The sequence below is a fragment of the Coffea arabica genome, chromosome 2e, assembly GCF_036785885.1.
Source record: "Coffea arabica cultivar ET-39 chromosome 2e, Coffea Arabica ET-39 HiFi, whole genome shotgun sequence".
Lineage (NCBI taxonomy): Eukaryota > Viridiplantae > Streptophyta > Magnoliopsida > Gentianales > Rubiaceae > Coffea > Coffea arabica.
The window spans coordinates 54862584-55006762 of NC_092313.1; the positions used below are offsets into that span (position 1 = coordinate 54862584).

Consider the following 144179-nt stretch of genomic DNA (forward strand, 5'->3'; position numbering starts at 1 on the left):
CGAATTTCCAAACTTTGCCGAAAATCAACCCAAATCTGTCTTGGTATTCTAAGACAACATCTTGGACCCAAAATTTGAATGTCTTCCAATTGGAATCATGGAAAAATGTCTTCTAGGAACTTTTAGTACTTTGGAAGTTGTTTCCAACGGTACCAATTTTTTCAATTTTAGACCTACAGAGTGCAAGATATGATTTTTCTAAATTTGACACACAAAACTGAAATTTGCCAATTTCTTAGAAAATGAAATTTTGGAAACTTGACTTCCTTTCTCGATATCGACTGAATGTTTTGAACTCGATTCCATGGAAATACTAGTCTCTCTCTTTGGACTTTAAAACTTCACTCGTGAACCTCAAGTTAAGGGAATTGAAGCTCTCTTTTAGGACTTTGATTTAGTCTAGATGAGTGTACATCCCTTCTTGGTAAATGCATGATTGTGAGTGAAGTTGATTATTGTTTGCTCAGGCGCTCAAGGGGACCTTCAAGAGGAACTCGGAACGGACGCCTAAACACTTGTTTGAGCACTTACTCACTTGTTTTGACTAGGTGAGTGTTCCATATAGGAGTACGTAATCTGAATAAGTCTATGACATGCTTATTCCATGATCATTAAGTGTTAAGTGCTACATGTTAAGTATTTACCACACTCATGCATATTTAAGTAAGGTATACTTGAATGACTCGACATGAAATACTTGCATTGCATATTTACGTGAAGTGTTTAAATGATTAATTATACTATGGCTACATAAGTCGGTTGGAGTGAATCTCCTCGACTCTTAAGTGGTAAAAGTGGGAAATGGCCAACGACGGCCTATTAAAATGGCAAATATCTGCCAATTAACCGTAATTACTTACCGTTAACCGTTAACCGTAATTACTTACCGTTTACCAACCTACTTGATTACCTGACTACTTGATTACCTGTTTACTTGATTACCGTAAATTACATGTCCATATGAAATTACCGCATATTGCTTACGTGTTTACGTGTTAAATGTTACTGATAATTGCTGATATGAAATTGTCCACCATTTTAAGGCGAGTGTGTACTTGATCTCACTCGACCTACTAAAATGACAGATTTTTACCGTTAACCGAGAACTATTACCGTTTACCGTTTACCGTTTTACTTGATTACTTGTGCATGTTGTAAGCTCTAAGCTGAATTGGGCCCTGCCCTTGGTTACTGACCTACTCGAGCCAGGACTTGGCTTGGTTGGGTAGGTTGGAACCCTGGGACACCGTTTCGGTATACTCGAGTACTACCACTAGAGGGATAAGGTGATGGCCAGACAAACCAAGGGGTCTGAAGTTATAAGGTGCAGTTGACCGAAATGGTTCCATTGGAACACCGTATCCTTCAATGTGTGTTTATTTTACATAATGATAACTGTTTCATGCTAACGTGCCAATGTGCAACCCATGAGCCAAACCTGTGATATGCTCAAATTACTCGTAACATGATAACTGTCTCATGTTAATGTGTCAATGTGCAATCGTGAACCATATATGTATCATGCCTAACTTGTTTGATTTATTAGAATTGCTAGAGTGTCTTGGAACCTCACTGGGCTGTGTAACTCATTCCACATTTTTGTTTTCCTTAACAGGGTTCGAGACCAAGAGTGCTCGTGAATAGTACTAGATTATTTTTCTTTTGAAGACTTTAAGTTGTATTATAGCTGATGGCTATAATACATATTCCGTTGGATTGTATTTAAGTTTGAAAACTAACTAATTGTAAGTGTGAGATATTTTGGAGTACTTTAATTATGTATTGAAGTTATTTGAAGCATTCCAAACTTTTGAATTGTGGATTGTAGTGAGTCCTGGCGAGAGCTGGGCAGGCGTTTCGCGGATACCCTTTTGTTCGCCTTAGGGAGAAGTGGGGGCGTCATAGTTCTTCTAATCTTTTGACTTTTGTTAAGGAGTTAGAAAAGGTGATCCTCGCCTTGAGGTCTTTTGTATTTTGTTGCATGTACCCCTATATTTTGAGGCACTTGGATGCCTATGTTCTGTACTTGACATTATTGACTTGTTTTATGCACTCTTGACTTGTAACATGACTTTTAGTTTATTTAAAAAATTATGTTTTAATTTTATATCTTAAAGCACGGGTATACGCCATAGACAAGCAATAGGCTCCAGAGTCATCTGAGACAATAGAAGGTAAAAATTTCGAGGTCGAAATTTTCTTAAGGGGGAGAAAGTGTGAGGACCCGAAAATTATTTTAACATAGAATGAGTATGTTAATCCTGACGAGAGTTGGGCAGGCGTCCCGTTGATACCCTAGGGTTCGCCCTAGGGAGAGGTGGGCATCATAGTTGGTATCAGAGCGCTAGGTTTGAAATACCTGGAGTAGTGTTAGGAATTCTTAGTCGTGAACTTTTGGTTATAGAAATCCGTGGTAAAACTTAAGTTAAATTTTTGAATGGCACCAGTGATTTTAAGTACCTAACCTTTAGTTTTCTAGGTTATTTGTAGGATATGGGCAGTGGCAGCGACAGTGATAGGATCGAGGGACCTCCCCTAGTGATTCGATTTCGGATGGTTGGATGCGGATCCCCCTTCGGTGATCACCCGCCAGGCGGATTAGGACGTGCCCGTGCCACGAGAGGTTCTCCTACCCTAACCAAGTGGTGTTAGGAGTAGTTAAGGAGAGGAAACCCATGACCTCAGGATAGCAAGAGCAGAGAGAGAGGAGATGAGGGCCACTATGAAGGCCCAAACCGCTAGGATTCAGGAGTTGGAGACTAGGGTTGTCGAGGAGCGTCAGAGGGTTGACGCCTCCTATGCTCAGTTTCAGGCGACCGATGGGCGCCTTACTCGGATTGTGGAGGAGGTGGGAAACCGTGTAGATGGTATTATGGCGGAGTATGTGACCATGGCCGATCACACAAAGGAGACCATGGGTGGAGGAGGACCTGGGGATGTTTTCCCTAATGATGAGGTAGAGATAAAGGCCATGGAGGGCGATCCTGAGCTGGAGCCCGAGGAGGATCCTTCTGAGGATGTGGGGTCTACTAGTTCTGTCCACTTATACAAGTGATCTTCTGATCTTTTGACTTTTGTTAAGGAATTAGAAAGAATGATCGTCGCCTTGAGGCCTTTTGTATTTTGTTTCATGTACCCTTATATTTTGAGGCACTTGGATGCCTATGTCTTGTACTTGACATTATTGACTTGTTTTATGCACTCTTGGCTTGTAACATGACTTTTAGTTTATGTAAAGAATTATGCTTTAATTTTAAAGTGTTCTTGCAACTTGCACATGTTTTTAAATTTTTACGCTTATTTTGCCTCTTTTAATTTTGCGTTTAGACTCTTGCTAAATGGATCGGCGAGGACGTGAACAGTGTCGTGGGCGTGGGTTCCGGCAACCCCGTACTCCCGAGAGAGATGAGGGATCAGCGATTGGTTCGAACCAAAACCCTGGGAATGAAGGGGGTGACCAAGTGGCTACGACCTTTAACCGTATAACTGATGTCCTTGAACGTCTAACTAGGGTTTTAATTGATCCCGGGGCAACCCATTCATTCGTAGATCCTAACTTTATGAAGGGCATAGATGTAAAGTATGATTTCTTACCTTTTGATTTGGAAGTTAAGACTTCTACAGGGAACCAATGCCTAATTGCTAATAAGGATTATAAAAATTGTGAGATTTGAGTTGGTGAGAGGAAATTGTTGGCAGATTTAATGAGCCTAGAAATTACGGGATATGATGTGATACTTGGGATAGATTGGTTAGTTCGATACCATGCTTAGTTGGATTGCAAGATGAAATTAGTAGAATTGCGCATCCTGGGAAAATCAACCTTGAAATTAGATGTGAGGGGTAGACTAGCATCGTCTGCTCTAATTTCGAAGATTCGAGTTAGGAAATTGTTGAGTAGTGGGGCTAAAGGATATCTAGCCTTTCTTATAAATACACCTAAGGTGAAGTTGGAAAATGTGCCAGTAGTGAAAGAATTTTCTGATGTCTTTCCCGAGAAATTAGAGACGTTGCCTCCAGAGAAAGAAATAATGTTTAAGATCGATGTAGCTCCGAGGACGGTACCTATCTCTAAGACGCCTTACAGGATGGTTCCAACTAAATTAAAAGAATTGAAGTTGCAGTTACAAGATTTTTTTAGAAAGAAGCTTTATTAGAGAAAATGATTCACTGGGGGGAGCTCCAGTGCTCTTTGTTAAGAAGAAAGATGGAAGTTTAAGACTATGCATAGACTATCGAGACTTGAATGATGTGACCATTAAGAACAAATACCCTTTGCCTCACATAGATGAGTTATTTGATCAACTGCAAGGGGCCGTGGTATTTCCAAGTTGGATTTGAGGCAGGGTTATTACCAGTTGAGGATCTTAGAAGCGGATGTGCCTAAGACCGCTTTCAATTCGAGATATGGGCACTTTGAATTTGCAATTATGCCTTTTGGGTTAACTAATGCGCCAGCAGTATTTATGGACTTGATGCGTCGGGTCTTTAATCCATATTTAGATCCATTTGTGGTGGTATTCATTGATAACATATCGGTGTACTCTAAGTCTCGAGAAGATCATGAACGACACCTGAGAATAGTTTTGCAAACCTTGAAAGAGTACCAACTTTTTGCTAAGTTCAATAAATGTGAGTTTTGGTTGGAAGAAGTAGCCTTTCTAGGTCATATAATCTCTAAGGAAGGGATTACTGTGGATCCAGCTAAGGTAGTAGCTGTTTCTAAGTGGAAACGACCAAAAAATCCTACAAAAATTCGGAGTTTCTTAGGGTTAGCGAGGTATTACCGCTGATTTATTAAGGACTTTTCTAAGATCGCGAAATCCCTAACCGAGTTGACTAAGAAGTATGGCAAGTTTATATGGGATTCTAAATGCGAGAAAGGGTTCCACGAGTTGAAGAAGAGTTTGACCGAGGCACCTATATTAGTATTGTCGAATGGAGGAAAGATTTGGCGTTTGAAATTGGAGATAAAGTGTTCCTTAAGATTACACCTTTGAAAGCAAGTCTAATGGCAAGAAAAGGAAAGAAATATCCAGAGTTATTTGTAGATCAAGGTATAAATTTCGAGAACGAAATTCTTTTAAGGGGGAAAGCATGTGAGGACCCGAAATTTTTCTTTAACTGGTTTATTTATTTATTTATTTATTTATTCATTCATTTACTCCAATTAATTTATTTCATTCATTTTAATTGCATTTGCATGATACATTGCCTCAATTTATATTTTAACACCTTTGCCCTTAAAGTTAATTTTTCTGTCGCCGGATTAGTGAAAATTAGTAAATACGCATTTTTCGAAGTGATATTCGATCGGAGAGTGCAGTGGTTTTGGAGAATTAAGGATGCACAATTGTAGACTAAGAAAAGTTAATTGAGAGATTAGATGTGAGTGAGTTGAATTAACCTCAATCAGGAGCACTAATGGGCCACTATTCATTTGTTGACTTTTGCACCAAAAGTAACTTTATGTTCCATCTTTCTTTTATCCATATCACTTCAGCAAAAATCACACACAAACCATCTCTTTTCTCCCTCCCTTGGCCGGCCACTTCTCTCTCCATTTTGCCAAGAAAGTTTCAATTTTTCTTCTTTATTTTGCTCACTAAAACTTACTCCAACCTAGCTTAACTCTTGGATCATCCTCAAGCTTAGTAGGAAACTTGGAGGAGAAGAAATTCTTGGTGGTTTAGAGCTTGATTTCTTGATGTTTTGCCCACTACCATTGGAGGAAGGTAACCTCTCAAAGCTCCCATTTTTCTTTCATCTTTTAGTTGGTTTTAGTTAGTTTTAGTTAGTTTTTAGCTAGATATGCTTGGGTTTGTTGATGGGTTCCATGAACCTTGACTTTAGGTAGATGCCTTGAGGAAAATTCTTAGGTAGTAGCCTTGAGGATTTCTTGTTTGTTTGGTTGTTGTTTTAGTGATTTCTAACTTGGTTTTGGTGTGAAAGTTGGAGAGAAAAAATTGAAGAGATAGAAGAGCAAGGCTGTCTGATTTTTGCTGGTTTATTTCCCTTGTTTTAATTTCAAAATTTATGGTTATATTGATGTAAAAATGCTTGCTACATGTTGGGTTATGTGTGTGTAAATTATCTTCCAAAAAGCGCTTTATTTGGATGAGTTAAAGTTAAGATAAAGAGAGGAAAACAAACCTGGAAATTCTGATCAGTGTAGCCAACCAGTGCGCACTCAACAGCACATAATTTTTCGTATAAGAGTCAAAATCAAGTGCCATTTGCAGCATGTTAAACTACACTTTGAGAGCTTTCTAACGATATAAAATGCACCTGTTAGTTCATTTTCTATGAGTTGCAGTGAACTGGCAAATTTAGCTGTTTTTCCTCACTGTTTTAACCGAGAAACAAGCATAGCTGCAGTTTGTAGCTCATTTTCACTCATCTTACAAAATGAATTTGAAGATAGTTTCTTCTAGTAATTTTTAGCACTTTGAATCTAGTTTTCAACGCCAAAAACTACGCTAATTTTGAACTTGTGTAGACTTATGTATGACCTGATTTAGAAACAATGTCGAATGTTCCAAAGCGGAAATTTCATGAATCAGGTTTCAAAAACCAGCTTTAGAAAAACTGTTGTATCTTGGTGTAGAAAAAATTCAAATTGAGTTCTATTTATTGCGTTTGAAACTGCACTTGGAGTTCTTTCAGTGGTATAAATTTCAAGGGTTAGTTTAATTCCTATGAATTTTGACAAATTTTCAAAATTCACTGAAATTCAAGACTGTTTTACCCTGTTCTCACTGAAGTAGTGATTTGGAGCTCTGATCTGATTGATTTCTGATTCAAATCTGGAAAAGGTATATTCTAGAGAGTTTTAGTTCATTGAATTTATTTTCCAACGGTATAAGATTTGCAAATTTTGGACTTATGGAACTCAAGTTATGATTTTTCAAAGAATATTGCCAAAACTGAAATTTCCTTATAAAAAGGTAAAAGCTTAAAAAATGGCTTGGGAACATTTTCTAGGTTTCAAGCCTAACTTTCTTGATTATTTGCATCTCATTTCATACTTGGAAAATAGATTTAACCTCCTAGTCTTATGCCCTCGGTTTTCATGAAAATGAACCATAACTGGAGCATTTTAACTAGAGTAATTCTTGAGGAACTTCACAAGTTTTATATTTGAAATTTGGAACTTTTAACTTCAATATTTACTATGAAAATAAGTAGCGTTTTGATGGATTTTGACTCCATAAGTTTAGAAAACGTAAACGCTCATTTATATTCTAAAACTTGGACATAGGATTAGAAGTTTTAAGATATGAAAACCATTTTTCCTTTCCTCGATTTTCGTGCCAAAAATTAAGTATGGTACTCCTCTTTTGAAATCAAAATTTCTTGCCACGACTTGACTTGAAAATGACTTTTGAGTCCTCCTTAAGTATTATTTCAGTGATTAAGAGCGAAGGTCTCTTTTAATTTGATGTGAAATTGTGGCTTTGAGTGTGGGTAGCAAGAGGATATTTTTCTTATTAGCCTTGATTGAGTACCTAGGTAACCATGATTGTGCATGTCTTAGGTGGTCACGTGGACGCCGAGGAGCTTGTTTGACTTCTTGCTTTTGTTCTTGCTTTGCCCTTGAATTTTGGTGAGTGTCAAGTGCATGCTTCATGTTGCTATGATTGAAATGATAATTGTACAAGTGCTATGTGATTCTTGTGAACTTGCCGAGGTGAGGGTGTACTTTATCACCCTCGTTCTCTCCCTCTTGAATGCTTGCTACTTGAAATATGAATTTGTATGACTTGCACTTGTACTCAAACATGTTTTGACTCGTGAGCACTGAGCAGCTGCAAGTACCCCACCCTATTCGGGTGGGAGGTGTCTCTAATCCCGACTCAGTGCTATGATCGATTCTAAATCGATTGGAGTGTTGTCTCATCAACCAATTGTACTTGTGGGGACGCTTAAAATCCAATGGCTAGCCATTCAACTGAAGCAAGCAAGGGCTTGGTTGAGGAGTTTAGTGAACCTTGGGCTTGTGTTCTTGACTTGCTTGGATATACTAGAGTAATATCACATCTTGTTTGACGTGCGGGTCCGGCAGGGGGTGTAACGGTGGACGGAAATTGGTGAAAAGTGGGGTTCTACGGACTTGTTACTTGCTTGGTTGACGGAGTGTCAACATTTGGACATTGTGGTTCAAGAGTATCATGAAGCAGTGTGGATTTAGCTCCTGAGAGTTTCTGTATCCTTTCTACTTATGTTTTACTTCTTATTTGTGCATTTAAATGAAATTTCATGTTAGGTCAATTTTAAGTGTGATTTTTAATTTAATTTGTGCTACTTGCTTGCTTGCTTGATTTTTCTTGGCCTCATTGAGCGTTAGCTCACCCTAAGTTGTTTTTCGTAACAGGTTTTCGAAGTGGAAGTGGGGGACTCTAGACTAGCAATTTTTTGTTGGAGCTAGTAAATCTTTTGTATGATATTGGAGACATTTGAAGTGTAAACTTTGTTATATTTGGATTTTTGGATTGTAATTGCAAATGGTAGCCTTAGAAGAATTTGGCTTGTATATTTGAAGTTTTCCTTTAATCCTAAGTCTATGGTTGACTTGTGGTTCTCTATTAAGCTAGAATGAGTGTGTGAGTCCTGACGAGAATTGGGCAGGCGTCCCGCTGATACCCTAGAGTTTGTCCTAGGGAGAGATAGGGGTGTCACATTTGGTATCAGAGCGCTAGATTTGAAATGCCTGGAGTAGTGGTAGGAGTTCTTAGTCGTGAACTTTTGGTTATAGAAATCCGTGATAAACCTTAAGTTAAATCTTCGAATGGCACCAGTGATTTTAAGGACCTAACCTTTAGTTTTGTGGGTTATTTATAGGATATGGACAGTGGCAGCGACAGTGATAGGATCGAGGGACGTCCCTCAATGATTCGATTTCGGATGGTTGGAGGCGGACCCCACCTTCAGTGGACACCAGCCAGGTGGGTTAGGAGGTGCCCGTGCCGCAAGAGGTTCTCCTACCCTAACCAGGTGGTGTTAGGGGTAGTTGAGGAGAGGAGACGGTTGACCCATGACCTGAGGGTAGCTCGAGCAGAGAGAGAGGAGATGAGGGCCACTATCGAGGCCCAAGCTGCCAGGATTCAGGAGCTGGAGGCTTGGGTTCTTGAGGAGCGTCAGAGGGTTGGCGCCTCCTATGCTCAGTTTCAGGCGACTGATAGGCACCTTATTCAGATTGTGGAGGAGGTGGAAAATCGTGCGGATGGTATTATGGTAGAGTGTGTGACCATGGCCGATCACATAAAGGAGGCCATGGGTGGAGCAGGACCTAGGGATGTTGCCCCTGGCGATGATGGGAAGAAAGAGCCCATGGAGGAAGAGCCCGAGAAGAATCTGATAGCATCATGGTACGTGGGCAGGCCAACAATGGCTCGGGTAATCGAGGAGCTGAGGATCACGTGCTCGCCCCAAGTGGACCCATTACTCGGGCTCGCGCAAAGAAACTTCGTGAGCAACTCAATGTACTTATTCAGGCCATACACAAGTCCTTTGAAGGATTCATGCATTCAAGTGAAGGTGGTCGCGGTCCGATAATGAGCATTGAAGCTACACCCGAGGATTAGGGTTTTGCCAAACCCTAATTTCCGTTTTAGCATCATAGTTAGTTATTTCCACATTAGTTGATTAGATTGAATAGTTGGCTAAGTGCATATCGCACGTAGAATCGCCAAGGGTAGGATTGCTAATTTACTCATTATTATTTGCTAGAGTGGGCTGCCTAGGAAGGAAAGCCCACGTGAGGCCCAACCCGTCGGGGGTTAAGCCTCCTTTATTAGGGCCCATATCCACTGCGCCCTTAGTCCATTTTCTACTAGATTAGGGTTTTCACTTGTAGCCTATATAAGGCACCATATTACATCAATAAAGGGGAGACGCTTTTATGATAAAAATATTGAGAGAGTTTTCTCCATAGCTTTCGAGCAAACCTTGAACAACTTAGAGTTATACTCTAGTGTTCTTGTTCGGCTTATCAATTCAAGAATCGCACTTGAATTGTGGCGCCTTCTACACTTGCCTGAGGTTCACTAATTCGTTTGATTACGGGTTGAGATAGCATCAACAAGTTCGTAGTCACGGGGATTAGAGGGGTCGTAGGGTTTCCGCTGCCACCGTTTCTTGCACCCGACGTCAAATCCAACAAGCGATCTTGGGTTGCGAATCTTCTCACCAACGGGATTCGTATCAGCTGGCATCAGAGCTAGCTTGTTGGTAACATTGTTTATCCCTCTTTTGTGTCTTAATTCGTACCTTCCGTATCTGTCTCGTTAGTTAAAAACTGTTGCACGTTGCGTCTGTCCGCGAGTTTCTGCCCGCGAGTTCCCTTTGTGTTCAATTCTGGTCATCGTGTTCTGGAGTCTGTCTTGGTGTCGTCTTCGATTCCTGGAAATTTTGGAAGTCAAGTGTGTTGTGTTTGGTTTGGTGGTGTGTGATTCCAGCAATCGTTAAAAAAAAAAAAAAAATATTCTGCTCGCGACTCTCTCCCAAGTCGCGAAGTGCAGCTCTTGAAGTTGTCAAATTCTGTTCGTATCTAATTGTTGTGTATGGGTTGTTTCTAAATCTGTCTTGAATCTTTACCGAGTTGTTTGTTTTCTAGGAAAGTATTGGTGCCTTGTTCTGGAATTTCGTAAGCAAACTTCACGAATTCTTGGAGTTCTTGGAGAGATCCTTGACACTTGAAATCTGGAAATTTGCAGCGAATGCCCTGAACTTATTTGCTGGAAATCTTGCATTGAGTTTAGAACCCTTGAACTCTCTTGACTATTATACCATACCTGGGGCTGGGCTTGTTACGTTTGGGCACCAAGAACCCCACCTACCCGTTGCCAAAAGCCACCCAACAAAACGCAAACAGAACCCAAAAAAAAAAAGAAAAAAAAAACTGACCTGGGAAACCTTTGGTAACCGACAGCTCTTTTCACTCGAAGTTGCTGTTGTACAAAAAAAAAAAAAAAAACACAGCAAGCAGATTTTGAAAGCAAAGGGGTCCTGAGTACTTTTAGTGATCTGAACATCTCGAAAAGAAAAAAAAAAGGAGGGAATAGCCGCTACAAACCTCCAAACCTGATTGGCTCCTAAAACCGAAGGGACTTCCAACTTCCTCTTGTCTCCTAATTCAAAGCCACCGCTTGCCCAAACTTATCACCAAACTTGGTATCCTTCCCAAGCACTTAGGAAAGGATCCAGTCGGCTGAACATCAAAAAAAACAATAAAAAAATAAAGGAGAGGAGACAGCCGCTGGCAGGACTCCTAACCTAACTGGTTTCCAAACCCAATAAGTTCCAAATTCTTATTGCCTTCTGAATTGTAGCCCCACTTGTCCATATTGAGACCCAGGCTTTTCTGCACCTCTGCAAAACAAACACACCCCAAACAGCCGCACCACACCTTGCTACCTAGACAGCCACACTACAAACCAGTCTCCTAAGCAAAACCACCGCCCACTAGCATTTGCTTCCACTTTCGGTTACAACACCTTGTGAGCAGATATCAACTACTATCAAGGGCTAACCGACCCATTCTTGCACATTCCCCACAAAACCAATTCCCCATAAAATCATCAGCCAAGCCCAAGGCAGCCGTAACACAAAAAAAAATAAAACAAAATTCCAGCAAGCCAAAGTCCATTGAGTCATTTCAGCCTTGAGTCGTTTCTGGATTTGCCCATTGAGTTGTTCATTGAGTCCTGGTCAGTCTTGAGTCATTTATTGTGTCTTTCATTCTCTCCCATTCGAATGCCAAGCATTTGTTGACCTTGGTTGGTAAACGATCCAAAAAATCCAGCAATGCAAAAGGAACCAACTTCCTTGTCGGCTAGGTGTTTGAGCATCATTCTTAATTTTTTGTAGCTTTTGTGTCAAGTCTTTTCTCGATTTTTGTTCTTGAATATATTCTATCACTCCATTCTTAGTGTCCTAATTTTGTTTTTCCAGAAAATTTCCACTCTTACGAACCTCAAATTCTAGCGTGAACTTGATTTTTAAGCTAAATTTGAGCACTTGAGGAGCTCTACTTTCTTCAAGGTTTCGCAAGGGGCTGTGAGAGAATATTTTGGTGAGCTTATTAGAGTGATTTGAGTTACCATATACGAGTGTGAGAGTAAACACTTAGGGAGTGAAGTGACAAAAAAAAAACAAAAACAAAAGAAAACATTACTTTTTTCCCCTATTTCCTTTGCTACTAACCCTTGCAGGTACACTTGAGACTCCATGTCTAGTGGAAACGAAGGAGTATCCCGTCCCATTAACTTTGAACAGATGATGGAGCAAATGGAGAGACATTTCCAACGCATGCTAGAACCCATTCAAGATGAGTTGCTGCAACTCCGAGCGTCTGGAACACCAAAAACCTCTAAGTCCATGCGAAGGCGAAGGGGCGTGGAGGAGTCGTCCGATGGTTCCAATAATGATGATGATGATGAGGAACCTCGAATTCGACCAAGGCAAAGGAACCAGACTGGACCTACCGATGTATTCAAGGGAATCAAGATGCAAATCCCTGAGTTCAAAGGACGGTCCGATCCCGAGACCTTTCTCGAATGGTTATCCAAGATCGAAATGGTCTTTTCTTGCCAAAACTACACCGCGGTGCAAAAGGTGCAATTGGCCACCATGGAATTCACTGAGTACGCTGTGGTTTGGTGGGACCAAATCAAGAAGTCTAGAAGGAGAAATGGGCTACCTGAGCTTATTCCATGGCCCGAGCTTCGAGCCATGATGCGCACCCGCTTTGTACCTGGACATTACACTAGGGATTTATACCACCGGTTACAAACCTTAGTCCAGGGCAACCGGAGTGTGGATGAGTACCACAAGGAGATGGAGATCCTGATGCTTAGAGCGGATGTACAGGAGGATCCTGAAGCCACCATGGCGAGATTCTTGAGCGGGTTACGACCCGATATTGCTGAACGAGTGGAACTTCAACATTATATGGAGTTACATGAGCTTGTAGACAAGGCTATTAAGGTCGAGCAAAGGTTCAAGCGGAGGGGTACCACTCGATCGAATTTCGGCAATACCACCTACTCTACCAACCGCCCATTCCAACCAAGGAATGATTCTCGGCCTTCACCAAATGCTCCTACACCAAAGCCGAGATTCGAGGGAGGTAAGGTGGGCAACCCTAGTATTAGTAAGCCGCCCTTTTCTACTCCAAAATTTGAGGAGTCTAGGGTACAAACTAGAGCTCGTGATACTCGATGCTTCAAATGCCAAGGTAGAGGCCATATTGCTAGTCAATGTCCCAATCAAAGGACTATGATTATGATGCAAAATGGTGAGATCGTGAGTGAGGACGAAGCCGAGTACGAAGGCATACTACCTCTTGACGGAGGTAGTGATGGGGAATCACCAAATGAAGAGGAGTTTAGTGCACCCGAGGGTCATTTTGGGACTGCATTGGTTGCAAGGAGAGCATTAACTGCACGTGTTAAGGAGGACGAGCTTCAACGGGAGAACATCTTCTACACCAGGTGCTTCGTCAACCAAGCACTTTGTAGTGTGATTATTGATAGTGGGAGCTGCACAAATGTAGCTAGTTCACTCATGGTGGACAACTTGAAGTTGCCTACAAGGGATCACCCGCGACCCTACAAACTCCAATGGCTCAACAACTCTGGGGAGGTTCGAGTAACCAAGCAGGTTCTTATATCCTTCCAAATCCATAAATATTCTGATGAAGTATTATGTGATGTAGTTCCTATGCAGGCTAGTCACATTATACTAGGTAGGCCTTGGCAGTTTGACAGACAGGTGACTTTTGATGGTGTGACTAATAAGTATAGTTTCTTGTACAACAGTAAGAAAGTCACACTAGCTCCCCTTTCCCCCAAACAAGTGCATGAGGACCAATTGAAATTGCAACAAGAGTTTGAGAAGTATAGTGCAAAAAGAAAAGAAAATGAGAGAGCCGAGGCAAAACAAGAGAGAAAAAAGGCTATAGATAGCTCGGCAAGTGAGGTAAAAATTGAGGGAAAACAAATGCTCCTGATAAAAGCCAAGAAAGTGAGGAAGTTAATGAGAGATGAGCAGCCACTTCTTATGCTTGTTAGCAAAGAAGTAGCTCTGAATGTGCATGAACTTGATACTAACATACCTCTTGAGGTCAAGTCTCTGTTGCAGGAATATGCTGATATCTTCCCCGAGGACGTGCCAAGTGGATTACCACCGCTTAGAGGCATTGAGCACCAAATAGACTTTGTCCCTGGAGCTTCGTTGCCAAATCGGCCAGCTTACAAGAGCAACCCGGAGGAAACTAAGGAGTTACAAAGGCAAGTGGACGACTTGCTTGGCAAAGGATGGGCACGTGAGAGCTTAAGCCCGTGCGCTGTCCCAGTCATTTTGGTGCCCAAGAAAGATGGTACGTGGAGAATGTGCACTGATTGTAGGGCCGTAAATGCCATCACGGTAAAGTATCGCCACCCTATACCTCGCTTAGATGACATGCTTGATGAGTTACATGGGGCTGTGTTCTTTACCAAAATTGATCTCAAAAGTGGGTACCATCAAATTAGGATTAAGGAGGGGGATGAATGGAAAACTGCCTTTAAAACTAAGTATGGATTGTATGAGTGGTTAGTGATGCCTTTTGGGCTCACTAATGCACCTAGCACCTTCATGAGGTTAATGAACCATGTTCTGCGTCCATTCTTAGGAAAATTCGTGGTAGTTTACTTTTATGATATCCTAATTTATAGCAAATCTTATGATGAACACCTCGAGCATATTAGGGCTGTTATGGATGTACTTCGACGAGAGCAGCTCTATGCCAATCTCAAGAAGTGTAATTTTTGCACTAATGAGCTTGTCTTTCTAGGGTTTGTTATAAGTGCGCAGGGAATGAAGGTGGATGATCAAAAGGTGAAAGCTATTCAAGAGTGGCCAACACCAAGGTCTGTGGGTGATGTTCGAAGCTTCCATGGCCTTGCGGGTTTCTATAGGAGATTCGTGAGGGACTTTAGCACTATTGCTGCACCCTTGACCGAGTTGATTAAAAAGAATGAGAACTTCCATTGGGGAGATTCTCAAGAACAAGCCTTTCGCGCTTTAAAGCACAAACTCACACATGCACCTGTACTTGCTTTACCTGACTTTTCTAAGACATTTGAGATTGATTGTGATGCTTCAGGTATTGGAGTTGGAGCTGTGTTGAATCAAGGAGGAAGACCTATTGCCTACTTTAGTGAGAAACTCAATGGGGCTGCACTGAACTACTCAACTTATGATAAAGAGTTGTACGCCCTCATTCGAGCACTACAAGTTTGGCAGCACTACTTAAGGCCTAAGGAATTCGTGATACACACTGATCATGAGTCCCTTAAATATCTTAAGGCCCAGCACACCTTGAGCAAAAAGCATGCAAGGTGGATCGCATTCGTGGAGTCCTTTCCGTATGTAATTAAATATAAGGCTGGTAAGTCTAATGTGGTTGCGGATGCACTCTCACGAAGGTACTCTTTACTCACTTCCTTAGATGCTAAGTTGTTAGGGTTTGAGCTGATTAAAGACATCTATGCCCAAGATAGTGATTTCGGTGAACTTTACCTTTCTTGCAAACACACTGGGCAAGGTAAATTCTTCATTTCCGATGGTTACTTGTTTTATGCCAATCGGCTTTGCATCCCACATGGATCCATCCGCGAACTTTTGGTACGAGAATCCCATTCGGGTGGCCTTATGGGACATTTTGGGGTTGATAAGACTCTTGCCATGCTGCAGGAGCACTTCTATTGGCCGCACATGAGGAGAGATGTTGCACGGGTGGTGGAGCGATGCTTAGCTTGTAAGAAAGCTAAATCCAAGGTACACCCGTATGGCCTTTACACCCCGTTACCTATTTCTAGTGCACCATGGGTCGATATTTCTATGGATTTTATACTTGGTTTGCCTAGATCCAAGTATGGCCATGACTCCATTTATGTGGTAGTTGATAGATTCTCTAAAATGGCACACTTCATTGCATGTCATAAAACTGATGATGCATCTCATATTGCTAACTTATTCTTTAAAGAGATTGTGAGATTGCATGGCATTCCTAGGACCATTGTCTCAGACAGAGATGTCAAATTTCTGAGCTATTTTTGGAAGACACTCTGGTCTAAGTTAGGCACCAAATTGCTATTCTCTACTGCCAGCCACCCCCAAACTGATGGTCAAACTGAGGTGGTAAATCGTACATTAGGTACCTTGTTGCGTGCCATCATCAAAAAGAACTTGAAATCATGGGAAGAATGTTTACCTCATGTTGAGTTTGCTTATAATAGGGCTATCCATTCTACTACAGGTTTCTCTCCATTTAAATGTGCTTATGGTTTTAATCCACTAACACCACTTGATCTAGTGCCATTACCTAGTAATGAGCGTGCACATTTGGATGGTAAGAAACGTGCAGAGTTTGTTAAGCAACTGCATGAGAAAGTCAGGGCTAACATTGAGAGGAGAACTGCTCAATATGTCAAGCAAGCTAACAAAGGTCGCCAAAAGTTGATTTTTGAGCCTGGCGATTGGGTGTGGTTGCACATGCGCAAAGAACGCTTTCCTGTTCAAAGGAGGAACAAATTACAACCACGTGGTGATTGACCTTTTCAAGTGTTGGAGCGCATCAATGACAACGCCTACAAACTTGACCTTCCTGGTGAGTATGGAGTTAGTGCTACATTTAATGTCTCTGACTTAGCTCCTTTTGATACAGATGATGCGTTTGATTTGAGGGCAAATCCTTCTCAAGAGGAGGGGAATGATAGCATCATGGTACGTGGGCAGGCCAACAATGGCTCGGGTAATCGAGGAGCTGAGGATCACGTGCTCGCCCCAAGTGGACCCATTACTCGGGCTCGCGCAAAGAAACTTCGTGAGCAACTCAATGTACTTATTCAGGCCATACACAAGTCCTTTGAAGGATTCATGCATTCAAGTGAAGGTGGTCGCGGTCCGATAATGAGCATTGAAGCTACACCCGAGGATTAGGGTTTTGCCAAACCCTAATTTCCGTTTTAGCATCATAGTTAGTTATTTCCACATTAGTTGATTAGATTGAATAATTGGATAAGTGCATATCGCACGTAGAATCGCCAAGGGTAGGATTGCTAATTTACTCATTATTATTTGCTAGAGTGGGCTGCCTAGAAAGGAAAGCCCACGTGAGGCCCAACCCGTCGGGGGTTAAGCCTCCTTTATTAGGGCCCATATCCACTGCGCCCTTAGTCCATTTTCTACTAGATTAGGGTTTTCACTTGTAGCCTATATAAGGCACCATATTACATCAATAAAGGGGAGACGCTTTTATGGTAAAAATATTGAGAGAGTTTTCTCCATAGCTTTCGAGCAAACCTTGAACAACTTAGAGTTATACTCTAGTGTTCTTGTTCGGCTTATCAATTCAAGAATCGCACTTGAATTGTGGCGCCTTCTACACTTGCCTGAGGTTCACTAATTCGTTTGATTACGGGTTGAGATAGTATCAACAAGTTCGTAGTCACGGGGATTAGAGGGGTCGTAGGGTTTCCGCTGCCACCGTTTCTTGCACCCGACGTCAAATCCAACAAGCGATCTTGGGTTGCGAATCTTCTCACCAACGGGATTCGTATCAGCTGGCATCAGAGCTAGCTTGTTGGTAACATCGTTTATCCCTCTTTTGTGTCTTAATTCGTACCTTCCGTATCTGTCTCGTTAGTTAAAAACTGTTGAAGTTTTCTGATCAGGAGACCAGACCAGTGTTTACGTTTCAGTCCATAACTTTTCATCCAGGAGTTGAAATCAAGTGCCATTTGTGGCATCTGAAACTAGACTCCGAGGGCTTTCCAACGGTATAAAATATACTTTCTAATTCATTTCCTATGAGCCGTAGTGAACCGGCAAAGATGACTGATTTTCCTCACTATTTTCATCCGAAAAACAAGCATAGCTACAGCTCATTTTCACCTATCTTGCAAAATGAATTTTAAGACAGTTCCTTTTAGTGATTTTTAGCATTTTGAATCCAATTTTCAACACCACAAACCATGCTCAATTTTGAGTTCTGTAGCTTTAGTTATGATCACATTTTGAAACTGTGTTAAGTGCCCCAAAACTGGAAATTTTGTGAACCAGGTTCCAAAAGCAGCTTTCGTAAAACTGTTGTATCTTAGTGTAGAAAGGTCCAAATTGAGTTCCATTTGTTGCATTTGAAACTAGATTTGGAGTTCTTTCAGTGGTATAAATTTTAAAGGCTGATTCTATTTCTATGAATTTTACCAAATTTCCAAAGTTCACTGAAATTGCAAGCCTGTTTTGCTCTGTTCTATCTGGAACAGTGACTTGGAGCTAAAATTTGAATGATTTCGGATTTGAATCTGGGAAAACTGTCTTCTATAGAGTTTTAGTACATTGAATCTAGTTTCCAATGGTATAAATTTTCCAATTTTTGGACTTGCAGAACTCGAGATATGATTTTTCCAATCGGTGTCCCACAAAGCTGAAATTTTCTGGTTTCAAACAAAATGCTCTTTTAAGAACTTTCCACTTTCCTTTGAAATTATTAGCCCGTTTTAAGTTTGATTTAATGGATGGATACAAGGTTTCTTTGAACTTTAAACCTGCGCTTTGAATCTTGGTTCCCCAAAGGATTAAACTTCCCTTGATGCGTTTTCTTGGTTGCCTAATTTTCTTGGTTAATGGCTGTGACGCCCCGAAAAAAAATGAGTTTGAGAACCCGGAAATTTTCTAATTTTCTAGGGTTTATTTTTTTAAACGCCCGCCTTTTCTACATTTTCTTGATTAGAAAAATTCCCCAAATAAAGTTTATGAGCAAAAATAGTTTTAAAATGATTTTTCTAGTATCGGTTAGTTTTTGTGAAATTAAAAGCGTATTTTGGACGTGGGACCCGCAAGTGCGGTAAATGCATTATATTTTTGACAACTTGTTGGAATTTTGTATTAAGTGATATTATTTTACAATGTGTTAAGATATTTGTATTGGAGAGACAAAAAGATAAGATTAAAACCCTAAAGGACCATTTGTCACAAAACCATTGGACCTTGACTTTTGACCAAGACTTTTCTAACTTTACTAAAACCAATTTGGACCCAATTTCTCTCCATTTTAGCTTGTCTTGGACAAAATTTTGAGAGAAAAAGAGAGAGAAAATCCAGCATCTTGCACTTCAATTTCTTGTCCAAATCTTGAGTTCCAACCGATTAAATTGCAAATCACTCCATAAAACTTGCTAGCTAAGGAAGATTGAAGCTCTTGGTGGAGTTGTTTTGGAAGAAAATCCCTAAGTCATCACCTTTCTTGATATTTGAAGGTATCATGTCTAGCCATCCTTTCTTTGTTCTTGATTATGCTAAATTAGAGACTTGTGATGGCTAAAGAGCTGGTTTTATGGATTATATCTTGATTTTGGTTGAATTGGTGAAGTTTTATAATTATTGGGGATTTTTCTGTTTTCATATGGATATGATTATGGGGTCATGTATGCTGATTGGAAATGATGTTTAAGGACTCTATGAGGTGGAAAAAGTGATTAATTGCAACCAATTTCTGTTTTGGACCAAAAATTGAAAAGTGAGGGTTTTGTGATGAACATTCTGTCCGAATTTTTAGGTCCTAGATAGAGGCCGAATTTGTGAGAACCCTGAAAAATAAATATCATATTGTATTTCATTTGCATTTCTTTTAACTCTTTAATAAATTTTAACATTAATTTCCCTTGTCTGCAAATAAGTCCGTAAAAACAATTTTATGTGAGAAATAATATAATTTTCCCAAGTTACGAATTTTCTTGACTTTGCTAGACTAAATTAATACATCTGGAGTTAGAATAATTTATCGCCTTAAAATAAAATGCTAAAATACTTAGTTTTCTTTATGTTAAAAATTAATGCTACCTGAGTAGATTAATTATGTAAAATTTCGTGAATTCCAATAATTAATCCTAATTAGCGAATAACGTTAAATACTAATAAGAATTTTCACGTTAAGACCAAAACTAATAAAGTTTATGTGCAAACTGACACCCTTGGATTAAATTATTGTTTCACTTGACTTTATATTACTAAATCGATAAATTTCGAGTTAGACTAACTCTAATTCTTGAGATATAATAATTGGAAATTCTGATAACTAATTCAATCGCTAAACAATGTTAGGAATTACTAGGAACCTTGATATTATATTGTAATCGATAAAATTCGATAAAAATGGTTTAAGTATACTAGTGTATCATTAGGCGTTCAAATCACAATTGGGATTAAATTAGAATCAAGGACTCAAGTATTATTAGAAGGTCGAGTGAAAGGTCCAAAACATCCCTCACCATTTTCACAACATCACCCACGGCCACATCCATTTCAGGCAGCCAAACAACTCCCCGGACATCATGATCACAAGCCACTCCATTCGGCCAACCGCAGCTCCACCACCCTAGCTGACCAACCGCAACCTTCACCACTGCAGTACACAACCTCTGCTAACACTCAATCTCCTCACCTAAATACCGCAGCACCACCACCTTTCACAACCCCAATCTGTCTTGGATCAACGACACAAGAGTGAGGGAGAGACTTACCTCGTGAGTATCGACCGAGAGTGAGTGAGAGGCCGAGCTGCAACATCTTCCATTGCTGTTCGTGAGCCAGAAGAAAGAAAGGGGAGAGCTAGTGGAAGTCGTAGGAGCTGCTGACCATCATCATCTTCGACCAACATCCACCAGCTGCAACCGAATTCTGTTTTGTGCGTGAGAGCCGAGAGGAAGGAAACTTTTCAAACTTTCTGTCCGACAACTTAGCTTGCCGTGAGGTGATTTCTGAACTCCATTTAATCTGGTTAAGAGATTGATTAAGCTATGCAGTTGTCGAGTGAGCAGGGATTAGCTAGGAAAATTTTTAATGGACTTAAAAACCTGGCCACATTCAAGCCATCGGGAATGAGTGATTAAATTCTGGAAATTTTGATTTCGGACTACCGAGTAGCTGAATTAGAAATACAACTTTAATTTTACTTCTCTGAGGTAATCTGAGCTCATATATGCGGTTACTTAACTCTAAACATGACGTTCAAGGTCATGCATGTCAATCTAAGTGTTCGGATGTTGCATTGAGAAGCTTAGAAAAAAATTCTGTTTTGATGGAGAAAATTTCTGCCGTGACTGGTTAAGAAATGATTTGCTTAATTTGCTTAATTATGACAAGCTGTGGTTATAATCCTAACTATCCAAGTGAAGACAAAATGCTTAAGGGCCTGCATGTTGAGTTACACGATTGGACAATGAAACTAGGAACTTGGAAAAATTCTGGTTTTGTGAATTGGAATTCTTATGAGCTGAAAATTCCCGAGACCTTAAATTTGATATTTAATTCTCAATCTGTCTTATGGCGATGATATGAGTTGATTCATACGATTAACTAGTTAACAACATGTTAATTGATGTTTGCATGAGGTCTTGTAGCTTGGCTAATCAAGAAAATAAAATGAAAGCAGAAAAATTGGTACATGAACGATCATCCGAGTTTAGTTGATATAATTCTGGATTTGTGTTAGATGTGTGTAATTGTAGTTTGAATCTGGATTTGATTTGGAAACCTTTACTAGCTAACTACGTGTTTGCATGTCCTAATAGAGTACCAAAAATTCTGTTTTAACCAAAGAAAATTCTGTTATAGAACCATTGTTATTGCTGGAATTTCTTTGTGAAACGCTGTGAACTTGAACTTGGAAATGTTTTAAGTGGTTCCTGGAATTTTTCCCTGGGGTGTTAGGAACTCGAAATGCATGACAAAATGTACATGTAATCTGTGAAAGCTATTTGGCAATGAGTCATTTGATATCTTGAAAGATTTAACCAAAAACATGGATATACAACTGCTGGAAATTTTCCTTGTGATCGCCAAAGTTTGAGTTAAAAATTCCAGCTTGATTGTGAAACTTTCTTTGAATTCATAATGGTTGAAATTGTCTAGAAAATGTGGTGCTAAAATTCTACTAGAGTCGTATGGATGGTTAGACTAAAAGCCTTGTGGCTTTAAAAAGAGAAAAAGGAGCTTTTCCACATGTGATCAAGAGTTTCCAGATTTTCGGAACTTACTGACCAGTCTAGGCAAAATGCACATATCTTGGTGTAGGAAAATCCGATTGAGGTGCCGTTAGTGGCATCTGAAAATAGACTCATGGGCCTTTGTTCTGTAGAAATTTTATATTTTTCCGCCATGTATACTGCAGTTCGTGACTCCTCAAAGTAGGTTGACCTGCTGAAATGTCCTGTCCTTCATGAATTTGAAATCTTGCCTTGGATCAAACACTTAGCTTGATTGTGAATTGAATTCCTGATTTAAATTGTGGTTGGATGTGATTGAGGGTTGTCAAAGGCAATGATTGATGAAGCCCTTGGGCATTTGAATGATTTTATAAAGTATTACTGGATGATGGAAGTTAATTGCTGGAATGTCTTGGGGCTTTACTTTTATTTTTATTTGCTTATGATGGGTTTGCTGAAACCAAGTGCTAATGATTGATGAAGCCTTGGTTGATCGTTTTATTTTATTCAGTAATGCAATTGTTGAAATCTAGGGCTAATGATTGACGAAACCCTAGTAATTTGCTATGTGAACTTTTGCCATACTTTGATCCATATTATAATTTCGAAACGGAATCGGAGCTGTGGAAGTTGTATCGACCTTGCGAACTCGAGTAACTGTGATCAAATTAATCAAGAATATTTTTCCAGCTAGTACTATATTATAAAACTCCATATCTAGTGTTTTGCCTAAAACTTTCCAACTCGATAATTTCCTTTAGCTCAAACTAGCCTTGATAGCTATAGTAAATAAGTTCTATAGCTTTTGGAAACTCTAAGTCTTATTTTAATTCTTTTTCTTTCTTTAAGCTTTGCACCTGGATAGTTAACTATAGGAAAAGTTCCAAAATACGAGCTTTACTAAGTTTAGTGAAAAGCTTGGGAGACTTGCTCGGCAAGAAACCCTATTTTAGGAAAAATAGTTTTTAAGGATAATTTTTGCAAAAGCCGTAACTTTAAAGAAATGTTCAAAGTAACTTCCTAACGTGGATATTAAGAGGTTTGTCGACTTATTTCAAGAAAATAATATTAGTTACCCTTTTATAAGGATAAGTATCTTAAGGAAAACTATAATAAACATTTCTTCTATTTTTGTCAAGTTTTAACCTAAGGGACTCTTGATTCTTCTAAGGAAAAGTAGACTAGTAGTATATTAAATATACCTCGATGTCTATAAGCTTAAAAGCTGAGTAGAAACTTATAGTTTCAAAATTTGGTTTTTAGGATATTGCGAGGACGCGGAATTCGATTCCCAACTTGATATCTGAACTCCACTCTTGGTGAGTGTCCCTGCCTGTTCTTTTCCTACTTGAATTAAGTGCTTTCTTGACTCGATATGTGATGAATTGTAAAATGAGTTTTTGATCCATCGAAGTGAGCAGTGTGTACTTTATCGCACTAGCCGTTCGAGTGGTGACTTGCGTGAATCATTTTTCTCGTGAATCCTTAATCTAAGAGTAGTTACGTCGTTGGGTGAATCCCTCGGCACTTGAATCGAACTACAATAATCTTTGAATCTAAATGTAGTTACGTCGTTGGGTGAATCCCTCGGCACTTGAATCAACTACAATAATCCTTGAATCTAAATGTAGTTACGTCGTTGGGTGAATCCCTCGACACTTGAATCAACTACAAAAACGTCGATTCGTGAATCTCTCGACTAATTCTATTACGGGTATATCTCGAGTATACTGCGTCGGTAGACGAAGTTCGGGCCCGAAGCGGAGGTATGAACGGTGACGGGTTAGGATTAAAATAAGTGGATCTACATGGACTATAAGTAGTGAGAGTTGACGGAGGGTCAACTACGTTAAATGGTAATCAAGCGAGGAAAATGGCTCCTGAGAGCCCCTGTATCCTACCTTGTGTTGTTATACGCTTTCTTAATTGTTTAACTTGTTTAAGTTATTACCCGCTGTTTGAATTACGTGACTGCATGTTTTGGGGCACCACTGAGCTTTAGCTCACCCCATGTTTATTTGTTTTCCTTACAGGATGGGAAGTTTGAAAGTATTTGAGCAGCTTATATTTCCTATGGTTGTACTTGGACAACTTGAATTTAATTTTTGATTTGTAATGACCTCTAAGCTAAGCATTGTACCTTTCATTTGGATTGCCACTTGAAACTGGAAAAGTGTAATCCCTAATTCTAATATTCGGTATGTATGTTTGTATTGGTATAGTATGTCCTTAACCCTTGCGAGCGACGCGTGAAGTGTTTAGGAGCCGTCGATTGGCTAAGTTATATGCTGTTATCTTTGAAGTTAATGTGGTGATAGAAATCGATTTATTTCGGATGAATCATTATTGTAATAGTTTAGGTTATTCTTCGGAATGATTCGGGTTAGTGAGCGTGCGTGAGTCCTGGCGAGAGTTGGGCAGATGGCCCGCCAACCCTCTGGTTCGCCTTAGGGGGAAGTGGGGTCGTCACAGAATTGGCCCTTTCTTAAAACATCAAAGTTGTAGGGAATGACATTTTAGAGGTGCCTACAAAATTTCAGGTCAATCGGAGTAGTGTGGAATGAGAAAAGTCGAAATTACTATTGCTGTTCTGGTTTTACCCGAATGTAAGAATTGCGCCTGTAATTGGTTGTTTTGGCTGGAATTGCTTCCGAATTGGTTGTTGAGGCCTTCTGATGAAATTTAGCCCTGTTTCTTACCTTTCAGCTGGTTTTGGAATTTCGGGATTTGGACTTCGGTAACCTGATTTATGATGTTTCCGCTAGAATGCGTTCTGTGAATCTGTTTTTGTGATTCTGGTGTAGTATCTTGCATTTTTGACCTGGTTACACTCGAAACTGGGTTGAGTGACCTTCTGTAATATTGTAGCCCTATCTCTTAGCTTCGAAAAGGTGGGTCTTGCACCTTCATCCGACCATCGTAGTGCCTTTGGTACCATTACCGTAAAATGACGTCAAAACTGTTTTTCTGGTTTTGAGCTTAACTTTCATTTCCGGACTTTTCCCTAGTTTGACTTGTACTAGTAGTACTTGGAACTTGCTGAATGACTATTAGATGAACTTGTTGTTGTGTGTGTACCTTTGGGACTGGCTGAGGAAATAATGAAGCCTTGATGGCTGGAAAAGTAAAGAAATTTAGGGGAAGTGCTGTCCGAACTTTGAAGGGATTTGTTTGCATTGAGTTTGTGATCTAAGACTCGGATTTGAGCAAGGCAATGATATATGATGGATGGTTTCTGAGCCATGGAGGTGAGTGACCCTAAACTATTTCCAAAGTACTTGTGAAATGTTTCTTACATTATTTACTTTTGAACTGTTTCCAAAGCTACTTTTGAACTGTTTTCTTGCATATCATGCGTGCTTATATGAAAGTGTTCCTTGTTTGATATATTTCCTTGACTTCATGACTTGTATTATTGATTGATAACGTGTTACGTGTTTTGAATGATTTCCAAAACGAGCTTTCTAGGCGAGTGTGTATTTTATCGCACTCGACCTAAATCAATGTGAAATTTTCATGATAAATGATTAAATGCTACTTGCGCATGAATGTAAGTCTTTTGGGCTGAACTGGCCATTGCCCCTTGTTACCGGTCGTCTCGAGCCAGAAACGGACTCGGTCGGGCGATTAGGGACCTGGGTGAACGTTTGGTATACTCGAGTATTACCTTTGTAGGTTGGTGGAGGTTGGTGGAAAATGATGCAATTTCAAATGAAAAAAAAAAAGGAAATGACAGGAGAACGAACGTATCTTTTCATGAATGTTACTATCGCTTTCCATTGTACATGTTTCTTGAATTATTGATACTCCATATTTAATGTTTTGTAAATGTTGTAATTGTTTCTGGACTTATCATTTGATTTATGACATCATTGAAAAGAAATATTGTTAAACAGATTTGATTACTGATTTTCTGGTTACTCGCTGAGCTTCTAGCTCACCCCAAAAATATTTTATTCCCCTCCACAGGGCTCAAAGCGAAGGAAGGCTTGTAGTACTTGTGCGCGTGATTGGATGGCCTTTATGTTGTACAGTTTGGATTTGGAATCATTTTATGTATAGTTGGGAATTGTTTCCGCTTCGCTTTTGACATGTAATTATTGGAGACTTGGCTGTATGTTTGTGGACCATGTGATGTATATTTGAGGTTTATTCTTGTAATTTATTTGAGGATTGTAGTGAACGACTGAGTCCCGGCGAGAGTTGGGCAGGCGGCCCGCCGAATCCTCTGGTTCGTCTTAGGGGGAGGTGGGGTTGTCACAATGGCACCTCATTTCATACTTGAGAAATGAATTTCAATCCTAGTCTTATGCCCTTGATTTTCGTGAGATTGAACTCTAAAAATGGAGCGTTCTAACTAGAGTAATTCTTGGAGAATTTCACTAGTTTTATACACAAAACTTGGAACCTTTAACTTTAACATTTACTATGGAAATGAGTGGAGTTTTGATAAATTTTAACTCCATTAGTTTAGAAAATGTGAACGTTCCTTATATTCTAAAACTTGGGCATAGGACTAGAAGTTTTGAGAGATGAAAACTATCTACCCTTTTCTCGATTGTCGTGTCGAAAGTAAATATGGTACTTTCTTTTGGAACTAAGAGTTCTCACCCCGACTGAAATCAAAAACGACCTTTGAGTTCTCTTTGAGTATTATTTCAATGATTTAGCGAGAAAAACTCCTTTAACTTGACTTGGACTTGTGACCTTGAAAGTGGGTAGCAAGAAAATATTTTTCTTATTAGCCTTGGTCGAGTACCTAGGTAATCGTGATTGTGCATGTCTCAGGTGGTCAAGAGGATGCCGAGGAGCTTGTCTGATCTCTCGCTTTGCTCTTGTTTTGCTCTTGGCTCTTGGTGAGTGTCAAGTGCATGTTAAATGTTACTATGATTGAAATGATATTTGTACAAGTGCTATATGATACGTGAACTTGCCGAGGCGAGGGTGTACTTTATCGCCCTCGTCCTCTCTCTCTCTCTTGATTAAATGATACTTGCTACATGAATGTTTGTGATTTGCACTTGTACTCGAACATGTTTTAACTCATGAGTACTGAGCGGCAGCATGTATCACATCCCATTCGGGTGGGAGGTGCCTCTCATCCCGACTCAGAGCCATGAACAATTCTAAGTCGATTGGAGCGTTGTCTCATCGACCAATTACACTTGTGGGAACGCCCCAACCCATTGGCTAACCTCGTAACTCGAGCCGGCAAAGGCTTGGTCGAGAAGCTTGTTGAACCATGGGAAATTTTATAGATTGATCTTTTGAAATCTTGTTTGGCATACTCGATTAGTATTGCCACCTCATGCGTGTTTGGTTCCGGATCCGAGAGGGTGTTATGTTGGATGGAGGAAGTAAGCGGAGCACTACGGTCATGTTACTTGTGACACCCCGAATATTAGGAGGTTGTTTGTAAAGAAGATACTAAAGTGTATTTCTTTGGGTTTGATTTAAAACCTTATTTTGATTTAAAAGACTAGAAACCCTAAAATTTTAATCAAAAACCCTAGTTTACTTGTGACTAACCGGTTTTCTTAAATGTCTCATATTTTAATAGAAACCCTAATTTTAATCACTGAAATTGTAAAATCCTCACGTTTTTCTTAAAAATTTCCTTTTATTTGGAAATTCATTATTTATTAAAGCCCTACTACCCAATCGTTCCACAATAAGTGCAAATAAACCTAGAAAGTAGGGTTTTACTCTTCGTTTTCAAGATTGGGGCAAAATTAGGGTTTTCGCGATTTTTCGCCGGATGAATCTTCGGTACGGAGCAGGGATCAAATTTGGTGCTTAAGAGTGACTTTTAAGTGAGAAATAATATGTGATTAGGAGCAATGATATATGGTTATTGAATGGGAAGTAAAAACCTTAGTACGTGTGTTTTTAAGAAAAACGGCGCGAACCGACGGGCGCCGCGCACTACCGATTGAACACACCACTTGACCACCACTTTCTTACCATACAAGCTTATCACTAATTGAGCAAAATATCTTCTTATTTTCCAGCTAGCTTGACTGAATTTTAAGGCTAAAAATAGCAAGGAAAAGAAAGAGAAAAATGAAAGGTGGTGGTGGCGACAAGTGTCGCCACCTAAGGGTTTCTTGACCAAGAGATTAGTATTCCTTTTTAACCCCAATTTTTTGCATCTTTTCTTCATTATTTCTGCTCCATAGCCGAACAAGAAGAGAGAGAAAGGGAGAGCAAGAGAAAACCATTTCCTTCTTGATTTGCACTATCCAAGTGAGAAGAAAGAAAACTAAACCGATTAAAGAGTGAGTTGTGGAGTTGAGAAGCTAGGGGAACTAAAAATTTCCAAAGGAGGTGGAGTATCACTCTTCCAAGTTTTGTCTTTGAGGTATAAGATCTGATCATGGTTCTTGTTCTTTTAAATTTTGGTTTAAGATGTTATCTAGTTCATGTTTTGGCCTGATTACAAGATATGCAAGTTGTTGTGATGATTTTGGATGATATATGCAAGTTAGGGTTTCATAAATTTCTGCCTAGACTTGTTGTATATGTTGTATATAAGATTATATAAGGGGCTTTGGTAGTGTTGGAAGCAAGAAAATGAATAGATTGTCATGAAATCCCAAAAATTCTAGATTTCTGGAAATTTCCTAATTCAGTTCTGCCCGGTTTTGGTACTCATATTTAGAGGCCAAATTAGGCTTGGCATAAAACATGAAAGTTGTATAGAATGGTATTTTATAGGTTCCTACAAAATTTCAACTCAATCGGAGTAATGTATCTTGTGAAAAGATGAAAATACCCTTGCTGTTCCAGGTTACATTCCAGAGTTCCGCGTGGACAGTTTAGTCTATTTGGTTGTGTTTATTCACTATAATCCGTTGGGATTTAGCTATTTTTCAAAAAATGAAAGTTTTATTATTCTGTCTTAGCTTTTAAAAGCCTCCAAGAACACCTTAATCGGACCTTGGTAACCTGAGATATGACCATTCCAGTGCAGTGCGGTTAATTAGCCGACTAGTTGGATTTTGGTTCTGTAAATTGGGAATTTGACTAGGTTGTATTGGAAACTGGACTAAGTGATCTTCATGAAAATTGTAGCCCTGTGTCTTAGCTTCGAAACGGTATAAGTTACGCCTCAATCCGATAAGCGTAACCTCGGATGTGTTCTTTCCGCAACCCCACGTCAAATCTGTCTTTCGCTAGGTTACACTTCCGCACTTGTTATCACTTTAACTTTTATTCTTATGTTGTTATGAGCCTATGGAACGGCTATTTACTTGAATCTATGATATGTATGACTTTGGGATTAGCTGAGGAAAAATAATGAAGCCATAAATGACTGGAAATTAGGTAAACACAAAGGGCGTGCTGCCCAAATTTACGCTCAAGGACTATAGAAATACACTTGCGACTTGGGTAGAGTTGATATGAATATCACTTGAACCATCTAGGGTACTTGAGTTTTCTTGTTCCGAGGTATATAAGTAAGGACTTGGCCGAACTTGTACCCTTGAGAAATGAAATAATGATTGTTCGGAGTATGTTTTCCTTGTACTTTCGACTCGCATGGCATTTTCAAGTATAAATGTTACAAAGTTTTATCGTTTAAAAAGCGAGCAAGTGTTTCACGACTACTCTCCAAGTGAATTCCAATTTCTTGATTTTTATTGAACGAAACGTCTAAGTTTCGAATCTTAGTCATGTTTCAAAGTTCTCAAACTGAGTTTTATCGCAGATTTGGACTCCGAACCCGGAGTATAACCTGAAAGTGACCAGTAAAGGCACTATATCTTTTGGTGAGTGCTTTCAAATACCGAATTGGACTTGATACTTGAACTTGATAGTGGCCAATATGATTACATGTTATATACGTGAATTGTTAGGGCAAGAGTGTACTTTATCGCACTTGCCCTTATGTGATATATACTTGTTTATTGTTGCAATTGACTCGATATACTTGTTTATGATGCGCGCACTTCCTGGAATTCCAGAAACCCTGCGGCGAGTTACTTAAGTCGAGCCGGCAAGGGCTTGGTCGATTGGGTAATGAACCCTGGCTCTCTTGTTTTGTCGAGTGGAGTGATATCTCCTCGACTAATTGGTATACTCGAGTATTACCACCCGTGTTTCTTGAGGATTTTGGGCCCAGTAGGGGGTTTGAATGGTGGACGGAGAGTAGTTAAGTGGTGTTCTACTGGATTGGTTCCTTTACTTGAAAGTTGACGGAGTGTCAACTACTACGTGATCAAGCTCCTGATGATGAATGAAAGTTGGCTCCTGAGAACCATCCGTATCCTTATGCTTTGGAATGAGTATTGCTTATTGGATTATTGTTTATTTTGAAAAACTTTTACACTCGCTCATTTTGAGATTGCTACTTGACGTGTTATTGCTCACCTTTATGAACTCTTCATACTCGTTACTTTGCTATATCGAAAACTTGTACTTATAAATAATGGTCAATTTGCTATTTGGAACCTCACTGGGCTTTTAGCTCATCCCACTCCATTTGTTTTCCTTTCAGGGGTACGAGCGAGGCGTGAGATATGTAAAGACTAGCGTAGACTAGTTGTTTTGACTTTTCACTTGTACTCGCGCTATTACTCGAGTAGAATGTTTTGTATCTGGATTGTATACACTTTGAACCAGTTTGGGTATATTGAGCTTTTGTATCTTGATTGTGCGTCAATGTAAATTATAAGCTTGAATTGCGATGTTATTTATGGTCTATGGATGTATGCATGTGATACGAGTGAGTGAGTCCTGGCGAGAGTTGGGCAGGCGGTCCGCCGAACCCTTTGGTACGCCTTAGGGGGAGTTGGGGTCGTCACATTACTACTTGAGTTGGCGGAGAGTCAACCTCAGAAGGCTTGAAGCGGTCGAGACATGGAAATAGCTCCTGAGAGCTCCTGTATCCTTCCATGTGTGTTTATTTCTTACTTGTGCACTTAAATGAAAGTTCATGTTAAAGTTGCTTTCAAGAATGCTATTTGATTAATTGGTGCTACTTGCTTGCTTGTTTGATTTTCTTGGCCTCACTGAGCTTTAGCTCACCCCTTTAAGTTTGTTTTCCTTAATAAGCTTTGGAGGTGGAAGTTGGAAGTTCTAGACTAGCGACTTTTGGTTGAAGCTAGTATGCTTTTGTAAGTTATTGGAGACCATTAAAGTGTAAATTTTGTTATACTTGGGTATTTTGGATTGTAATTGTAATGGTATACTTGGGAGTTTTGGAGTTATATATTCGAAGTATTTCTTAATTAAGTCGATGGTTGACTTGCGATCCTTTTATTACGCTTGAACGAGTGCGTGAGTCCTGACGAGAGTTGGGCAGGCGTCCCGCTGATACCCTAGGGTTCGCCCTAGGGAGAGGTGGGGGCATCACATAATTGATTTATCTTTCCTATATGATCGATACTTGAATCCTCTCTGTACTCGTATGCAATCTATGTACTTGCAATAATGGATGTTTAAGTATAGTTAAAATTTCAAATCAAGTTTTTTATGCCATTGTTGGGGAAGATTTTAATCAATATTGTCATTAAGGATATATTTTATTAATTTAAACATTTTACTTATTTTTCTTGTGTGTCATTTCTAGTCTTATGTTATTGTGGCTTTTGTTGCGTGCTTTGTTTTTGTTTGTGTGTCTTATTATTTATTTTTTTACTAATTTTATTTTTGAGTGTCTTGAAACATTTTTAGGAAATGAAAAGGATAGCTAAAAGGGGCAGTTAAGGCATGAGAGATGGAAACTTAGAAATGGATTCTCAATATTTTCAAAACTTTGACAATAGAGGCGATCAAAGAAGGACCACAGGTATGTATTAATTGGATAGCTTAAATATACTTTGCGGTAAGTTGGACATGTTGACATAAGGTTAATGCCTCTAATTCTAATGATGGAACTTGTGTTTTGCCTAGAGAATATAATGCTAATTATGAATATATTCAACCACAAAATGTGGATTATTTTGATCTATTTGGGTGTTACAATCCTTATTTTGATCAATACAACCCTAATTCAGTTAATTGTTATGACTATGGTTAGGGGAATCAATATACTTATGGTAATTTTCAAAATTTTCTGATTTTCAGCTCGAAACTTTTCAATATGAATCCTTGACATATTGGGAGTTAGCTATTCAAAAGTTAGCTAATAAAACTTTACCTCAGAAGTTAACCATTTAAAGGCTAGCTAATTGGATTTCCAACTAGTTTGAGTAATGTGATGCTAAATTAGAGAGGACTGAGAAAATGATTCATCAATTGGTTTTGAATCTCAAAATAATGGTTGGTCAACTTGATAATCTAATTGATACTATCTATAAAGATAATTCACCTAGTGCATATGACACCAAAGAAAATGGTAAAGTTGTCATATTTGGAAGTAATATGTATTTCAAGGATAATGATAAATCCAATTGTAATGTTTGTGAAAACAATTCCACTTCATTTGATGATATCGTTGAAATGAACCTTGAATCTCAAAAGGTAAGTATCAATGGCTTATTTATAGCCCCTCTTAAGAAATATTTTCAAAATTTAGGATCTAAACACATTTTTATCCAAATGTCTATGTGGGAACTCCTTTGGTAAGCTCTTAGGTGATACACAGACAATGTAGTATCCAAGGAATATTTGAGAAATTTAAAATACTTCCATCTCTCCCATCATTTGATTGTATGGTTTTTGATCTTGACCCATCTCGTAAGGTAGTGAGATGGTTTGATTTTTTTCTATTCCAAGCTATCTTGGATGAAGGAAGTGATCATTTCAAGGAAAATAGTCAAGAATTAGAGTCACCTTTTGTTGATCCACCACATCCTAAAATGATAGATTACTCATTAACAGAGCATCCTTGAGAACAAGGCTACATAGTCAAGCTAAAAACTATAGAGAAATGCTTGTTAGGAGGCAACCCAGCATTTATTTTTCATATTAGTTGTTTTGTTAGTGTTTTTTTATGCACAATAATTGGCTTTGGTACTTTGATATCTTGTCACTTATTTTACTACTTCTTTAACAAATCTTCAAAGTTTGTCTATCTTTATGTGTTAGATAGTTTGGATGCTCAATGATGGACAAGGATCATATTTACCATTTCAAAACCAAACACATGTCAAAATACAAGGAGAGCATCTATTTTAGTTCCTTTTTATCTCCTTGCATTTTAAGAATAATATGAAATTTAAGTGTGGAAGAAAGGGTTTTGAATTCAAATAGATACTTTCATGTTTGCTGATGTAAGCTTGTGTGCAGGATACTTAGAGATTGTTATTGAAAGAGCCAAAAATTTTAATTTTGTGAAAGGTAATATCTTATAAAGTAGAGCTTATCATGCCAATATTTTTTTGAATTCATGAAATGCATCATTCATGGTTCAATGGTATAAGTTGTTTAATTAATGAATTGACTAATGACAGACTTTTCTTGTTATTTTTCCATTAATTCTAGTTTTTTGCAAGGTATAAATAATGAGAGTTTTCATTTTACAAAAGAAAGAAAAAAAAAAGAATATGATTGATATACTCATAAGCATCTACTTCAATTATTCTAAGTATTTAGTTACTAGGAATCTTCATCTAAAGTGTCTGACTTTCATGTAAAATAATACTAGAATTATGAGTATGCAAAGCAATGATAGTTTGTGACTTCATTGAGTAATCTAGGGCATTTCTCTAGTAATGCTTGCTTTCACATTAAAAGACTAGTTGACTACTCGAGTAGGCTTGAAAAGGAAAGGAAGAAAGAGGAAAAAAGTGATTAAATTGTGAAAACTCTCCAAAATATTATCCTTTTTTATTAGTTTTAAGGGTGATTTCAAGACAACTTCTCGCATTTATTGGGTATACTAGTTACATGACAAGCAAAATTAGTGAATGACACATGATACTGTACTTGATCAAATAGTGGTTGATAAGCTTTTTTTTACTTGATATTATTGAGTACTAAAATTGGAATTTAGAGCTTGCATTATGATCATATCTTTTAGGCTTTACACATGAGATTGTGTGTATTCATACGCCATTACTTTAATTTATTTACTTTACTATATTTTTAGTTGATTGCTTGCAAACAAGTAATGATTCAAGTGTGAGGATATTTGATTCGTGATTAGTTTTCATGTATTTTAGTGTACCTTTGAGGTTGTTTTTGTGTGTTTTTAATCATTATTGAGTCAAGTAACTAGGATTTATTCAAGTTTTGCATTGTGTTGTTAAAGTAAAGAAAGTTGCACTTCTATAAAACTAAATATTCCCACCGTCCCATTAATATTGTCAAATTTTCCTTTTTGGTCCAACCCAAAATGTTTATAACATTTCTTTCCCTATTTGGCAAGTTTTCAACTTACGCTACTTGACTACTTGGTAATATTGAATAGGCCACTAAAGGAATTTGAATTTGGCAAAGGCAAATGGAGAATGAAATGTTAACAAGCTAACATGTAGCCTAGCTTTGCCGGAGTTTTTAGCTCTCTCTAATGAATGTGAACTTCCATTTGTTGGCATATTCACATTGGCTTGCAATACTTACTACTATTGCATTGATTTTGTTAAGATAAAGAGCAAACCTCAAATAAAAGCTCGTCCAAAGTTAAATCACTATACAAAAACGGTTGGAGTCCCAAAAATTGTCAATCTTTTTCAGATGGGAATAGTATAACTTCTTGTTTTGTTAGATATTGATGTATCAAGGGCATTTGTGATGATAATTAGAAATTAAATTTAGTTTCCAAATGTGTAGCTTACAAAAATGATTCATTTTTGTATTTGGTATATTACTTGAGTTATAGATATTGGATTTAGATGAGTCTTGATTTAGTTTTAAACCAACATAAAGGGTTACCATTCTTATAAAGACATCGAAGTCCAATCTATTATTTTTTTATCCAAAAGTCCAAATTAGAGAAGCAATTTTACGATGTTACCATTCAAAATAGTCTTCTGACAAGTTAGGGGTATTTTGGACATAACTCTATACCTAAACTACTAAATATATTGATTCTCGATCTAGTGCAAAGTTAACTCAATTAGCTATTTATAGCTTGTGTATTTTGCATAAAGGCTAATTCTGTGACAGCCCCACCTCCCCCTAAGGCGTACCAAAGGGTTCGGCGGACCGCCTGCCCAGCTCTCGCCGGGACTCAGTCGTTCACGTCAATCCTCAATCGAAACCAGAATAAACCCACAAGACTAAACATAACAACGATCCAAAACTTAAAGCAAAACTTATATACATTGCTATCTAAAAAGGGAGTACAAACATCGAATATACAAAGGTTCTCAATTCACCAAACATCCAGCCCGTGCCAAGCACTAGGGCGAGAACCATCCCAAAAGAAACTAGACTAGGCTAGTCGATACACAACTCTCGTCCTTGCTCGCTTTCCCCTGTTAAGGAAAACAAAACTAAAGGAATGAGCTAAAAGCTCAGTGAGGTTCCGAACACATAGGCAACAAGAAGTTCAATGCATTCATTACATATAACCAATAATTCAAGATACAAATACAAAATAAAGGGATAAACACATTCATTAAAAGGATACGGGCTCACAGGGAGCCATATATTCGTTCGTTCGTTCGTTCTCCTGTCATTCCTCTTATTCCTCCGGTCATTTAAATAAAATGCATTTTTGGTAAATAAAACCCTCGTTCGTTCTTTCGTTTCGTTCACCCCCTCCTGAAAATTAGCCAGGCTCCACCAGACTACAAGGTAATACTCGAGTATACCAAATTCACCCAGGGTCACCATATCGCCCGACCGAGTCCGTTTCTGGCTCAAGTCGATCGGTAACGAAGGGCAGGGCCCAGTTCAGCCAAAAGGCTTACATCATGCGCAACTAATGTAGCAATCATTAAATCATTGAAAATTTCACGTTTCATTTAGGTCGAGCGCGGTAAAGTACACGCTCGCCTAGAAAACTCGTTTTGAAAATCCTTGAAAGCACTTAACACATTATCAAACAAGAACACAAGTCATGAAGTCAAGAAAAATATAGCAAACAAGGAACACTCACCTATTTACGCAAAACAACATGCAAATTTCCTTCCGGATATTACCTCAGTCACCGAGAAAACCTAAGAGTAAATGAGAAAGAATATTACAGTCTATCTAGCACAAACATATCTAGCACAAATAATTAGGTGAAATCGAAAAAACCCAACAATTGATGAATAAAATGTATAGAAATGACTTTAAAGTGAAACGAGGGCATTTGGACCGGTGGACGGAAATAGCTAGGGTTTCATAAACTAAACGCAAAACCAAACAAAAAGGGGTATAAAATTTCCAATGGAAAACACTTGAACCAAAGACATGTCGGAATCCAACTATATAGACTAAGAAATATTGTTTTCGGGATTGTTTATGTGGTTCAAAATCATCTCATATTCAAGTAGATATTATAGACTAAATGTCTTAATGAAATTCATGTAAAAGGGAGGACAAAATACCCAAGAAAACCCTAAACCACTCCTTTTTATTTGGGTAAGAGTAAGTAAACATTTGGAGTTTTCAATTGAAGAAGGATCATGTTTTAAGATGGAAAAATGGTCATAGTATTTGCCAAACGAAAATATACAAGTTCAAGTAGAAACTTAGCGCTCGAGCGAAAATTTGGGCAGCACGCCCTTTGTATTTACCTATTTCCCAGCCATTTATGGCTTCATTATTTTCCTCAATCAATCCCAACATTACACACAACATAAATAGCCACTCAATAGGCTCAATGTCATATGATTACCAAATCAAGCTAGGACATGTGCGGAAATGACGTTTAGGTTGGAAAACAAAAGGCAGATTTGCTGTTGCTTAGCGGAACTAACACAACTGAAGCTACACTAGTCGGATTGAGGTGAAATGTACACCGTTTCGAAGCTAAGAGAAAGGGCTACAATGTTGAAGAAGGCCACTCAGTCCAGTTTGCAATGTATCTAGGTCAAATTTACTAAAACAACCCCAGATTTTCCAGTTCGCAGTTCAACTAGCAGTCCTGATTCATTCAATCATATCTCAGCACATACAACTCCAATTCAAGTGATTCCAAATCCATTTGAAAGCTACGATACAAGGCTATATGTCTTATAAAGACATTGACAACCAAATCAGTAGTATTCCTGGTCAATACAACCAATTACAAAAGCTGATTAGCATGTTCGGATGGAAACAGGGCAGCAGGGGTATTTTGGTCTTTTCACAGGCTACGTTGCTCCGATTGAGCTGAAATTCTGCAGTCATCTATAAATTACCATTCTATACAACTTTTATGTTTTGTACAAAGCCAAATTCGGCCTCTAACATAGGGCACTGAAACCGGACAGAACTGAAGCATACAATTCCAGAAATCTGGAATTTTGGGGTTTCAAGGGCAATCTCTTCATTTTCTTGATTCAATCACTACCACAACCTCTTATACAAGCCTATATACATCATATACCACTCCTACAACAAGTATAAGATGGAAATCAGTCAAACCCTAGCTTACATACATCACCCCAAAATCATCACAACAACTTGTATAGCTACTAATCTAACCAAAACATGAGTTATATAACAACTTAAACAAAAATAAAAGAACCAAAGCCATGGGTCAGACCTTATACCTCAAAAAAAGGGCTTGCAAGAGTAATACTTCACCTCCTCTTGAAATTTTTGGTTCCCTTAGCTTCCCAAGTTCATAACTCACAAGTTAATCGGTTTAGAATCTTGTTTCTTTCACTCAAATGGTGCAAATCAAGATGAAAGAAGGTTGTTTCTCTCTTGCTCACTCTCTCTCCCTTGCTCGGCCAAAAGACAGAAAGAATGAAGGAAAATAAGCTGAAATGAAGGATAAAAGAACAAGGAAAAAAAATTAATCAAAGAGCCATAGGGTGGTGACACTTGTCACCACCAAAGCCATGCAAATTTCTCTCTCTCTCCCTTGCATTTTTGGCCACAAATTTTGGCCATATGGATGAGTATGAGGGGGGGATATTTTGCAAAAATATCAAGGGTATGTGGTGGTAAGAAAGTGGTGGTCAAGTGGTGGGTTCAATCGGTAGTGATCGATACCCGTCGGTTTGACGCGATTTCTCTTAAATCGCGTATACTAGGGTTTTTAGCTTATAATCACTAACTTATTATTATCACTTCTAGTCATATAGTATTCCCTCATCCAAAAGTCACTTTTACCTATCAAATTTGATCCTCACTCCGTGCCGAATAATCATACTACGGGAAAACGTGAAACCCTAATTCGCTCTTAACTTGGAAACGAAAAGTGAAACCCTACTTCCTAGGTTCATTTGCACTTATTGAGGAATGATTGGGTATTAGGGCCATAATAAATGAATAATTTCCAAATAAAAGGCATTTTTAAGAAAAATCGTGAGTAATTTTACAATTCCAGTGATTAAAATTAGGGTTTCAATTAAAATATGAGTGATTTAAGAAAACCGGTTAGTCACAAGTAAATTAGAGTTTTTGATTAAAATTTTAGGTTTTCTAGTCTTTTAAAACAAAATAAGGTTTTAAATCAAACCCAAAGAAATACACTTTAGTATTTTCTTTACAAACAACCTCCAAATTTTCGGGGTATCACAATCTCCCCTCCTTCAAAAAATTTCGTCCTCGAAATTTTCTTTTCCCCAAAAGGTAATGTAGTGAATAAATGCAGTGAGTTGACTGGATTAACTAAATTCTAGCACTCCGGATACACAAATAGACATATACACGCATAACACACCACATATCAAGAAAACAGATAGTCAAGTACACACATACATATCAAATTAGACAGATATTCGTACATATACACAAATACACCAACTAATGTCATGTCATAACGATATAAGGCAAATCAAAAGAAAGGGCGATATCGTCCCGGTCTTAGTTAAAAATTCCGTCCGGTCTCTCACGTCATTTTCTATCCACACTATCCATATCCATTGACCTCTTGTACTCATTCTGGCCAAACAAAGCCTGTTTATGTTCCCAAAATACAAATCTCTAGAGTACTCGGGTACAAGAATCCAAAATAAGACAATTCACATCTCGAACTGGCCAGTCCCAAGAGTAAACCATCTACAAATCGAAATTCCTACCCGATATACCTATCTACGGTCTTTAGATATCATGAGAAAGATTTAAGACCTATAACACTTCAGGGTTCATAGCTTATGCTCGAACGAGCACTTAGTCCTTCATACTTATTCACCACTTAGCCCATGCTCACTCCGCGCAGAAACCACGCGAAGCAGGCTCTGATACCAACTGTGACAGCCCCACCTCCCCCTAAGGCGTACCAAAGGGTTCGGCGGACCGCCTGCCCAGCTCTCGCCGGGACCCAGTCGTTCACGTCAATCCTCAATCGAAACCAGAATAAACCCACAAGACTAAACATAACAACGATCCAAAACTTAAAGCAAAACTTATATACATTGCTATCTAAAAAGGGAGTACAAACATCGAATATACAAAGGTTCTCAATTCACCAAACATCCAGCCCGTGCCAAGCACTAGGGCGAGAACCATCCCAAGAGAAACTAGACTAGGCTAGTCGATACACAGCTCTCGTCCTTGCTCGCTTTCCCCTGTTAAGGAAAACAAAACTAAAGGAATGAGCTAAAAGCTCAGTGAGGTTCCGAACACATAGGCAACAAGAAGTTCAATGCATTCATTACATATAACCAATAATTCAAGATACAAATACAAAATAAAGCGATAAACACATTCATTAAAAGGATACGGGCTCACAGGGAGCCATATATTCGTTCGTTCGTTCGTTCTCCTGTCATTCCTCTTATTCCTCCGGTCATTTAAATAAAATGCATTTTTGGTAAATAAAACCCTCGTTCGTTCTTTCGTTTCGTTCACCCCCTCCTGGAAATTAGCCAGGCTCCACCAGACTACAAGGTAATACTCGAGTATACCAAATTCACCCAGGGTCACCATATCGCCCGACCGAGTCCGTTTCTGGCTCAAGTCGATCGGTAACGAAGGGCAGGGCCCAGTTCAGCCAAAAGGCTTACATCATGCGCAACTAATGTAGCAATCATTAAATCATTGAAAATTCCACGTTTCATTTAGGTCGAGCGCGGTAAAGTACACGCTCGCCTAAAAAACTCGTTTTGAAAATCCTTGAAAGCACTTAACACATTATCAAACAAGAACACAAGTCATGAAGTCAAGAAAAATATAGCAAACAAGGAACACTCACCTATTTACGCAAAACAACGTGCAAATATCCTTCCGGATATTACCTAAGTCACCGAGAAAACCTAAGAGTAAATGAGAAAGAATATTACAGTCTATCTAGCACAAACATATCTAGCACAAACAATTAGGTGAAATCGAAGAAACCCAACAATTGATGAATAAAACGTATAGAAATGACTTTAAAGTGAAACGAGGGCATTTGGACCGGTGGACGGAAATAGCTAGGGTTTCATAAACTAAACGCAAAACCAAACAAAAAGGGGTATAAAATTTCCAATGGAAAACACTTGAACCAAAGACATGTCGGAATCCAACTATATAGACTAAGAAATATTGTTTTCGGGATTGTTTATGTGGTTCAAAATCATCTCATATTCAAGTAGATATATAGACTAAATGTCTTAATGAAATTCATGTAAAAGGGAGGACAAAATACCCAAGAAAACCCTAAACCACTCCTTTTTATTTGGGTAAGAGTAAGTAAACATTTGGAGTTTTCAATTGAAGAAGGATCATGTTTTAAGATGGAAAAATGGTCATAGTATTTGCCAAACGAAAATATACAAGTTCAAGTAGAAACTTAGCCCTCGAGCGAAAATTTGGGCAGCACGCCCTTTGTATTTACCTATTTCCCAGCCATTTATGGCTTCATTATTTTCCTCAATCAATCCCAACATTACACACAACATAAATAGCCACTCAATAGGCTCAATGTCATATGATTACCAAATCAAGCTAGGACATGTGCGGAAATGACGTTTAGGTTGGAAAACAAAAGGCAGATTTGCTGTTGCTTAGCGGAACTAACACAACTGAAGCTACACTAGTCGGATTGAGGTGAAATGTACACCGTTTCGAAGCTAAGAGAAAGGGCTACAATGTTGAAGAAGGCCACTCAGTCCAGTTTGCAATGTATCTAGGTCAAATTTACTAAAACAACTCCAGATTTTCCAGTTCGCAGTTCAACTAGCAGTCCTGATTCATTCAATCATATCTCAGCACATACAACTCCAATTCAAGTGATTCCAAATCCATTTGAAAGCTACGATACAAGGCTATATGTCTTATAAAGACATTGACAACCAAATCAGTAGTATTCCTGGTCAATACAACCAATTACAAAAGCTGATTAGCATGTTCGGTTGGAAACAGGGCAGCAGGGGTATTTTGGTCTTTTCACAGGCTACGTTGCTCCGATTGAGCTGAAATTCTGTAGTCATCTATAAATTATCATTCTATACAACTTTTATGTTTTGTGCAAAGCCAACTTCGGCCTCTAACATAGGGCACTGAAACCGGACAGAACTGAAGCATACAATTCCAGAAATCTGGAATTTTGGGGTTTCAAGGGCAATCTCTTCATTTTCTTGATTCAATCACTACAACAACCTCTTATACAAGCCTATATACATCATATAACACTCCTACAACAAGTATAAGATGGAAATCAGTCAAACCCTAGCTTACATACATCACCCCAAAATCATCACAACAACTTGTATAGCTACTAATCTAACCAGAACATGAGTTATATAACAACTTAAACAAAAATAAAAGAACCAAAGCCATGGGTCAGACCTTATACCTCAACAAAAGGGCTTGCAAGAGTAATACTTCACCTCCTCTTGAAATTTTTGGTTCCCTTAGCTTCCCAAGTTCATAACTCACAAGTTAATCGGTTTAGAATCTTGTTTCTTTCACTTAAATGGTGCAAATCAAGATGAAAGAAGGTTGTTTCTCTCTTGCTCACTCTCTCTCCCTTGCTCGGCCAAAAGACAGAAAGAATGAAGGAAAATAAGCTGAAATGAAGGATAAAAGAACAAGGAAAAAAAATTAATCAAAGAGCCATAGGGTGGTGACACTTGTCACCACCAAAGCCATGCAAATTTCTCTCTCTCTCCCTTGCATTTTTGGCCACAAATTTCGGCCATATGGATGAGTATGAGGGGGGGATATTTTGCAAAAATATCAAGGGTATGTGGTGGTAAGAAAGTGGTGGTCAAGTGGTGGGTTCAATCGGTAGTGATCGATACCCGTCGGTTTGACGCGATTTCTCTTAAATCGCGTATACTAGGGTTTTTAGCTTATAATCACTAACTTATTATTATCACTTCTAGTCATATAGTATTCCCTCATCCAAAAGTCACTTTTACCTATCAAATTTGATCCTCACTCCGTGCCGCATAATCATACTACGGGAAAACGTGAAACCCTAATTCGCTCTTAACTTGGAAACGAAAAGTGAAACCCTACTTCCTACGTTCATTTGCACTTATTGTGGAATGATTGGGTATTAGGGCCATAATAAATGAATAATTTCCAAATAAAAGGCATTTTTAAGAAAAATCGTGAGTAATTTTACAATTCCAGTGATTAAAATTAGGGTTTCAATTAAAATATGAGTGATTTAAGAAAACCGGTTAGTCACAAGTAAATTAGAGTTTTTGATTAAAATTTTAGGGTTTCTAGTCTTTTAAAACAAAATAAGGTTTTAAATCAAACCCAAAGAAATACACTTTAGTATTTTCTTTACAAACAACCTCCAAATTTTCGGGGTATCACAATCTCCCCTCCTTCAAAAAATTTCGTCCTCGAAATTTTCTTTTCCCCAAAAGGTAATGTAGTGAATAAATGCAGTGAGTTGACTGGATTAACTAAATTCTAGCACTCCGGATACACAAATAGACATATACACGCATAACACACCACATATCAAGAAAACAGATAGTCAAGTACACACATACATATCAAATTAGACAGATATTCGTACATATACACAAATACACCAACTAATGTCATGTCATAACGATATAAGGCAAATCAAAAGAAAGGGCGATATCGTCCCGGTCTCAGTTAAAAATTCCGTCCGGTCTCTCACGTCATTTTCTATCCACACTATCCATATCCATTGACCTCGTGTACTCATTCTGGCCAAACAAAGCCTGTTCATGTTCCCAAAATACAAATCTCTAGAGTACTCGGGTACAAGAATCCAAAATAAGACAATTCACATCTCGAACTGGCCAGTCCCAAGAGTAAACCATCTACAAATCGAAATTCCTACCCGATATACCTATCTACGGTCTTTAGATATCATGAGAAAGATTTAAGACCTATAACACTTCAGGGTTCATAGCTTATGCTCGAACGAGCACTTTGTCCTTCATACTTATTCACCACTTAGCCCATGCTCACTCCGCGCAGAAACCACGCGAAGCAGGCTCTGATACCAACTGTGACAGCCCCACCTCCCCCTAAGGCGTACCAAAGGGTTCGGCGGACCGCCTGCCCAGCTCTCGCCGGGACTCAGTCGTTCACGTCAATCCTCAATCGAAACCAGAATAAACCCACAAGACTAAACATAACAACGATCCAAAACTTAATGCAAAACTTATATACATTGCTATCTAAAAAGGGAGTACAAACATCGAATATACAAAGGTTCTCAATTCACCAAACATCCAGCCCGTGCCAAGCACTAGGGCGAGAACCATCCCAAAAGAAACTAGACTAGGCTAGTCGATACACAGCTCTCGTCCTTGCTCGCTTTCCCCTGTTAAGGAAAACAAAACTAAAGGAATGAGCTAAAAGCTCAGTGAGGTTCCGAACACATAGGCAACAAGAAGTTCAATGCATTCATTACATATAACCAATAATTCAAGATACAAATACAAAATAAAGCGATAAACACATTCATTAAAAGGATACGGGCTCACAGGGAGCCATATATTCGTTCGTTCGTTCGTTCTCCTGTCATTCCTCTTATTCCTCCGGTCATTTAAATAAAATGCATTTTTGGTAAATAAAACCCTCGTTCGTTCTTTCGTTTCGTTCACCCCCTCCTGGAAATTAGCCAGGCTCCACCAGACTACAAGGTAATACTCGAGTATACCAAATTCACCCAGGGTCACCATATCGCCCGACCGAGTCCGTTTCTGGCTCAAGTCGATCGGTAACGAAGGGCAGGGCCCAGTTCAGCCAAAAGGCTTACATCATGCGCAACTAATGTAGCAATCATTAAATCATTGAAAATTCCACGTTTCATTTAGGTCGAGCGCGGTAAAGTACACGCTCGCCTAAAAAACTCGTTTTGAAAATCCTTGAAAGCACTTAACACATTATCAAACAAGAACACAAGTCATGAAGTCAAGAAAAATATAGCAAACAAGGAACACTCACCTATTTACGCAAAACAACGTGCAAATATCCTTCCGGATATTACCTAAGTCACCGAGAAAACCTAAGAGTAAATGAGAAAGAATATTACAGTCTATCTAGCACAAACATATCTAGCACAAACAATTAGGTGAAATCGAAGAAACCCAACAATTGATGAATAAAACGTATAGAAATGACTTTAAAGTGAAACGAGGGCATTTGGACCGGTGGACGGAAATAGCTAGGGTTTCATAAACTAAACGCAAAACCAAACAAAAAGGGGTATAAAATTTCCAATGGAAAACACTTGAACCAAAGACATGTCGGAATCCAACTATATAGACTAAGAAATATTGTTTTCGGGATTGTTTATGTGGTTCAAAATCATCTCATATTCAAGTAGATATATAGACTAAATGTCTTAATGAAATTCATGTAAAAGGGAGGACAAAATACCCAAGAAAACCCTAAACCACTCCTTTTTATTTGGGTAAGAGTAAGTAAACATTTGGAGTTTTCAATTGAAGAAGGATCATGTTTTAAGATGGAAAAATAGTCATAGTATTTGCCAAACGAAAATATACAAGTTCAAGTAGAAACTTAGCCCTCGAGCGAAAATTTGGGCAGCACGCCCTTTGTATTTACCTATTTCCCAGCCATTTATGGCTTCATTATTTTCCTTAATCAATCCCAACATTACACACAACATAAATAGCCACTCAATAGGCTCAATGTCATATGATTACCAAATCAAGCTAGGACATGTGCGGAAATGACGTTTAGGTTGGAAAACAAAAGGCAGATTTGCTGTTGCTTAGCGGAACTAACACAACTGAAGCTACACTAGTCGGATTGAGGTGAAATGTACACCGTTTCGAAGCTAATAGAAAGGGCTACAATGTTGAAGAAGGCCACTCAGTCCAGTTTGCAATGTATCTAGGTCAAATTTACTAAAACAACCCCAGATTTTCCAGTTCGCAGTTCAACTAGCAGTCCTGATTCATTCAATCATATCTCAGCACATACAACTCCAATTCAAGTGATTCCAAATCCATTTGAAAGCTACGATACAAGGCTATATGTCTTATAAAGACATTGACAACCAAATCAGTAGTATTCCTGGTCAATACAACCAATTACAAAAGCTGATTAGCATGTTCGGATGGAAACAGGGCAGCAGGGGTATTTTGGTCTTTTCACAGGCTACGTTGCTCCGATTGAGCTGAAATTTTGTAGTCATCTATAAATTATCATTCTATACAACTTTTATGTTTTGTGGAAAGCCAAATTCGGCCTCTAACTTAGGGCACTGAAACCGGACAGAACTGAAGCATACAATTCCAGAAATCTGGAATTTTGGGGTTTCAAGGGCAATCTCTTCATTTTCTTGATTCAATCACTACCACAACCTCTTATACAAGCCTATATACATCATATACCACTCCTACAACAAGTATAAGAAGGAAATCAGTCAAACCCTAGCTTACATACATCACCCCAAAATCATCACAACAACTTGTATAGCTACTAATCTAACCAAAACATGAGTTATATAACAACTTAAACAAAAATAAAAGAACCAAAGCCATGGGTCAGACCTTATACCTCAACAAAAGGGCTTGCAAGAGTAATACTTCACCTCCTCTTGAAATTTTTGGTTCCCTTAGCTTCCCAAGTTCATAACTCACAAGTTAATCGGTTTAGAATCTTGTTTCTTTCACTCAAATGGTGCAAATCAAGATGAAAGAAGGTTGTTTCTCTCTTGCTCACTCTCTCTCCCTTGCTCGGCCAAAAGACAGAATGAATGAAGGAAAATAAGCTGAAATGAAGGATAAAAGAACAAGGAAAAAAATTAATCAAAGAGCCATAGGGTGGTGTCAAGTGTCACCACCAAAGCCATGCAAATTTCTCTCTCTCTCCCTTGCATTTTTGGCCACAAATTTCGGCCATATGGATGAGTATGAGGGGGGGATATTTTGCAAAAATATCAAGGGTATGTGGTGGTAAGAAAGTGGTGGTCAAGTGGTGGGTTCAATCGGTAGTGATCGATACCCGTCGGTTTGACGCGATTTCTCTTAAATCGCGTATATTAGGGTTTTTAGCTTATAATCACTAACTTATTATTATCACTTCTAGTCATATAGTATTCCCTCATCCAAAAGTCACTTTTACCTATCAAATTTGATCCTCACTCCGTACCGAATAATCATACTACGGGAAAACGTGAAACCCTAATTCGCTCTTAACTTGGAAACGAAAAGTGAAACCCTACTTCCTAGGTTCATTTGCACTTATTGAGGAATGATTGGGTATTAGGGCCATAATAAATGAATAATTTCCAAATAAAAGGCATTTTTAAGAAAAATCGTGAGTAATTTTACAATTCCAGTGATTAAAATTAGGGTTTCAATTAAATATGAGTGATTTAAGAAAACCGGTTAGTCACAAGTAAATTAGAGTTTTTGATTAAAATTTTAGGGTTTCTAGTCTTTTAAAACAAAATAAGGTTTTAAAACAAAATAAGGTTTTAAATCAAACTCAAAGAAATACACTTTAGTATTTTCTTTACAAACAACCTCCAAATTTTCGTGGTATCAAAAATTCGTCATCCTATATTGGGATATTTTCACTTCAAATCAAAGGTGGATGCAAAATTGGACCAAAGCACAAAGAAACTAAAGGAACAGGGCCAACTAGTTCTAATTAGATTATGGGACAAAATCAGTTGGCCAAATCGGTTCCTTTTTTCCCTAAGACAGTAAGGGTTTTTCTTAGCCATCTCCATTATTTTTCCACTACTTTTTCTCCATGATTTGTAAATAGGGTTGGTAGGAAACATTTTCAACAACTTGGAGGCAAGAAACAATTTGAAACAATGTAAATTTTCAACTAAAAATCTCTAATTTGTTAGATTAGTATAGTTTTAGGTAATCCTGTATGTTTTTAAGCTGGAAAGAAGATTGGAGAGAGAAGAAGGAAGAATTTATTACTGATAGGATTCTTTTTTCCTTTTATTTTATCTTCTTTTAATCTAAATATATTGTTTAAAAATGGTACAAGTTATTGACTTTCTTCTACTTTTGCTATTACATTTTACTAAGTTCTATTCTTAGGGATTGGATAAACTTTCTATACTTGTATGCGATATATTCTTGTGTTAATTGTGCTTATACTTTGTGCAAGTTGTTCAGAATTAATTGGTCACTAGTTGTGATTATTTAGAACTATTGATTGATATACCAAAAGTGAAAATTGAATATTAGTTCATAAAAGTGTTAAAAACCTCAGGAATTTCTTCTTAAAAGTAGACATGCATTTGTAACTTTAAACCAAGTAATTTCACTGAACCTAATGTGTATATCTAGTTCATAACTAGGAAAGTAGGTGTAGATTGGGTACAAGTATGGCGGGTACATTGGCAAAAACAAGTATCACATAAGTAAGGAAATCACACCATTCCTTAACCATGATAATAAAGCTAATTTAACTGGTTCATTATAATAGCAAGGATAGTTAGGAAATCCAAAACCCTAAACAACATGTTATTGTCATTTTCATTATATTTTGCTATATGTTTGGTTTGTAGTTTTATTTGCCATCATTTGTGATAGTTCAATTAGTATAGAAGTCAGATAAACTTTGGTAATTGATTTAACTTACTTGTGGGATTGACACTCGAACCCTCCCTATACTCGTGTACAATCTATGCACTTGTAGTAGTAGAAGTTTGAATGCGATTAAAATTTTAAATCACTTTTAAACTTGTATTTTGTTTAGAATACTTTCTTTTGATAGACCCTCTACCATTGTGGCTGTTATTGTTCTTCTCATCGACATAGTTTACCTCAAGACCAGATTATGCTTCTATATTTTAGAGAATCCTAGCATTCACTTCATTATGAAGATACTTAAAGATTTGATCCATAGTAAATGCCTCAGTACTATAGAACAATTTCTTTTTATAGTCATTCCAACTAAAGGATGATTTTGTACAATATGTCCCACTTATAATAACTCAAAAGTATCCAACCCTAAATCTTTACATTTCAAACTAAAATTTTCATATCCTACACTTGATCAAAGTGAGAGGAACCTTCATTAATAACAAAATGAAAATATTTTTTGATTAGAAATTTGTTCTTACCCATTTTTAGTAGTGTACTTATATATTCAAAATTTCCATGGTGATTTGATGGAGGCATACATATCATAAAGGCAACCTAAAAGAGTATCCAAGGTATGGCCACAACACAACACTTCACGTGGTTCTCCTCTTTGGCACTGCACCTTCAATGCCTTGCTATCATCATCTTTAGGAAAAGGGTGATAACACTGGGTCAACTATGTGTCGCGCCCCACTTTTTGAATGATATGGCGTGTGGTGTGTGTGAGAGTGAGTAATGTGTATGATATACATGTGAACGTGTGAAAATGAAAAGTAAAAGGCCATGGGACTTGAGAATGCGACGATTTTGGCCAAACGAAGTTCAAAAAGGGTTTTTTAAAGAAAATGGAGTCGCCACTTGGTATAGAGTTAGGGTGTACCAAGTCACCCAAAAGTGATTTTTTGGAAAAGCGAAATAGACAAACCCTTTTTTAAAACTTTTAGGTCTACGTAACCAAAGCGAGGGATCGGGGGTCACATTTGATAAGGGAGAAGGCGAAGGCAAAGCCTAAGGCACTCCCTTACCCTAGCAAAGGCTAGTTGCGTGACTTAACCCTTCTTTTCCTAGTTTTTCTACCCAAAGTATGTATCGCATGTTGGATATAACTATATGAATGCAAGAAGGAAAGAAAAATGCGATCCTAAATCTAAATGTTTCTTATGAGGCTTTTTGGTCCCAACCACATGAATTGTGGTGGCCAATAGGAAAAGCTCTCATAGAAGTCGTGGTAAATGCAAATGAGGACTTAAGTGTAAGTGTGTAAGTGTGAGAAAAAGAAATGTGTTCGTGTGCAAATGGATGAAAAATAGAATAGTAGATATATAAGCGCAATTTTGAGTGCCATTTGTGAGGTAAGAAATAAATAAGCCATAAAAAGGTGTTGAGGAAGTGTGGATTGAGAAAAGTGAGAAAATGTGGTTAAAAGGTGAAGAGGTGATATAAAAAGAATGCAAGTGTATGACCCTAAGGGAATGCATCAAGTCGGGCACGGGAAGGACTCCTAACTTTACGACTTTGATTTTCCCTTGGATTAGAAGGAAAAACTAGCGTGCTAAGGCTATTTCGTAGCCAAACTCGCTCGTTTCCCTTATCGAAAGGGGACTCTCAAGCAAATGTACCCTATAACTAGCATGAGGTGCAAAAATCCTAAAATGAGGGGAAAAAGGGTTCGAGGAGCATGCCAAATGATAAAAACTAAGAAAAATGCATGAAATGTAGTGAACATGCAAGTATGCACTAACGAAAAGGGACGGCCTATTGGGTCTAGCGTTGGACTAGCCCTTTCTATGAATTCCTACTAGCATTGGACTAGTGGAAACGGAACAAAGGACCACAACTAGCGTTGGACTAGTGTGGATTCGGGAAAGGGGGCCACAACTAGCATTGGACTAGCGTGGTGACGTCCATTCATCCATCACATTCATTCATAACTATAAAAAGCGAGTAGACATGCGAATCACTTATAAACGCATAGCACATAACACTTAGCATGCTTGACTAGATGCAAGAGCCTAAATAAAGCAAATTAACACGTAGCAACGAAAGCAAGCAATGAACCTATTACACTTGCTAACTAAAACAAATGGGGGAAGGGGAGAATGGACCAAAATGCTCTCCAAGCCCTATCTATTACAAGCCAAGAGGTGTACACATACCCCATAATGAATAACTTAAATAAAAGCGAAAGTAAATGAAATAAATGCAAGGAATTAAGGAAAGGCAGGGAAAGCGAAGTAGACATGCATATTCACATAACACGTAGGATCACATAGGAGAGACAAAAAGGGATAAAAGAAGTTGTACCTCCTCCCGTTTGTAATCAAATGAAGTAAAAATGGCTTCAAAACAATAAAAAGGTCAAGGTACCACTTTATTTAAGAAAAATTAAAAGAAATGTGCAAAACAAAGCTCACTTGATCATAAAGTCCCTAAAGTCATGTCTTAAGCGCAATTGAAGCAAAGCATGGTAGTTAATTGAAGCAAACAAGCAATGAAGTTGCACAAATTAAAATTACCAAGGACCAAATTGATGAATTTATTTAATTGATTGGGTCTTAGTGGAACAAGGAGAGACTTGGGGGGCCAAAGTGCAATTTTTGAAAAAAACTATTTTACATTCATGCAAGTCACGTAAGAAAGCTCCAATCTGCAACATTCATTCGAATTTTCTGCGAGTTCAAGCTTTCAAGTGCAGATTTTCATACAAAGCTTCAGACAGGAACTGGTGAACAACAACACTCAATATTCTTGGTAACTAAACACCTACTCAATACAATCAATCAAGAACACAAATCATTAAAATCAAAATGAAAGACCAAATGGGGAGCATGTGTTGCGGCAGAAAGAAGAACCCCCAAAGAAAAGATAGAGCTGCTACACCAAGCCAGGGACTCGGGCTTATTGTGGCAGAACCTTATGTCCCCAAATCAACCATTTGCAATCCAGAAACTAAGCAGGAGTACAATCTAACATTCGAATGCCATCAAATGAAAATTCAAACAGATGCATTCGGTAGGACTACTGTAATAAAAATCTGATGCAACTCAGTGTCGTGTGTAAGAAAAACTAGACGCAACTTCCTGCAATTCTGACTTCCAGGGATTTGCACAACATTACATGACAAATGGCTAGCAACAAAATCTAATTTTCAGGCCCTCATTCAGTGTTACAAACTCATGTCATGCAAGGGGAAGGAAATTCTGGAATGGGAAAGGCTTGCAAGTTCCAAGTTCATTTAAAAGAAAATTTCCCTACAGGCCACAGATCATGCAAACCAGTCTCCAAACTAACGAAAATCATGCAACTTATGCCTTTTATTTTCTCAACCAAGCACTAAACACACACAAGAACAGGCAACAGCAAAAGGCAGCAAACCCCCGAAGCTTTGGTGTGTTCCTGAGTTCATTCTCAGCAAGGACCGCACGAATTAAGCAAACAAGGCAGCCAATCATATCATGAACTCCAACCAACTTGCTAATGATGTACCAAGATAGACTTCCTATGTTTTCTTGCCTAAAACCCAAGTTCAAACAGAACCCAACTCTAGGTCTGCACATGCCAAAAAAATCAGAATAAAGAGCTCGCAAAACTGGAAATTTTCTGCAACTATCCGACATGTGGCCTCAATGCAGAATCGAATGAATCAGCCAAGGAAGTGTTATTTCCTTCTCAAAGTTAACATCTTTACTACTAAACTACAGCCTGTAGCCTATTCCAGTTAACACCCAATCCAGCAGTAATATTGTGCAAACACGAAAAAACAGCGACCCAGGAGTTGATGCATGTTCATCGCAGGATTTCAGGACATGTTCATTGTACCAGTAGCCAAATTTTCTTCATTTTTGTGTGTTTACTCTGATGATGTATGAGCAACTAAGGATACAAAAGATTACCTTTAACCTCTGGTGGAAACAGGAACACAGAGTGGATGAAAAGATTGCTTCCGCTGTAGAGGTTCGAAGCTGCAAATTTGATGCCCGGGCTCTCCCTTTTCTTTTGCTTCGAATCTGTCCCAGCTTCACCCTCAACTCTCTTGGTTATCCCTCAGGTTTTTCTTTTCGCCGTCCTCTTCAATCTTCCCTCTTGCTCTCGGTTTCAGCCGCTACTAAAATCTCTCCCCTTTTCTTAATCAGTCGCCCTCTCTTTTCTTAGCTTCCTTAGCCGCTGTTTTCTTTCTTTCTTGCTGTTTTTCTATTCCCCCCTCCCGGATCCTCTCTTGCGGCTGCGGTTTCTTTCTCTTTTATATATGGGACACTCTACCCTAAACCCTCAGCCATTTTCCAAAAATTGCAGCTAAGGGGGCTGCCCAGTCCTCTATTTGCAAGCTGCGTAAAAACGCAGCTTGCATCGCGACCTCTTTTTTTTTTTTTTTCATTTTCCATTGTTTTTCTCTTTTCTAAATGAACCAATCAATAAACAAAAATAAAAGATAAATTAAGTAAAATTGGCTAAAAAAACAAAATTGCTATTTTTCTTTTTTTTTCCTTTTTCTTTTTCCTTTCTTTTTTTATTATGATTTTTTCTTTTTTTCAATTAAATTAGTAAATGAAATAAATGTTCGTAAACCAATTAAAATAAGAGACACAAAACAGGAATCCACTAAAATAAATCTAAAATTGAAACAACAAATCTAAAATTAAACTAATTAAATAAGTAAAATTCGAAACCAAAAATTTGGTGTCTACACTATGTATGCTAGCATGAGTGCCAAAAGGAAGTGTTAGTATAGATACCCTAAAGTCTAGGGTTTATTAATGTACTTTAACTATTTATGTTCATTGGGATGGCATTTTATCTTATAAATTGTCACGTTATTTCAATAATAGCTAAGTCCCTAAAATAAGATTAAATTTAGATAAATGTAATCATTAGTGTTATTATAATGAAATAAAATATATTTAACTAGGGTTTTTTCTTAAACATCACTAGTTATGTTATTAATAGATTAGACGACATCTCTAGTTATATTATTAATAGATTGGACACTATTAGTATGGATAGACTAGAACATACTATATTTCTTTCTTTTGAAGGAATTGATAGACCTCATTTATTATGATCTGATGACATCAAAATTAGTTATATGGATGCTTGAAAAGATCATCAAATTCTCTATATTGATTTGCATGGAAAATATCATATGGAAAACTGTTTGAGTGCAATAATATATTCTATATATAGCATATATAAGTGATCCTACTACTTAACATTACTATAATAACTTGAGTGTGAATTCATATACTTCAACACTCTTGATCGTTATGTGTAAAAAAGTAATAATATCATTAGTGATTGAGCATAGTATAAAGTATGAAAGTATATTGAATAACCTATAAGGATTCTCCACCTCTAATAGTAGAGAAGTTATCTTATTAATGCCCACTTATTAAAATATAACTTAAGAAATCTTAGTACTAAATGAAAAGATCTATATTTAATTATCTATTTATTGAAAGTTATATTTTGATAACAAGAAAATCATTCATTAAATTAGAGTTGACACATTCCATACCTAGATTAATGTAAAAAAAAGTTTGTGAATGATAACAATTATATGATACATGTGCATAGGAAGGTGAAGCCATCTACTTGACTCTTCTCTATATCTGAGTAGTCATGATGCTTTGCTAGAAGTCAATTTATACATATATAAGTTTGTTGATTATGTTTATCTAATGATAAATTAAAGAAATTTAATTTATCTAGTTCTTACTATTAAGAATTCAAGCCTTTACTTATTGCCAACACAGTAAAGAACCTAATGGATCACATGCATTAAGAGTTTCTCATGCAAGATTAAAAGATATTCAAATAAGGACTTGAATGATAAGTTTGTAAAACTTAAAGTTTAATTGGTGAGACAAATTAAACTAGACGGACTTATTGTGCAAACAAGGATGATAAGTCTTCTAAAATAAAAGTTGTATTAGAGGTTTGCAACTAAATTTTGTTAGAAACTAAGTATGTGTTTCCTATTGAAATTAGATTCCTTGTTTGTCTATATATACCCTTTAATTTAACCTAACAAGATAGAACTTCTATGTGTGAAATTTTAGAGAAAATCTAGAGAGAGAAATTAAAGGAAAATTTAGCTAGCCCTTGTGTAAGAAAAATGTTTCTCTCTGTCCTTCGCTATAGCCAAATTTCCTAGTTTGTGAAACTAAAGTTTCTCCTTTACATCATCATTATCTTATAATATTTATTCTTAATAGAGAGTTTGCACTTATCTAATAATAACCAAATCTACCGATAAAATTTTTTGTATTGGAACTCATATGGATCACCATTAGACTCTGGCCATATGAACAGTTTGAGTAGATTGTATTAACATCTACTATAAATTAAGAAGATCTTTATAGTTTTGAAGGTATTCTTCTTAACTAATCTCCAGAAATATGGAATCTAATCAAAGTAGATCTACTTAACGGAATAAAAAATTCAAAGTTTTTACTGTGTATATGTAGAGGGGCCAATCCTCTATGGGCACGTGTCAGTTATATAGGCCTGTTCGGTCTTGCTGACAGGCTTGTCCGGTCCTCAACCCTAGGTCTTCTCAAGGCCGAATTGGCTAAGAGCTCCTGATTCTTCAGGATAAGGCCAGAGGTAGAGTTCAAGAGAGACTCTGCTTCTAGTAACCCAGTAGGACTCATATTCAAGAATGGGATGACTACGAAGGATAGAGGGATGACTTCGGACTCCTTCGTGGCTATCCCAAATGATGCGGATACGGGTGTGCAATAATGAACTTCAACCTTGGGTTAAAGATCCTTTGGTCCACATTGGCGGTCCGATGACAAGATCAAGAACCAAGAAGGTGAAGGAAGCTTTACGAGCCTTGATCATTCACCATACAAGCAAGGAGCAAGCTAGGTTTGAAGATTCGATTGATCATGAAGTTACTTTGTTCACTTGTACGTTTGAAGCGAAGGAATGATCTCATACTTGTTAGCTTAATTGGTAGTTGTTTTAAGACTGTCTAGTTTAGTAGTTGTTAGGCGTTGAGTATTTTATTACTTATTGGGCCTTATCGGAAAGCCTTAAAGAGCTGGCTCTTTAAGCTCTTTGTGCGGACCGAATTTCTTCCAGGTTTATGTGGGCCGGGTTTTGCCCTAATTTTAGCCTATAAAAAGGCACCTATTGTATGAGCGGAGGACAGATTATTACAACCAGAAATCGTGAGGAATTTTCCTTCAAGTTCTTAATCGAACTTACTCTTGAATTCTTGAGTTCATAGCTTAGGATTCAAATCAGACTTTATCGATTAGCTTGTTCCCTAATCGTGGTGTCGCTTCATCCATCCTTATTTGCTTAAGGTTGCTGATTACCTTTGTGTGTCAGAGGTCTTGAGTTCATGAGAACAATCGAGTTCAATTTCTGTTGGGAGAAAAGATCCAACTCTGATAATTACAAGGTTGGGAGGTTCTTGGAGGGTCTTCCCCTAGGGTTGCCTATATCAGTTGGTAATCAGAGCATCAGGTTAATTCTCTTTTAATTGAAGTTGTTCATATCTTGTTAGTTGTGTCTTTTGTCAAAAAACAAAAAAAACTTTAGCGATACTGTTCATCGTACTGTTCCGAATACGTTACTGTTCATCCGAGTCAAAAAAAAAAAGTTGTTTGGGTGTTGTCTTTTTGTGTTTTTCTGTCCAAGTTCTTGGGTTTGTTATACTTGTGTTTGGGTTGTCAGGGTTTAAAGACAAAAAAAAAAAAGGAGTCACGTATCTTATATTGTTTTATTGTTCAAGTTGCTAGAGTATTGCTGGAATTTTCTTTTGAGTATTGCTGAAATTCTGTTTTGCCTATTTCTTGAGAATTGGTTGTTGTTTTTTTACAAACCCTAGACACCGCAACATAATTTGGGAAAATTCTTGTGTTTCTTGAACAAATTCTTGAAGTTCCTGGACCACCAAGTCTTGTTTTGAAAATTCTTGAACAATAAACCAAGAACTCGGGTTTTCTTGGAATTGGCATAACCTTTCATCCATTTTCTTGAACTTGCTGGTGTGATCTGAATTTGTGTTCCTTGAAGAGCCGAAAAAAAAAAGGAAAAAAAAAAAGAAAAAACAAAACGAAAGAAAAAAAAAAGGAAGAAGAGAAGGAATTGGCTCTCATACAAAGGAAATCAAGTTTCCAAAAAAATCGTGAGTTTCCAATTCTTGGTGGGTTCCCAAATCTTGATTAGTCTCCAAATCTTGGTTGATTTCCCAAAACTTGAGTTTCCTAATTTTGATTGGTTTCCAACTCTTGAGTTCCAATCTTGATTGAATTCCAAAGACCTCAAACGACCTCACCCGCCCCAAACACACCCAATTCCATTTTCAAAACCAAACCAAACACCTTAGCCCAAATCGCCTTGGGAGTTCTTGAATTTCTAAAAATCGGTTGAGCTAGTTTTGCGATCCGATTTGACTGAAATTTGAGGAATGGTTCGTAGGTTATTTGAACATCCCAAAAGCACCACTTACCCTCCAGAATACTGACCAGAAACTCAGCAAAACAGCAGCTCAAAAAAAAAAAGTTCCAGCTTCGGGTAGAGTTTTTCTAGGATTTACAAAATTCTGCTTTGTGTCTTATTACTTGCTTATAGGGTAATTAATTCTGGAATTTTTGAGAGTTTGAGTTGTTTTAAGAACTTCGAGAAGGAAAATTGAGAGTGAGTGTGTTTTCTTGAGTGATACACGAGTGCTTTGCAAGGTAGACTAGGATACATTTGTTTTGCAGGTTGGACAATATGTCTCAAGAGGGGAACATGCCTGAGCCGTCTGAGACCGACGTGTCACTCAAACTAGTGCTCCAAACTCTTCAAAAACAAGCGGAGAGACATGAATTTGCGATGGCACAAATATCCGACAGGTTGGCTGCCATTGAGATGCGAGGTACTGGAGATATTCCCAATAGGGCTTCAAGTGCTCAGAGTGTTGAGCATGATGCCGTGGATGATGAGGGGTATCATTCTAACACCTCATTCCGACCAAGAAAAAGCCACAGGGAAGCGAGGGAAGGCCGAGACCGACCTAGGAGAACCGATGACAATCTTGGTTCCATCAAGACTAAGATGCCTACCTTTCATGGGAAAAATGATCCTGAAGCTTATTTGGATTGGGTTAGGCGAGTTGAGCAAGTGTTTGAAGTCCACAATTACTCCGAAGAGAAAAATGTGAAACTTGCAGCTATTGAATTTCAAGATTATGCATCTATTTGGTGGGAGCAAGTATGTGCCACAAGAAGGAGAAATAGGGAACAACCGATTGCCACTTGGACTGAAATGAAGCAAGTGATGAGGAAACGATTTGTACCCTTCCATTATACCACGGACTTGTACAATCGAGAGAACGAACATAAACTCAAGCAAGAGAATGAATCTCTCAAGATGAGGGGTTCCATGCAATCTACCTCTTTAAAGCCGGTTTATGCAAGAGGTGATAAGAAAGTTCATTCAGCATTTTCTAAGACTAAACTTAGAGTTGAACCACCTCATGCGGAGTCATTTTGGGAGACATATCAACGTCTTCTACACCAAAAATAAATGGAGTCAAATGGATGCTATCAAAGTGAGTTTTCTAAGAAGGAGATAGCTGACCCTATTCCCAACAAAGGAGTATCTCATCCTATTGAACCATTTGTTGAGGAGGTTGATGATGAGAAAACAATCGAGGGCGTTAAACTAGATAAAGAGATGGAAAAATCTGATGAGATGAGTGGTAAAAAGGAAGAAAAGAGAGAATGTGAGACGATTTTGAGCAAAAATGTGAGGGCTTATTGTTTTTCTAACGAACTTACCTTTGCTTTATTTAGTGTTTCTTCATTTGTGCAGATTAAGCAAAGTCAAGTGAAGTTAGTCATGCCATGCTCCATTCCAAAGTCACTTGTACAATTCACTAGTTTCCATGGAGTTTGTCTTTTAGGAATTGAATCTATTTGGAACCATCTCATGGAACAATTTCAATTCAAATCTGTCCATACCAAAGGGGAATCACGTCAAATCCACCATGAAGGGAGAATTCCGAAATTTGACTCTCATTTGCTACCTATGGGTCATTCATCATCTTTACCTTCTTCTGAGTATAATTTCCATCCTAACACTTGTATTTCTTATCCAGATTTTGAAGAAAAGTGTAAAAGGCTAGCAATGCCTTCTCAAGTTGAATCAATTGGTGGAAGGAATAATGAAGTGGCAAAGGGAGTATTCACATTTAAAACTTGTTCTATACCTTCTTACCATTTAGTTGATGATGTACCATTACTTCTTTACCCAATTCCTAATTTGTTTCAAGTTGAAGGTTATTTTGTTTTTGTAGGTTGTAAAGCTGTCCAAAATTTTTCAGTTTTGATTAAAGACTTACAACCTGATTTCGTGCTTATTCCAACTAAAGGTGGTGATCTTTCATGCTTATTCATACAGCCAAAAGCTGGTGGCCAAGTGCTCAATTTGTCAGCTTCAACTTGTGCTAGTTCGAGTAACCCTCATGAAGTGGAATTCAATTGTTTGCTACCTTATATGTTGGAAGATGAGAAATTGTGTGTCACGCAAGATCCCAAAGCTGTCCTCCACGAGTTGTTTAGTGTCTCATCCATGCAACAAGTTGCTCCCAATTTATCCATGCAAGATGATTCAAATCAATGTCAACTAGTGCTGGATTTTACACCTTTGCACAATCAAGGTGTCAATGTGAAGCTTCATGACCAAAGGCTAATTAGAGAGTTTTGGATTGCCACTTGAGATTTTCACACGCCTTACAGAAACTCTTTCCTACCTTGGCGCATGTCCTTGTTTGAGCGCTTCCCGAAGCTGACCAAACGACATGCAACATGGCTCGTAGTCATTCATCTATTTCCAACATTGCTGTCCATTAAGCGCACCATCGATTTGTGGACAAATCACTTTCAAGAGGAGACTTTGAAGATTCGAGGACGAATCTTTTCGAGGAAAGGGGGAATGATGCGGATACGGGTGTGCAATAATTAACTTCAACCTTGGGTCAAAGATCCTTTGGTCCACATTGGCGGTCCGATGACAAGATCAAGAACCAAGAAGGTGAAGGAAGCTTTACGAGCCTTGATCATTCACCATACAAGCAAGGAGCAAGCTAGGTTTGAAGATTCGATGGATCATGAAGTTACTTTGTTCACTTGTACGTTTGAAGCGAAGGAATGATCTCATACTTGTTAGCTTAGTTGGTAGTTGTTTTAAGACTGTCTAGTTTAGTAGTTGTTAGGCGTTGAGTATTTTATTACTTATTGGGCCTTATCGGAAAGCCTTAAAGAGCTGGCTCTTTAAGCTCTTTGTGCGGACCGAATTTCTTCCAGGTTTATGTGGGCCGATTTTGCCCTAATTTTAGCCTATAAAAAGGCACCTATTGTATGAGCGGAGGACAGATTATTACAACCAGAAATCGTGAGGAATTTTCCTTCAAGTTCTTAATCGAACTTACTCTTGAATTCTTGAGTTCATAGCTTAGGATTCAAATCAGACTTTATCGATTAGATTGTTCCCTAATCGTGCTGTCGCTTCATCCATCCTTATTTGCTTAACGTTGCTGATTACCTTTGTGTGTCAGAGGTCTTGAGTTCATGAGAACAATCGAGTTCAATTTTTGTTGGGAGAAAAGATCCAACTCTGATAATTACAAGGTTGGGAGGTTCTAGGAGGGTCTTCCCCTAAGGTTGCCTATATCACCAAAGGACTCTATTGTGACAGCCCCACCTTCCCCTAAGGCGAACCAAAGGGTTCGGCGGACCGCCTGCCCAACTCTCGCCAGGACTACGGAGTCAAATCTCACAAACCCTATAGTACGCGCAATGGAACCCCAAGAAAACAACCACTCAGAGACTACTAAGCCGAAAACATGATTACCAAATCATACGGTGAAATGAGACTTGGATAAACACATCAACGAAAAAAAATGAAAACGAAAAAAAAAAAGGAATGAAACGGGCCACGTCACAATCCGGCCAAGATCTGGCCGAATTCCCTGCCAGATTGGAGGCCGGATTCAGGGCAGTGGCCAACTCAATATTTTTTTCAAACTCCTCTGCAAATCTGGCCAGCTATCCGGCCAAGAACTGGACGGATATATGGCTGGATTCCGCTGCAGATTTTCCGGCCAAAAATTCTTTTTCTTTTCTCGTTCAAACTCTGCGCTCGTCCGATCTTCCAACGGTTACATAAAACGTTCACCAAAGCTATAGAAGCATAACATCTCAAATGAATACACTTAATAGACAAGGTTAAACACTTATACATATTTTTACATCGGAGTCTGGAACAAATAAACTAAAGTACAAGCCAAAGTATTCGTACTGTTCAAAATACAATTAGGGTTTCGATTGCAAAAGAGCTTAACAAAATAACATATACACTAGCTCGACCCTTTCTTCCAAAACCATGATTTCAAAGTTTATTCCCTGTAAGGAAAACAAAGATAATGGGAAGGGGGTGAGCTTACGCTCAATGAGGTACCAGAAATAACAGCAGTCAAGAATCATGGACCTTCATGTTCAATTACTTACATATGCTTATCAAATAGGGAAACAAACAAACACCTTAGATAGAAAGGATACAGGTGGCTCTCGGGAGCCCAAAATTCCCAATTTCAGTACTTGATCCAAACCCGTTGACTCTCTGTCAACGTATAAAGAACAACCATGTCCGTAGACCCCACTTTACACCAAATTCCGTCCACCAAACATACCCCTTACTGGGCCCGAACACCTCAACAGAAACAGAAGTGGTAATACTCGAGTATACTGGAAATCTAGAGTCTCCAATACCCAAAGACTTCCCAGAAATCATCCCCATGGCTTATTAATTTTCCTCGTCCAAGCCCTTTGCTGGCTCGATTCAATTGACTACCAAGGAGGTTGAGCTCAGAGTTAACAGAAAGGTTGTTGGATACAACGTACAAACAACATCAGATTAAGCACAGATAACAGAGTCAGATGTACACAGTAAATAGGCAGACAGATAAGAGAACGAGTGTGATAAAGTACACCCTCGTCTCAAACAGAGTAAACAGATAGTACAGTCATTCAAATCACAGATTGCATGTACAGAAACCAAGTTAAGCAATAATTGAGGGGAGTGGTACACTCTCCAGTTCAAACAAACAACTTCAAACATTTCCTCCCGAAGTACTTGGATCACCGACACGTCCTAAACCACCAAGATAAAACAATTGAGACTCGATTACGAGTCATATGCCTAACCAAGTAAATTACCAATACAACACAAAAGTATAGTTTTGGAGTGAAAAGGTAGTAGTTGGTCCTAAAAACATGAACGATCCCAAAAAACCCTTCGTTTCTATCCAAAACCATACCTACAATGATGTACTAACTCCAAACTTAAGGTGCAAAATGAAAGTAAGAATAATTCTAGGAAAACAGGATTTTCCAGTTTTGCACACCACCATTTGAAAAATCATATCTCAAGATTCTTAAGTTCAAAATTGATAAAATTTATACCGTCAGAAAATAAACTCAAAGGGGTACAATTTCTCACAAGACACATTTATAAGATTCATACCAAAAGTTAGTCAAATTTGAGCCTCAATTCATTGCTTCTTCCAGTAAAAGATAGAACAGATATGTAATTTTAGTTAAATTTGGAATATCACCATAAATCACACAGACAGAACCAGGGTCTGAAATTTTCACGGTTTGTAGTTCTATGAATCTAGTTTCAAACGCAACAAATGGAACTCAATTCTGACATTTCTATAACAAGATATAGCAGATTTCCCAAGACTGCTCAAGAGTTCCTGTAGAAAATTCTGCAGCACCTCCCTTGTTTTTTCTCTACTTTTCCATTCAAAACTCAACACCCAAACTCATATCAATTCAGCCACAATTTCCCATATAAATCACAAGCTATTGAACACACCTAATTAGGATCACAATACCCTTCAAATACAATCAAATGGTAGCTCAAATTAGAAACCTTAAAACTGGAATTTAGACACCCAAGCTGGAAATTCTTTTAGGCAAAGTAAACTAGCACATAAACACTCAATATTTCACTTATTAAAGTTAAGAAATCATGGCCAATCTTTAACTTCATATATGGACAGAAAATTCATGATAAAACTGAAAATTTCCATAATATCACTTCCAACCATGAAATTTTGCATAAAACTACCAAAGTTGCCTCCATAAGGCACTAATTTGCAATTATTTGAAATAAAGAAAGTTTCTTAGCATAAATACCTTAAACCTTAGGCAAAGAGGCTATCCACACCTTTCTCTTCCCAAATCATTCCACAAAAACCCTTAAGCTTCCCTAGAGACCAACTTCTATGGAGTATTTTGCAAGATTATTGGTGAAATCTCAAGATTCAAGCATGGAATAGAGGATGAAGTTGAGACTTTTTTTCTCTCTCTTTTCTAGCTAAGGACTTCGGCCAAGAGGGAGAAAGAAATGAAGAAATTTTGTCCAATTTTTCCAAGATAAAGATCAAGAAAAGTCTTGGTCAAAAGTCAAGGTCCAATGGTTTTGTGCCAAGTAGCACTTCAAGAGTTAATCCTCATTCTCTTATTTTCCAAGACTAATCTCCCTAGCTCCCCTCTAATTACTTCCTAACATCTTGTAAAATAATATCACTTAATACTAAACTCCAATGAGTTGTCAAAAATATATCGCATTTACCGCACTAGCGGGTCCCACGTCCATAATACGCTGCAAACTTAATATGAACTAACTTAACCTAGAAAAATGATTTAAAAACTCTACTCACTTATAAAATTTCTGGAAAAATCAAAATAATAGGGTATAGTGAAGAAAAATACGTGCGAGGAAATAAAATAAAATAATATACAATAAGGGAAATTTACGGATCCTCACATCTATAAATAATGAATGAGAGGACCAGAAAAGGTACGATATACAATACTATCATTTCCTCTATTCCTTCTTACCTCCTAATTGGCTTGAGTGTCAGAGTCACAATAGGGAGCTAGTCCCGTCGTTCGGCTCATTGCAGGTCAGTTCGGAACCTTAGCTGGCACCTTGTATGGATCGTGATCTCTGCATATTCATCAATTGGTGCCATCTGTGGGAAACCTCATTTTTCCTTGCAAACCATGCCGAGGACCCGACCTCAGAAGAACACCGGGGAACCTAGAAGGAATGAGCAAAGTGATCAATAAAATCATCACCATGGGCAAACTCAAGGTGAGGAAGGGACGGATGTCTCTCGGATTCCACCTGAACAGCTGGTACAAGCAGTGACGGGGAATCTGCCCACCTTTGAAGTTATCGTGAACTACTTGAGGGGTAGGGTCGAAGATCGTCATGACCAGGATCCTAAAGCCCAGAAGAAAGGTGGAGAAGAATCATCAGAGTCGGGAATAGGGAGTCCACATCCCTAGTGAAAACGGATGCAAAAAAAGCCTTCCCATGACCAGATGGAAGCTTTTGAGTCTTCTTATAAGAACTCCCGAACAGACCACCTTGGGTCTTTTCAGGGGATCCCTAAGAGAGAATATTCTCCAAAATGTGGAGCTACTATTGGATCCAAAGGAGGACAGGTACTCTTCTTCTCCTTTCATACTGGACATTGAAAACTACCCCCTACCAACTAAATTCAAGATAACCAGTATGAAATCCTATGATGCAACCATGGATCCGGAGAATCATCTGTTCGCGTTCTTGACTCACATGCGCCTACAAACAATTGCTGATGCAGTTCGATGCAAAACCTTCCCATGTTTCTGGAGGAAAGGGCACGCCAATGGTTCCAAGGGTTGCCTCCCAGGTCAATACGATCTTTTGGGTAGTTCGCTCGCTTGTTCGCAGCTCAATTCGTCTCATCTCAGGCCTTCTCCAAGAACACTGCTAATCTAATGGCTGTGACAGCCCCACCTCCTCCTAAGGCGTACCAAAGGGTTCGGCGGACCGCCTGCCCAGCTCTCGCCGGGACTCAGTCGTTCACGTCAATCCTCAATCGAAACCAAAATAAACCCACAAGACTAAACATAACAACGATCCAAAACTTAAAGCAAAACTTATATACATTGCTATCTAAAAAGGGAGTACAAACATCGAGTATACAAAGGTTCTCAATTCACCATACATCCCGCCCGTGCCGAGCACTAGGGCGAGAACCATTACAAAACCAAAGAAACCAGTCTAGGCTAGACTCTACCGAGCTCTCGTCCTTGCTCGCCGTCCCCTGTTAAGGAAAACAAAACTAAAAGAATGTGCTAAAAACTCAGTGAGGTTCCGAACACATAGGCAACAAGAAGTTCAATGCATTCATTACATATAACCAATAATTCAAGGTACAAATACAAAATAAAGCGATAAACACATTCATTAAAAGGATACGGGCTCACAGAGAGCCATATATTCGTTCGTTCGTTTGTTCTCCTGTCATTCCCCTTATTCATCCGGTCAATTAAATAATGTATTTTTGGTAAATAAAACCCTCGTTCGTTCTTTCGTTTCGTTCACCCCCTCCTGGAAATTGGCCAGACTCCACCAGACTACAAGGTAATACTCGAGTATACCAAATTCACCCAGGGTCACCATATTGCCCGACCGAGTCCGCTTCTGGCTCGAGTCGATAGGTAACGAAGGGTAGGGCTCAGTTCAGCCAAAAGGCTTACATCATGCGCAACTAATGTAGCAATCATTAAATCATTGAAAATTTCACGTTTCATTTAGGTCGAGCGCGGTAAAGTACACGCTCGCCTAGAAAACTCATTTTGGAAATCCTTGAAAGCACTTAACACATTATCAAACAAGAACACAAGTCATGAAGTCAAGAAAAATATAGCAAACAAGGAACACTCACCTAGTTATGCAAAATAACATGCAAAATATCCCTCCGGATATGACCCTCAGTCACTGAGAAAACCTAAGATTAAACAAGAGAGAATATTACAGTTCATCGAGCAAACAAGTAAGTGAAATCAAAGAAAAACCGGAAAATGATAAGTAAAACGTATAAAGACGCCTTTATAGTGAAAAGGGGATATTTGGATCGGAGGACGGAAATAACTAGGGTTATAAAATGTCCGGCGGAAAACACTTGGACCAAAGACAACTCGGACTCCAACGAGATAGGCTAAAAATATTGTTTTCAGAATCGTTTAGATAGTTCAAAATCAACTCATACCCAAGCAGCTAGTAACGACTAAACGTCATGATAAAAATCATGTGAAAAGGAGGACAATACTACCTTACGTTCACACTTAAAACCTCACTTAAAAGTGGTTCACTTGTGGCCGAGAAAACCCTAAATCATACCTCTATATTTTGGAAAGGAGTAAGTAGCATTTGAAGTTTTAAACTAAAGAGGTATCATGTTTTAAAATGGAAAACCGGTCATGGTATTGGCCAAACAAAAGTATACAAGTTCAAATAGAAACTTAGCCCTCGAGCGAAAATTTGGGCAGCACGCCCTTTGTATTTACCTATTTCCCAGCCATTTATGGCTTCATTATTTCCTCAATCAATCCCAAAGTCATACACAATATAAACTCATTATAATAGCCGTTCCACAGGCTCCAGGTCATACAAGTACAAAATCAAGCTAATGACATGTGCGGAAATGAAGTTTAGTTTGGAAAACAAAAGACAGTTTTAATGTTACTTAGCGGAACAGACGTAACAGGAGCTACACTTATCGGATTGAGGTGTAATTTACACCGTTTCGAAGCTAAGATAAAGGGATACAATTTTTATGAAGACCTCTCAGTCTAGTTCGTGGTGTAGCTAGGTCAAAATTCCAATGCACCAAACCAGAATTGCATAAACAGGTCAGCTAACTGCATTATGGTTAAATGATCATATGTTAGGCTACCGATGTCCAATTGAGGTGTTTCTAGGTCCGTTGGAAAGCTAAGACCTAGAACTACAACTTTCATGTTTTGGCCAAGATCTAATTCGGTAAGGATCAGAGTGAAAAGGCACGGTCAGATTGGTTGAAATGTCCATCCTGTCCAGCCAACTATTCTTGTGGCAGTTTGCGGTATTTCTGACTTTTCTCAGGTTACACAGCTCGGATTGGGCTGAAATTTTACAAAAAACTATAAAACACTATTTCATACAAGTTTCATGTTTTGACCCAACACTAATTCAGCCTCTAACCTAGCCAAACAGAAACAGGCAGAACAGGATCATATGGAAACCCTAATCTGGAATTTGAGTTTCAAACCAACAATTTTACACAATCAATCATTTCCAACACATACCAACTCCATCTTACACTATAACAAACCATTAATCCATGGTTAACCAACACTAATCATATGAAATCAGAAAAAATCATGAACAAAAGAAAAATCCATCAATCTCAACCATAGGTCATGAAATCATCCATAAAATTACTTATTCAACCACTACAAATCACTAATTGAACATTATCAAGATTAAAGGAAAGGTTCCTTAGTCACTTACCTTGCAAACCCAAGAAAAGACCCAACTTAGCACCTTTGCTTCTCAAACAACTTCACCACACACCTTAATCCTACCAAGAGAAAGGTTTTTATGGAGCAAATCAAGGTTTTAACGGTTGGTTTGTGAGATTGAGCAAGAAATAGGAAGCTTTTCCTCTTTTTTTTCTCCAAGAAGTTCGGCCAAGAGAGCATAAGAAATGGAAAAGTTTTGGTCAAAATTAGCTTTAAGAAGGAAACAAATATCTTGGTCAAAAGTCCACCCTCGAATAGAAACGCGACATGTGGCACCCTTTATGTTTAAGCTTATCTTCTTGTCTCTCCCTACTAATTAATCTAGCAAACCTCTAATTATCTCCTAGCATCTTGTAAATTAATCCCATAACGCAAAACTTAAGCTAGTTGTCCGAATAATACGCACTTAACGCACTAGCGGGTCCCACGTCAATACTACACTTCAAATTTAACGTACACTAACTTATATCAAGAAAATGATTTGAAAACTATATTCACTTATAAAAATGTATAGAAAATTAATATATTGAAGAAAAGTATAAATTTATAGACAAGGAAATAAAATAATGTCTAGAAAACATATAAAATTTTTTTCGGGTTCTCACAATGGCAGTTCGGTAGAGACCGGAGGAATTGTTACGAGAGTACATGGTTCGATTTAACAACGAATTCCTTCAAGTCTGCGACCGGGATGATAAAGTAGTTATGGCGGCCTTCATTAATGGGTTGCGTTTGCAGAAGTTATACACGAAATTCGTGGAGGAGCTACCCAAGTTTGTTTGAGAAATGCTAGATTGGGCTCACGAGAGGGCCAATGTAGAGAAGGCCAATTGCCTGAAGAGCGAGCAGGAGAAGCAAAGGGACAACAGGAGAAAGAAAAATGCTGATCCGGCTAATGCACGGGGTGGCCAATCGTGAAAAAGCACATTCGATCGATTGTCAAAGGATGGAGCTCTTGAAGAAGAGAGGAGATGGACACCTCTCACCGCTCCGAGAGCTCAGATTTTTGCCATTATGGAGGCCAAAAGTCTCTCACAACCTCCAAGAAAGTTATCTAGCAGTAAAAACAAGAGAAACCAGAATTTGTATTGTGCTTATCACAGGGATGTGGGGCATGATACGGAGAATTGTCAAGATCTCAAGAAGGATATCGAAGAATTAATAAAACAAGGACATCTGAGATAGTTCATCCAAAATGACCGAACTAAATAGAGGAGGAGAAGACAAGAACTACTTGTGAGACCAGTTCCAGGGTTATAGGGACTGAACTCTTGAGCCAAAGACACAGAACCTGGTAGGGGTGAATAGCACCATAGCGGGAGGACCCGTTAGGAGGACAGTCACACAGCTCGGCGATGCAATCGCCCCCCTCCCAATGGGGACAACCCGAGTAAGTGGTTAAGGTATACAAAGAGATAATGTATGGACCTAAAGATGCTGTGCCCCTAGCCTCTAATAATCATGAGGCTATTGTTATAGAAGTGGTAATTTGCAATTACAAGGTGAAGAAAGTATAATACATAGATAACGGGAGTGCCATTGATATATTGTACTATGAGACTTTCAAGAAGTTACAGTTGGAAGAGAAGTAGCTCATTCCAGTCCGAACTCCTCTAATTGATTTTGGGGGTCCGCCAATCAAACCTGAGGGAATGATAACTCTCATGGTCACAGTTGGAACATTGCCAAAGTGTCGAACTGTCCCAATGAACTTTATAGTGGTAAAGGAGCCGTCGTCATACAATATGATCTTGGGGTGACCTACCTTGAATGCCCTCCAAGCTCTCTATTTTACTTTGCACCTGAGCATGAAGTTTCCTACATCGGAAGGAAGAGACCTGGAAGTTGCTCCGGCCTGTTACATTGCGACTCTAAAAGGAAAAGAAAAATTGATTGCTCAAACAACTTGCTTGGAATGTTTAGAGCCAGCAGAGCAGAAAGAAAAGTTGGAGATGGATGAAGGACTGCTTGAGATCCCAATTAGCAAAGAACATCCAGACACTACAAGAAAATTGTTCATCAGTGACAACACAAAGTCATCACAGAACATACAAATATCGTCACAAATACCTTTTATTGACGACTTTTTGATCGTCACAAAGTCGTCACTAAATCCCCGTCGGTAAAAGTAAACAGTGACGATCTAAAATGTCGTCACTAAATAGTTGTCATTAGTGACGACTTTAAGTAGAGCATTTTTGACAAAAGATCAAGTCGTCAATAAAACACTTCCAGATTGTCATCACAAATGACAACTATTTAGTGACGACCTGAAATGTCGTCACTAAATAGTTGTCATTAGTGACGACAATCCGGAAGTGTTTTATTGACGACTTGATATTTTGTCAAAAATGCTCTACTTAAAGTCGTCGCTAAAAAGCACCAAAAGCCATTGTATATAACTATTTTACAGACAACAATTGTCATCACAAATGTAGCTTAGATTTAGTGACAGTCTCTGTTGTGACAAGGAGTTTTTATTTTCTATTTTGTGACAACTTTTTTTTGTCATTAGATAATTTCTCAATAGCTTAATAGTCATAATTTGGCCTGTAATCATTGCTAAATCATTGATTTTAAACAAACCATACAAATAAACATGAACGATTGATAACCAAAAGTATTTGCATTAGATTACATGATAATAATATAGCATTCTCAAATGCCAAATTCAAGTGTACATTACCCAACTAATGCCTACAAAAATAACATTTGTCCAAAATATCACTTGTACATAAGGTACATTTACAAAAGCAATCACAGTTTAAGAAATTGAAGAACATCTAAATGAATCACTCCATGAGGAAAAGGCAATTTTGGCTTCAACATTCTTCAACCATAACCATAGATATCTTCCAAAAGCTAGTATGAATAGCATTTATCTATCATAAAAGAGTAAAAGAAGTAGGTAAGGAGAGGAGTACAATAATAAAGAACAAGTAATGAGACTTAGATTATTAAGACAAAAATTACAATTCATTAAGAACCTCATATAATTTGGGCCCACATATTACAACACCAGCAAGAAGTTAGAAATCACAGTCCAATCTATACAAATACAACACTGCATAAGCTCAACTAAAGAGCTCTCTAAAACAGTTTTTTTTTATTTTCTTTCTTCTTCTTTAAATAGCTCAACTTATTGAACAATTAAATTGGACTCCCACAGTAATTATTGTTTAATCTTTATGCTTTTGGTTGTTTATATATTAAAACACAGAAAGCAACTTATTGTACGAGGTGTGAATACAGGAGGTACTAGCCCTCTTTGATTTTAGGAGTTTATGCTTCATAAATCATGAAGGAAACGATGCCTCTGTAGGATTAAACCATGCAAAGAGAATGAGCTATTTGCCTCACAATATGAAAGTGAAGACCATCTAAACAGGTGAAACCAATCAAAGTTCAAAAACGCCCCCTTTGCATTATATTCATTTCTTTCAAGTCACTACATAGGCAAAAAGAAGATTGCTATCCATGCATGGTCTGTCACTTGTACTTGGAAATAATATACTATTGCAGATGAACAATCAGATTTTTACCTCTCTATTGATAAACTAACAGCACTATATACATGATACCTAGATATTTTCCAAAGAATAAGTTCAGATAACAATGATGCATAACATCAGCCCCAAAAAATGTTATTACACAACCATCAGCCCCATAACCATAACCATAAACTACACAACCATAACCAAAAATAGTCCACAATGATGGATAACATCAGCCCCAAAAAATGTTATTACCAGCTATTACCAAAAAACAGTCCACAATGACCACAAGTTACCAAAAACTACACATTAGCCATAACCATAACCATAACCTACACAACCATAACAAAAAACAGTCCACAATGATGCATAACATCAGCCCCAAAAAATGCTATTACCAGCTATTACCAAAAAACAGTCCACAGTGACCACAAGTTACCCAAAAAGAGGTCACATCAGCCCCAAAAAATGCTATTATCAAAAACAGTCCACAATGATACATAACATCAGCCCCAAAATCAATAAGTTAAAGGATAAGAATAGCAACAGTTCACATTAGTATTGTAATTCAATTATTCGTATGAGAAGGATGCATTACCAGCTATTACTACCAGATGCATTTCCATTGCCTTGGTTCCTGGACTGCAATTCTGCTCGTAAAGCCTTAAGGAGTTCCTGCATTTCAAGCTGCTGGTTTTGCATTTCAGCTTGTTGATTCTCAAGCCTTTGCATCAGCTGCTGTTGAGATTGGACTTGAACTTCCAATTCAGCTGATCGTTGAGATTACTGAGAATGGTTTCATTAAATGGACTTCCACATCTTGCTACCTTTTGTAGCACCTAGTCATATTGGCATTTCACATCAATAGGCAAATTCATCAATTTACAAGGTGTACTCACTAATAATTCTGCTAATTATAATGGGTCAGTGGCTCTAATTATGTACTACAGTTCCTTGAAATGTACTGGAAATGGAACACAAGATCTCCAACGGTATGAAGACCAAACAGTGGGGAGCCCGGTTCTGATTATGATTGATAGATATCTCGTACTGATTGCTCATAATAAAGAAAAACTAATCTGCCACTCCAACCTAAAGCAAACAATGAGGCTAAACAACTGTTGTTTGCTATCCCTTTTTCAGCAGAAGCTACTTCTAAGAGTTCAACATTTAAAAAGGTGCTCAGTACAGATATATAAATAGCATTGGAATTAAATTTTATTAAGAAAGACTGAACCTATGCAGGGATCCCAAATACTTTAGAATGACAGAGGGTAACACAGACAGGAGACGAACAACTTATCATAACATTGGATTGCAATAATAAGATTTCCTCCTTGAGTAGCAATGTTTATCATATCATCATCCAAAACCAAATAATTCACTGAACTTAGTTGTCAAAAAGACACCATATCATTCACCGCTTTCTAAAATACATCAACAAGGTGTAAGAAATAGACAACAGGCAAATACCAGTGTAGTTAAGAGCACTGTAATTCTCCAATAGGACCATCTCTCCATGAAAATCAACTATCTGTCTGCCTACATTCATCAGATTACCATTCGAACCATCAGATTACCTTTTATCTGGAGAATTTAACAAAAATGGAGTCAACATCTGTCTCCCACTCAGGGCCAGTTCTTCCTTATCTAATTCTCTGCTTTAGTTCCTCACATACTGACCAATCTACTCCCATTATACTTACAGAGCCATATAAGATCAATCTTTTTTGCACGGCAAAAAAAGAGCATGCAGTCAAAACTCATATGCTCTATTTTTGTACAATCAAACCTCGTAACATATACAAATTTTGACCATGAAGATTGTAAGTGTTCAGTAATGCACAGAATACATAGATTCAAAGTCAAAGAAAACGTTACAGGGGAGGGAAAAAAATGAAAAATAGAAGCAAGGGCAATGCACAATGACAACTGCATACCACTGAACAGGTACTTCTAGCTTCTGTGCACCACTCTATTGGCAGCAGAAAAGTCTCGCAAAAAGAGAAGAGGGGGCAAAAAGGAAAAAAGGCATGCATCTGTAAGGACTTGAATACAAGGCATAGACCTTCTCCACTAGCCTCTTTAACATCCATTAAAGATAAATTTAGCATCTCCTTTTAACAAACTTAGAATCTGGAGTATCTTGAGGAAAAAGGGGACTTTGAGCATAATCAGTTTACTAACAAGAAAGACAGGTTTTCAAATTGCTCATATCTTTTAAGGAATACGTGACTTTGAACTAAATATGAGAACATCCAATTCCAGGTTAGTGAAAGTCCTTAAAGCTTCCACTGATGGCTATGCGCTTTACAATTAGCCTGAAATTGACTCATCACAGTTCCTAATGTCCTACCTGAGCTCGGTCAAGTAAATTGAAAAACAAACCATAGCTAAATGAAATTGTGGTCACCGGCTAAGATCAGAAAGTCATTTAGTGATGTGATAATATGGTTGACGAAGAAAACTAGAGGATATGCCAAAAGCTATTATCAAAATTAGGGCCATAAAGCAATTGGAGAAAATGATCAAGTAAATAACAACATAGCTATGATAGCATCTAATAATCAAGAGCTGCTAAAAGATTTTGGGCAGAAATTTGCAAAAAATATTGTAGAATATTAGGGATTTGGAAAAATTGGGGAAAATGTATAGAAGAGAGAAAAATAAACCTTTCCAATGAAAACCTTGCCCTTTAATGCTGGACAGCCATGGTGATGCTAGTGAGAAGCCAGAGAACGGATTTGTTGTGTGGGTGAAAGTATCAGGTGCCGTACGGAAGCTCTGTTTTGTGCTCAGTGCAGAAGCTTGTTTGTTTCAGCTCGGTGAAAGTTTGTGTTGCTCAAGTGTTCCGTTGCTTTAACTCAGACCAAGTGTTCCGTTGCTTTTGTTTTCAGAATGTGTTCCGCTGCTTTGGTCTTTGCTTTGCTTTGGATATTGTTTTTGTTGCGCGGCACTTTCACTATGATTTGATCAAAATTTTGACTTCACTCATTTTCCCTCCATTTGATACCAAAAATCATGTTTTTTTCTGGATTTGTAATATGGTTTGAACCATAGATTTTAATGCTATAGTATTATTCTTTATTTTTTAGCAAAAAATAAAAATTTTCATCAACATAGGTGGCAAAATTTGTTAATTTCATATAATTGAAAATGTACTTTTATAATTTGCTAATATTTCATACTAATTTCTTATAATTGCAGCACTAAAGAACACATGTAATTGAAAATAATTAAACTCAAATTATATGGTTATAACATAGTTTCAATAAAAATAATCATTTTCCCAACATTTGAGACCAATCATCATGCTTTTTTTTATTTTTAATTTGGTTTGAAGCATAGATTTTATTGCTATAGTATTATTCTTTATTTTTTAGTACAAAAACACAAATTTTCATCAATATAGGTGGTAAAATTTGTTAATTACATATAAGTGAAAATATACTTTTGTAATTTGCAAATATTTTAGCCCTGCAATTTTTTATAATTGCAGCACTAAAGTACATCATTAATTGAAAATAACGAAAGTCAAATTCTATGGTTATAACAGACTTTCATTAAAAATAATCAAATGTTATTAATAAGACATTATTGTTAAGTCAAAATCAAAGAAAATTTAGTGATGACATAATGTTATCACTAATTTATTCAAGATTATAATGACAAGAAAAGTCGTCACTAATTAAATTGCTAGTTTTTAATATTGTCAATTGCTAGTTTTTAATACTTTTGTGAAAATATTGATAATGGTTGAGAAAATTTTGTTACATTACTGCAAGTGATAAATGTACTTTTGTTCTTTTTCAAACATTTATTTTAATGTTTAATTTTGTTTAAAACTATTGTACTAGTATAGATTTGCAAGACAAAACTTAAGTTCTCAATAGTTAAAAAATTCATTACAGAGAAAACACTAAGTAGTAGTTGCAAAATGTGTATAAATTACAGATATTTTAATGTGTATAAATTACAGTTTATTTTAATGTTTAATTTTGTTTGAAACTATTTTACTAGTATAGATTTGCAAGACATAGATTTATGGGTAATTTCTTTTTTTTTTTACTTTCACATATTTAATTTATGTTAAATACAAAACCTACCAGTTTCCCTTTCATAAAAATATTAGTGCAACACTTTTTGAATTTTACTTACAAACATTTATGTATTTAACATAAATTAAATGATTCAGAGTGAAATGCCCATAAAGAGCAGAATATTTGTTCATGTAATGGAGGAAACCCACCAAGAGTTGGTACTTTATGGGCCATTTCTTTTTTAAAAAAAATTTAATTTATGTTGAAAAGATAACCTGCCAGTTTTCGTTTTGTAAGAAATCAGTGTAACACTTTTTGAATTTTACTTACAAACATTTATAAATTTATCATAAATTATATGTTTGAGAGTAAAATGCCCATAAAAAGTTGGTACTTTGAATAGATAATGCTCATTTGCCCATAAACTACACTCCCTGAAGGCTATTTTGTTAATTACTTTGTAGTACTTTGTTATTCCTTTGCTAATACTACTTGGCATGTAGTACAAAGGATAAATCTGGCATAAATTTCTTATTCCATTGATAAAAAGACCTGCCTGCCTTATAACTATTGTAATGAAAGATATATCTTTAGAGTTTATAACAAATTATTACTTAAGTTTGAGAAAATTATAAAATATTTATGCATAGTTTATCAAGATACCATTCGCAATTTCCTAATAAAAAAATAGGGGCTAAATTGTAAAAGCTAGGGTGCCATAATAGAAATAATAAAATTGGTGTATTACATATGGGGGTTAAATTGCAAAAGTTAGAGTGCCATAGTAGAATTAATGAAATTGGTGAATTACATATGGGGCTAAATTACAAAAGTTAGGGAGTAATAATAGAATTAAAGAAATCGGTGTACTACATATGGGGCTAAATTGTAAAAGTTAAGGTATCATAATGGAATTAATGGAATTTTTTACAACATTTGGGGCTAAATCGCAAAAGTTAGGGTGGCACAGTAGAATTAATGAAAGTGACTTAGAAATAAGTACTTTAAACAGTGACGATTAATTCTTGTCACTAAATCCGAATCGGTAGAGTGACAGTGACGATATTAGAAGTTGTCACTATATAGATCATTTTAGTGACAACGTTTTTCAAGGTCGTCACTGAAGACTTAGTTGCTTTGAGCAATTATGACAACTTTCCTTGTCGTCACTAAACAACCACGTTTTGTGACGACTTTTGTCGTCACTAGAAAATGTTGTCACTAATGACCATATTTCTTGCAGTGTAGTTTGTGACGAAAATAACGAGTCGTCACTAAACATTTAGTTTCTTTGATGCAATTGTAACAACTTTAGGTGTCGCGACTAAAGAAGCTCCTTTTGTGACGACTTATTGTCATCACTACAAAATGTTGTCACTAATAACTTTTTTTTAGTGATCAGTGACGACAACAAAAAGTCGTCCGTAAATAGGCCAAGCAATAGTGATGATGTTCTTAATGTCGTCACTATTGTGTGTTCTAAACACTCCTGCGCTCTTACTAAATCTTGGCGGGAATTTACACAAATGAGTTGGCTCCCATTAGAGATTTGTGACGAGTTAGAAAGTCGTCAATAAAGGATCACCTTTTGTGACAACTTTTTTTCGTCACAGAGAAAAGTTGTCACTGATGACCAATTTTCTTGTAGTGAGATAATGTGATAAGTGTGAAGACCCGAAAATTTTCTTGTTTTTATCAAATATTATTGGTTTATTTAAATATCTATTCACTCGTTTTCTCCGAATAATTTATTTCAACCATTTTTGACCCAATTACATGGAACTATGACTTACATATAATTTTAAAATGACTTGTTACAAAATTTAAATTTTAGAAGCTCGTTTAGTGGATTAATGAATATGCGTTTGGAGGCAATAATCGATTTGGGAGTACACGTGTTTCGAGGTGATATTCTATCCGAGAGTGCAAGTATCTTGGGGAATTAGGAATGATCAATAGTAGATTAACAAAAGTTAATTGAGGAATTAAAGGTGAATGAGCTCTAATTAAGCACATACCGCTCGCGCGTCGATAGTTTTCCGAAAGACGCGCTGATGCAAATTAATTGGAGATTTGAGGAAGTAATACTAGACTCATGTGAGGACTCATGTTTTATTACTAAAATAGGTAAATTTTATTTCTAATTACCCTAGTTTTAGTTAGTTAAATCATCGTTATAAGAATTTCTTAGAAATTTCGCTTTATCGCGCACAAGTTGGAAATTCGCATTTTCGCGCGCGCGATTAATTGAGGGACTTTGGACATTTATTTTTAGACTATTAAGAGTGAATAATAATAATGTTAATGGTAGTGCATTAGAGGTTTAGTACACAAGTGAAACAAACCCGAGAGGAAGCGGGCACGAAACGCGCACGTGCGCGCACTATTGGAGGGTTGACTTTTGGAGTAATTTTGGCCACAAACTCTTAGGCTTCCCAAGGAAGCCTCACCCATCAGCAACATTTCTTTCCTTTCTCTTCTAGCTGCCAAACCTCCCAAGGAAGAAGACGACCAAAAAGCTTCATCATTTCACTTCACAATCTTGCACCAAATCACTTCAAATTTCTACGACAAACTCAAAACCACTTGGAGATCATCTTGGGCTAGGAGAAGAGCTTCATTCTCACAGTTTTCTTGGAGCTCAAAGGACCAAAAATTTCTGAGTTCATCATCTAAGGAGGTAGCAAATCATCCAACCCTTGAATCTTAGCTTTTGTAAGTTAGATTACACTTAGAAGCTTGTAGCTTCATGTGGGTAGCTTTGGATTGTTGAAAATCATGTGAGTGGGCTCTATGAAATCTCACAATGGACTTGATGATCTGATTTGATGAGTTTGGATGTTATTTGTGTTGATTAAGTGTTAATCTAGTAGAGATAAGTGGAAAAAGTGAAAAGAAGATCAAAGGAAAGTTGAAAACTAGAAGGGCCGGTTCTGCCCTGTTCTTGCCGCACCCCTTGGTGCGATTTTTTTGTGGTCAAATTTCCTTGATTTTGATGTAGATATGTTGTATAGGTTGTGTGGAAAGTTTCCACCAAAAATCATTTGATTTGGTTGGATAAAAGTTGAATTTTCGAAATGGTTTCAAAACTGGAAAACGTGTACAGAGGTGCTCTGGCAGCAAACTTTGAACAATCATAACTCTTTGGTCCGATGTCAAAATCGAGTGCTGTTTGTGGCATTAGAAACTAGGAACTTCCAGTTTTCTAACGGTATAAAATTCATCCCCTGATTCAACTTGAGTGAACCGTACGAGCTCTTCAAAGTTACCTGTCCTGTTTTGTTACTCTGCTAGAGAGTCAATGAGGTGCTGGGACTTGTTGCTTAAATTTGAGCTAGCTGTGGACAGAATTTTAAAACGATTCATTCTGATGAATTGTACCCTATGAATGTAGTTTCTAACGCCACCAACCATGTTTAATTCTAAGTTGAATTGAGTGAATTACGGCCTAATTACAGACCTGCACCAGAGAAAGAAAACCCTAATTTTGAGCTAGCCAACGGCTTATTTCGAATTGGGACTTGTTATTTTGAAGCTTTTGGTGTCAATCACCTACCAAATGTATGTTGAATGTTTCTTAGACCTTTTATTCATAAATGAACCATGTTTGAGACGATCTCATTGGCCAAACGTTTGAAAATGGAAAACGGAAGCTTGAAGACAGAATTGTCTTCGGATTCCCTTAAACTTTGGTAGTTTAGTTAACTACCTTCCCTTGTGAATTTTCAAGTGAAATTTGGTAGAGGGGTAGTCCCATATGGGAATTGAATTGTGCCAATTTTGGTGTCATTCCAACACTGTTTTGACGTACGAATAAGTTACCAAAGTTAAACTTCCAAATCCGGAAAATTGCCTAACAGTCTCGATTTTTGGCCAACTTTGAGCTGCTATATCTTGGCGCTCAAAACTCCGATTTGTGTTCTATTTGTTCTGCTTTAAATTTTGATTGTAACTCTAATTGTGTTCCAAATTTTAGAGTCTAGTTCGCATTCTGTGAATTTTACCGAATTTCCAAAGTTTGTCAAAAACCAACCCTGAATCTGTCCTGGGAGTCCAAATCAGCAACTTGAGGCCGAAATTCGAGTATCTGCCATTTTGAATCATGGAAAAGTGTCTTCTAGGAACTTTTAGTATTGTGGAATTAGTTTCCAACGGTATCAAGTTTTCCAATTTTGGACCTACCGAGAGTGAGATATGATTTTTCAAAGATCGCACCTCAAATCTGAAATTTCTGAACTTAAAGGAAATCGAGTTTTGGAACTCTCCATTTTCCTTCAATACTACTTGATCGTTTTACATTTGATTTCAAAGATGAAAATCAGGTTTCCTTGTACTATTAAAACCCCACTTTTGAGTCTCGATTTACGAGTAATTAAGGCTCATTTTCATGATATTCTCTAAAATTGTAAATGAGTGCAATCTGTCTTCATAATTAGGGGTTTTAAACGATAGTATGTAATGGTTAATTGTTAATTGCTCAGGCATTCAAGAGGATCCCACGGTGGACGCCTGAACCCTCAAGTGGGCACTACTTCTTTGTTTTTGATTGGTGAGTGTCAAGTGCATGAATAGTTGAAATTATGTGAATTTACCAGTTATGAATAGAATGGCTTTAACTGTTGAGTCGAGTGTGTACTTTATCGCACTCGTTCTCCTTTAAATGAATCATGTTTGAATTGATTGAATTAATTGAAATGAAATGAATGATTGAATGTATTGAATGAAATGAAATGGTATGCTATGACTGCATACGTTGTTGGAGTGAATCTCCTCGACTCATAAATATTAAATGGGGGACGCCCAAACTTATAGGCCGACCTTGGGACTCGAGCCGGCATGGACTTGGTCAGGAACCTTGGTGAGTCATGGGAATGAAATGATAAGCTTGATATATTGGAGAGATCTTGCTTGGCCTACTCGTGCAGTAGCGCCTTTATCGACGTTCGGGCTCGGTGGGGGTTTGTAAGGTGGAAGGACTTGAGAAGTAAAGTGGAGTCTACGGATTGGAAATACCAACCCGGTTGACGGAGAGTCACTATGGGAAGGTATACGATTGAGATCTGGCAAAGCAAGTGGAACTTAGCTCCCGAGAGCTACCATATCCTTGAATTGTTTCTGTTTATATTTCACTTGAATTGTTAATTACTCGAATATTATTATTTTTCTTATTAAATGGGATTGTTATTTGGACATCGTGCTTGCATGTGTGTTCCTTGGCCTCACGAGCAATTGCTCACCCTGTAGATTTGTTTTCCTTAACAGGAACGGATTTGGAGTGAAACTCGAAAAAATCCTTGGGATGTACTTTTGTATTCGGGTTTCAAATGTAATCGACTAGACCTTTTGGCAGTTGTATATTTTGGGGATTGATGTATTTTGAACTTGTGGTGTAAAATCGGATATTATTTATAGAAGTTTCCATACTTTCTTACTTTATCTTGTCGTGATGACTAGTATTGTATTAAACTTGAACGGGAATTGTACCGAGTCCTGGCGAGAGTTGGGCAAGCGTCCCGCGGATACCCTTTGGTTTGCCTTAGGGAGAAGTGGGGCGTCACAATAAGAGTAGGTTCATGCTTAAGTGAGCTGAACAGGAGAGCATTGGAATCTTTGTTAATAGAGTATGCCGAAATCTTCGCATGGTGTGTGGAAGATATGCTTGGAATTCAATCTGAACTGGTTGTTCATAAGTTGAATGTGGATTCTAGCATCCGGCTAGTAAAGCAGAAAAAAGAAATTTTGCTCCTGAACGAAATGAAGTTGTTAAGCAAGAGGTAGTCAAACTCTTGGAAGCTAAGATCGTTAAAGAGGTCTACTACCCGACCTAGTTGGCCTATCCCGTATTGGAAAAAAAGCATGATAAGGTCTAGAAGATGTGTGTCGACTTCACTGACCTGAACAGGGTTTGCCCAAATGATTGCTACCCTTTGCTGCGAATAGACTTACTCATAGATTCAACTATGGGATATGAGATCTTCTGCTTCCTGGATGCCTTCAAAAGGTACCACCAGATAGCCATGGTTGAGGAAGATCAGGAAAAAACTTTGTTCATCATTGAATACGGAACTTACTGCTATGTTACCATGCCATTTGGGCTAAAAAATGTAAGAGCAACGTATCAGATGCTGGTTAACAAACTGTTCCAAGATCAGATAGGCCGCAATATGGAGGTCTACGTGGATGACATGCTGATCAAGAGTAAGACTCAAGGTTAGTTCATCTCAAACCTTAAAGAAATTTTTGATATACTCCGAAGATCGTGAATGAGACTGAACCCCAAGAAGTGCACATATGGAGTTAGGTCGAAAAAGTTCCTAGGGTACATGATATCCAAAGATGAAATCAAAGCCATTCCTGACAAGGTAAAAGCCATTATAGATATGGCGTCCCCGAGGAGTATTAAGAAAGTGCAGTAGCTGGCTGGTAGGGTAGTAGCCTTGAAGAAGGGGTCAAAATTTGAGTGGACCATAGAATGTCAGAAGACATTTGATGACCATGTTGCCGAACTACCAACATTAACTTCTCCCAAACAAGGCAAAACTCTATTTGTGTACCTAGCCATGAGAGAGAAGGCAGTCAATGCAGTGTCAATTAAGGAAGTTGAGAGAATCTAAAAGCCAACGTACAAGGAGCGGAAGTCCGATACTCGCCTGTAGAGAGGTATGTCTTGGCACTCGTCCATGCAGATTGAAAACTCAGGTCATACTTTCAGATTCATCCTATAGTGGTGGTGACCTACCAGCCATTGAAGCAGATCCTGTCAAAACCTAATGCATCAGGAAAGATGAATAAATGCATAGTTATTAAACTCGTCCCGGAGAGGAAACCGGCGAAGGAGGTGGGTCAACGGGTCACTGATTCAACCGGTGGGTGAGTGGTTGAACCAGTGGGTCACTAAATATATTTAAATATTATATCTTATAAATTTTGATATAGGATATATGATATAAATTGTAATAAATAATGTCATAACAAATATTCATTTAGTTTAATTTGCTATAGAATATTTAATTCATATAAGAATCAGCAAAACATAAATTTAATTAGTAATCTACCAAACTTCAAGTGTATATGTTTACTGTAATTATCTAGGTTATTTACAAATTTTAAGTGTAAAAAAATATTAAAAACAATATTTGTCTTTAAAATAAATTATGTAATATGTTATTTTTGAAATCTATTTTATAATTTATAGAATATAGGGGTCATAAGTTTTATTAAAAGATTCCAAATAAATTTGTTTTGGAGAATTACAAAAAAATAAAGATAAAATTAACAAAACATTCATATAGCATAAGAATGGCCATTACTTAACAAGTGACAAAATGGCCTGGTGGTGAGCGGCACACAAACAAGACCTTTGGTCTTGGGCTCGAATCCAAGCTGAGGCTTGGAAAAGCTTTTTTTCCTCGAAACCGGTTTGCCCACAAAATCGGCTGGGTTTCCGGTTTAATCCGGTTGAACCGCCCGTCCGTTAAAAAGTCAACAATTCACTTGCAGAAACGATCTAATTAGAGAACCGGCCCGGTTTAATAGCCGATTCACCGGGTTGATCGGTCGAACCTCCGGGCTGGGCTGGGTTTAATAACTATGGTTAAATGGGCTGTGGAGTTGTCTAAATATGACCCCGGACCCCAAACAGTCATAAAAACTCAGGCACTGGCTAATTTCATCGCAGAAGGAGTTTCTTTTGGGTTGCAGGAAGGCACAGCAGATGATGACGAGGCTGATCAGACAAGGGAAAATTTGAACAGACTGCCTTAGTATGGACATTATATATCGATGGAGCATCCAGCAGGGAAGGTCTAGACTGCTCCTCATTAGCGCTACAGGAGAAGAGTTAGCCTATGCCTTAAGGTATGACTTTAGGGCATCTAATAACAAATCTGAGTATGAAGCTCTGATCACTAGGATGGAGGTGGCTCGGAAGATAGGGCCGAGTCATTAAAAGTTTACAGTGATTCACAGTTGGTAGTAAACTAGGTCTTGCGGAACTACGAGGCTAAGAAGAAACCAATGAAGAGATACGCAAGCAAGGTACGCGAAATGAAGAGCCTGTTCGACCAATTCGATATTGAACAAATCCTGAGAAGTCAGAACAATAAGGCTAATGCCCTATCCAAACTGGCCTCTACCTCGTTCATGCCTTTGAGCAGGGAAGTTCTGGTACAGGTAGTAAGGAGAAAGGCGTATGAACAGCCGGAGGCAGCTTTGATCCAAGTGGTGAACTCGTGGATGGATCCCATCGTGAAGTATTTATCCAGTGGAGAACTCCCTCCAAACAAAAGGGAGGCCCGAAAACTCTAGCTCAGGTCACAAAGATATTTCTTCCGAGATTGGTATAAGGAGTTCGGAATTCAGCAGCACTTTACCTCTGTAGGACGCCCTCAAGCTAATAGACAGGTAGAGAACATCAACAGAACAATTTTACATGGGTTGAAAACCCGAATAGAGTCTATCCGAACAGGGTGATTAGATGAACTACCTAGCATATTTTGGGCATACTGAACTACACCCCGAACTGCCACTCAAGAAACTCCATTTCCTTTAACTTATGGAGCAGAGGCAGTGATTCCTACGGAGATTGGACTACCTCAAGTAGAGTGTAGAATTTCATAGCTCAGAATAGTGAGGAAGAGTTGAAATTCAACTTAGGCTAGTTTGAGCGGAAAAGGGAGAAAGCGGCCATAAGGATAGCTAGGTACAAGGGACAGATAGCTCAGTATTACAACGCCAAAGTTAGACACCTCTATTTCAAATCGGGAGATCTAATTTCAAGAAAGAACTCAGTAAGTCGGATCATAGGTACGAACAAGTTGGATTAGACCTGGAAGATCCATATGTAGTGAACGAGGCTAATCGAGTAGGATATTGCATGCTAACTTATCTCAATAGAGAAGAAGTCCCACGTACTTGGCATAATTCGAATTTAAAGATTTTTCATTAGGAGGTCATGATTGTCCCTCTGTTCAGTTCTTTAGTAGGTTCTCTTTTACCTTTGTTCTTGATTGGTAGTTTTTGAGTTTGAATAGACCCTTTTAAGTCTGAATGGATGTTCTATATGATTAAAAACCCAAAAAAATAACTAAGTGTTGAAAAGAAACAGAGATTTCACTCATGAGAAAAGATGATGTACAAAAGGCAAGGGATACTTTCCCTAGCCAAACTACCCCACCCTAGCCTACTCTATGCGTCTCCAGTTCGGCTCTCTTTAGAGCCCTCCTACGCTTCCTTTGGAGTTGTCACTGGTAGGGAGGGATCAGCCACCAAGTCAACAAGCTTGCGGCCTCGGAAGTATCCATCCACAAGGCGGTCGAGCTGTTGACCACCTTAGGGTTGTAATTGGGGAACTTCCCAACATCAAACCTTGGAAAGTCAAGCGCTTGCACCTCGTCCAAGGCCTTGGGGTAGTCGTGTTGAAGAACTGAGGTGTTAAGAATGGCCAGATCGGCCATAAAATCATCGGATCTTAAGAAATCTCTTACACCCAGCCTCCGACCTTCTGCAAGGGACGCTGCATGTTGGCCCTCCAGCTCGGCCGACATCCTCTGTTCGGCATCCAGTTGACCGGACAGGCCTGCAGACTTTTGAAATTCAAGCTCAAAATCGGTGTGAGCTTGAGCAAGTTGCTTCTTCAAAGCTTCAACCTCCTCAAAAGAAGGAGTGAGCTACGTTGACAGCTTGTTTTCAGCCTTGACAGTCTGGGCTAGTACCTCTGCCATGTTCTCAAACCTTCTAGCCAGTTTACCTAAAAAAAGAGAGGATGTGAAGTTTTTTCCTAACGTAGATGGGGAAGGAGAAAAAGGCAGACCAAACAAAGGTACCAACCTGAGCAGTCTCGATGTAGTAATGTTGTAAGAGAGTGGGGTTGGAAACAACCTTGATGAAGTCATAATCGTGTGGAAAGATAGCACCCTGCAATAATTCCCGAGCTACTTGAGGGAACTGAGCTCGGTCGTTGATGGATAGATTCCATGGAGGACAGAAATGCATGGGGTGGTGGTACACAGTAGGCATGGTACTCACGTCGTATGGAACCATGTTCAGATATTGCCACATATGAGGAGAAGGTTCTGTTTGGGCTTGCTCCTCAGCAGTATTAGCCCCGTAGTGTCCGAGGTAGGGCGCACTGGAGGTAGGAATCTCCTCCTGAACAGGTCAAGGAGATGAATCTGTCTAGGCCTTCTTAGCCATGGACTTCTTTCACTTCTTCTTTCATCTCTCCTCAACAAAAGCGAATTCAATGGGAACAGGAGGAGGCAGAGGAGCCGAATTGGGAGGAGCAATAATAGGTGCGGGCGTAAGAGCCGAGCTGGTAGCTCTAGGAAAGGAGAGCATCTGAGAGAACCTCTTCACTACAAAAGGAAAACAAACGACGAGTAAGAGGGAAAGCAGACATGAATAAAGAGTGGACGATCAAAAGGAAACTGGATGAACAAAATAGACACAAGCGAGTACAGGAATTCAGTTCTTTCGGTGAAAGAGCTCAAGCCTCGCTTAAGTAATCAGAAAAGTCTGCTCGGATCGGCCTAGCACCCAACAAAAGAGCAGAGGAAAACTCTTTCATATTCAACTTAACCTCCAAGTTGAGAAGGTGATTCAACTCAGATTCAGGAAAAGGAGAAGGGAAGGCATCAGAGACCTAGGTGCCCTCCCTCCAGATCGGTGGGGGAAAGCCAATGTTCTTCACGTAGAAGAACTGAGCCTTCCAACCCTTGATGGAGAAAGGGGCTCCCACGAACAGTTCGCGAGTCTGGTGTTTTACTCTGCTCCGACGAGCAAAGTAGAACTAGCCCAAAACATCGCCGCTAATTTTCATATGGAAGTAGGAGCGGAATAAATCTAAGGAGCAAGGGATTTCAAGAGTTCAGCAGAGGATGAAGAAGCCAAAGATGGACCGAACTGCGATGAGAATGAGCTGGATTATTCGAATATCCTAGAAGGTGAGAATCTCAAAAAGAAAGGCTAGGATAGAAAGGCGAAACCCGGCTATGAGTTGGTCCTTATAAACGGACACATACCCGGTGGGAGGTCTTGTCGACCTCCCCTGGCTGAGTAGCCCTAGCCTCGAACTAGGTAGGGATAGAGTATCTCCCTACCAGTTCATCGACTTCCCCCTGATCTAAGATGGGGGGAATGGAGTTGACTTACTAAAGTTGTACTCGACAGGGGGAGAAGGGATAGAAGAGGCAGCTCCAGAGGTCCCTGCGATGCCCTCAGTCATGGCCTCCCGAACAGGGACATCAGGAGAAGGCCAAGCAAGTTGTTTAAGAGAACTCATCATGTGGATGGGGAAGCGATCTGGAGTAGGGATGTACTTAGATCCAGACGAACTAGAGGAGGAAGAACTAGAAGGAGAAGTAGAGGAAGAAACTACTTCTACTGGCACTGGCCGAACTGTCCTACACCTAGGTGCTGAAGTGGTGATATTAAGTGTTCGAAGGAAGACATAAAAGAGAAGGAAAGAAGGACTTACTAGTGATGGTAGAAAAGGCAGCTTGGACACAAAAGAGTTGCTCGAAGGAGTCGAACTGGTGTGGAGGTGGAAGCACGAACAGATTAGAAGAGGGAAGATATGAAGATATGAAACTGGTGTGTGAAAATTGCAGGTGGTGGACCCTATTCATAGGGTCATCAGAGCGGGAAAACAAAAAAGTTTGAATTTAAAACTAGTGACAGTTACTGTTGAGGGATGTGACGGTTGAAATGATGGTTACACAAGAAAGAAGTGACGGTTACATAAAGCGTCTGAAGTAATGATGGCAATGGACGTGCTCTTTGGCTGCACTGACACGTTCCCAAAATTTGGTCCAGATTCATACGACCGTTCAATGACTCTGGCCTTCAAAGGGGGCCTTGTGTAGAGGGCCCAATCCTCTATGGGCACGTGTCAGTTCTACGAGCCTGTTCAGTCTTGCTGACGAGCCTGTCCGGTCCTCAACCCTAGGTCTTCTCGAGGCCGAACTAGCTAAGAGCTCTTGATTCTTCGGGATAAGGCCAAAGGTAGAGTTCAAGAGGGACTCGCTTCTAGTAACCTAGTAGGACTCATATTCGAGAATAGGATGACTATTAAGGGTAGAGGGATAACTTCAGACTCTTTCATGGCTATCCCGAAGGACTCTATAAATAATGAATTAGAGGACCAAAAGAGGTACGATATACAATACTGGCATGTCCTCTATTCCTTCTTACCTCCTAATTGACTTGAGCGTTGAAGTCACAACGGGGAGCTAGTCCGATCATTCGGCTCATTACGGGTCAATTCAAAACCTTAGCCATCTCGGCTTATTCATCAGTATACATGCCTGATACCTTATAGGAAAAACATTATCTTGTCCTTCTAACTAGGGGTGCAAACGAGTCGAGTTTTGGCCTAATCGAACTGAGCCTCCAGTTAATTTTATGAAACTCGAACTCGAGCTCGACAAGACGAGCTCAAAATGTCAAGCTCAAGCTCGAGCTCGAGATTAAAAAATAAAAAAAAATAATTATTATTTTATTTTTAAAAAATAATTATTTAATTTTAAAAATGAATAAAATAATAATTTTTTTAAGAAATAATAAAATATTAGGGATATATATGTAATTTTACTATTAAAATAAAAAAATAAAAATATATATATAATCGAGCTCGCGAGCTTAATGTTTTTTAGATTGAGCTTGACTTCATTAGCTCGAGCTTGAGTCGAGCTCGTATTCGAGCCGCTCGCGTTCTAACAGTTGAAATTGGAGTTACTTCCATATCAAGCCTATTGAGTTTTGAAACTATTTGATTCCTGGTCTTGAGCACAATTTCAATTGATGATTCCATTGCACAATAGAAACATTAAGATTATTGACGAATTAATGCTACACACCAGAATGTAAATGCTTAGTAACTCCAAGTTTCACAAAAGCGTAATTGGAGTTGTATGATGATCTTGAAGCCTATTTAAGACATTATCCTTAAGGCATTTATCACCCTTCTACATTTAGTAACTTTGTTTCTAGATTAAAACAATGTACCACTAGTATCCAACAAGAGAGAGGAAAAGTTCACAAAAATATAAAATTTCTTACAAATAATGATCATATTTAATAGTATGTTTTATCCAACAAGACTTGTATATGTTTACAAGAAATTAGCTTTTCCAATGGTCACCTAATGATCAGAAAATATCTCAGTTATTTTGGCAACCAATAGGTTACAAATAGCCATTTTTTGAACATGAAAGTTTCTAATGTATCTCTAATAAAATTGACCATTACAAGGATTTGGTCCTAGATTTGGTAGTGCACAAAACCAAAATCAAAACCTAATGAATTTCAGTACCAGTGTCCAACAAGGATCCTTCTTTAGTTCCTTTAGGATTGACATAGGATGAAATTGCTCAAAATGTGAGCATTCTAGCCACAATGTGGTTTAGGATCTAGCTTGGATCCACCAAGATCGAATGCCAGATCCGTTGATCACTCAATTGATTTGATTTATTTTTCCAAGTCTCATATCTTTCAAGACAAATTTGTACATTTTGAGTCTTGTTTGTACATTTCATATATCATTTGTACATTTCATTACGAGTTATTCCAACAACTAGATACTGTCACCATCACCTATCATCTTCACTACAATCCCAAGGAGGCAATAGCAACTAGAAGAAGCAACAATTGCCCCTCATGTGACTGCAGGCAGCCACGGCTGGCAATGCTCATTCATGTTGCTTTGTAGTGGCATAACAACTATTTTTCCTAGATTTTTTCAATAGCTTAGTTGCTGGTTGAGCCATCATGACCAATTGGTTCCAACGGTCATTCATGGTCTTTCTTTTGTATATGTATATTTTTTGTGATTCCTTCCTTCTTTTTAAACTAAGGTTTCATGCTTTTCTTTCTAAAAGCATGTTTTAATCTAACACAACTGCATAATTGAACTTGCAAATATGCAGAGAATCACAAAAGCACTTCCTTAGGCAAGATCGTAGGATTAACTAGGTCATAACTGTTGGGTTTTAGGGATACTACGCAGCGGAAAAATAAAAATTTTTCCCTAAAACCATCCAGGAATCACCCTAGATTTTACGTATGATGTACTAAAGGTAGGGTTTTAGGATTACCTTAATCCAAGCGGCGTCTCCCAGCAGCGTTGTTTGAGGATGGTCAGCCCTTAAGCAGTCCAATCGTCCTGCCTCTACTGATATCCACGCTAGAGCAACCCTGGATCGTCTCACGAACTATGTGTTTAAGAGAAAAAGTGCTAGCATTTTTACTCCTTTCAAACGTATATTTTTCTCTCTCTCTCGTATGTGACGCTCACACTCTGTATCTGTATATCAGCTAACCCCCAAACACCATTGGAGAAAGAGAGAGATATATGATTAGCTAGAATGATGAGTCTTCTTGTTTGATTCAAAGTCAAAACAATAAGACTTCTCATCACACCCGACTCTATCTATCATTATCTGATAGATAAGAGATAACCATTTACTCTTATCTGCTCAAAAAGGCATGGGATTAATTTTCCTTTAAAATTAAACCCCGATTATTTACATAGTTTCAATCCAGGATTAAATCTCTATTGCGTGTGACCCAATAGGTCCCGAATGCATTGGTAATAATTATGGTTTAATAATTAGATAAAATAAACAACTTTATTTTATCATAACTTATAATAAATAATTAATCCATAATTATAAATCACGAGCGGTGTCTAGCAACACATCGCGATTACCCAATTATTCGGAATTAGTCAAGGAAATTTGACCTAACCTTTCCGTGAAAAATTACCGTGTAATTATTATCCTTTCACCAAAGATATCCAATTAGTCAGGAATAAGGAATAAGTGCCAATTCCCTGATGACTAATTAAATTTTCTAGTTCCCGAAATTTACCCTTAATTAGGTTAAATTGAAGACATTCTTCAATTTACCTAATAGTCGACTTTAGGGTTAATTTCTCACTAGTGGCCAACCGGATATCAACTCCTTCTATCAGAGTGGTAAATCCTATCTCAATCACCCATTTTCTTTACATGCTTCACACTACATCCAACTTCTACACTTTAAGGCACTCACGAAGAGTAACAAGTAATTAGAGTCAAAATGTAACGATTCACACTCAAGATATTATGGTGATCTCAAGTCGTAGGATCACTTACACAATTTTTCACTAGAGATACACCATTGACACTAGATAGATATCCTAACGGGATCTCTAAACGGATCAATCCAATGCATTTGTACTTTCCAAATCATCTACACATTAGCCTAGGTATCATCATACCATAGCTGATGAGAACAACCACTAATGACATTAATTAGAGGCTAACTGTGTACTAGTTTTACCGTACTAAAGATGTCCTATTTCATTAGTACTATAACTAGGGCATTTTAAGAATATTACTATAAAAGCGATTGATATCTCATAGTCATCAACTCTTGTGACTACCATCACATTAGTAAACATTCTAAGGACTTTATCAGTTATATCTAATATTTAATAGATAAATAAGAAGTTATTAAAATACAAAACATATAATTTAGGAATGTATAAAATAAAACCAAATACATTGTTTTAGGGCATACATTCCAACAATCTCCCACTTGCACTAAAACACATTATCCATGTTTTTCATCCCATAAGATAATACATGACTATCATGCTTCTTTTGAGGAAGAACTTTAGTAAGAGGATTTTATCCTCTGTGGAGACTCTCTCTATCTTTACATCATTCCTAGCAACGATTTCTCTAATCAAGTGAAATTTCCGAAGCACATGTTTGGATCGCTGATGAGACCTAGGTTCCTTGGCTTGAGCTATGGCTCCATTGTTATCACAGTACAAAGTGACCGGATCAACAATGGTTGGAACCACACCAAGTTCAGTTACGAACTTCTTGATCCAAACTGCTTCCTTAGCTGCTTCCGCGGCCGCAATGTACTCAGCCTCTGTTGTAGAATCTGCTGTGGTGTCTTGTTTGGAACTCTTCCAACAGACAGCACCTCCATTAAGAGTAAAAATGAAGCCTGACTGTGATTTACAATCATCCTTATCTGATTGAAAACTCGCATCAGTATAGCCTTTGAGCTCTAACTCACCCTTTCCATATATTAAGAACAAATCTTTCGTCCTTCTTAAGTACTTAAGAATGTTCTTAACGGCTATCCAATGACCCTCACCTGGATTAGCTTGAAATCTGCTTGTGACACTCAGAGCATAGGAGACATCAGGTCTTGTACATAACATAGCATACATAATTGATCCAATTGCTGAAGCATATGGAACATTGTGCATCTTATCAGTCTCAACTTGTGTCTTTGGACACATGTTTTTAGAAAAGCTTATACCATGAGTCATAGGTAAATTACCCCTCTTAAACTGATCCATGCTAAACCTTTTTAGCACTTTCTCTATGTATGTAGATTGTGAAAGACCCAGTAGCCTTTTAGATCTATCCCTATAGATCTTAATGCCTAATATATAGGCCGCTTCTCCTAAATCTTTCATGGAAAAGTTCTTCGACAACCAACCCTTTACCGATTGTAACATCGATATATTGTTTCCCATTATTAAAATGTCATCTACATATAAAATAAGGAAAACAATCAAACTCCCACTAACTTTCTTATACACACAAGGTTCAACGGATTCTTGAGAAATCCAAACTCTTTGATCGTCTCATCGAATCGGATGTTCCAACTCCTAGATGCTTGCTTAAGTCCATAAATAGACTTTTGTAACTTACATATTTGACTAGGATTTGTAGATGTAAAGCCTTCAGGTTGTGTCATATACACATCCTCATGCAATGTCCCGTTAAGGAACGCGGTCTTTACATCCATCTGCCAAATCTCATAGTCATGATATGCTGCTATGGCAAGCAATATCCGAATGGATTTAAGCATAGCTACTGGTGAGAAAGTTTCATCGTAATCGATTCCCTCTTTCTACTTGTAGCCTTTGGCTACCAGTCTAGCTTTATAGGTAACCACATTACCATCCATGTCAGTCTTCTTCTTGAAGATCCATTTACACCCTACAGGTTTTATCCCTTCAGGTGGATCAACTAAGGTCCACACCTTATTGTCATACATGGAATTTATTTCAGAATTCATGGCTTCTAACCATTTAGAGGAGTCTGGATTACTTATTGCCTCTTTGTAGGTAGTAGGTTCGTCATCTTGAATGACTAGAACATCATTGCTATGGCTCACAAGAAATTGGTATCTCTTGGGAGTTGAGCGTGTTCTTACTGACCTACGAAGCCCTTGTGTATTAACAGCTTCAGTATCTACCCCATCATTATGTGGTTGAAGCTGTTCTTCATGAGATCGTTCAATGTTTGTTGGATGATCCTGAATTTCTTCAAGATCTATTCTACTCCCACTGCTTCTTTCTAGAATGTATTCTTTCTCTAGAAAAATAGCATGTTTTGAGACAAACACTTTTTTCTTCAATTGGATTGTAGAAATAGTATCCTATAGACTCTCTTGGATACCCTACAAACAAACATTTGTCAGATCTAGGTTCAAGCTTGTCTGACTCTGCCCTCTTCACATAAGCTGGGCAGCCCCAAACCTTCATATAAGACAGATTTGGTTTCTTTCCTTTCCATATCTCATATGGTGTGGAGTCGACAACTTTAGTGGGTACTCTATTAAGAGTGTAAGAGGCTGCATCTAATGCAAATCCCCAAAACGATTTTGGGGCACTTGAGTGGCTCATCATAGAACGAACCATATCCAATAAGGTTCGGTTTCTCCTTTCAGATACACCATTTAACTGTGGTGTACCTGGAGGAGTCCATTGTGGAACTATTCCATTATCCTTTAAATAAACTCCAAACTCGTCATTTAAGTATTCTCCACCACTATCAGATCGTAGTATCTTAATACTTTTATTGGTTTGTTTTTCTACTTCATTCTTGAATTCCTTAAACTTTTCAAAGGATTCAGATTTGTATTTCATTAAATACACGTAACCATATCTCGAATGGTCATCTGTGAAGGTGATGAAGTATGAAAAATCTCCTCTAGCAGTGATCGACATTGGGCCGCACACATCAGTATGTACTAGCCCAAGTAAATCACTGGCTCGTTCCCCTTTTCCCGTGAAGGGCAATTTGGTCATTTTGCCAAGTAAACAAGCTTCGCACGTATCATATGATTCATAATCAAATGAATCCAAGTATCCATGTTGGTATAACTTGGAGATGCGTTTTTCATTTACATGACCAAGCCTACAGTGCCAGAGGTAGGTTTTATTTAGTTTATCTGTTCTCATTCTTTTTTCACTCACATTGAGAATTTGATGATCAAGATCTAGAATATATAAACCGTTATTCCAACTTCCAGAACCATAAAACACACCATTTTTAGAAAAAGAACAACATTTATTCTCCTGGGTTATCCGAAACCCATTTAAATCCAAACAGGAAATGGAAATGATGTTTGTAGTAAGTGCTGGAACACAGTAACAATTTAATAATTCTAAAATCAATCCACTGGATAAAGTGATATAATAAGTCCCTACAGCTAAAGCAACAACTTTTGCTCCATTGCCCACACGTAAGGTGACTTCTCCTTTTCCCAGCTTTCTACTGTCCCTTAGACCCTGCATAGATGTGCAAATATGAGAACCACATCCGGTATCTAATACCCAAGAGTCTGATTTGGAAGTAGACACATTAATCTCAATCATATATGTACCTGATGATGAAGCTTCAGCAAGCTTCTTTTGCTTCAGGCTCTCCAAGTATGACTTGCAGTTCCTTTTCCAATGTCCAGTTTGATTACAATGGTAGCAGGTTGCTTTGGACTGGTCCGCCTTTGCCTTTTTGGGCTTTTGGGTGGGCTTGTTTTTGGATTTCTTAAATCAATTTTCTTGTCTCTTCCTCTTCTTAGAGGAAGTAACGACAAGCACACCAGTAGAGCCTTTTCCCTTTTTGATTTCATTCTCAGCAGTTTTCAGCACATTCAACAATTGAGGCAAAGTGTGCTGTAGATTATTCATCTGATAGTTCATAACAAACTGTGAGAAAGAATCTGGCAGAGATTGGAGCACTAAATCAACATTCAGCTCCTGATCCATCTTAAAGCCTAATTCGACCAGTTTTTCAATTAGCCCAATTATTTTTAAGACATGCGGAGCAACAGGTGCTCCCTCTGCCATCTTGCACCTGAACAATTCTTTAGAGGTGTCATATCTAACCATCCTTGATTGTTGTTCAAACAACTCTCTCAGGTGTTGTACAATATCATACGCCCCCATGTTCATGTGCTGCTGCTGAAGCTGAGGAGTCATGGAAGCTATCATGATACATGAAGCTTCCCTATTGTCATCCTTATGTTTCTTATAAGCATTTCTAGCAGCAGCAGGTGCAGTAGGTTCAGGCTCTTGAGGCATTGGACCATCAAGTACATACTCAATTTTCTCATGAGTGAGAACGATAAGGACATTACGATGCCAATCAAGAAAGTTCGTGTCGTTGAGTTTGCAGTCAGTAAGAATAGTACGAAGGCTCAAATTGTTACTCATTCTACAACAAAATGAAAGATAGAATTTGTTAGAAAAATGTTTTGTTTAATAAAATCATAAAAACTTCATAAATTATGATTTTATTTCCACTATTGTTTTTCAAATCAATTACCCTCTAAAATTGAATCGGGAATTTCTAAAATTCCATAGTGGCTAGGATCCTATCTTAATTTATTTCGACCATGAGTGTGTCCCAACAAATCGAAAATAATTATGAAAGGTAGGTACTTTTACCAATTACAACTTATTGTAATTCCTAGATCAGTTGGGTATCAACTCTTGACTTTAAATCTCTATGGATCAACCCAACACTTGCCTCTAAAATTAATGATTTTGAGTGAATCCCAACAAATCATTATTTTAGCTAAATCAAACACATCATTCTTGAGAACATTTCTCATAGCAAAAACACGTAGTAAGTAAGGCAGCCTTGGGTGAATCCCAACAAGCTAGCACTTAATAACTACTCTTGTTTTATACTATAATGATGGAAGGCATTTTATTGATTTAATATCATAGTTGAGGGATTTGTCTCTTTTCCAAAAATATTTTATAATTAAAAATTTTTGAAAAAATTACTCATTTGGTCTCATCAATAAACATGCATATAACCATATCAAACTTATAAACATGAATTTAAATCGTGGATGGTTGTGGATATTCCTAGACTAATTTCCCCGGCCATTAGGAAAATTAGCATGAGACTAAAATCTTTAATACCGAGACGAACCCCTTCGTTGTAGTATGCCTCCTTTCTTCTTTTCAAAGTTACAATTTCTATATAAATAATATAAATTCCTATCATTTATTCCTATCTATTGTACATTACAAATAGTATAGAAGAAACCCCGAGTTACATTCGGGGGGAATTCAGATGAGAAAAGAAATTACAATTAGAAAATAAGAAAGGCAGGACACGCAGGCCCTATTTTAAAATTAATTACAACCATTCAAACCTAGAATGATTGTAACCTTCCAAAATACCACAATCATATTGCGTGCTATATCCACAACCATCCACCATGCATTTTCACAATTTAAACAACTTTAAATAAAAGAAAAGCATGTAAAATAAGCAATCTCAATTCATGAATTAATTGAATTTAATTCCTAAGGTCCCAAACAAAATTTTGGGTCCATGCATATGCGAGAATAATTGGTAAAATTAAATTTTATTAGGTCAACTTTATCCTCAACTAATTTGAGGAAAGAATGGGAAAATAATTCAAATTAATCAAATTAGTTCTAAATTAATTCCCAACCTAATACTATATGAAATAAATGATTCCATAACACATTTTAACAATTAAAATGGGATTTAATTCAGAAGATTGCCAAAAGTTCAAAACTTCAAGTTTTAGGAGAAAAAAAAAATTTCTAAACCATTCTTGCAATTGTTTTCTATCATCACCGGCAACTACCACTGGACACCACCACTTCAGTCACCACCGCTGAGGTCTCCACTGACCATCAACGGCAGCAACACCTAGCGGCAGCCACCAGGGAGTTCACTGGAAACAACCAGTCGGCTGCAACATCAAGCTGCAAAGTTTTCCCGTGCCTGATTGCTGCTGCTTCTCGTTGTCGCACCTGCTTGCTAGATAGCGGAGCTACCACCGCAACAGCCACCACCACTGGAGTCTCCACTGACCACCAGTGGCAGCGGCTCCTGGTAGCAGCCACCGCGGGTCATGGGCAGCAACCGTGAGGAGGCTGCTGCTCCCTTGCTGATGTCTGCAGCAAAATTTGCTGCGTTTTTGTCCCAGAGAGCTCATAGCTCTTCTACCCAGCAACCACTACCAGGCGTACAACCTTCCACTGCCACCATGGCCTCACATGGCAGCAGCAGCTGGCGGCAGCCCTTGCAGCCGCTACATCGCAGCAACCGCAGGTTTGCAAACGCAAACTTACTATGTCGGTTTTTTTTTTTTTCTTTTGGTCCAATGATCATCCTGCAACTTTTGCAGATGATCAACTATGACCATGGGTGACCCAAATCCACGAAAGAAGGGGAAAAAGGAAAAAACCAGGTGCTTGTGAAAACCTGCGACTGCGGCCACGGCTTTCAAAAACTTTCAAAAACCAGGTTTTCAAAAGATTTCATGCAAACCTTTTTTTTTTTTTTTCTTGAAAAACGAAAGTTGCTTTTCCCATAATTCCGCATATTCAATTAGATCCAATAAGCAATATTAATCCATGAATCCAAAATTGCCTAAAATCATACGTAAAATTCTTAGGGATGGCTCTGATACCACTGTTGGGTTTTAGGGATACTACGCAGCGGAAAAATAAAAATTTTTCCCTAAAACCATCCAGGAATCACCCTAGATTTTACGTATGATGTACTAAAGGTAGGGTTTTAGGATTACCTTAATCCAAGCGGCGTCTCCCAGCAGCGTTGTTTGAGGATGGTCAGCCCTTAAGCAGTCCAATCGTCCTGCCTCTACTGATATCCACGCTAGAGCAACCCTGGATCGTCTCACGAACTATGTGTTGAAGAGAAAAAGTGCTAGCCTTTTGACTCCTTTCAAACGTATATTTTTCTCTCTCTCTCGTATGTGACGCTCACACTCTGTATCTGTATATCAGCTAACCCCCAAACACCATTGGAGAAAGAGAGAGATATATGATTAGCTAGAATGATGAGTCTTCTTGTTTGATTCAAAGTCAAAACAATAAGACTTCTCATCACACCCGACTCTATCTATCATTATCTGATAGATAAGAGATAACCATTTACTCTTATCTGCTCAAAAAGGCATGGGATTAATTTTCCTTTAAAATTAAACCCTGATTATTTACATAGTTTCAATCCAGGATTAAATCTCTATTGCGTGTGACCCAATAGGTCCCGAATGCATTGGTAATAATTATGGTTTAATAATTAGATAAAATAAACAACTTTATTTTATCATAACTTATAATAAATAATTAATCCATAATTATAAATCACGAGCGGTGTCTAGCAACACATCGCGATTACCCAATTATTCGGAATTAGTCAAGGAAATTTGACCTAACCTTTCCGTGAAAAATTACCGTGTAATTATTATCCTTTCACCAAAGATATCCAATTAGTCAGGAATAAGGAATAAGTGCCAATTCCCTGATGACTAATTAAATTTTCTAGTTCCCGAAATTTACCCTTAATTAGGTTAAATTGAAGACATTCTTCAATTTACCTAATAGTCGACTTTAGGGTTAATTTCTCACTAGTGGCCAACCGGATATCAACTCCTTCTATCAGAGTGGTAAATCCTATCTCAATCACCCATTTTCTTTACATGCTTCACACTACATCCAACTTCTACACTTTAAGGCACTCACGAAGAGTAACAAGTAATTAGAGTCAAAATGTAGCGATTCACACTCAAGATATTATGGTGATCTCAAGTCGTAGGATCACTTACACAATTTTTCACTAGAGATACACCATTGACACTAGATAGATATCCTAACGGGATCTCTAAACGGATCAATCCAATGCATTTGTACTTTCCAAATCATCTACACATTAGCCTAGGTATCATCATACCATAGCTGATGAGAACAACCACTAATTACATTAATTAGAGGCTAACTGTGTACTAGTTTTACCGTACTAAAGATGTCCTATTTCATTAGTACTATAACTAGGGAATTTTAAGAATATTACTATAAAAGCGATTGATATCTCATAGTCATCAACTCTTGTGACTACCATCACATTAGTAAACATTCTAAGGACTTTATCAGTTATATCTAATATTTAACAGATAAATAAGAAGTTATTAAAATACAAAACATATAATTTAGGAATGTATAAAATAAAACCAAATACATTGTTTTAGGGCATACATTCCAACAATAACTTGATTATAAATATGGATTTTTCGAGAGTAATGATAATGTTAAGTTTACGAATGAAACACCATACCTTTAATGGTACAATCCACCTTACTTGCACAAATGTTAAGGTAGAAAAGCCCACCTTCTCCATCTCTCCTTGCTGCATGATTTCCTCTTCCTTTCTCTCTCCCATGTTTCCTTTTTCGTTTTCTAGAGAAAGGACCAAACAGGGAGACTTAGTTCTAAGTTGTATTTATAGGTGTAGATGGAAAGATCTAGTTCTTGTTTCTATTGATGTGGGATCATGAGAGTATACTTGCAGCTTAAGATATCGAGAAGCTATTCTTTTTTCTTCCTCCCTTTTCTTCCTAGACTTTGGCCTTTTGTCCTTTTTTTTTGTCGCAGAATTGGCTATGGCCTGAGGTCGGTTGTTTTCCCCTTTTTTTTGCCAAATCATTAAACCTAAATAATTTAAATAAAATCTTGGGCCTAATAATTATAATGAAAGAAAGGCTAACAAAATTTTGGGTCATAATACAAACATATTCTTGATGATTATTTCCTTATGTCTATACTAAATACTTTAGCAGCTTTAGGCACAAAATATTCATTTTCATCAATTTTTGTAGGCATAAAAACTCAATTTTTCAAATAAACTCCATATACGAAAACCATATGATCACCCAATTTACATTTTAATACAATTCCTATCACACGATGGATCTTCTATTCCACTCTTTGTTTCACTTTTATTATATTGTTATTTCTTCTCCATAACTATCATATTTTAATTATTTTATTTTCTTAAGATCCAATAGCTATTAAATGAGTAGTACACAAAATTTAACAAAGTCAAAAAATTAAAATACACAAAAAATGAGATTTTTGATAAATTTTTTACTATACATTTTTATTTTCTATTATATATTGAGGTTTTGAGACCTTTGTATTTATGTTTTACTATGTTAATAGTTATTGCATCTTAAGGAAACAAAAAAGAATTAAATTATGATGTTTATGAAGGAGAAATATGAATATAATAAAAAGCGGGACAGAGAACGGAATAGAAAATAGGACAGAAGATCCCTTGCATTCCAATAGGATTAATAAGTAGTAATAAAGATTAGTGGTTTGTTTGAGAAACTTTGTTGTAGATCTTGCTCACGGTGACTAAACTTATAATGATTAAGAATATCTAATCTAGCACCGGTTCTCCCAAATAGGCCAACTTAGAGTAAGATGAATAATTTAATGCCTAAATGACTGATTTTTCTATTTCAAAACAATTTCAAAACCAAACTAAAATTAGCTTTCCTAGTATCAAATTAATATCAAAGTTATGTACATGAAAGCAATATCAAAATCAAAAGAAATAAAAGTATGAGGATAGATGCATCCACTACAAAAGTCTTCCCTTTATGATTTTGACATCAAATCACTTCCACTGGATTGAGTCTCATTTTCATAGTGGTGAAACTCCAACCATTAGTTTTGCCCCTTTTCGTGCATTAGGAAAAGGACTTAAATTATAATCAGGGTTAATTTCAATAAACCCTCTTAAAAATGCTTCTTTCTCATACTATTCCCTTGAATGCTTAATTGAATCAATCCACTCCTGTATTCCTATAATTTAATAATCATGTATAATTTAATTAGACAGCCTAACTTTGGGCTCAATTTGGCATGTGCAAAGCATATAGTTTTGTGAATTGGTATTATTGCCCCCAAGTTCTTAATTATGAAATTATTGAATTACTTTTTCTTGATGCAAAATTTTCCAAAACATTATAGAAATTCCTTGTATCACTAAAAATTCTAATTCTGTGCAGTTTTTGATTACTTATAATTTTATTTTATTTTACTACACATTATCTTATGGATACTATTTTCGGTATCTTTGTTATAGTTATAAAATAGTTGAAAAAAATGGCATTCGTAAGTACATTGTGTTGTATGTGATAATGAGGATAGCCTTACCCATTGTTTCCTTGGATGTTGGTTGGCTAGGCAGGTGTGGGAGAAGATAGAACAGACATTGGGATTACATATAGCGCTATCCGATGACATTATGCTCCAACTACAAAACTGGTGGTCGCATTGCTCGAGAGGGACACTACAAACTCAGCTGACTCAGATAATCCCATTATTCACTTATTGGGAGCTATGGAAAGCTAGGAATACAGCCATCTATGAGGGAGGTGTATTGGCGGCTAGCCAGTTTTATCACCGAGTGATTGAATTGCTCCATGGCATTTCCTTGGCTCATCCTTTTACCTCGGACTGCAGCAACGGAATGGAGCTTCATCGGATGGTTTGGTTACACATCTCCAAGCGTTCCAAGCCCACAAGATGCCTACCTATGGCTTGGTCACTACCCACAGAGCCATTCGTAAAACTGAATGTCGATGGTGCCTCACTAGGGAATCCAGGAAGCTCGGGTGGAGGTGGAATTGTTCGAAGCTCCAGTGGCCAAGTCATAGCTGCTTTTTCTTCACACTATGAGTACCAAACCAACATGAAAGTTGCAGCTAAGGCGCTATTCGAAGGTCTGAAGCTATGCTTAGCTTTGGGATGCATTCATGTGGAGGTTGAAATGGACTCTCTGGTCTTGTTAAACATTGTGAAAGGCTTGCATAGCTGGCCATGGAGAATTGATGCAAAGGTTATGAGGATTCGACATTTGCTAACATAGGCTGTTTGCACCCTAACACACTGCTACAAGGAGGTTAACACAGCAGCGGATGACTTTGCAATACTGGCTGCACAGTCACAGCAATCGAGTGCCTTTGACGCGTACTCACTTCCATCAAGAACTAAAGGGATTTCGCGGCTAGACTCAGAGCAATTCCCGTACCTTAGGCACGTTAGGAAGCAACTCCCACGTTGAGTCTTTGGGTTTTTTTAGCTCTCTTTTCTATTGTAATGTGGCTTTTGCGATTCAAGGGCAAAGCAAACACCCACTTCACTATTGGAAAGAACAATAACGAAGCTGTAAGGGAGTAAGTACTCCTTATTTATTTTCCTTCATAGGCTGCATGTCAGCTTTCTCCAAATGCTTTGTAACTCATATCCTTTTTGCTATCAATAAAATAAAAGGGGTAGCGTCCCTCCCCCGTATACGAGGTTTGCCAAAAAAAAAAAGTACATTGTGTTGTATATTTCATAAGTTCAAAAGTTATTACAATAAGTCTAATATTCCTAGTACATCTTGACTTATTTTATTAGTTCAAAAGTTGTTCAAAACTTTTTTTTGTGAAATTTTTATGGTATGGGGAAGGTGTGTTGGTTAGTTCACAAAACCATGTGCATTGTACACGCCAAATTCAGGTCAAAATGAGGGCTCTACCCAACCTAATTGTATCTCATTTACAAGTTTATAATAGCACAAGTGTTGAATTGATATAATTAGACATTCAAAAGAGGCCCAAACAACACTCTTCAATTATTGTGAGGGTTTATTGTCATAAAACCTTAAAATTATTCCCTACATTAGAGAAGAAATTCTACCAAGCAATCCTAGTTCAAGGATAAATATCAACTAGATTGGCTCACAACTTGTGTAGAATTGACTATAACTTATTTAGCTCTTATGACATCTTATGGAATTCATATGGATTTGCTTTTCAACCAAAATACTCTCTGCAAGGTCTGTCTAGTGTCTTCAGACACTATCGTTAAGGACAAACAATATTCAATTTTGTGCAAAATTAGAGTCTTCTATAAAATACAAATAACATTTTAGTTTGAGTTAGGTAAGGCTCGGGTTTGGAAGCAGTTTTGGAAGCAGAAGGCTCGGGTTAGGTGGCTTCAGGAGGGAGATCGAAATACAAGGTTCTTTCATTCTGTCGTCAAAAATAGAAGGGTACGTTCGATCATTCACAGGATTAGAAATGGGCAAGGGGAGTGGGTGGAGTCGGATGATGGGATTGGAGTAGAGGCGATACGGTATTTCGAGGGGTTGTTTACGGATCAGCGTCCAGCATCTTCTTCTGAGTTGCTTCAGCATATCCCAACAATTTTGACTGATGAGGAGAATGATTTGTTGGAGCAGTTTCCCTCTGCGGTGGAGATTCGAAATGCGGTTTTTGCGATGGATGGGGAGAGTGCACCGGGGCCGGATGGATATACGGGTAAGTTCTTTACGGTTGCTTGGTCAGTTGTCGGTGCGGATGTTGTTAGCGCAGTGTGTAGTTTTTTCTGTGGGGCGGAGTTGCCTCGGGCTATTACAGCGACCTCCATTGCACTCATTCCTAAGGTTGGGCACCCACAGGATTTTTCTCAGTTTCGCCCGATTAGCTTGTGTAACTTTGTTAACAAGTTGATTTCGCGAATTTTGGCGGATCGCTTGGCCCGAATCCTTCCAAGGATTATTTCCCCACAGCAGAGTGGTTTTGTTCGGGGGCGGCTTATATCGGATAATTTCTTGCTGGCACAAGAGTTGCTCTCTAATATAGGGAGGACCTCCAGAAATGCCGATGTAGCTCTGAAATTAGATATGTCAAAGGCTTATGACCGTGTTTCCTGGATTTTTTTGACAATGGTTTTGAGGAGATTTGGTTTTAGGGAGCAATGGATTGATAGGATTTGGAGATTGGTCTCGAATGTTTGGTTTTCGGTCCAAATCAACGGGGCCAGTGTGGGTTTCTTTAAGTCTACGCGAGGGCTTCGTCAAGGGGACCCGTTATCCCCAGGTTTGTTTATTATTGGCGCTGAGGTGCTGTCCCGCTCTTTGAACCAGTTAGTGGAGCATCGGGAGTTCAAGTGCTTTTCAGTTCCGCGGGGCTGTCCTATGATCACGCATCTCAGTTATGCAGATGACGTCCTGGTTTTTTCAGGTGCTTCATCCGCTTCGCTGAGATGTGTTATGCAGATTATTGGAAAATATGAAGCAGTTTCGGGGCAGGAGATTAATGTTCAAAAGAGTGGGTTCATGGTGCATGCTAAACTGCCTAGTCAGTGTGTGGCAAGGATTCGACGGGTAACTGGATTTGGTCTGAAGTCGTTTCCCGTGCGTTACTTGGGGTGTCCGCTTTTTGTGGGGCGCCGGAAGTGTCTATACTTCATGGAGCTGGTACAGTCAGTTATTTCTAAAGTTTCTTCATGGCGATCCAGATTTCTATCCAATGGGGGTCGGATTGTACTCATCAAACACGTGCTTTCAGCAATCCCAACTCATTTATTGGCAGCTTCATGTCCTCCAAAGGGAGTTCTAGCTTTAGTTGAACGGGCTATGGCAAATTTTCTCTGGGGGGAGCGGGAAGGTGGCCTCCGACATCATTGGATTAAGTGGGCAGACCTGTGTGCCGACTCGTCACAGGGCGGGGTTGGTGTTCGATCGCTTCTGGATGTTCATACAGCATTCTCATTCAAATTGTGGTGGCGTTTCCGTACGGGAGAGTGTTTATGGGCGACATTTATGAGAGCCAAGTATTGTCGGCAGAGTCATCCATGCATGGTAGCGGCGGGTCAGGGCAGTTCATATATGTGGAGGCGTTTGCTTCAGATTCGTGAGGTGGCGGAGCAAAATCTTTGGTGGGAGATGCGGTCGGGACAGTGTAATTTCTGGTTCGACAATTGGATGGGTTCTGGTCCTCTGTGTCAACGGTTACAAAGTGTTTCTGATCACTTAGTTAGGGATTTCGTATTGAATGGAAGGTGGAATCAACAGTTGCTACGGCTTTGGGTTCCTGATGACATAGTATCAGAGATAATTACTAAAGTTGCCCCAGTGGGATCCGCGGATGATCGTGCGGTGTGGGCCTTGACAGAGTCAGGAGATTTCTCCATTGCTTCCACATACGTGCTGCTTGGTAGTCAGACCCCCTCATCTTTCATGTTTGATAGGGTTTGGCACCCTGTAATTCCAATCAAGATATCATTCTTCATGGTAAGATTGCTGCGGGATCGTTTACCGTTGGCATCGTCCCTAGGAAGGTTGCAAGTCTATGGCCCTTCCAAGTGTTTTTGCTGCTTGGCCTCGCAATCTGAGTCGTTGGATCATGTCTTTGCGGAAGGTGAGTTAGCTCTTTTTCTGTGGACCTTTTTTGGGAATAGCGCTGGAGTGAGTTATAGAGGTATGGGGGTGCGGTCGCGTTTGGCGGCTTGGTGGTGCCAACCGGTTCGGCACTCTCGTCTGGAATCATTACATTCGGTTTTGCCTTGCATTATTTGTTGGCATATTTGGTTGGCACGGAATCTTGCAATTTTTGAAGGGCAACTCCTGCGTCGACAGACCATTTGTGACCGTATCTTGGCAGATGTCGTAGGGCTATTTTCCAAGAAGTTTGCAGGTGAGTTTTTTGGGGTTGGCTCCTGGTCGACGGTCCTCTCCATCTTCTCTGGGTGGAGGCCTCGGTATTCCCATAGAGTGGTTTGTTGGGAATTTCCAGTCCAGGGAGCCTTCAAGTTAAATACGGATGGGTGCTCGCTTGGCAACCCGGGCGTTAGTGGCGGGGGTGGTGTGCTTAGGGACTCGTCTGGTGCTTTGTTGTTTGGCTTTTCTGTTCCGTTTGGGGAACTTACATGTCTGCAAGCGGAGATAAAGGCTTTGGTGTTTGGGGTGCAACAATGCCGTCTTCGGGGTTTCTCGCGGATTCGGGTGGAGGTGGATTCTCTTGTGTTAGTCAACCTCCTGGTAAGACAAGTCAGGTGTCCGTGGTCAGTTCGGTCGGATCTGGAATCGTTACGGGCTGTCCAAGGGTTGGAGTGGACGGTGGGGCATTGTTATCGGGAAATGAATCAAGTGGCGGATGCCTTAGCCAAGGTTGGGGCACATTCTGAGGGTATTATTTTGTATACGACACAGTCTGAGTTGCCAAGGGTGGCAAGGGGGGCCTTAGGTTTAGATAGGTCGCAGATTCCTGCGATTCGTACTCGAGCTATTTCTCACTGAAGCCTGTATATTTTGATTTTCTTGATTCTAATAAAATCGTAGTATAAAAAAAAAAAAGGTAAGGAAAGAGCCAATTTAAAAATGATTGATCAAAAACAAATGAGTAACAAATGTAGAGACAAAAGATGATTAAAAAAGGAATATGATGATCAACCAATGGCCAAATCATTCTAAAAAAGATGTAGACAAATTTAATCTAGATAGATTTGGCCACTAGAATTCTAGGAGCAGTTTTAGAGAATGAATCAACTAATATCTATTTCAAGAAAGGCTTTTTTTTAAAATTTTAGGGGACCTTTCATATTTTACGTAAAGTGCTATTCTATGAGTTTTTTTTTATAGTAGAGACAATCCGGAGGGGGGCATAGACCTTACCTCCCAGGAGCACAATGCAATACTTAAGTTACGTGAATAGAAAGGAGGGGTACAACTCCCAAACAAATAGTTGCCCTAGCATTTCTAAGGGAAGGAAGACCAATTCTGTCCAGCCTAAACGCCCCTCGGGCTTTAGTAGGGAGATTCGAAAACTGATGATAGGTTCTATCACCACCTTCGTCGCAACCAATATTAGATAAGCAATACGCCACTTGATTACCTTCTCGGAAGCAATGACAAATGCAGATGAAATGGGACGAAAGCTGAAGGAGGGCCCAAACTTCTGTATCAATACTCCACAGGCATCGAATTGCTTGCTTCAATATTTGGACTAGTACCAAAGAGTCCACTTCAACTTGCACTCTCACATATGTGAAATACACAAATTAATCCCAAAGAGAAGGGCCCTCGCCTCAGCTTGGATGCTAGTACTACTCCCAAAAAATATGGAGAAAGCGAGCATGAGCTTCCCCTCACCATCGCGCAAGAGTCCACCACCCCCTGCCCTCCCAAGGTTGCCTCTTGAACGGCCATCCGTGTTGAGTTTAAAACATCCCATAGTTGGCCTCAACCACTTCACCAACCTAAACGAGACCTGCTTACAAACAGAGACGAGAGAAGCATAAAATTCTAGCCATGTTGTAAGGACAACGGAGGACCCTGGGAACTGCAAATTGAAGAGATTCCTTAAATCGTCAAAAATAAATCACAAATAGCATCAGAAGCCTAGACTTTCCCTTCGAACCGCGCTTTGTTCCTAGCCTTCCAAATATTCCAGCAAATCAAAGAGGGGATAATCAGGTGAACAAATTGCAGAAATACATTCGTACATGAACTAAACCACCAACTAGCCATGTAAACCCGTACCCAAGCCCACAAGTTCAAAACCCCTGTAGCAGAACCAAAAAATTTCCATATCGCAACGACTACCTCACCCCCACAAAAAATATGGTCTAGAGTCTCAACATTTGCCTTGGTACAACAAAAACTTAGAGGGGCCAAATATACCAAATTTACATACCGTAGAGTCCAAAGGCAACCGATTTCTTAGTAATCGAAGCAGAAAGAAAGATATTTTCCACGGAATTCTGGGATGCCAAACCCTAGAGAAGATAAAAGACCGCGGTACTTGAGTGCGCACCACATCAAAAGCCGTGCGCAGCGTGAAGACTCCAGATTGTGAGGGTGCCCAGACCATTAAGTCATCCACACCCTCTTCAATCTTAGGGAGAGCGAACTGGCTAATCTCGTTTATTATGTCATCAGGCACCCACACCGCCAATAACTGAAAATTCCATCTGCCATATATTAAAAAATCAGAATCACTATGGAAGACCCAAATTTCTTAAAATTATTTTGTAAAATAGAAAACTATTACAAGTTTAACTCAAACAAAAAATTAGAATACAAAAGTTTAATATACTTATACTAAGAAGACAAAACGATAAATTGGTTAATAAGAGACAAAGCATGACCTGAAAGTCAATGTAATAAAAATATTTTTATGTAAATTTAAAACTTAATTAAAAAATACCATAATCAACTCCATTTAGTAGGCTTTTCTTGAGCATATTTCCTCTCTTATCACCTTGTCTTCTTAACAACGAACCACAAGAGTTTCATAGCTATCAAACTTCCATACTTCACCAAACTCAATAAATATGTTTGTCATGTCAAAATAAGAATTAGAACAACATAACCTTCACTCTATCAAATTATTGGAGCAAATAGAACAGTGATGATGATGGTCAAATTTGGCTAAGTTTTGGTTTTGGAATCTAAATCTAACACTAGTTTGAAGTCTTACCTATTTTAAAAATTGTCTAAATCTACTAAATCAAATAAGTTCAAAATTTAGCAAGTTCAAGATGTTCTAGGAATTTTGTACAAGCTAGAACCTATTGAATGTCATAGAACTAAATCTAAATAAAAAAGTTAGCTCGAACTTAATTGGACTAGAAATATTAAGTCCTCGTTCACGAACATAAGAGGCATCTGGAGAAATTGAAATATAAAGTATGAATTATTCTACAATTATAAAATAACATTAGTTTGATAATAAGCTACTTCAGCGTTAAATTGGTTGTTCAAATATTACTATTTAGTAATAATAATTACATAGTAATATTAAAAAAGGTGTGTTTGAAAAACAAACTTAAGAGATAGTGTATGAAAGTGTGCTTATGTGTGGGGTAGAAGGAATGGTGTGTGTATGTGAATCAAGAGATATATAGTGTTTGAAAGTGTATGAGACAAGAAAAATGTCTATCTGTATGTGTGTTAGAGAAATATTGTGTTTGAAAGTGTGTGCTTTTGAGAGAGAGAGAAAGAGAGAACATGTGTACACATGAAAGTACGTTTGAGAAAATGTGTGTATGTGTGTCTAACATAAATAAAAATTAAGTGAGTACCATTATACTGATACAAAATATAGTAGATTAAGTGATGGAATTTGCATTTAAATTTTCTATGTAAATTAATGGATGCTTAATGTATTCTAAAACAAGAGAATTGATTGGTGTAAAATTTCATGTGTTTTCATATTCATTTAAGTCCAATTGTATGTGCTTCAAGTGTTAAATCTTACATTTTAGAATAGTGAATTTTAAGCTTACACATGGTTTGAAATTACATTGCAAAATTATTGATAGAATTAGTGCTCAATAAATCGTTCTTGTAGGTTTTGGAGCATGTTTGGATGTGAATTCGAGTTGAGAAGTGTCATATAAGAATGTGCACGAAAATCAAGAAAGAAAAGTGCGAAAAACTATTTAAGGAATTTACGATCGGCTCTAGGTCCAAAATAAGACCATCAAAACTAGTCATGGAAAACTGCAATGCTTAGAAATGTAGTTCAAAGTTCCAACTAGCTGCACCAAGCAGTTCAAAGGTAGATTAGAACCATTCAAACTGTCTCTAAGGACCGATTAGAGTGGCAGCTCCAGTTTTGTTCAAGATGTCTATGGTTTCAAAACCTATTTTATTCCAGTTTTGATCCAATTCTTTCAGTCTAGAGGGGATAAAATTTCATATTTAGCTTTTGCGGATGATGTTGTTATATTCACTCCGCTGTCAAAGGGAAATTTAGAGGCCATGAAGGGTTTTTTTTAGCAGTATCAAAGGTTTTCTGGCCAGAAAATTAATGCAGCAAAGAGTGGATATGTGTGCTCTTCAAGCGCAATGGATGAGCAGGTTGGGTTGGTTTCAAGTATATTTGGCTTTCAATGTCAATATTTTCCACTGACATATCTTGGGGTACCGATTACTAAAGGTCGAACTCCCTCAATTCTTTTTGATAGCATAATTGCAAAGGTTTGGGCAAGGGTATTACACTGGAGTTCGAAGCTATTGTCGATGGGGGGTAAACTTGTTCTCCTGCGGCAAGTGTTGAACTCAATGCCAATGTATCTATTACAGGCCCTCAAACCGCCAAAGGCTGTTTTAGTGGCTTTAGGGAGAATTTTTAATGCTTTCCTTTGGGACAAGGTGCAGGATGGTAATCGGATACATTGGGCAGCATGGGAGAGAGTTTGCTTTCCTACTACTGAGGGTGGTTTGGGGGTCAGATCATTGGGGGTATGAGTAAAGCCTTTGCTTGCAAGCGTTGGTGGAGATTGAGGCAACGAGATTCTTGTTGGGCGAATTTCATGTTCTCCAAGTATGTAGGAATGCAACATCCATTGGTAGCGACAACTTGCAGACCAAAGGGCACATGGAAGAGGTTGCTGGAGGTTCGGGAAGAGGTAGAGGTGATGTGAGACGGATCTAGACGAACACCAAGTTGGGATGATTGGCGGAACTTTGACCCTTCTAGAATCACGAGCCACGAACTAAGGAGATTCCTTAACCCACGACTAGCAAATTTAGTGAACCAAAAGTATGGATAGACGAACGCCACAATCAAGGAGACTACTTGATTGATAAGTTCAATGAACAGCTTGAGATTAATTCTCAAGTATTCAAAGGAAATTCTCTTGAGGCAAGAGAGAGTGAAATAACTCACATATATTTTATAAAATCTGAATTCCCTTTAATGAATGAAAACCTAGGCTATATATAGCCTTACAGGACTCAAACCCTAGCATGTCCAATGGACGACCTTGCCCTTCATTAAGGGCGAAAATGTCTAACAACTAATTGACTAAAATTAAGACTCCAAATTCGGCCAAAGTGAAGTGAAAATTGACCGAAATTATTAATGCTAACAAACAACTAATAATGGAAACTAAAACCCTAATTAGCAAGCTAGTACTCCGCGAACTAGTCTTTACTTGAATCTTCCAATTCCCCATGTGCTTGAATGGAATGGGCCTTGGTCTCTATATTCTCATCATTCCCCTCCTCTTAAAGGCGATTTGTCCCCAAATCATGACTCTTCTTACAAAACAAAGGTGATGAGAGCATGTGTATAGTCACCAAGCAGCCTGCATGTCGCCTTCTCAAGCGAAGAAAGATCAGGACACCCTTGTGGGACACCAGGAAAACGTGTGGTGGTGGTAGATACATGTTGCGGACAGCAAGAGTTCCATGATAATAGCCACACAAGTGATCCAACTTGCTTGAAGAAGGGTCGGTCAACACTAATTTCTTAGCTTTGGCGTTGTCCTTCTTGGTGGTAGCATGCAAGTCATACTCTTTTTGTAGACTAACTTGATCCTCATGTACTTGTTGAGGTGTAAGAGGTGCAAGTGTAATCTTTTTACAATTATGCATAAAAGAGTATTTGTTCAAGAAACCATCAAAAGTGACTCTTTTGTCAAATTGCCAAGGACGCCCTAAGAGTATATGTGCAGCTTGCATTGGTACTACATCACACATGACATCATCTTCATACCTACCAATGCGAAAAGTAACCAAAACTTGTTTAAGAACACGTACCTCTCCACTGTTGTTTAACCACTGAAGCTTGTAGGGACGGGGGTGCTCACTAGTTGGCAAGTTTAGTTTCTCCACCATCAATGCACTAGCAACATTAGTGCAACTTCCGGGGTCAATCACCAAGCTGCATACCTTGGTGGTGACATGGCACCTAGTGTAAAAGATGTTGTCACGTTGAAGCTCATCTTTACTAGCTTGAGTAGCTAGTGCTCTCCTTGCTACCAATCCAACTTTGTCTTGAGTTGGAACTTCCTCTATCTCATCTTCCTCTTCAACCAAGGGAGGCATGTCCTTGTAATCCTCCTCTTCATCATCAGTGACAATGTCTCCATTTGGTAGGACAAGCATGGTCCTTGGGTTTGGACATTGGCTTGCAATGTGCCAAACTCCTTGACACCTCCAACATTTGGTGTCACGATTCCTAGGTTTTGAAGTTTCAAATGTTGGTTTTGAAACAACCTTGGAGTCGGTTTTAGTAAAAGGTGGCCGCGAGCTTGACCCTTGATCTTGCTTCGGCTTTGGAGTGGTCCAAGTATTCGAACCTCTCTCTTCCCTTCTAGGCTGGAATGGTCGAGTAAATGCTTGTGGATGAGGGTTATAATTTCTGGTTGTACCCCTCCTCTTGAGCCTTTGCTCAATCTTGATAGCCTTCTCCACCATATCTTCAATCTCCACATAGTATTGAAGCTCCAGTTGATCGGCTATTTCAACCCTCAGACCATTGAGAAATCTTGCCATTGTAGCCTCTCTATCTTCTTGAATATCAGCTCTTAACATGGAGATTTCCATGTCCTTGTAGTAGTCCTCAACTGAGCGTTGACCTTGTGTCAAGGTTTGAAGTTTTTGGTACAAGTCTCTATGGTAGTGACTTGGTACAAATCGCTTCTTCATCAATCTCTTGAGCTCAGTCCAAGTGGTTATAGGTAGTTCTCCACACCTTCTCCTGCTTGTAACCACTTGTTCCCACCAAACTATGGCATAGTCGGTGAATTCTACTACGGCAAGTCTCAATTTTTGTGCATCGGTGTAGTCATTACAATCGAATACTAGCTCCACTCGACTTTCCCATTCAAGGTATGTATCCGGATCAGATTTGCCTTGGAAAGGCGGAATCTTCATCTTAATCCCCTTGATTGCATCACCGATGGCTCTTGTGTTTCGCTTTGGCCTTCTTTGCTCGTATGCCTCATGTTCCGAATCGGCATTGGAGTCACTAGATTCCCCCAGGGTGAATTTTCCCCTAGATTTCCTAGAAGAAGCCCTAGACGAACTTAGTTGGTCAATTTGCTCATGGATTGTTTCCAACCTTTGGTCAAATCTCCTCTGCATTTCCTTCCACATATTATCCATTTTAAGTGATAACTGAGCAATGGTAATTTCATGTTCCTGAGACATGGTGAAACCTGCAAAACTTGACAAATTGTTAGTAGAAAATGCCTCACATGCTCCCTTAAGTGTTTCACTCCTCTCGTGTTTTCACTCAAGTGTGTATGGCACTCTAATGCTCTCACCAATTCACTTCTCAAACCACTTGTTTGTTTCCTTTGAAGAATTCAGAAATTTTCTCAAGGAAGTTCAATCAAACTTTAATCAAAATAGCTCCCAATTGTATCAAAGGAACAAGGAAACAAAAAGTAGAAATGGAAAGCTCAAGTAATGAATAAGGAATGGAAGAGGAAAGAATTGATGTACAAAGAAAAAGAAAGTCCAAGTACGATGATGGAGTTCCCAAGTGCTTTACTTAATTGCCCAATTGATTTTTTGGAAACAAGTTAGGTGTTAGACTTATTTGGAAATTTCCTTAAAGTCGGCTAACCAAACAGAATTATTACCAAAATTTTTCCAGATTCCCTCTCCAAAAACCTTCCAAAATTTTTCCAGATTCCCTCTCCAAAAAACCTTCCTAAAGTCGGCTATAACAAATCAGAATTGCTCCCAAAAAAAATTCCAGATTTCCTTCTCTTTTGAAACCTCCCAAAGTCGGCTGCAAAACAGAATTTGGTATCTAAAAAAATTTCCAGATTTCTGCTCCTTTTAAACCTTCCAAAGTCGGCTGCAAAACAGAATTTGGTAGCTAAGAAATTTCCAGATTTCTGCTCCTTTTAAACCTTCCAAAGTCGGCTGCAAAAAACAGAATTTGGTAGCTTCCTAACTGCTGAAAATTTCCAGATTTGTTACCTTATCAAATCAGAATAGCTTCCACGAAAAAATTCCAGATTTCTTGTCTTCTTAAATTCCCCTCAAAGTCGGCTGGAATTTCCTAAAAATTTTTCCAGATTTGGTAGCTTCCTAACCCCAAAATTTTCCAGAATTACCTCTTCTTAAATCCCCTCAAAATTTTCGTCCCTTACTCTCCCTCAAGAACAACAATTCGGCCCTCCCCTCTTTGCTCCACACAAGGACAGTTTTTTTTTTGACGCTTGGTGCTAAACAATGGCTTCACAAGATGACGCAAGCAACGTCACCCAAGAATACTCCAAGCGGCCTGCTCAAGAAACTCCCAAGAGGTTTACTCCTAAGCCAAGAAAGCCCCGTATGGATGCAAGGACGTACAAGAAACTGTTTATACGTAGGGAAGTGCAAATCTTCAAGAATCAAGATGGTCAAGATCCTCAAAAGACTCAACGGGTGATACAAGTGATCAAGACCCAAGGTGTGCAAGATTTTCAAGAGGAGGTTGGTCAAAACTTTTGAGTATGCTTTTCTTGGTGTAATTTTCTGGTTTGTTGGAACAATTGCAATAAGACAGAATTGGCAAATAAAAGTGCGGCTTCCTCCTTTGTGGTTTGTCACCCGAATGCCCTTTTTTTTTCTTTTTTTTTTTTTTGACTCTAAGAACACACAATTACTCGGCTGTTCTTGGGTAAAATTCCAGAATTTAATGTCACTCCAATGTTCTCCTTCAATCCTCCAATAACTATCAAAACATGTATCAAAATTTTGAGACTTCAAGATTAGTCTCAAGAAACTCAAGAATCCCTAGATTATTGTAGTTCCTCTTCAAGATTCCAACCCCAAACAAGTTTAACCACAAAAATCAGTTTAGGAAATTAATGAAAACAACTTGGTGGAATAAACTAAAGTTTGGACAGATTTGGCAAGAAACTCGCGCCCAAGGAAACCCTAGTTGCAAGTGAAAACCCTAGCCGTCGCAGAATTTTTTTTTTTTTTTTTTTTATATTTAAACAGAATATGCAACGAACAAAACACGGCTACACTTGAAGGCAGGCTTCAAGACAGAATCACACAACAAGTAATGCACGAAGTGGACACGAAGCAAAAGAAATCAAAGAGTGACTCAACAAGACAACAAAGGCGGACAGATTTTTTTTTTTGTAATAACAATCGGACTTGACACAAAGGAAGACACGACCAGAATTGCAAAATAAAATTGACTAGAAAGCTTACGAACAAACTCAACGGGATATACTTGATGTCGTCGACTAGCTCTGGATACCAACTGATGTGAGACGGATCTAGACGAACACCAAGTTGGGATGATTGGCGGAACTTTGACCCTTCTAGAATCACGAGCCACGAACTAAGGAGATTCCTTAACCCACGACTAGCAAATTTAGTGAACCAAAAGTATGGATAGACGAACGCCACAATCAAGGAGACTACTTGATTGATAAGTTCAATGAACAGCTTGAGATTAATTCTCAAGTATTCAAAGGAAATTCTCTTGAGGCAAGAGAGAGTGAAATAACTCACATATATTTTATAAAATCTGAATTCCCTTTAATGAATGAAAACCTAGGCTATATATAGCCTTACAGGACTCAAACCCTAGCATGTCCAATGGACGACCTTGCCCTTCATTAAGGGCGAAAATGTCTAACAACTAATTGACTAAAATTAAGACTCCAAATTCGGCCAAAGTGAAGTGAAAATTGACCGAAATTATTAATGCTAACAAACAACTAATAATGGAAACTAAAACCCTAATTAGCAAGCTAGTACTCCGCGAACTAGTCTTTACTTGAATCTTCCAATTCCCCATGTGCTTGAATGGAATGGGCCTTGGTCTCTATATTCTCATCAAGAGGCCCACATTCGGTGGTTGTTAGGGGCTGGGTTGGTAGATTTCTGGATAGATATTTGGTGCGACAATGCTCCTCTGAAGCGGTTGGTGCTACCAGACAGGGAAAAACCCCATTTTTTAGTGGCCAAATTTTATGGGCAAGAGGGTTGGAATGTTGATAGATTAAGGCAATGGGTGCCAAATGAAGTGGTCGAGCAGATTTTGTTAATATTGTTTGATCCTCAGAAAAAGGATGAAATCGTGTGGAGTTCATCTTCAACAGGGAAGTTTTCGTTAAGCTCTGCGTGGGAACTGGTTAGACAAAAGAGGAGTTGCTCGTTGGTAAATGAAATAGTGTGGAACAACACCATTCCTTTAAAGTTGCCTGTTTTTGCCTGGGGTCTGTTAAACAGGTGGCTTCCACTGGACTCAGCAATTCACAGGAGAGCTGTCCCTATAATGTCCAGATGTGCATGTTGTTTGGAGGAGAAGGAGAGCTTTGAGCACCTTTTTGTTAATGGCCCGATTGCAATGGAGGTTTGGCACTATTTCGCAAATATGTTTGGCATTTCTTCTCTTCCTGTTGAGGAGGTGTCATTGATGTGGTTGCCACGGTATGCATCTTTGGGGGGACTACCGAAGAACCATATTCGTGGTATAATCCCTCTAGTTATATGTTGGTTTCTTTGGATAGGGAGGAATAAGGCTAGGTATGAAGGCCATCTCTTTTCGGCTCAGAGGGTGATTTTGGAAGTGGAGGGGTTTTTATATGACTTGGGAAGGGCAAAGTGGTATACTAAGGAACAATTCTTTAAGGATATGGATTGCCTATGGGTGCGTTTCATACCTATAGTACCACAACGGGTTAAGGTGATCCCTGTTGCTTGGGGGCGTCTGCCTAGGCCTATGTATAAGCTAAACACTTATGCTAGCATCATAAATGGTGTGGCAAGGGGAGGAGGTGTTTTACGGGGTTCGGATGGGAGAATGGTATTTGCTTTTTATAAGGAGTTTGGGGATGTTGACGGAGTACAAGTGGAGGGACTAGCCTTGTTGGAATGGCTCCAAATGTGTGCAGAGAAACTGATACAAGGGGTTATGCAGAAGTGGACTCTGCAGTTTTGGTTTCGTTGGTTAGATCTGGTGTTATTGGGTGTTGGAAGTATTGCATTTTGCTGCGGAAGATCAGAAATCTCTTTGGCTAGAATAGCATTTTCATTGAAACATGTCTTTCGAGAGGCGAATATGGTGGCAGATCGGTTGGCAGCGGGTTGGGGACAACGCAGTAGGATTTTCCAAACATATCAGCAGTTGCCTAGGGGCCTTAGATGCCAGGGAGTTTCCCTCGGTCTGATGTATTTTTTCTTAGATTATGGTCAGCTATGATCGATCATCTTGAGAAATTTGTACTGGTTTATTTATGAATAAATAAGGGAGTGTCGTCCCTTCCCGAGTTTGGGGGTTTTTGGCAAAAAAAAAAAAGGAGACAATGAAAACTACTTCGCGAATGTTTTAGGGACACTATTTGCCACTTTGGGAGAGTAGTTTTAGGTTAAAATCAACTTATTTTCTCTTGTTTTTGGATTGTAACTTGAAAATTCAAGGAAGAGGGAAGGAGCTCTTTTCTGGTGATGGTACAAGAGTTTGTCTTCCCTCTTCTTTTTATTATAGTTATGAATTCCATGTTATTTATCAAATTTATTATGTTCTTAAGTTTTATTATGTTTAGCTAAATATTTTGTTGCTAAGGTCAAGAGTGGAATCAATTGTTCTTTAGTTTATGATCTATCTTGGTTCAAAATTGAAATTTTTCATAGTTGCACATCCTCGAACGGATAGCAAATCTAGAAGATTAGTGCCTTTCTCGAGGAGTACATAGGGAACTACATAACAACAAGCTAATGACATAATCAAAACACACAAATAATGGCAATGTTATCTATATAGTAGGAAATCAACAAACAACTCTCCTACGAAATTGTAAGTATCAACAAGAGGAAAAAGGCCATTGATTGAAAAGGCTTGTGCATATACTATTTGATGTTTTTGATTTTCAACTTTGTTTTTGAAAGATCATTGATTGTAAAGAATCAGTGCCTTACTCAAGAAGTACATAAGGAACTGTGTGAGGTCATTGATTGTAAAGGTCAGTGCCTACTCAAGGAGCACATAAAGAACTAGGTGACAGCAAGACAATGGCATAATTAGAACACACAAGTAATGGTTCAAATGTTACTTGTGTAGTAGGAATTCAAGAAACAACTTTCCTGCCAGATTTGGAAGTATTAACAAGAGGAAAAAGGCAATTAATCGAAAAGGCTTGTGTATATGCTATTTGGTGTTTTCGGTTTCCAAATTTGTAATTGGAAGGCCATTGATTGTAAAGCATCTAAGGTGTTAATTGACAAACGAAAGTTGACAACTAATACTACCTGGTCAAGATATGAATTTTAACTTATGACTCACACAAATAAGGAAACACTTAATAAGTAATTTGCATAATATTGAGTTCTTAATGATTCTTTAACTTGTCTCAAAAAAGTAGTTTTGGACTTGTTATAGAGATAGTTAATATATTGGGAAAAGCAAGTATTGCAATATTAGGAGATTTTACCATAGTTTCTCATAAGAGTAAACTACTAGTTAACCAAAATAAGATTATGGAAAGGACAATTGAGGAAACTTCAATTACTAGTTACCCTAAGACTCCGTAATTGCTAGCAATTGTTGTCATAACTGATATTTGTAAATTTTGTAACTAATATTTGTATATTTTTTCTATCTTTGAGTAGTTTTCTTAATTTCCTGCATTCTTGTGACAATTTATAGTTTGAATAATAAGATAATTTAAAATGTCTAAGTAATTTATTGCCTTTTTTCGTGGGATCAATACCCGAATACCCCTTATACTAGTGTTTGATTTATGCAATTATAGATGGAGAAGTAGATTTTAAGTAAATATTTTTACTTAAATTAACAAAAAAATCAAAAAATAATTTTCCAAGCAAAAAGAATTGTAATAGAAGTTGTCATGAAAATCTAAATCCTTAAAGAGAACAATAGAAGTACTTTAGTAAGAAAATGACCACATTTGTATTAAAAAAAAGAATGAAAATTTTCAAGAAGAAACATAACAAAACGTTTACAAAATATTGTCCTGTGTAAGGGTAAAGAAGGATAATGAGCAACTTGTTAGAAAAGAAAATATTAGATTTCTTTTCTAAGAAATTTTGTGTTGTTTAAAAAATTCTTTTTATTTTCTTTTCCAAATCTCCATAAATATCTCCTAAAGGTTGAATTTTATATATATATATATATATATGGGTCAAGTTATTCTCTGGCTAAATTATTTTATTATTTTCTCAATATATTTATGAATGCAATGATCCTTGGTATTATAACTTGTTTCTAAGAAATTTCTTTATTCGTTTATTCTTCTTTAGTGTCAACAACATTTTCTAAAACAGAGCGCCAACGTCTCTAAAAAAGTTTCTAAATAATTATTTTGCCCACTATATTAGGCTTTTGTCTACTAAGTGACAAAAATGACCTTGCAATATGGTTTTGCCGTTCATGTGTCTTAAATTCCTTTACTTTGAACTAGGGAAAATCAAAATGACCTCGTTGAATAATTTTAAATTTTTTGGTAGGTAATTTGGCATGAGAATTAGTATAGTGGGTTAACTAAGATTTTCAAAATGTTTATTGACCAGTAGTGCACTTTAACGTAGTGGCCTACTTCAAACTTTTGTTAAATGATCAAAACTTTACAAAGTCAATAGTTTAATGGACTCTTAAACTTTTTACTAGGTGCATTGAATCTCATTGTTGTAAGTTAATTCAACATTTTTTTTTAGTGTAAATGGGAGCACTCAAATCCAAAATCTCTTACTTGCATTCTCTCGTAATATCCAACATAAGAAAACACAATACTACAAATATAGAACTTTTTTCTTCACCATAAAAAGAAAAAATAGTTGACACTGTAAGCAAAACTAATTTGGTTAAACCAGCACCAACGTGGCCATAATCCTAAATATATCTCTCTGTGCATCAATTCACCATGTACATAGGTCATCAGAAGTCACTAGAAATATAATCATATAAAGACTCTGATAGAGCGTTCTTGTCATTGTGAGCATGTTCAATACTCCAACCTTTCTTTTGTATGATTCCATGGTTACTAAATCGCGGTTAATAACAAAGCAGATATTTCTGTTAAAATACTCTTTCTAACCATTCATATATCCCTCAAGCTGCACTGGTCACTTTCCTTTTTATTTATTTGCCTTTATTAAATAGGTAAGCAAGAATGAAAGAAGGAACCATGTGGATAGAATTGGTTAGTAACACGTCCCAATCCAAAGCCACGAAAATAAAACAAAAAAAAAAGCGGCTTACATTCATTTATCTTATCCATTGCTGCACAAGCTAGAAAATCGTCTTTCAGAAATCAGTACAAAACAATGAAAATGTGACGCTCTTCGCAATATATTCAGCATTCCTCAATCCAAAGCCACAAAAAAATAAATAAATAAATACTACATTCATTTATCTTAACCATTGCCACACAACCAAGAAATTTGTTTTCAGAAACCAGTACAAAACAATGAAATTGTGACACACTTCGCAATAAATTCAGCATTTAGCACTATTTAGAATAATTACTCAACTGACACTCAGAATACTCACATGCAGTACAAAGTTTTACCTTCCCAATTGTATACTAGATGGTTTTGTATCTCTACTGCCATTGGGTTCTACAACCTTCATTGAGAAGCTATAAACAATCATGATCAATGCAAACTTCATTGAAAAGAAACAGCTGAAAGTACGATTGTCCAAATCATTATCATTCTAATTCCTGTAGTTCCACTTGAAATACCGCTGATCACTAAACTGCACTCACACAGTTCTCCCAAGTCCCATATTTTGAGCTGAAAGTTCCTCCACCACTTTGTTGTGCAAATTCTGAAATAACTGCACGAGCACAAATGTCCCACGTCCTTGCCATCTCCGAAAGTGACATAGGCTGTGAAAGACTTCTCAGTGATATACTGAACTTGGACCTGGCTTTAATAGAAAGATCTTCATACTCTTTACTGCACATAAGATTTATTTGATACAATCTCAGTGAAGAGATCCAATTGATGCTACAAGAAGTACAAAAAATAAGGGAAAAGAAATGAGTGGTCAGCGGTATTACAAAAAGAAAGATGTTTTGTCGCTTCAAGAACCTTCAAATCACAAAAAAGAACAAAGAAAAACCTTTCGGTGTCACACCTTATGTCACAGCTATAGATAATCGAAAACCTGATTAACTATCTCAATTCATATTTAACAGCATGTTATCCTATCATCCCATCATTTGTACACGTCCATCTGAAGAATGACTGCTTTTAAATTGGGCATTCCATGTCAAAAGGTGCAGAGAGGTTCAACAGCCATTGGACCTCTGTCTCTCCCCCCCTCCCCCCCCCCAACCAAAAAAAATCCCATCTCCCTTTTCCTACCTCTGAGCCTGTTCTATCTACAGAACCCCACATCCACCCATATATCCAAACACATGGCAGGGTCTCTAGGGCCTACTTCATGTTTCTTATATTATCCTTCCAATCCTTGCCACCACAGATGATGGCTAGTGCAGTTTGGCTATAAATATATATCAAGATAAAGGTATCCATAAATGTCTATTTACAGATCAAAACACAGAATTGAATAGGACCCACATTTTATGTTACTTACCTAACTTCAACAGGATACTTGTCCAAGAGTATAGGAGAGGAATCAGGATAATTAGTTGGAATGAGCAATCGCAGAGGCTGAATTGGTGACTGAAACAACATTGAAGAGACAAATAAACTAAGGCTTGATGCTACTCACGGAAATGAGTGGCACACTAGTATTCTAGCTAAAAAGCATAAGAATCTTACCATCCGTGCTGAAGCATACTGTGATTTCAGGTTTGGGCTAAGAGCTACAGCACTGAAAGAGCACTTGACAATGGTCCCTTCACCACCATCAGCTGCAGCTACTGCAATTGGATCAACATCTTCATCGCTGATATCAACCACAGTATCTATGAGGTGTCGATTTATCTCATGTATCTCTTCCACAAGGGCATGGTTGGCCTTCAACCAGTCACAAATTGTTCGATCAGTAACTAAGTGCATCAAATCCACATAAGTCCAATGATAAGCATCTGCAGAGGCATCTACACTAAACACACAAAAACATCCACAACTGGCTTGGATGCCAGACACATCTAATAAGCTATGCTAGTTTCAGATGACTAAGAATGGATAACAGAAAATCAGCGTGATGATTTTCAGACTTCATGTTGATTGGTATTTGTTTAAAAACAATAAACTTTCCTGTTCAGAACAGAAATCTATGCTATATAGGGGGAGGGGACTTCTAGTGTAAACAATTTTGTGTCACCTTATCTTCTTCCTAAACCGCTACCGCATCTCCTCTTACAAAGTACCATGTATTTCTTCTTATTTTAATTTCCACTTATTTATAAACCCTAATTTTTATTAGCAACTCCTAATTATGGTTACCAAATAACTATCCATTTAAACACTATTTTGGTGAATTTTCTACTATTATATCATCAAAAATATAAAACCAACTCTCCTGAAAATGATTTCGACAAATATACCCAAAAATTTTAATAATATTCTTCCTACTGGTTGCACAAACATTAGTGTGTGCCTTGAACACTAGTATGTTTTATTCCAGGCTTACCAGTTTATAAAGCACCAAAGCAGAGCATTACATAGTAATGCTATGATCAACTAAAGCAAATAAAACCAAGAGGCTGCAACAAAGAATCAAAGATGCCACAAACCAGCAGCCTGGAAACGTATCCTCATTGCCTTGGCCCATGGCAGAGAACAAGAATATATGAGAGGAAAGCAGCAGAAGAATAAAAGAGGAGGAGAAGAGCCAAAACCTGATTTTGAAAATCAATAATACAAAGAAGTGATTCAGGAGATTGAAAACTTAAAAATATTGAATTGCCAACTTGCAAGAGAATTATGCCACGTAAAGAGACCATTAATATGTTCAAACAATTCCCACAGGTTTTAATTCCAAAAATGGGAGGGAGGCAAATAGCATAGCATATCTCCTTCAGAGCCACAAGGTGCTCCGGACAACTTCAATGTAGATACAGTGAATCCTGGGTTGCAGTTCTACATCACATTGTCTATTGCATTTTGGGAAAGCAAACATATCAGATCCTGACAAAAGGAAGCATGTAAGATTCTAAAACTAGATGTGCTAACATCTCTTCTAACATCATCAAATTTTAGACGGAATGAGACGGTTAGCTTCCCTTCACCATTAGTTAATCTACCATGGAGTAAGATAAGAAAAGCATATAGCTTGCAATCCTAAGCAAACATGGAGGTAGTAACTTCCACATATACAAAATATGCATTGGCTCAATTGTTTTAGATCAATAATGATGGACAAGGAAATGGAAAAACCTCATTCCTTGGCCTTCTGATACTTGATGTAGCTGTGGATTCCAATTCAAAGGCATCAGAACTGTTTAACTGCCTCATACTGTCATTCACACTACCAACAGATGAAACAACATTGGAAGGCATTGCACTCGTAGAGCGCCTCATTTTCTTTGTTCCAGTCGGTCCATCTTGTGTGAAAAAGTTTCTTGCTTGCAAGCGACATTTTGTCATTGCGACCAAATCCTCACCAACAGCAGCTCTTGATCCATTGCCTGGTGCAGATCCAGCTATCCTATCAACCATACTGACAACTGAGCTTATATCATCAACGGAGGCAACCAATGCTTTATTTGAAATTGATTGTACCTGAAAATGACAAATATAGATCTTGTTTCTAACTGAGAAGGTGCAGAAACATGTTAAACAAAGAACTCGGTTCATGTAAAATTATAATAGAAACTAACCGCTTTAATCAACCGTTCATGTGGCTTCTCTACAGTATGTGGCTTGCAGGGCAATGCAGTTGATGTGTTGACATGAGCTCCATCCAAACTCGTAAATTCCGCAAGCAATGGCGAAGCTGATATCCCAGGAGTGCCAATTGCTAGTGATTGGGCTGCTGCAGACACAGTAGTTGCATGCGAGGGTCCAATATTTCCAGCATTTGAGAGGGATGAAATGCCAGAATTTAGTTTTTCTGACTCGCTAGGCATAGGTGATGGAGCCAAGGGAGTCGAAGGAGATGGGACCACAAAGGGTGAATTTGCAGCCTGCAGTGGAGTTCCAGTTTTTGCTATAGACGTCTGCATACTCTGCTGATCAATTTGAGGGGAAGCATGCGGGGGAACCTGAGGCGATGCTGCCTGAAGGACTTGTGGTGAAGAAATAGGAAATGGGCTTCCCGACTTCAACTGTTGGTGATGATACGCCGCTCGCTGGCTGTTGGTATGGTGTTGCTGGAAAACACCTGTTTTAACACTTATCTGCGGTCTCACCTTCAAGTCACTTGAATCAGTTACCTGATGTAGTGGTGACATTTGGTGTCCAGGCAGCTGTGAAGGCTGCTGCTGTGGCTTCATTTGTTGGTGCTGTTGTGGTTGCTGCTGCAGCTGCTGTTGTTGTTGCTGCTGCTGTTGTTGCATTAGCTGTTGTCTTTGCAAAAGCTGCTGCTGCAGCTGACGGGGATGCAATTGTTGTTTCAATTGCTGGGTTTGCAACATTTGCTGCTCCTGTTGTTTTAGCTGCTGGTTATGAATCATAGTCGAATTAGGCTGTAGAGCATTAATGAGGTTTGATTGCAGCGCAGTCATGCCACTTTGCGATGATAAAGAATTTATGTTCATTGTTTGAGGACCACTGGCAGTATTCTGCTGTAAAGAGCTTATAGCTACCTGCTGCAACGGGTGAGTATTACTTTGTCCTGGGTCCAAAGTCGAAGCAGGCTGTAGGGTACTCATCATATTCTGTTGCAAATTCGAAACTGGTGGCACAGAGGACAATGTGTTCTGTTGCAGGCTGGTCAAGCTATTTGGCTGCATTGGTGTTATGGAACTCTGTACATTCATTGGCTGCATCTGTTGGTTCATTTGATTTTCCTGGGGCTGCATTTGAGGAATTTGAGTCTGAGGCTGAGAGTGCTGCATGTTGGACATTTGCTGTTGGGCAAGTTGCACTTGTTGCAAAGAAACGGGCCTCCGGGGCCGATTTGTAGAAAGAATATTGATTATCTGTTTTTCAATGGAAGCCAACTTCTCCTTGTGACTGATCTGAATGTCATTCTTGGTACATCGCAAGAATCCTATTAGGCGTTCCAGCATGAGCTTAAAGAATTTGAGCTTTTCAATCTGCTCATTTCTCGGTTGTTGAGGAAGAGAATCATGCTACAAAAGGACAAGGCTTTCATTAATAAGAATCGGGAACAAAAGAATGAACCTTTCTAACAGAAAAAGAAGATATTTTGTTCCTTTGTTTCTCCCACAAATTTTCTCCCATTTCTGGAACTAGTACATATTGGTATGGACAATAACAAGCTCTAGCATGCACAAGCCCATTGTCTATACTTGATCAACAAGCAGATGACTGACAAATGGACTCGGGAACAAACGAAAAGTTTTTCTTGGCTCACTGCACTTGATAAGAGGACAAGTTGACTGTTTCTTCCTGGTTAACACATTAGTAGATTGATACTTAAAGACCTGAAAAGTGGATGCAGATTGCAAAGTACCACTCTGCAATGCTTTGATAGAACAACGATCACACATAAATTACACATACCTGTTGCAGCTTTCCAGCAATTTTCATGTACATGTCATTTAATTCCAGGAAATACATGTCCTTCATGGATTTAATCTGCAAGTAAATTTTGCAAATGAGAACATGGCTGCAGATGGAATCTACATACTGAAGCTAAAAAATCATTCTATACCATTACATCTCCTAATTGAAAATGAAAAGATCATATATCAATACCTTTTGATAAACCTCCTCCTGCCAATCTCCACCACTTGCATTCCCCGTCTGAGCTGTTGAATCTAACGAAGCTACATAAAGTTTCAAATAGGATATCATATATGTTATTGGTATCAAAGGCAATAATTACTTGTGAGATAAAAGATGAGATTAGCACGAATAGCAGTAAAAAATAGGAGCATTGCCATGGCAAGCAAGAAATTGCATAAACAAACATAATTTGCAAAAGATGAAACATAATTTTGCCTAAAAATGTAGAACATAAAAACGCATTGGCCAACATTTAACAAATTAGTGAAAATTAAGGCACTATAACCTTAATAGCTAGTTTGTGAGTTGAGGATAGAAAAGAAAAGAAGAGAAAGGGTAAGTTATGAGAGAAAAGAAAGGATAAGAAAAAATTTTGTGAGCTTCCATCAGTTTTCCTTCGCTTTCCGCCCGTTTTGGTCAGAAAAATTTTGCACTGTAGCAGCGCTTGGCTTTCCTTCAAGATCCGTTCGTTTCTTTTCTTTTCCGTCTCACTTAAATGTCCCAAACGTAGAAAAGTCTACCTTTCCCTTCCTTTCTTTTCTATTCCTTTGAAATCTGAACTCCCAAACTAGCTATAAAGATGTCTAAGAATTAATAACCAAGCAGATGTTTCAAATAAAACTACAAGAATAAAAATTCACAAAATCTTATCATGATGGGAGAACAAGCTAACTTCAGTGCATGTTATCAGAATGACAACCAACATTAGGATGTTTAAAGATCAATACATAAATTCTGGAAAAGTAAGAAATCCTATCCTGAGAAAAGTGCGCAAAAGTTCATAGAGAAATGCACAACATAAGAACAGATCAAATAACATTGAAAAAGAAATAATCAAAAACTCCATGGGATATATTCAAAAAAGAAAGAGCACAAACTTGATGATGCCTCAGGATGGGCTCTTTGTGGCTGAAATAACTGCTTCTGCTGTTCTACAACATTCTGCTGTTGAAGCAAAGAACCTGTAGGTTGAATCTTTTGCTGCATATCTCTTTGCAACGCATTTGACTGCTGCTGCATATGTTGTAGGCCCCCTGGTTGTGCTTGAATCTGTGATACCATCTGCTGCTGCGGTTGCTGTGGCTGTTGATTTTGGCTTGGTAGCAATGCTGTTGCATTCTGCTGCATTTGTTGCTGTACCGCAACCTTAGATTGCTGTAACATGACGACAGAATGCTGACTTGTCGGCATGGCAGAGTTACCAGGTTGAGTCCCTCGCATTGACTGCTGATGGAGCCCAGAAACGCTACTTTGAGGGGCCAACTGTTGTTGATGCATACTCGAAAGGCTGTTCTGTTGACCTATTAGCTGCTGCTGCTGCATATTGTTCTGCTGGCCTATCAGCCTTTGTTGCTGTTGCTGCATATCAGGCATGCTATTCTGTTGGCCAATCAGCTGGTTGTGTTGAATATTTGTAGCACCAGGCTGCTGCCCAATCAGCTGCTGCTGCTGTTGCTGCGGCTGCTGTGCTGCAGGCAGTAATGGCTGTTGAGCCATGGAGGTTTGCTGCTGATGCAACATGGAAGCCTGTTGTGACTGTTGCTGCTGTTGTTGCTGTTGCTGCTGCTGCTGCCTCAAAACTGCTTGAGACTGCTGCTGAATTACTGGTTGAGTCACTTGTTGCATAGAAGACTGTTGATTCTGCTGGAGGCCAGATAGAGGAGCTGACTGCATTACAGATGGCTGCATAACAGCTTGCTGGGAGGTTTGAATTTGAGTTGGTTGCAAAAGGTTTTGCTGCTGCTGCTGCTGCTGGATATGAGATTGCATAAGGGGCTGTGCCATTGCTCCTCCTTGTTGTAACTTTTGTTTCATGTACTGATGCTGCAGCTGTTGTTGATAAAGATAATGCTGTGGATTCTGTGTCTGCTGTTGTTGCTGCAAGGGAACAACCTGTTGTTGTCTAGCCTGCATCTGTCTTTGAGAATTAGTGAAAACATTTGAAGGCATCACCTGTCCCATGGAACTCCCTACTGGGTTCTGAGAAACACTGGGAACACTCTGCATGTTCTGCAAATTGGAGTTCTGACCAATATTAGGCATGGGAGCCTGCTGCAAATTACCAGCAGTTGGAAGTGTAGAAGCCAAAATAGCAGAATTCTGGACTCCAGTTGATGTCATATTAGTCTGCATGTTTTGCGGTAACAGCTGTTGTCGGGATTGTGATTGGCTGCTCACCACTGGCATGGGATGTTGCTGGTTCTGAATTTGGGATTGCATGCCATGGACAGCTATCAAGATGAACAGATGCACATGGAGAAGGAGAGAACTCATTCATTAGACATCATCGAAAGGATAGAACCACAAAGGAAAAAGACGTTTATCTCAAATGTCAAAACCAGCAAAGCACAACAACAAATGGTACCAAAACTAATCCAAAAGCAGTAACACAAAAGTCCAAAGCAATCAGGTGATAACCTACTCCAATCCTTCTTAACCTTTTAAAACAAAAAGTACATATATCTTCTGCAACTAAATGTTCCATCAACTTCTTCGATGCAGTCTCAGTTTACAACTCACAGTAGTCAACCATTTAGACGTGGCCAGCAAGAGAAACCTTAGGCCTAGAAAGATACTGACAAATCCAAGCAAGCTTAATTAATGGGTGTAAAGTGAGTGGATTTGAATCACCCATTTAGATCCAATTAAGACAATAAGATCATATGAGAGAGAGATTAGTACGCCACTGGATTTTTGGAAATACTCTCTGAAGATCAGGATGTGCAAAAACAGCAATTAAACATTGATTGTGTGGACATCAAATAAAACAGTATTCTGGACAAAAGCAGATATTGATAACGAAACTCCAGGTACCACTGCTAACTATTTGGCATCATAAGAAAGCTAGATTGCATCTCATAAACTTCAGAAGACACTAAAGAGCAGATGAGCTTACATGAAGTTAAGTCCGTAATATGTTGACTAGATTTAACTCTTATTTCTCATATGGGATAATATCCTTCAATCATACAATTAATTAGAGTCAAATCTTACAAGATTTCCCAATCTGACTCTAAGACAAGATGCTGAACAGCTGAAGTACTAAACACAAAATATAAAATCCTACGGAAAAAGAGCTAACTTACCAAAATGCCTATCAAAACCAAAAAAAGGAACAACTGAACGCATGAAACCAAAATTCCTGCTAAACACGCTTGGCTAGAGACTCCTAATTAAGATACTTTTGTGTTAGTTACCTGGAATCTTCATTCACCCCAGGCAGGACGGGATATGCACCTGACACAGTCAAAAGCTTTTGGGTATGTCAACTGTTGTGATGCGATGTTGATGGCCAAGGAGGAGAGATGGGCAAGAAGTCTCATGAGATGGGAAGAGAATGGAAGAGGAAGAAGGGTCGTTCTGTGGAGGGAGGAGAAAAGAGGGGAAAGCCAAAGCCACTCAAGTTTCAAAAGAAAAATACTCACATCCCATGGTGTATTTTCACTTCAGACATAAGGGCTGCTTCTTTCGTTGGAGGAAGATGTGAAATCGTGGCATCTGAGAGTAAGAGAGGCTATGATAAATTGAAAAGAGGCACTCTGTTTTGATGTGACGGAAGCACAGAATGACTAAGAGATACGGTTTGACAACAATATCTACTTTGCCCCACTATTTCAACTTTAATTAATGAATAACTTAAGGTTTCTGCAATTTTTCCCTTCTCAATAAGAATTCATCCCCTCCTACTTAAATACATTGTAACCCAGCTTATGTTTCTTTTCAATTTAATCGCACATCTAATTGATCTTTTCTTAGCATATGCTTTAAACAAGTTTTGGATATTTTAGAATGATTTGTGTTTAAATATCTTATGTACACGAGTATAAGAGATGCAACCACACACCTGTACCCAAAATTGGGCAAATATCCCCGGATCCTGTAACTTTCAAATACGGAAATCTGACACTTCAACACGCAACTGCACCCAGACACCACCCAAGTCCATGTAACGTAACTCTAAAAAAGTCTTCCTATTTTCCAAAGTGAGCTGATTAAAGCCTGAGAGAAATTCTGGAAATCATTAACTGTTGTTTTGATAGACCACATGACAATTTTATATGGCTAGTCAAGCTAGCAACCTTTTGTCAGACCAAAACATAGATGCACTTGCACCGCATGGCACGTTGGGTTTGTTAACACAGGTAAGATACTTATTCATATAGTTCCGTCAGTTCCTCACAAATATCCATGCCTGACCACTGAAGACAACATCTTTTAAACTTCGTAGAAACAACAAAGCCACTGGATCCAAAGGTTCATAATTAATTCATCTAAGTATGGCACAAAAACATCATAGGTCATCAAAACTACTAATTAGCCATAAAGAGAAAAGTAACAAGGCATCAGCACAGGCAAATATTAGAGAACATTAGCAGCACCAACTCCTATTACATTCAAAAAAGAAAGATGACAGATGAAAAGGTTGAGGGGATCAATACCACAATCCAAGAAAGTGAATATGCCATCCAAATACCTTGGTCTGGAGGATTTTTGCTTGCATTGGCAGCATTAGCTTGTAAAGGATTAGCCATGGGATTTTGGGACTTAGTTTCCATTGTCAGCATCTTCAAAGATATCTTTCTCAAATAATCTGACTGCAAAAAATAAATCATGTCCAGAAGAAAAAATTAATAACCAAATAATGAGAAACAAGAGTGACTTAATAAAATGGACCAACAGCAAAATTCCGCGCAGGATCAATGGAAAAAGGATGTAAGTGATACGTTAAGACCATGACATGCCGCAGAATTGCATGGCTACCTGGCTAGTTGCTGCAGTATAAATCTTTTCCTCAAACCTCACAGCAATTTTCTTAAGTTCTTGCAGTCCCTCTTGTCCAGAGAATGGCAGATGCCTCTTCAAAGTCTCCATTCTGCACATGTGAGCACATCTGAACATTCAACTAAAAGCTGCTTACAACCTTACAGAAGTACATCAACAACAGGAAACAAGATCATAAACCAGCTCCACAGTTGCATACTACCACACAAAATCAACTTAGGAAAACAAGCATCTTAAAGTCAATAAAGGAAAACCAATAGCAAGTAAACCTACAAGAGTTTAGAAACTATACTAAATGCAGAGTCTTCTAAATTTCAGTTTTCCACATCATGGCTTCCCAAACAAATTGTGTTAATCAGGAAAGCCATAAAAGAACTGTAAAAGTAGCACATGAATTAAAAGAGGAAGTGTGACAAGAAGTGGAAGAAGTGAAGGAGGAAAGGCAGAAGAGAACTTAGTCTTGAAACACAAAGACATGAGGATTTCATTCTTGAAACTTTTTTCAACTCCAAGTATATAACTTGAAACACAAAGACACGAGGATTTCATTCTTCAACATATTAACTCTCTCAACTTGGTACTTTCCAATCTCACCAAGGAGTCCTTCAACGGAATCCATGCATTTAAAATATCAGAAGAGGAAAATTCTGGCAAAGATAAGTTCAAAGCTACAAATTCTCGGTAAAAGATGTAGTAGTGCAACAAATATAAGAATTCCACACATACAACACATTATCCAAACGACATATTGTATTAAAATACACTCCTCTGGAATAAGACAGAGCCCATGAAGCATTGGAAGCTCCAAGAAGCTTCCAATTCTTCCTCGACTCCATTCCCAATAATACCATAAAATCATCCAGAATCTCAAACATATTAGTCTCCCACACCCAATGAAAATGAATTATTCATACTGGAAAAATAATTATCAACACCAACTAAACAAATAATACATTTTTCTAGTATTACATTAAATAAGAAAAATCACAGTTTTAACCCAGGTAAGGGCCTTCAAGAAAGTCCAGAAAAAAAATTTTTTACCAGTTTCCAAACCAGATATCAATCTAAAAAAAAAAATTTTAAAAATTGCATACATATATAATCCAAAGTAAAGAGACAAAGCAAAAAGAAAACGAGGGTTACATCTTATTTACGATTCTTTGACGAGAATCAGCTTGGAGTTGAGTCCTCCAATCGCCGCTGTCAATAGTAGCCGGCGGAGGTGCATTTGGGACAGCCGATACTTCTCCACTGCCGCCTGCTTGACCACCTTGAGGAGGACCCTGAGCCATCTGGCCTTGAGGCGCCCTCCAACTGCTGCTATCCATTGCCGAATCAAACACAATTGGTCGACAGAAATAAATCGAAAAGCTTGAAACCCAATAAAACAATTCAGAAATTTACCCGTGAGCATTAAATCTAGGGATAATTTCAGAAACCTCGGGGAGGTTTCTGACAATTTCATTGACCTCCCCTGAGGTTTTCACAATTACATTGACCTCCCTTGAGGTTTAGGATTTTGTAACAAAATCAGTCCATGATGTCAAAAATGAACACAAAAAAGTGTTTTTAGGAAGAGAGGGAATTTGTTCCCACAAATGCCCCTGAGGTAAGTGTACAAGTTATATTAGTGAAATAATGAAAACTAATAAAAACCAGAAATAAATTAGAAAAAGTGAGGGGGATGTTAGTAAAATAAGAAAAAAGAGTCACTGACCATTTACTTGCACAAAACTGTAGCAACAACTATGCTATTTTTTGCAATGTTGAAGAATTATTATGAACTATCTAAGTTATGCTATCCAATAGGTGTACATCATCCAACAATACTAGAGACAAAATGTTAATGAAGTAAACTAAGAAGTTGCTTGCAAAAACACTCTTCCAAGTTGAATGTTAGCCAATGGTCTGTGGCAACCAAGAAGCTGCAAGATTTGAACAAAACCAAGTTAGCACTAGCCTTACAACCAAAAGCCAAGAGTATAATCAAAGAACAACAATACAAGCAAAGACAGCTCCAAATCAAACAAATATAGCAGCAACAAACTTTGGTATTAATACCATTTGGAACAATACGATTCTCTTGCTTCCATTTGACATAGTCTATGCTACTGAACTTGGTAAAACCCCTAAAATTCAGGCAAAAAAAATGTGACAAGACCAAAAACAAACAAAACTTCATGTAAAGAGCAACAGAGCAGCCTCAAGTGCTTCACTAGAGACATTCTCCCTTCTTTTCTCAACTAACCAAGTGGAGATAGAGTGGGAACTCATCAACTCCCTTCTTTTTCATGCCAACATCATATATCCTAATCTTTGGATCTGGAACACCACGGTAGTACCTTGACTTTGGATAGGGTTTGTCTTTTATCTTCAACATATTATGGACCAATATTAAGAAGGAAGCCATTTTCACTTTAAGCAGCAATATTTAAGGTGGAAAAGAGTGATTTGTTGCAGAAATTAAGGTGGAAAAGAGTGAATTGAACAGGTTCATGAGCAATGCAGAAACTAAATTCTTATACTTTATAAGATTGAGTTTTGGTCAAAAAAGGAGTTGAATTTCAACCGCATGGATGGGGGCATTTTGAAAATTTAAAAAATATATTGCTTTTTTCAAGTTTTTCGTATAACTAATTGCAGCATGTATTTCGGTGTTTTTACATTAAAACTCCCATATTTGTACGTTTAAAACTTGTATTTATAGACACATCTGGGTATTTGTGGAATGTGGGTTTATTTGGTGATCATTTGTGCATTTGATCCAATTCATATAAGCGTGTGTTTTTGTACAATTACTGAAATGGGGTTATTATGTAATTAAAATAGAGCCACATTGCTGATAATCTCAGTAATTGCAATATAATTCCATTTCAATTGTCTGAAACACTCATAATTATATCAACACTTGCTTTCCTATATCTGAAGTTTAGCCGTTTGAAACAGCTTCTCTATCAGCAATAAAATACCATTTACATCCTAATTAAATGGCCAATAACATGGGTATGCAACTAAATTATTGTTTGAGTATCAGTCATGACTCTTTCAATTCTTTTTCCTTTACATTTTTTGGTTTTTCCCCTTTTGGCTTCCAGGACTGCATTATTTTTTTAGCCTTTACACTCAACATTTCATAATAGTTTTCATCAAAAGATATATTTCCTTAATATTACTTAATATGCGTTGTTATCTTATTTTTATTTTCATTTACTTGCTCACCACAGACACCTAAAAAATCCTCTTTAATCACACGTGCCAAACACCAGCGCCACGCGCGGGCATTCCCTCCTAGTATTTGTCATATGCTCAAGTTGCAACATTACAGATCCATTAAATGAAACAAGCTAAGAACTAAAATAGTCATTTATGAAACCATAACAGTAATAAGGTGCAAAATCAAAACTGCAATCCAAGAGTAATATCATTTCAGATTTCATAACCATACATTAAATAAATAGAAATGCAATCCAAGACTATCCAAAACACCATCTGCCTTGAAGCAATTCAGGCAGAGGGTGAGGATTGCAAAACCATTGTTTAGTCATTAGTTTCACATAACACCATATAAAAAGCATGAGTAGGCAGCATATTAATGAACTATAATTCACAAAGCACCACTAAGTACAAAAGAAGAGAAATATAAGCATAACAGTAGTAATTAGAAATGCAAGCTAAAACTGCTATTGGTGCTAATATTGGTAGAGTTAAGAGTTGTAGCTGCATTCATGCTAACAGATGTAGCAGCTTGAGAACAGATGTAGCAACTTGAGAATCACCAGGGGTTTGAATAGGAGCTGTTGACAAATGATTAGTTGGTCGAGCAAGTTCTGGTGCAACTCTTCTGCAAGAACCTGTTGCAACATTTGTCGAAGTGGCATGTGAAGGCCTTCCTCTCTGCAATTGATCAAAATAGAAGAGCTTGTGCCTTACTGAATATATATGTAGCAGCACTAGATTGGATTTCATAACAAAAGTGCCCATACCTTTCTTTTAGAGGCAATTGTACCTGTCTGTACATTAACCTGAACATTTATGGCAGCATTTCTAGTAGAAGTGTCGCGCCCCATTTTTGAAAAAAAATTAAATAGTATAGAGTTGAAAAAATGGATTAAAAGATGAGTGAATTGAAATTTTGAGTTTTTGATTTTTAGACAATAAATAAAGAAAAAAGGGCCTAAAATGGGACTTAAAAAGTGCAACGATTTGTGACCAAAATAATAGTCTAAAAAGGATTTTTAGGAAAAAATAGAAGTCGCCACTTGATATCGAATTTAGGTGTACCAAGTCACCTAAAAATGTATTTTTGATAAAAAAAAATAGATAAAACCCTTTTTAGGCGACTCCAACCTAAGACACCCTTTCAATCTAGCCAAGGTTAGTTGCGAGATTTAGTCGAAAATTTTCTTAATCTAATATATAAAACTTATCACATTAGGGCATTTCTATATGGATGCAAATCCAGACCTAATGAATATCGAGAGGGTCGAAATATCTTTTCAAAGTTTAATTGGTGCAAATCACATTAATTGTGATGCCCAAAATTATTCTTAGAAGAGGTCACGAATATGCAAAGATGAGACTCGAAGAAAAAGAAGAATTATAATATATAAATATACGTGATTTAAAAGAGAGGAATGCAACATAACAGATACGGGGAACTAAGATTTGTGACTCAACTTTTCTTTCTTATAGAGGGGGGACGAGAGCGTGCTAAGGTTAAGAAACCACACTCGTTCATTTCCCATATTTGAAGGGTGACTCTCCTAATTTAATCAAGCAAATGGACTAACATATTTCTATTTTCCTAAATAGAATGCAAGTCTAAATGTCATGTTTCATGCACATAGGGATAAGGGAGATAATATGTAGTGGAAATATCATGCAAGATGAGAAAAAGATCCTAAAAATGAAAAACATGTATGAAATGCAATGAATGTCATGCAAAGAATGTGAATCTAGCGCGAAAACGATCTAAAGGGTTTAGCATTGGACTAACCCATTTCTACAATCTTTCACTAGCATTGGACTAGTGAGAAATCGGAAAGAAAGACCACAACTAGCGTTGGACTAGTGTGGTAACGTCATGCATTTATTATAACTAAATAAATCCTACAAAAGCATAATTAAAGCAAGTAAGCACATAATGCACATAGAACACATAACACATAAGCATAATTTCTAGATGCAAAACCCTAATGAAAGCGAATAAACACTTAAGTACATAAGCATGCAAGCACACAAACAAACAAATGCAAATAAAAACTTAAGTACTACATTTAGGACCCTAACTACAATCTAAGGGGGGAATTAAAAAAAATAATACCCTAACTATTACATTTATCTAACTAATTACATTTTTAACAAAATTAAAACCTATCTATTATATAGTCTAGCTAAATACATGTTTTGAGCATCTATCTATTACAATTTGACATTTAAATGCCTCTCAAATAATCATCAAAATTAAATAAAATAAATGAAACTTAAAATAAATAATTAAAAGAAAAAGCCCTCAAAACATGCAATTACATATAAAAAACACATTGGAGAACATAAAAGAAATTAAAATAATAAAAGATGTTACATTCCTTGAAGTTGTGGCTAAATGGAGTGAAATTTGCTCTATTTATACTCAAAAAATCAATAAAATAATCAAGACACCAATTTAATTATAAAGAAATGAAAATAATCATGAAATCTACCAGTTAAAGCACTTAAATAAAGTATAATTAACAATTAAAGAAGAAAAGTAATTTATATTTAAGAAATCAAAACTATTAGGGACCTAATTACAAAAATGAAAAAGTTTTTGAGGTCAAATTATAATTATTACAAAGATTAGGGGTCAAAATTAAATAAAAATACAGTTTAGGGACTAAAATATAATTAAATTAGGAACCTAATTGAAAGAAAACTAAAGTTTTTAGAGCCTTAGTAAAATTATGCAAAATTTTAGGGACTAATTTGCAAAAACATTTTCTAGTTTCTTGACAAATCAGGCCACTAGGCCATTTTTCTTATTTCTTTGGGCCAAAACTTCATAAGCCCAATCGAAAGTCCAAGGCAAAATACACAGGCCAGCCTATAGTTTTACTCAAACAAATCCAACCGAAAAAAAATGGGCTTCAGCCTCCTAACCCAAGACAAAACCAATCAGAAATAACAATAACCCACTTTCAAAAAATCAAACAAAATAACCCAATCCAATTCTCCTCTATTTTACCAAAACCCAACAAATTGATAAGCCAACTAAAAAATTGTTAAGGTCTAATTTCATCCCAAAATCCAGAATTAATTTGTCCAACGATCTATTTAAAATATGCAAAAGAAAATTAGAATTTAAAAGGGGCAAAATTGATTTATTACAGAAGTTTTTCGGCCATAGTACAATTATTTGAAAGTTGGGGGCCAAAACGCAAATTTCCAGATTATTCATGCAAAGCTTTCGATGCTTTCTCTGCAAACTTCTTTTGCAACTCATTTCACCGTAGAAAACTTACCCAAACTCAAACTAAACCATCAATTTATCAACCAGAAAACAACACAAAGACTTCACCCCATTTTTTTTTTACAAAATTCCAGTAACAAAACACTCTATTTGAAAGATCAGAACAAAAGAAACAAACAAAAGGTAAGCTGCAAAATGGGTTTCCATAAAATGCAGGGAAGATGCTCATTATTTGCTAGGACTTCAGACCGAAATACATGAGATTTGAGCACTCAAAATTCACAGGCAAAGGCTCAACACAACATCATACAATGAAATCTAGCCTAATGGTCTGCAAAAATAAGCAGGAAAATTGCAGAAAAAGAAGGAACAGGTTTAGCAAGAGCTTTCTGACAAGTTTGATACCAATCCAAGGGTATGTGAACTGAAAAAAGATGAAAGAAAGATTACCTTCAATCCTTCAACACCAAACGAACGTGAAAAAATGTGAAATAAACACGCTCAGGGCCTGAAACTATCCCTTCGAGCTTTGTTGCAGGACCCTCAAGAACTGACGAGCTAGCTACTTTGAGTCGAAATTAGAGAGGTTTGGAAGCTTTTTTTCGAGACTTTTTCTGAACAAAAATTGTTGTTTGATGAACGCATAAGGTGCAGAAACAAAAACAATCACCTAAAGAACTAAAATCTAAATCGGATTTTGAGCTGAAAAGGGGCCTGATGATCAGCCCTGGCTCACTTTTTTCAGAAATTTTCTACAATTTTCTTCCACTCTCTCTCCCATTTTCTCTCCCTTTTTGCAGTTTTTTCTTTTTTTTTGGTCGCCGCCTCTCCTTCTCCTCTCTCTGTCCTTGCCTAATGGCTGCATTTGGAGCCTTTTATGGGAACCAAAACCTCTCCCCAACCCTAGAAATGATGGTACAGATGAAATGGATTTTTTGTGGCATTTTTGAAGCCATTGGATGGGTTGTTTTCTGAAATATTCTTGATGATTTCTATTGGCATGAGTTGGCATTGTACTGGGGGGCTTAGAGGGAAAGAACAAATGCAAAAAAATGAGCAAAAATAGGATCAAATGGCCACTGCAATATTCTTGTACTGTTTTTCTAGTTTGGGTTGCAACATGGGAAGATAACACGCGCGTGGGAGATTTTTTTTTTTACAAAACTGATTTTGATTGATTTTTTCCTTTTCTGCATTTCTTTTCTTCTTTTTCTTCTAAATTTCTAAAAATAAGCTAAAATGATTTTCTTAAGAAATAGAAATGAAACAAAATAAACTAAAATAAATAAAATTTAAACAAAATAAACTAAAAATAGAAAATTAAAACAGTAAAATTTTGGTGTCTACAAGGACTTAAATTGCTACCTTGACTTGAATGCACAATAGGCACCTTCCCATGTGTATGAGTCTGTCATAACAAATTTACATGTTAAAGTAATGTGACTAAGTAAAACTGCAGACTAATTGCATAATTCAAACATGATTTATAACCAAAGAACAAATCCTTGCAGTTCTAAATTTGCAATTCCTCTACTTGGTTTCCCTCTTCTAGTTGGCATCTGTCATGAAGTAAACAACATAAGCAGTTGATGAGCCAAGAAAGAACATTTAATTTGTAAAAATGTGTGTATGATGATAGCTGTTGAGCATGAGTATAGGTTGGATTCTTTCTTTGCACAGGAGCTCTTTGGCATGTTCTCATGTTGTGACCAAACTGACCACAATTTCCACACTTTAAGGTACTAGACCTTTTTGGCTAAGATGAAGGTCCTTCATCAGCTTCTCTCCTTCTGTTAACTCTTGATCTACCAGGAGCTCTTCTAAAAGAAGGGGACAGTACAACCTTAGGGGTAACTTTATACATAGGAGGTTACCTCTTTTCATGAGGTATAGGGTGAATCATAGGAGCATATGCCTTCAAGTAAATGTCTTTGGAGAACCAATGATTGCAGTAATCTTCCAACTTTTCCCTTTTGTAGCTAATGCCAAGTGCAGCATGTTTGCAAGGAAGTCCAACTAATTGGAAGGCACCACAGTCACAGGTCCTTTGGTTTAAATTGACTATGAATGATCTGTCCATATCACCAATCTCAAGTGTATCCTCACTTTCCATATTTAGGGTACAATGCCTTAATGCTTGAGCAATTTTTTTGAGCTTTTCAGCAAATTTTGAGGTGATTCTGTTAGTTAATATGCATCCCTTTTGGTATCTCTTATGCATTTTCTTCATGAACTTCCTTCTCAAACCTTAACAAGGGTAAGTATGGGTTTGCCCCTGAGATCACCAACCCATGAATTAAACGATTCAATGAAATTATTCGTGACATGGTCACATTTAATTTCTTTTGAGAATGCATATCTACATCACGCCTTCTTGGGAATTTTGTCCAAATATTTCCAAGCCTGTATGTTGATGTCTTTAATGGTTGACATTGCTTTATTGTAGCCTATGTGATCAAGACTCTTTGCTGCCTTCCAGAAGAAACTATTAAGCAGCATGCCTCGAAATTGCTGCTTGAAGTTGCTGCAAATGTGCTTGCAACAATATCTGCCACTAGCATTTGGAAAAATCTCCTCATAAGTAAGGTTGAGCTCCTGAAACAGCAAATAGATGAGTCAAACCACTAAATATCACTTGAGTACCTAAACCTAAAATTACCTATTTTGGACCATTGTACCTATCTCCAAATTTTCGAGCTTATTGTACTCCCAATTGGCTAGAGTTTTCAGACACGTTTTCACTTTTCACTAAACAAGCTTCTAAGAAAATAATTTTTGAATCGAGACATTTTAAAAATATAACGAAACTATAAAACCATGTACTTAGGTCTAAAAAGGCTAAAAAATATTATTCGTGGCAAAAATCCAAATAAATAATTAATTTAGCCAAAATTAGGGATTTTAAATAATAAAATTTTCGAGTCCTCACATCCTATCCCCCTTAAGAAATTTCGTCCTCGAAATTTACCTTGATTGGTGAACAGGCCTGAATACTTTTCTCGAATTGCTTCTTCGACCTCCCAAGTTGCTTCCTCCAACCCATGGTTCTTCCAGAGGACCTTTACTAATGGTATCTGTTTGTTCTTCAATTCCTTTACCTTCCTATCCAAAAGCTTAATCGGTTTCTCCTCATAGGTTAAGGTCTCATCAATCTCAACATTTTCCGGTTGCAGGACATGTGAAGGGTCCGGATGGTATTTCTTCAGCATAGATACATGAAATACACTATAAATTCGAGATAAATTCGGCGGTAATTCCAACTTATAGGCTACACTCCCTACACGTTGGATAATCTTGTAAGGTCCTACAAACCTTGGCTGTAACTTCTTTCCTTTTCCAGACATTAAACTTGCTTTCAAAGGTGTAATCTTGAGAAATACCAAATCTCCAACAGTAAACTCCAAATCCTTTCTTCGATTATCGGCATAACTCTTTTGGCGGCTCTGGGCAGCCTGAATTCTCTGACGTACTAACTTTACCTTTTCATTAGCTTCCTCAATCCAAGATACTGTGGTCGGATCTAGGATTTTCCGTTCACCTACTTCGTCCCAACAAATTGGGGACCTACATTTTCGACCATAAAGTGCATCATATGGGGCCATCTGAATAGAAGAGTGGAAATTATTATTGTAGGCAAACTCCACTAAAGTCAAAAATTTACTCCAACTCTCTCCAAAGTCCAGAACACAAGTCCGTAACATGTCCTCAAGAGTTTGAATTGTCCTCTCCGACTGTCCATCCGTCTGGGGATGATAAGTGGTACTAAAGTTCAATTTAGTCCCTAACACTTCTTGCATCTTTTGCCAGAATCTCGAAACAAATCTTGGATCTCTGTCCGACACAATACTTACAGGTATTCCATGCAACCTAATGATCTCATCCAAATACAATCTGGCCAACTTCTCTAATGGGTATTTCATATTAATCGACAGAAAATGAGCCGATTTGGTCAATCTATCCACTATTACCCAAATCGCATCATGGCCTCTCTGTGTTCTTGGTAATCCCGATACAAAATCCATAGTGATATTCTCCCATTTCCACTCAGGTATTTCTAGAGGTTGCAAAAGTCCTGATGATTTCTGATGTTCGACTTTAACCTGTTGACAAATTAAACATGTTTGGACAAATTGGGCAATTTCCCTCTTCATGTTCTCCCACCAATACAAACTCTTTAAGTCTTGGTACATTTTATTTCCTCCTGGATGTACCGTAAACTTTGATCGGTGCGCCTCTTCTAAGATTTCTCTTTTAAGCCCTTCATCCTTTGGCACAACTATTCGATTCCGAAACCTCAATATTCCATCTAACCCCAGATTAAAATCTGTCTTGTCTCCCATTTTAATCCTTTCCGCCCATTTTTGCACTTCCGTGTCCTTTTCTTGAAATTCCTTAATGCGTTCCAATAAAGTGGAAGTTACTATAATATTCTCCAAAATTACCTTCCTTGGTTCCAATCGAGGATTCCAGTAACTCACTTCTTCCAATAATTGAAACTCCTTAATCATCAATCCAGCCATTTGTACTTGACGGCTCAAAGTATCGGCCACTACATTGGCCTTCCCAAGATGGTACTTAATAGTGCAATCATAGTCTTCCAAAAATTTCATCCATCTACGTTGCCTCAAATTCAGCTCTTTTTGAGAAAATAAGTACTTAAGGCTTTTGTGATCTTTAAAAACCTCGAATGTTACTCCGTACAAATAATGTCTCCATTTCTTCAAAGCAAAAACCACAGCCGCTAACTCCAAATCATGAGTTGGGTAATTCCCTTCATGCGGTTTCAATTTCCTAGAGGCATATGCTATTACCTTGTCATTTTGCATTAAAACGCACCCCAATCCTTCCTTAGAAGCATTTGTGTAAACCACAAAACTATCCTTTCCGTTTGGCAAAGCTAACACAGGCGCTCTTGTCAATCGTCTTTTCAATTCCTGAAAACTTTCCTCACACTTAGGACTCCATAAAAACTTTTCATTTTTCTTGGTCAATTCAGTCATGGGTCCAGCAATTTTCGAAAAATCCTGAATGAATCTCCGGTAATACCCTACTAATCCAATAAAACTTCGAACCTCGGTAGGGTTTTCCGGTCGTTTCCATTTCGAAACAGTTTCAACTTTAGCTGGATCCACTTTAATCCCATCCCTAGAAATTATGTGTCCCAAGAAAGTCACTTCTTTTAACCAGAATTCGCACTTGCTGAACTTAGCATACAATTGATGCTCCCTTAAGGTCTGCAAAACAACCCTTAAGTGATTCTCATGGTCTTTCACATTCTTAGAATACACCAATATGTCATCAATAAAGACCACCACAAATTGGTCTAGATAAGCTTTAAAGACCCTATGCATTAAATCCATAAAAGCAGCAGGAGCATTCGTTAACCCAAATGGCATCACGGTAAACTCAAAATGCCCATATCTCGAGTTAAAAGCAGTCTTGGGTATGTCCTTCTCCAAAATCCTCAACTGATAATAACCCTGTCTCAAATCCAACTTCGAGAATACTACAGCCCCTTGCAATTGATCAAATAATTCATCGATGTGGGGCAAAGGGTACTTATTTTTAATTGTAACATCATTCAAGCCTCTATAATCTATACATAGTCTCAAACTCCCGTCCTTTTTCTTAACAAACAAAACTGGGGCTCCTCACGGAGAATCACTCTCTTTTATAAAACCCCTTTCTAGCAAATCTTGCAGTTGCAATTTCAACTCCTTTAATTCCGCTGGAGCCATTCGATATGGCGTTCTAGAAATAGGGGCTACTCCCGAGGTTACATCGATCTTAAAAGCTATTTCCCGTTCCGGGGGTAGAGACTCCAATTCTTCAGGAAAAACATCGGAAAAGTCTTTCACTACAGGCATGTCCTCCAAATTCACCTTATCACTAGGGGTGTTAATAAGAAAAGTCAAATACCCTTGAGCTCCTTTGCTTAATAACTTCCTAGCCCGAATTCCTGAAATAAGCGCAGACGAAGCTAATTTACCCCTTACATCCAGTTTCAAGGTTGTTTCTCCTGGAATACGCAACTCTACAATCTTCGTCCTACAGTTTAACTGAGCGTTATAACGGCTAACCAATCCATTCCCAAGATTACATCGTATCCCTTAATCGTCAATCCCATCAAATCAGCCAATAATTTTCGTTCCCCAATCCAAACTTCACAATCTTGATACACCAAGTTAGCAATTAGACTCTGATCCCCAGTAGGCGTTTTAACTTCAAGATCATATGGTAACTTAATTAGCTTCAAGTCTATCCCACTCATGAAGTTAGGGTTTACAAAAGAATGTGTAGCACCTGGATCAATTAAAACCCTAGCTAAACGATGAAAGATTGGAATTGTACCTTCTACCACCTCAGTTGTTTCAGGAACTTGTTGATAGTCAAGTGCATAAACCCTGGCGTGTACTTTCGGTCGGCTCCCTCTGGCACTAGTTTACTTAGAGGCTGACTTTTCCGGTCTCTGGGTATCACCTCCCGTCTTCATTTTGTTTGGACAGTTCGCGAGCTGATGCTCGGTACTACCGCAGGCCAAGCACTTCCCAGACTTCCTCCAACAGTCATTTTCAGAATGGTTGGGTTTTCCGCAGTACCCACACGTAACTTGAGGGGTCACCGCTGAACCACTAGAAGGCGCTCTCCTAGCCTGTGTCAGTCCACTACGACCTCCTCTAGATAAAGCTCCTCTCGAAACTCCAGCAGTCCTTGGTCCTCCCACTCCTCTTCCCATTTTGGAAGGCTGCGCACTTTTACTAGCTTGTCCAGAAGCATGGCTAGAAAAGTTTCTCTTTCTATTGTGGAAGTCTCTCACTTGAAATCTTGCACTCTCAACCCTTTGTGCCTTCTCTAAAGCTTCAGTAAAGGTAGAGATTTGGGCTGCGGCCAAGCCCTCTTGTATCTCCACATTAAGTCCCTGAACAAACCGCCTAATCCTTTTCTGCTCATTGGTCACCAGTTCGGGAGCGTACTTTGAAAGTTTAGTAAACTTTCCTTCATACTCAGCTACACTAAGAGCTCCCTGTTTTAGCTTGATAAATTCATCCTCCCTCTTCTCTTGGATTAAGGGCGGAAGAAATTTTTCGTTAAATTCCCTTGTGAAATTCTCCCAAGTCCAAGGAGTCTGAGTTCTTTCCCATTTTCCTTTTATCTGATCCCACCAAGCACGGGCTACTCCCTCAAATTGGAAAGCAGCGAAATTCACTCGCCTATCTTCGGTGTAGTCTAAAGCAGCGAATATATTGGTCATCCTTTCTACCCAATTCTCTACTACCTCAGGATCAGGTTCGCCGAGGAACTTAGGCGGGTTAAATTTTAAGAACCTCTCTAAGGCTCTATCATCTCCTCTTTCCTGACCCCCAGGTTGGTTGAATGGTCCAGGGTCTTGTCTATCAGCCAAACGCTCTAGAATATCAGCCATCTTATTAATGGCAGTAGCCACTTGATTACCCTCAATATTTTCCTGACCTTGGATCGGTGCAGTTGCTGATCCCTGGTCACCCCTTTGAGGTTGGGCCTGTCTAGTCTCTCGCCCATGACTTCGACCACGGCCTCGACCACGGTCTCGACCACCTCTTAGTCCTTCCATAACCTAGGCGTGCCTAGTGCAAGAAATAAATAAATTATGCGATGCATAACAGAAAACAGGAACCAATCAAGAAAATATTGGAATTAACAATAATTTACATTCATTAACATATCAAGTTCATACAATTAGCAAGTCATGGGGTAGTCACAAAATATAGCACACAGGTGCCACAAGAGTACTCTTAGTCACAGAAGACTAAAGTAAAAGCAAGTGCTTCCAAAAATAAGCCACACAGTCATGCAAAATACAATGGTCTCAGCACTTAGTATCACCCCAGCTAATTCTAGCTATACTGGTCAAAAGAGTCAAAAGAGTGGTCAAACTGCCTAGACCTAGTCCACAGTAGGACTATCAGGAGGAACCTCCTCCTCAGGACTAGGAGCTACCTCCATCGCATCTTCCACTAGCCTAGTGGCATCAGCTACGATATCGGAAGCCCTACTACGGACCTCCTCCCTCAACCTAGTAAGCTGAGCCCTAGTACTCTGAAGCTCATCACGGACCACAGCAGATGTGGCCACCTCACCCTCAATCACCTCTTCGAGCTCGGCGACCCTCTCGCCCTGAGCGCTCACCATCTGCCTAAGCTCATCTACCTCCGCCTGGAGATCCCTGTTAAGATCCAATAGCTGACGACGCTCGTCGTCCAGAACAAGTACAAGGTGATTCGGGTAGGCAAAGGTAACCCTACACGCACATCGGGGATATATGTTAGATGGGGAATAGCGTACTCGAGCTCCCCCAACCAAAGCTCGGTAGAAGATAGGCCTAGGAAGCGCTATATGACCATTCGCATGGCCATTCCCGTCAGCTGCCGAAAGTCCATTTTCGTTTTCCATCCCTGCAAAATAATAGCACTTTTCGGGTTAGAAATTTGAATCGCTATCTAGTTCGGATATCCTGTAATGCATGCTTACCTAATCACTAATTCGTCTCCAAGTATCACTCTAGGTAAAACTAACTTAGTTGCTAGTTCGCCCTGAGTATCATTTTAGGTATGACTAAGTCATCCCATATCGAGTCTTAAGGGTAGAGTATCTAATATGTCCCCCGTATAGATCTCTAACCTAGCGCTCTGATACCAACTGTGACGCCCCTACTTCTCCCTAAGGCGAACCAAAGGGTATTCGCGGGACGCCTGCCTAACTCTCGTCAGGACTCAAGCAATTCCATTTAAGCTTATTACCGGACCACACAATACTAGTCAATAACTTAGATACAATAGATGCGGAAGCGTTCAAGCTTAAAATAGTCATCCATTATCCAACCCACACGTAGGTATACAAAATACATCAAGAATCCCAAATACACATTACGCCCCAAAAGTTACATTTCAATTCCAAAAGTACAATCCAAGACCAAAGGCATAACCAAAAGTAATAGAAAACCCTAAACAAAAGTACATCAGGAGGGTTTCTCCATTTCATCTCCGAGTTCAAACTTGTTAAGGAAAACAAATCTACAGGGTGAGCAAAAACGCTCGTGAGGCCAAGAACACACATGCAGGCACATAGCTCAGGTAACAAGCCCAAGTAACAATTCAAGTAATAATTTGCAAGTAATTAATAATGCCAACAAAATGTAACCAAAAATAATTCAAGGATATGGTAGCTCTCAGGAGATAAGTTCCACATTTTGCCAATGTCATTTGTATATCTCCCCGCGATGACTCTCCGTCAACCGGATTGATATTTCATATCCGTAGTTCACCACTTACTCCTCATCCGTCCACCATACACCGCTTCGAGCCCGCACGACATTTATAAGGCGATACTTCACGAGTATGCCAAGCGAGATCTCTCAATAGATCAAGCTTATCATGTAATTCTCACGGCTCACCAAGGTTCCCGACCAGACCCATGCCGGCTCGAGTTCCAAGATCAGCCTATGAGTTTGGGCGTCCCC

The 144179-nt window shown here is 38.2% G+C and overlaps 4 protein-coding genes across 20 annotated transcripts; 2 read left to right on the forward strand and 2 right to left on the reverse strand.

Annotated features, from left to right (window-relative positions):
• The first annotated feature begins 3785 nt into the window (after window positions 1-3785).
• On the forward strand, window positions 3786-70765 carry LOC113729172 (uncharacterized). Its single transcript, XM_072077716.1, has 7 exons — window positions 3786-4061; window positions 8842-9396; window positions 12277-13773; window positions 14143-14594; window positions 14718-16591; window positions 16712-16770; window positions 70637-70765. Exons 1-7 carry the CDS (start codon window positions 3786-3788, stop codon window positions 70763-70765), a joined length of 4842 nt encoding a protein of 1613 aa, XP_071933817.1.
• Window positions 70766-92819: 22054 nt separating this feature from the next.
• Window positions 92820-93482, reverse strand: LOC113729173 (uncharacterized). The gene has a single exon (XM_027253497.1). The coding sequence runs from the start codon at window positions 93480-93482 to the stop codon at window positions 92820-92822; it is 663 nt and encodes a 220-aa protein (XP_027109298.1).
• A 1691-nt stretch (window positions 93483-95173) lies between these two features.
• LOC113729174 (uncharacterized) lies at window positions 95174-104202 on the forward strand. The gene is made up of 3 exons (XM_072077717.1): window positions 95174-95373; window positions 99318-99972; window positions 101053-104202. Exons 1-3 carry the CDS (start codon window positions 95174-95176, stop codon window positions 104200-104202), a joined length of 4005 nt encoding a protein of 1334 aa, XP_071933818.1.
• A 13903-nt stretch (window positions 104203-118105) lies between these two features.
• Window positions 118106-129774, reverse strand: LOC113732567 (mediator of RNA polymerase II transcription subunit 15a). Of its 17 annotated transcripts, none has more exons than XM_027258428.2 (12): window positions 129379-129774; window positions 128215-128326; window positions 127928-128048; window positions 124332-125684; window positions 123424-123494; window positions 123229-123303; window positions 122346-122834; window positions 121419-122195; window positions 120976-121320; window positions 119413-119610; window positions 119225-119313; window positions 118106-118581 (listed from the first exon to the last, which is right to left on the reverse strand). In XM_027258428.2, exons 1-12 carry the CDS (start codon window positions 129561-129563, stop codon window positions 118374-118376), a joined length of 4023 nt encoding a protein of 1340 aa, XP_027114229.1. In that variant the 5' UTR covers window positions 129564-129774; the 3' UTR covers window positions 118106-118373. The 17 variants fall into 17 exon arrangements, with proteins under 17 accessions (XP_027114229.1, XP_071936682.1, XP_027114227.1 ...); XM_072080581.1 differs by having other exon boundaries at window positions 118106-118632; window positions 129379-129631; XM_027258426.2 differs by having other exon boundaries at window positions 118106-118632; window positions 121419-122198; window positions 129379-129631.
• Between the last annotated feature and the right edge of the window lie 14405 nt (window positions 129775-144179).

What these genes read in the sequence shown, in the direction of transcription:
- LOC113729172 (XM_072077716.1), top strand. Translation starts at nt 3,786, where the DNA reads ATGAAATTAGTAGAATTGCGCATCCTGGGAAAATCAACCTTGAAATTA. An exon ending in CTTGGCAGTTTGACAGACAG is followed by an intron (nt 13,774 to 14,142) that starts GTGACTTTTGAT and finishes TCTCTGTTGCAG; the next exon opens with GAATATGCTGATATCTTCCC. An exon ending in GAACAAATTACAACCACGTG is followed by an intron (nt 16,592 to 16,711) that starts GTGATTGACCTT and finishes CTTTTGATACAG; the next exon opens with ATGATGCGTTTGATTTGAGG.
- LOC113729173 (XM_027253497.1), bottom strand. Translation starts at nt 93,482, where the DNA reads ATGAGTAACAATTTGAGCCTTCGTACTATTCTTACTGACTGCAAACTC.
- LOC113729174 (XM_072077717.1), top strand. Translation starts at nt 95,174, where the DNA reads ATGGGCAGCAACCGTGAGGAGGCTGCTGCTCCCTTGCTGATGTCTGCA. An exon ending in CTACATCGCAGCAACCGCAG is followed by an intron (nt 95,374 to 99,317) that starts GTTTGCAAACGC and finishes TTGGTTGGCTAG; the next exon opens with GCAGGTGTGGGAGAAGATAG. An exon ending in CATGGAGAATTGATGCAAAG is followed by an intron (nt 99,973 to 101,052) that starts GTTATGAGGATT and finishes ATAACATTTTAG; the next exon opens with TTTGAGTTAGGTAAGGCTCG.
- LOC113732567 (XM_027258419.2), bottom strand. Translation starts at nt 129,563, where the DNA reads ATGGATAGCAGCAGTTGGAGGGCGCCTCAAGGCCAGATGGCTCAGGGT. An exon ending in ATACTGCAGCAACTAGCCAG is followed by an intron (nt 128,049 to 128,214) that starts GTAGCCATGCAA and finishes TATTTTTTGCAG; the next exon opens with TCAGATTATTTGAGAAAGAT. An exon ending in AGGAGGAGGTTTATCAAAAG is followed by an intron (nt 123,304 to 123,423) that starts GTATTGATATAT and finishes ATTTACTTGCAG; the next exon opens with ATTAAATCCATGAAGGACAT.